Source organism: Leptonotus elevatus, chromosome 11 (assembly GCF_054856555.1).
Source record: "Leptonotus elevatus isolate MCC_2025b chromosome 11, RoL_Lele_1.0, whole genome shotgun sequence".
NCBI lineage: Eukaryota > Metazoa > Chordata > Actinopteri > Syngnathiformes > Syngnathidae > Leptonotus > Leptonotus elevatus.
Genome location: NC_141249.1, coordinates 9,494,967 through 9,639,145, shown reverse-complemented (window position 1 = coordinate 9,639,145; position 144,179 = coordinate 9,494,967). Strand labels below are relative to the sequence as shown.

The window sequence follows — 144,179 nt, the reverse complement described above, 5'->3', positions numbered from 1 at the left end:
CCGCCTGCTGAAGCCATGTCTACGTATTGGTGCATGGAATGTAAGATGATTCTGGTGAATTTGATTGAGGTGCAGGCAGACAGATTCTGAGCTGCCCACGTGTAGTAGATGTCATCCTATTTCATTCTTAAATAGGACATCACCATCTGAATCATCAATTCATTGAAAGCATTAATATAAATTGTTATTATTATTATTGCTATCGCTTACATCTTCAAAATCACCTCCGCCGCGACAACACCAAGTTGCGTGTGTTTTCGAAAAGACCAACACTTGGTTTGGCCGACCCCTGTACACAGCTCGACCGTGATTTGTGACACACTTGCATTGGGCACGAATATAGGTTAAATGCAAATATTTTTTCCCCGCCTACCGACAAACAGTATACCCCCTTCATTCATATTGGTTTGGGCTTTTCAATAGATGGCATCCAAAGTGTTTGAGCTACAGCTGAGTAAATGAAATTGGTGTCAGAAAGGACACTTTGAACGACAATTGCCTGTGAGAACATCCTGTTGTAAACATTATTTTCATAGGCCAGGTGCAATAAGGTTCAAATACTCATACACAAGGAAATAAATGTCGAAGAAGGTCATTCGAGCGTGATCTTTAACTCTGTGTCTCTGTGTGAACTTTTAGGGTAGTTCTTCATTTCTTTAGACAGCAATTGCATTATGGAGCCTGTAAATGCAAACATTTGATGAAGAAGAGAAGAACATTTGGCCAAGCTACCACTACAATACCACACACAAATATGTAAAATTGCCATTGGCAAATATGTTATTCATACTCATTTCAAAATATTAGTCAAAATGAGTCAGATATTCATATTCATATTAGACCTAACCTCTATTAGGTCTGTCATTTGAAGTGCATGATTTATGGAATATGGTTTCCAAACCCTGATCTACATGTGTCCTTGAGAATGAAAAACATGCACATACTGTATCTAGTCTGGGCATGTGTGACTTCCTCACAACCAACAGCTATCACTACATGTTTTCATAGTTGTCAGAATGGACCAATTAGGTTAGGATTTACCATTTTTATTCGCATCACGGTGAAATGAACTCCAGTACTTGGTGGAAACATGTATTCATGTATTCTTATGATAGGAATCATTAAAAGAGAATTTCAGACTCCATCTTTGGTGAGCGATTATCTCACTTAACATAAAAGTGGAGCAGCAACTGACTGCAGATGTGCCAAAGGCGGATGATAATGTATAGGTAATAATGAGGTTAGTTTATGAAAAATACATTGAGGTTAAGTAAAGTGGGATCAGACATATGGGTTGTAACTGTCACCTCTGGCTGAACAAATACTGCAGCTGAGCAAACTGAGCTGAGCACACACACACACACCCACACACACACACACCCCCACGCTCATGTCTACCGTACCTCTCGCCTTGATGTCACCTCCTGACTTCCAGTCTTTGAGGATACGTTATCCCCACTAACCCAAACACACACGCGCTAATCTACTTGCCTCACTGATGATCACTTGGTGCTACTTCTCACAAATATAAGTAGGCCACACACACCACACGTCCCGCAGTCCCACCTCCAATGGGCAACTGGTTCCATTCCTACCCTACGAGCCCCTTGTTGGGCATCCAGGATGCTACTCACATACTGTTGGGTGCCAATGGGCTTCACCTGTGTCAGGATTAAAGTTTTAAACGGATGTGGCAAATCACAGTCTGATTCTTTGAAATGCAAAATGAACATACGGTACATGGCAGGTAATACACATCCACCCCCCACTTTTTGTTCTTTTTTTTTTTTACTTTTCCAAGTAAACGTTGGTGTGAAATTTGCCATGGATTACTCTGGTAGCACCAGTCATGGGATTGTTCTTACACTTGACGCCTCGAGGAATGGCATGGCTTTGAAGTAAGTGTATACACAATTTCAGAAGCACTTCTGGAAATAATAAAAGAACGTCTATGAATAAGTACATTACTGAGATGTTTCAGTTTTTTTCATCCATCATAAAGACAACTTGAATGGAATAATCGTTAACTCCACTCACGTCTGGCCTTATTATTTTTTTTTAAACCAAATCCCCTTGACGATAAAAAATAAATACAAATATTATAAGTGGCAGCATCCACTAGAGAAAAAGTCACTTTTAGACTTCCCCAAAAAATTTTACACACACAAAATGTGTCTGGAATGTGTATTCTTGCTATGACAAATAAGCACAAATGGTCAGGGGTTGGAGCTTTTACAATAGCAGACATCCTTTGTACTGCAAACCAGACAGAGCAAGAGTGTGTGGGCCTTTTAAAAGTGAGGCGACAGATGACCCAGGAAGTGTGAGGGCATCCTGTGTGAGTCCTTCTCAAAGGGAGATTGGGCGAGGTGCTTTTTGATGGTCATGCTGGAGAAAGAAAAAAAATAAAATTACCGCTTGAGAAACTTTGTGGTTTCAGTCTGGTGAATTGTACGAGAAAATAATTAACTACCTGTGCATGTGAAAAAGTGTCATTAATAAATTGAATTCACTTCCGGTTTGCAGCTGAATTTCATTTCACCCAAAATGCCGCCGGCCTTAATTTAACCGAGTTTTTACTAGTGCTTGCCCATGCAATGCATCCTTGCTTTAAATCAGTGGTTCTTAACCTGGGTTCGATCGAACCACAGGGGTTCGGTGAGTCAGTTTCAGGGATTTGGCAGAGGTCAAGGCACACTCCCGACTCATATGATTCGTGATGACACGCCCTGCTTGGCCATCATTGACTGTAGGTGATCACGCTACATTGCTTAGCCTATCTGTGCTGCAGGGAATTTTGTGCGCTAGTAGTCGACTTGTGACTGTTGTGATGGTATGACGTGTGATGGCTTTACAATATTAATGCCTTCATAAATACTATACAAGCAAAAAAAGAAAGTGGGCGGACGGATATGTGGAATGTATGGTGTTTCACAGGGTTCAATTCTGGAGCCTCTGCTGTTTTCATCTGCTGCCCCTGGGTTCCATAAGAAAACAGCGACGGTTGTTTTAAAGTGTATAAATTGAGTGATGGGAGTCATCATCCTAACTGCAGGATTTGTAATGCCAAGTTGAGCAATTGTAGTCAAGTATAACTAGCGACCAAGCAAAACTAAAGGAACACTTCCTTTCGATGCATGGAGATGGGGAATACAAAAACACAATGCTTTCTGAATTCAAAGTGAATAGAGCCAGATTCGATGAAAAGGCCACTCCCCCTGTTAATTTCATTCATCACTAAACCCTATATCTATGTCTTGAATTTGAAAAAAAGAATACTTCATTTTTCAATAAAGAAGGGTTCAGTGAATGCGCATAGGAAACCGTTGGGTTCAATACCTCCAACAAGGTTAAGAACCACTGCTTTAAGGCTAGGAAGGTTTATTTCCCTTTAACGCTTGTTCATCCAGAGATATGAAGCGTTTTGTGTATAGCAAGCTGCTTTTCAATGTCTGCTCTTCCCAGATACACTTACAGGTACATTGATTACCACACCAAGTCACCAGAATTCAAGGATTAAATCTGTAAGGCAGCAAAAGAGCTCTCGCCAGAACCAAAACCCGACTGACTAAAGCAGTTATGTGGCACATGAATAATGAATGACTGCATAGTAAATAAGTACATCTCCAATCCTTGGCACGTCTGCTGAAAACGCATTGGGTTTATGCGTTGGAAATCAAAATGTATGTTAATTTTCATCTCTTGGTATAGAGCACTGTAAGCAAAGTGGTTTGCATGTCAATGACTAATCCACGCTGAGCCTTCAGTTAGACATTTAAATCTGGAGCATGCATTTCATTTGGTGTCTTCATCTACTCTGCTACCTGGATTTCTCCATTTGACTGATGCCCATTCTTAATGGGAGTGGTTTCATCACTGGGATGGGTGGGCATTACACATAAAACCACTCCAGGCTATTGACTCCTGGCAATCCCAAATGTATTGAAAGGCTACAGTGTGATTTGGTATACATGGGTTCATCTATTTGTGTGTGTGTTTTTCGTTTTGGTTTGTTTTTTAAATATATATTTTTTTGTGGATAAGTTGCTCGTTTTTTTTTGCATGCAACACACCAAAACTGAGTCAATACCGGGCAAAGTAATGAAGTTATTATCTCTATAACCTATGCCCAAGAGTCTGTTCTTCTAAGATGTTTTCAAATTATTTTAAATTCATTATACAGCACTATTAAAACATTGTGACACCTCGAGCTTTAATTTGGTACTTCCGGTTACGATCGGTTTGAAGTTGCATTTTAAATTAAATACTAAACCGTTAGTTTAACAAGAAACATTTGCATTTTAGCTTTAGATTCAATATTTATATTTATATTTACTCCACATCTAACGTATATATTTAGAGTTCACATATTTAGTTTAGACATTTGTAGTTATATTTAGATTTAAATTTAACATTTACATTTATATTTAGATTCCACAATTAGGTGTAAAATGTAATGTAAATACCTAAGTTGACAAATAGTAATTGTGGAAAAAAAGTGACTCTTAAAATGTATGCCAGTTTTTTAAAACCTTCTTTGAAGCTAAATGTAACAAAATGTTGCTGTTACCTCGTTACATACCATTTTATTGGCCTCGGCCTCGTCTTAAGCCCTCGTGTTTAAATGAGGGTAACATCCACATTGCACCATTATTTTCCTCATTTAATAATAGACCCATTTGTAATGCACATATTTAGACCATAGAAAATGTTTTATCCATTTGCTGTAGCTTTACAAGATTTACAATGGGTGTTTGTGAATGGGCTTGTTTGAGTTGTTCAGGCAGATGCCAGTGTCATCACATATTTAAGAAGTGCCAAGCTCACAATCCGATCTATCCATTTATGCTGCAGTTGCATTGACAGATATCCAATACAGGTTTTTCTGCACATTTGGATAAACCCCATGTCCAATGTGAGGATATTCAATTCCATGTGTTTTTTTTTCTCTTCATGGTGCATAGATGAACTGTAACATATCAAAGAAAAAACATTGCAAGTGTTTGACTTGAACTATGTAGTGTAAATCCAACCTAAATCCAAGCTCACCACAAAGTATAAACAGGAGAGGTCGATGGGAAATTATATTCAATTTGTGTTGGCTATGATTCAGAAGTATGAGAAACTACAACATCTGGGACCTAAACCTGCATGATTTGGTAGCATCCTATAATATCCTCTCTATTAATAATATGATGTGGGAATATTTTATTGTTTACTGTATGAACCACAACAAAAGTATTTGCTGAATTATAAGTCAATACTTGAATCAAATTATATCCGATTGCATTCATCACATTCAACGAATTATACAATAAAATAGGTAAAGCAAACACAGTTTTGATCTCGGCTTTTCTTGGCAATAAACATTGAGTCATGTAATGTCTGAGGCAGAAAGATCGAATCGATACAATTGATTGACACGCGAGAAGACCAAGATGCCCCAAGGCTGATTTCAAGTTCTACAATAATAATGTCCACACATTGGCTTGGTATTTTTAACTAAACTTTAGATACTTTTAACTTTATTTTTCCCCAACTCGGGAGATAAAAAAATAATATCTGTCGAAAGCAATAGCTGAAGTCCACATAAAAACAAATTCACAGGTTGTCACTGGAATTTCAACGTTATAGGTGGTGATCATCTGAAATACGGCATTGGCATATACGGACCATTTGCACAAAAAGCATAATATCAGCCAATGATTTTGCTCATTTTGTTGATGAAAACTCAGCATAAGTGTCCATCAAAAAAATTGGCAGGAGTTGTATTTGTAAAGCTGGATTTAAATTGTCAAGGATTGTAACATTTGCAGTGTTAACATGAACACTGCGCTTAACTATAGAAAATAAAAAATCTTAACATACATAATTTAATTAAAATGTGCACAAGTGTTGAAGTTGTACCTAAATTAACATTTGAAAACAGTTCTATTAAAGTGATTACAAATGCACTGAACCTATGTTAATTTCAACTGAATTTATTTTAAGAAACGCTTAAAGCAGTGGAAAAGTATGCATTTTGAACATTTAATTCAGTTGCACTTTCACTTACCACAAAAAGGGAAAAGAAAAAAGGAAAGAACCAAAATATCAGTGATAAATTCAAAGAAGATTAAGGTGTATAAAATTGGCTGTCATGCATATGGTGACATCACTTGTACAGTATAGCAATCTGGTTAGTGGATATGATCACACATGAATCTAAAATAAACAAACATATACTGAAACCACTATTTATTTAAAGAAACAGTCCAGTGCATTGCAGTCAAATCAGCCACCCTACAATGATTGAGTGCATGCACGTTCTGATCTGGGAGATAAAGAATGTTGGGAAAGTAAGTGACTTGAAAGCAGAAATAGGGGAACCCGGAAAGAACCTCTCCAAACACTCTACTGGCCTGCTGCCACGGTACACAGTGTGAGTAAGGTATTGTGTTAATAAGAATGGGATGGCTCGAGCTCGACATACTGTAAGAGCATGGCTCATTTTAAACTAAATACATCTTCTATTGCATTTGTTTGTTTTTACAGTAAAAGGCTAGATTTACATTTATTTCAGACTAATTGTTAATTTGCATTGGAAGCTGTCAATGGGAGAACCATAGAGATAGACAGAGGTAAATAAGCCAAAAGAACGAAATGAGGTCTTTACATTACTGCTGATGTCTGCAATTAGATTTTGGCAGTTGGTTCTCTGTCTTGTTTGTAAGGTAACTACAGGCAACACTTGCCACATAGTGCAATTGTCAAAAATCCATGACGTGGAATTTTACCTGAACGGAGACAACTTGAATTGAAGGTTTCCCAAAGAAAGATATTTTAAACATTGTCATCAATGTGATTGTATGGAAAACATGACCTTTGTTCATGGGTCCGTTTTGCATCATGTCGAAGTTACATACATAGATAGACGGACAGAGGGGATACATGGGACTACTTACTGACATAACACTTTTAGATAGATAGATAGATAGATAGATAGATAGATAGATAGATAGATAGATAGATAGATAGATAGATAGATAGATAGATAGATAGATAGATAGATAGATAGATAGATAGATAGATAGAAATGTATTTTGTACTTTCTCAAATTCATCATATGCTAGGCTTATGTATATATTAATCAAGTGGTGGGGAAAAAAGGGGATTGAATCTCAGGAGCCAAGAATTAATTTATTTTTCCACATTTGATGCATCACATGCCACACCTGTACCCCCACGTCTCTGTGAGATTACCTCCCCCACAGTACCTCTGGCATGTTCTGGAGATATGCAAAGAGACTGTAACACAATAAAAAACAACATCCATTTTTCCAAACACTCCCCATCTCCCAAGTCTTATTAAGCTAATCAACTCTTCCTCCCTTCCCCAATTAAATTCTGTCTAATTTCGTTCTAAAGTACTCACTGCAGCTCGGCCAGAAATGGGAGCAATAGAGAGGACTTTACCCTAACCCTAAAAGGCAAATACTAGTATTAGAGCGGGGATAGGCTCCAGGTCACCCTAATGAGGACAAATGATATAGAAAATGGACATATGGAGAATATTATATTCCCAAGACATGACTTCATTCCTCATTGCGCATGTACGCTTTAGAAGTAGGAACATCATAAACATGTCATACTTTTACAGCAGTTTTGATAGCTGTATTATACACATTATATTTGTTGCCACTAATTTAATTGTTGTTTTTGAAATCTTTGTTATTTGTTATTCTTGTCTATCCTGCTATCTACTTTAATTGTGCTTGTCCTAATTAGAATTGTGGACAGTTTAGAGTCCTCTATTGACCGAATGTAACAGGGAGACAGTCCTCCAATAAATACAACCACATAGGTTGTTTTGAAAAAGTGCCAAATTACGACAAAGTGTTGCGTATTTTAGTTTAGCGAGGGTTAAAGTGCAGCACCACCATATTGCAGAACAAGCATAACCTGCACCAAAAGCGCACCGCCACCAGGGCCCAGTTACAGGTATACTGGCATACCTTTGTCACGGTCTGGCACCAGCAACACGCCCACACGGAAAATGCCAAAACTTAAAAAAGGCTACCATTGATCAAGAAGCTTTCCAGATAGCGGAATGTCTCGTATGCTCTGCCCCGATGGAAGGCCTTCCCTTCCAAGACACGGACGGAGGCTGCAAGCAAATATCTGGTAAACAAACATCTGGTGGCCACGTGGCCCAATGACCCCCTGAGACTGACGCCACTTTAAGACACCCCCACCCCAACACTTTGGCCATGGGTCTGGCCAAGTTGGAGGCTAAAATGACCAAGCTGGAAATGAAAATGACAGCATTGGATGCCCAAATATTGGCATTTGAAGGCAGATTTGTGCCCTTCCTTGGAGGCACGCCAAAAGGGAACAATCAAGACGGAGCCACGGAGGAAGTTCAGAACTGTCTCACAAGGGGGAACGTGCCAAAGTGGCCGTGCAGGAGAGCACCTATGCGGCCTTATTGGCCGACTACCAAAAGCACAAGTTGGGAACTTGCCAAGGAAAGGATATCGACAACGCGCGGCAGGCTTACAGTCATGCATTGTGATTCTGCAATAAAGCTCCAGGACATGCGGTTTATCACTGACATTCTCAAGCTGAGACGGTATCTTGATAACCTCTATGCCAAAATGTATGCTCCAATCACAATCAAAATCATGCTGCTGAACATAGTTGGATTTGTAAAGCATGTTGGTGCGTGCGTCTTCGCACAAAGCACTACTCTGAGTTCAAGAGCTTGATGACTGATGTCGTGCAGCGAAAGCTGCGAGACCACTGTGAGAAAATTCGGCTACAAAAGACATATGATCAACTCACAGGCAGCCAAGTGGCGGGTTTCATGGACTCTGTCAAAAAAAAAAGATCTGCCACGATTAAAACTGCTTTTACGACCCAAAGGTGCATGTTCTGATCCAATAATGTCATGGCATATTTGGCAATGCTAACCGGCCACCAGGCGATCGTCAGTTAAAAATATGTTCAATGCTTGGCCGTGGAAAGCGGTTCATGGTGCTGGTGGAAGACCATAAGACCATCAAAACTTTCGGCATTGGCCAATTACGCCTAAACAGGGAGGATTTCGAGTGGCTGTTGTTCTTAAGTGAGGGAAGGTGCTGCCATGGTATTTCACAGCACCATGCACCCATGAAAGGATTCTTTCGGGTCCCTCTACAACTGTCTTCATGGACACCTTAATGTCGTCCACATCTTCAAAACGGGTCCCCTTCTCACTGGTCTCATCACTCACTTGCTCCTTGCTTGACAGCCTTACAGAGTGGACATGCAAAGCATGGAGGGGGGGAAAAAAACGTTCAATGGCTGCAGAAAGCTGAGGTCGTAGTTACGTACTCAGGGGAAATTTCATTGAAGGGGAACAACTCAGAGTTTGTAGTCTGGGTTTGAAATGTATATTTTGTGACACCTGGAATTTTACTGGCACACTTCATATATGTAAGTATTTCTGCTGTGTCCAGGAAAGCACAATATTTCTCTACAACTCCCCCTGAAAAACATTAACAGTTAATTCATCTGTTTTACAGCCATTGATTTAAAAACATATCATGGACTACAGCAGGTACCTTTTAATCGTGTCTGTGTATGCATGTACAATGACATATGAGCACACCGGGAGGAGAAAGCAACATCCACCTTCCTCAAGGCACGTGTCTCACTACAGGAAAGGATGTGGCCTTTCCTTTTCAGGAAGGAACTCATATCTGTGATGAGAGATGTTTTATGACAGTATTAGTCAAGGGAATCTACATGCCCTACTTTTGAACAATAATTGTGTTTTCGGGTTATTTACTGGAGCGATGATGTGTTTTACATTGGATAAACAAACCGATACAACCAGCTTCCATTTGCTGATCTCAACAGGAAACAAGTTGTGTATGGCATTAAGAGATCATTTAAATGACTTTACTAAAACTCTTACGGTTGGTCGTTTACATGAGAGCTGCTTTTGGTGACTGAAAAGGACATTTGACAACACATCTTTAAGCAGTTTTTGAAAACAACAATTATTTTTTCTTTTAACACAGGCAGCCTTCACTAGCCAACCACAGCTATTTTGGGGGAAAAGGTAGACTACACGCTGCACTGGTCTCCTGTCAGTCTTTGAGTATCTAAAATATTTCATATAATGTCCAAATTTATAATTTTAACATGTATATCTGCTACTTCAGTATCAATCGAGATTAGCGCAAGTAATCTAATAGAATAGAAACATGATATTAGAATTTTTTTGTATCAGAACAATTGGCATACTTAAAAATGTATATATACATATATACATATATATATTTCAAAAGCACTATATATATATATATATATATATATATATATATATATATATATATAGTGCTTTTGAAAGCTTTCACGTAGACACACAATGAGGTTAAAAAAACAAAACAAAAAAACAATTCCAAGTTCAAACGGAGCTGAGATATTTTTCCCAGACACATGACTGGGGTTTAATGTTGTCTCCACGACAAACAGTAAATGTACACTTCACTGGGGACATGTTATTGAACGTTATCTTTAGTGTTATTTCTCTATGTGACAAATATGTGCTATAGCGCACGTCATCTGCTATTGCAAATGAGCATTTTTTGGCCGATATTTGGATGGGAGTGATAAGGTTGGTGGTTTAAAAATAACCTACTCCTAGATGTATTCTTGCGGTAAATGTTTTTAAATGTAGTTTTTCATGAATTACAGTTCAATTATTTATTTTTTTGCCAATTCCTAAACGGTGACTGGAGGATGTGGCGACAAGGAATGACATAAAGGTTTCCTGTATTTTACTATCCTTCTTAAACAGCAAAGTGCGATCTTCTTTACATGAGCAGATAGGTTTGACCCTTGACCACGCTATGTTTTCAACATCATGTGAAACAACAATGTCCTCCTTCAATGAAACCAACCTTAAAAAAAAACAAGCCCCACCTTGGGCACACATCCTTTGACTCATGACCAGTCATCCGGACCCCTGACTTTTCTTTTAACGACGTGAAGATGTCCCATGATGAATTAAGAAGAGGCTGGACAGAGACGGAAGGAAGGATGTTCAAGGTTCCCTGAGCGGCAGCTGACAGAAGCCACGTTGTCAATAGGGTGTGAAATTCCTGCTGGGATGAGACCTCTATCTGGTAAATGGCTTAAAGCACAACAAGACAGAGGAAACGCGTCAGCCTGTCTACCGACACTTTGCCCATGAGTGCTCCTATCCTGCCCTGAGAGAGCCAGGAGGCTTTTACCCTCTCCACTGACCTCAACCTGCAGACCAACAGCGAAGAGCACCAAACATACCTTAGTTTTGTCTCGCTCATGTGTGACCACAAAAAGCCAGAAGGCTGTGATTTCATGCTAATACAAAAAAAAAATCATACAAATTAGTCCCACAACTCCGATACACTAATTGCCTCAGAATTTCACTTGAAATTGAAGTTGATGCAATGTTATGAAACAGCATTTGTTGATAAAAAGGAGCAAGATAATCAACTGTAAATACACAGCTTGTCTCTGCAATATGGTAAAACAAACCAAAAAAAGAATCACGCACAGGATGGATAAATCATGTATAACAACCGTATTTAAAAAACAAACCCCCCAAAAAACTATAAAATATAGAGCACGCTTCACCTAGTTCATACCTAGATTTAGCAAGAACTGTGACCTTTTTGGACCAGGTCACACTACTCTCTATGACCTCACCTCAAACTCGATGACACATTTCTTCAATTACAGCCCAGTAATTAGTTTAGTACATTACACAGTTCAGAGGTGGGACAATTCTTTGCCTGGAGCTGGTCACCCCATCTCAGATGGATAGATTCATGCAAATCTGTTTGTTTCATCAAGTGTGAATTCAATTTGCAATTTTCTTTTTAATCTAGAGCACCTTTGCCCCTGGCACATAGGAGGACACCACAGAGCTCCAAATTTGCCAAAGTTTGGATGAACAGAAGAGGAAAGGGCAAAAGGATAAAAAAAAAAAAAAAGGGGGGAAGTTAAGGATTCTAATGGCAGTCAAACATTGCAAAGGCCCGACAACCTTGAGGAGTCTTAAGTTTGAAATGTTGCTAAGATTTAAATGTACAAAGAAAATGTTCTAGACTAAATAATAAATGATGACGATATTCAGTACAGCACAGACCTCTGCCAAGGTTGGACAGTTAGCAAAAGTGGAAATAAAATATATTTGTCTGTTCATTCATACAATAGTAGACCCGTTCCTGGTCAATGTATTTTGTGAAAATGAAGCCTTTTCGAGCTCTTCCTTTTTTTTGTACATAATTCACCCACAGAATGTTGTGGACGATGGGGAATTCCTTTTGGGAATGTTTTGTTTGACGCACTGAACGGGAGTTGGATTGCCTTCTCATTTCCCTCTCGTGTGTTAAAAGTTAAGAGTTGAGGACAATAAAAGCTGATGTCAATAAAGCTCCAGCACTTGGCTCCGTTGTTTAACACTCCGCCTCCGGCTCCCGTCACTGCTCACTAACACCTCTCCTAACGATGTAGTCACGTCATTGCAGCGCGTAATAAATGAACCGTCTGTGTGGCTTAATTACAAATATTGCCAAATGTCAACGTTGTGCTTCATGTTACAAGTGGGGCTAAATTAAAGTCAAATATAAAGTCACAACTGTTACTTGAAACAACTTTGCCGATTCCCGTACATCTCCAGAGTAGTCACCCAGGTCGCATATGAAAAAAAGAATATTTGAGCCATTCAGACTGACATAAAAAAGTCAGATACAGGTCGCATTTGGGCAAAAAAATCCGATCTGGGTCTTTCTTGCCTGTAGTGTGAACGTAGCCTTAGATATAAATGTTTTTGCCAGGCATTGTGTGTGGAATATTTCACGAGTATTTACCTTTTCCTTTGCCAACAGTACATCGCCACAGTAACAGCATGTGACGAAATAAAACGCTATCAACAACTTTCTATCTTAAAGGATCTTTATGCAGTTTGTTACTTTTTTACTCGCGACTGCCACCTATGGCCCAAAGCGTAACTGCAGCATCTGTGTCAGGCTCGTTCATGGTGCGCGTGCAAGTACATGCACGATCTTAAAGTGACAGCCACTGTTGACAAAGGAAGACATGACTTCAAATGAGGTAAGAAAAACTCGGCCCCTCCCCAAAGAAACTGTGGAATGTGAGTGTCCGCACACTCTACTATAAAGGGAAGATAAAAGCTGATAGATGCAGTCAAGAGTAAAACAGTCAGGGCTCTTCATACTCATCTGGGCATTGGTAGAGCATGCATGGTGTAAAAACAAACTTTAACATGACCTTTTTAAACGGCACAATGCATTTTTAAACGTCTTTAGATGAAATACCCAAAGTTTGAAGATGATTTGATATGTTTTGTAGGAAGAATATAAAATATAGCATGCATAAAAGAGCAAAAATGGCGCACAATTCCTAAATAAAATCAAAATGGTGGACTTCCTGTTGGGTGCAACATAGCCTATGAACTATTAAATGTAAAGGAAGATGTTCTGATGTTTTCATAATAACATTCTGTCATTCAGGCAGACTTCTAAAATATCACTAACACTTGTTCCGTCCACACAGGAATCACAACGTAACATTCCCAGTGAAGCGAACCTATTATTATGGTGTCTTGTGAGTTTAAAGAACTTATCAACGGCAGTGTGTGGATAAATACAGACAGTACGTTACCAAAGTCATATGGCATTTTGTAACAGAGGCGTTTCAACATGTTCATTGTTTTTAATAATCGGCTCAGATATTCCGGTTGCCCCATTTACACTTACATCAACACAGCTTTGTTACTATCTTGGTAGCCAACGAGCAGGCGGGACTTTGTGTTGTTTCCATGGAGCAGTCAGGTGCATTCGCAGCCAACAATCTCTCATCTACAACAATTGTGTAATAGTAGCTAAAGACTCAAATGGCAAAATAGTCATTTTGGAGGCACTCATTTGTGTTGTCAACCACAAATGCATGCACACAAACTATACACAAAGCTTCAGACTGTAGTGAGTGTGCATCATGGAATGTGTTTAGGAATCCAAAATAACTCCCTGACGTTTAACCAATGAATGCACAGTCAGGTTCGAGAGGGTGTGGGCCAGGAAGTGTCAATGTGCGCTGATGACAGACATCCAGTGTTCTCCGTTCACTGTTAAAAGATGAGGCATGCAGTAGCATGACAGACTGTTATCACATGAATGTGAATCAGCCCCAAAAGCAACAGACCACAAATCACAACACTGACGGCAACATGACCGCATTTTCCATTTTAGGGAGACGTAAGGGTGACGAGTAGAAGGCTCCCTGGCCAACTGGTGATGTTCTCTCTGGGATATTTTTCTTATCTGCACTCCTGTGACAACCGTGATTACATTTTTGAGTGTGCTTATAATGGCTGAGCGAGACCTCTTGAATCCTAACACTTGATCTTACTGAGACATTATGGGCATTTCCATGCTTCAACTTTGTGGCAACAAGGAAAAGGCCCTTTAATGCTCCAGTATGACTACCACATGCACAAAGCTTGCTCAGATAAGTTTAATGTGGAACAACTTGACTGACCCACAAAGAACCCTTGCCCGCAGGGTGGAAGCTGTTTTAGCTACAAAGACATTTTATTCCATTTTCAGTTCTTGTAATAGTGAAATGTCCCAACACTCTAGATAGTTTTCTCATACAGTACCAAACCTATAAACCCTTAACAAGTAACTAGTAAAGAGTACAAAATATGTGTTATCTCTGTCTTGGCAAGTAACACCCTAAACACAATCAACAATTACACCAGCGGACACTCTCCGTTGAGGTACAATAACCCTTTTGAAGCCTGGTAGAAAATTGGTTAGCCAGTTCAAATAAAAAGCAAGCATGCAAACTGTTTAATTTCATCAAAGGGAGATGAATGAGTGGGTAAGGGAGTCATTTTCCACCAATAAACTGTATTTTCCATCAAAGGACATTAGCTGTATTGTATTGTAATTGATTATGTATTACTCAGTTGGGATTTCTAATGTTAATGTTTTAATTTTAATTTGTAATCCTTCATTTGAATGTGGACAATTCATAAATCTTCAAATCTCTTAAAGGGATGCGAGACTCATCGAGCCATTTTTAGTATTTTTTTTTTTTAATGAAATTATCAAATTAGTTCTGGACAAAATGTACTTTTTACTGCTGAAAATGGCTGTGAGTCAAGTATCCCTTTAATAATGATGTAAGATAATCAAAAGGCGTTTTGCCTCGTTAGATTATTTTCAAGCAATTATTCTCAATGGTGACTTACAATGTGAATCTGTTTCACTTTGAAGAAACTACTACTCGTACTTTTGATACATGACATTTCCTCCCAAAAAACAATGACACATAATTTTAAAGAAATACCTTAATTTCCAAATATAGCATTTTCCATTAAAACTCAATGAAAATAATGGCACTTTTCTATTCTTCTAATATCTCATTTCGAGTTCCTGGTTGTAAAACGGCCACAAGGAGTGATTGTCTACCGTTGCGAGTACTGATACATTGAAATAAGGCAGGGTATCTCCCATCCCTACTTTTTAGTTTAACAATGGATATGACCTATGATATAATGTGTAACACATGTCTACATGGATTAATTTGCTGCTCCTTCTAAATCGTGGGCCTCTTTTGGGGTAAAATGGCTGAAAGTTATTGGTTATAATTAAATAGTACCGCATCTGCCCCAAAAAACGCTGGCCCACCAGGCATCTGCCCTTCAAGCCAAATGGCCATTCCAGCCCTGACCCCGTTTATTTCTCACATTATGAACGTTTAGGATCTGGCTCATCTCTGGCAAAATGTGCTGCTGGCAAAGCCCAAGCAGCCCACTGGGACAAGGACAGAAAGTCTTGACACATACCCAATGTAATGTAATGTAGATGAATCACAGTAATCCTACCATATACCATTACATTACATATAGACTAAACACAAGGCCAGGTGAGAGAATGACAAAGTGTTTGCTGTGTATGTGTGTGAGGAGTATGAATATACCAATGACCGTGTTTTGATGGCGGGGCGTTCAAGTGCTTGTGTGAATGTGTCACGTGCATGTGAGGGCCTGCTGGCCTGTCTCACCCATGTAACTCCCCCCTCCCCCCTCCTGTGATATGTTTGGTGGTGAAAAACGGCGAGTGTGCAACAGCCTGTTTGTGTGGAAGTCTACATAATGCTGAACAGCTTTGCCCCCACCCCGACATGAAAAAAAAAAGTCCACTTTGAAATACCAGGTGCTCATTTGGCAAATCCAGGCAACTGGGGTGTTTACATTTCAGCAACTGAGAGGGGAAAAAGACCAGATGCCCCCCTTGTGCACCTCAGCAGCGTCCATACAGAGATCACTCACATCGCCATGGGTGACAGACCTGTGTGTGTGTGTGTGTGTGTGTGTGTGTGTGTGTGTGTGTGTGTGTGTGTGTGTGTGCGTGTGTGTCAGTCCGGAGGGATGTAGGGAATACTGTGTAAAGTCACTAAACACCCAATGATTACTTTCAGCAGGGAAACATGAAATAATGCAACAATGGTGAAAATTTGCGGCTGGTGATGGTTGTTTAGTAGCATAGCACCAATGTTTTGCACCAAAATTTTAAAATAACACGTACGCAACAACTTGAAGTATTTACTCTTCTCCCTAAGGGTACTTTGGTTTGACAACAAAATATCTTATTTTATGGATTATTGTTATTAGGCGCCATATCAACACCATATTAAAACATTTTCATACATAAGGCGCACCAGGATATATGGTGTATTATCAATGTGAACAATCGTATATTAAATAGTTGATTCCAATTGTAGCTGTAGTGAAAACCACAAATGAAGGCGCTGAAGTTCAATTGTCTGCGTGAAGATGTGGTGAAAACTGCAAATACAAAAATACAGTCAAGCTCTACATACACTATAGTGCCATGGCTAACAAACACAAAGTGTATTGAACTATTTATAATGACAGTTTGACTGAAATAGACATTAATATCCACAATCATATGCATAAAGTATAATAAAATGAAACTCCTGCCTGATAATTTAAAGTACAGTGTTCCCTCGCTGTAACGCTGTTCACTTTTCGCGGCCTCGCTGTTTCGCGGATTTTTTTTGTGCAATTTTGCATGCATTTTATTTTATTTTTTACAGAAATGTACCTATTTTATAAAATGTATGAAGGTTTGAACATTGAGAATGTTTAAACAAGAGAGAAATATGAGGAAATGTAAATGCCTCAAAGACAAAGGTTTTTTGGTGAACATTGATTGCAACCACACCAAAACACAGAACTCCCAAAACTGAAATTCTCAACCTAAATACGAGCAAACTAGAGTATACATTTTTTTTTTAGATAGGTCTGGTAGGATAAGCAATTGGTGGTTAGGCACCAACTCTGCAGCTGTGCGAGTACATTATTCAAACGACGGAATATTCTGGCTATTTTAAATGGGGATGATTTTGACAATGTTCTTGTCCGACAGACCTTTTCAAAAACTCAAATGTGACCTAAGTCTGCAAACCTTTTTATTTCTTCTTTTAAAGTCCTCCTCTGTTTGATGAATAGCACAATTGTCCTCACAGATGTTGACACACACTTCAAGTGCTTCATTCGTCAGCAAAAAAAAGAAAAAGAAAAGTATCTGGTTGGCACATCACACAGATACAAACTCATACAAATAAAACAATTGTTCAGGGTGACAGTACAGCCATTTGTATTGTTACCGGCACCAGCGGGGCTAGGTTTGATTTGTTGTTTGTTTTGTTTCCAATAATTTGTCAAAACGACTTTGCTGACTTCTGCAAGACATAGTGGAGGGGTGAGGCATAGGCCAAGGAAGAGCCCATTAAATTTTGATGCACAAGCGGATGCAAGAATATATGAATGTTAATGACAACATGCAGGAGTTGGGTATCGACAGTATGTAGGCGATCATTTCATTGGAATGTTTTTCGGGCTTGGTTGCAAGACTGAGTGGCATTCTGGTTTCATTAGATCTGCTACCACCTTAACTATTGCAAATGTACTCTGCATGATCAAATCCTTACCATGTCTATTCTCACGGCATATCATTAAAATAAATGTGTCTCTCCCTCTGGAATTGCTTGACACTGATATTTTGTAACACTGCTGATGTCATTTAGAAAGTACAGCAATTCGTGTTACCCCATTTGTATTGCCGTCTGTCAAATTCTTGCTGTACACTGTCACTTGTGAATGCATGCACAACTGGATGCAGTCATTCCAACTGCCACGTGAACACCACATAAGCTTGTCCGGACATGACTGAGTGTTCTTGAGTTATGACCCCCTCTACCAGGGTGCTGCCTATTAGGTTATCACAGCTTGCAAGGTTACAGAAATTGAGATGGATTGAGACCAAAAAAGGGGGGGGGGGTGAAGACAAATTGACATATTGGATATCAACTTTTGGTCAGATCCTTTGCATGTTGTCCCCATGCTTGGGTAGTTTACTTCGGGTGCTCTTCATCCTCACATTTAAATAAATGATAATTTTTAAAAAAATACATGAAAGATTCATTCAAGACTCAAATTTGTCCATAGCTGGAATGTGAGTGTTAATGATTGCTTGTCTATAAGCCCCATGTGTCAAGAGTTGGGTTATGGTGAACCCAAACGCAGGGAATCAAGGCATGAAGGTAGGGATGTGCTCAACAACTAATTGAATTGAACAAATACTAAGTGGGAAATAAGGTACGCTTCTGTCTGGACACCATATGCAGGATACTCCTCCAGCGATGACGTAATGGTCGCAGCTTGATGACGACGCATTGTTGCAGATTGATGACGTATGCGGCAATTCTCACGTGACTGCACGCGAACCGTCAGTCTGTCAACAACAATGGCAGATAGCCGTGTTGTAGTCGTTTTGCGCAGCCTCCTTAGCTTGCTTATGCTTTTGCAGCAAAATATTTTGCTTCTGTATTCCCACGTTCAACAAGCGGTGTTGTACTTGAATCACCCGCCATTGTCACTTCTCTTGTCTTTTTCATGTTGTTTTAAATACATGCAAAGCCATGTTTGTTCTGTAGATTGTAATAAAGTTAGAAAAAAAAGTGTCCGTCTTCTTCGCTGATTCTTCTTCTATGCTTTCTGTTAACTTCCTGTAGCTGCGCTGCAGCGCTGCAGCGCCACTCCAGGCTTGGCATATACATTACAGCCGTTAAACGTTCTCAGCGTCTTCTTTTGGACACACACAAGTTTTGAAATGCTTCTGTGTGTACGGGATTTGTTTGAGGAACGAAGCCGGCTTTGCTTCCGTCTGGACGAAGCCTCAATACACATCAACTGCCGAGACAATGAGGGACACCTGGATACGACACAAGTGGCTCAGTGAGCTGATTGGATGACACAAGGGATCGGGATGACAAGCACAGGTGGACATGATAAAACTTGACGAGACTTTGACAAGGGGAGACACAAGGAAAACATGAAAACTGAAATCCAACCAAAACACAAATCATGACACCCTGTGATTGACAGTCACCAGTTCAAGTCAGGTGAGATGGGTTCCACTTCACCTGTGATCCTGAATAGGGTGAGTGATAGACAGTGAAGGAATGAAATAAATTAAATTACTACTTTCATAAGGCATTAATAATGTTTGAATGATAACGAAAAATATTCCGGATTCACTGGTTGAGTTTCATCTTAGTAACACAAGTTCCACTTGTTTCCTCAAACACCGATGATTTGTAAGGTACATACATGTTAGAGCCCTGCAGCAAAAAAAAATGACACTGCCCGTTCCTGTCTCCCTGGAGTCAGGCTGGGACAACTAGTAAACTGTAAAACTATTGTGCAATGGGATTGATCGTTGGGATTAAGTCATAAATAATACTAAAACTAAAATAATAATAATAATTCTAACATATGTTCTGCTAATTTAAGAATTGTTTCCAGCAACTCTTTTGTCAACACTTACGAACTTTTCACTTACCTGTATATTCTACTTTATACATTTCTCAAGCAGAAGTTGCAGGGCAAATTTTTTTTTCACTTGACCACACCAGTAGGACCTCATCAGAAGGTAAACAAACACATTCCTCCTACAACAGAGTGTGCGGAAATTACCCTCCACACCTCTAGGTGGGGTTGGTCTGTAGTCATCATTCTGAAAAACAAGACTGAATGCCGATATACAAACAAAGTAAACTATGGCCAACATTTTCACACTATTCAAACATTCCCTTGAAATTAAAAAGGCGAAATCTAAACAAGAACATGTCTGAACAAAAGTGAATGAATTACATTCTGAATTTGTTTTGCTGACTTGCTATTGTTTACATTGCTGGCCTTACAAAGGCAACAAATGTTTGCTTGGTGCCTTGTGGTGTCTTGGATCTCGTTAGTCCATTTATGTTCCACGAGGTAAAATGGATACACGAACCATAGAGCTAATTATCAGACTCCATAGAAACTGCTTGTACAATTTCAGGGCTCTAAAGTAACTATTGTGCTCTATTATGTATGGAAAACCCAAACTTACAATATTCTGAAATTTTGTCTGGAATAATATTATTTCCTAATTGAAGTGTTTCACAAGTAAAGTGCTTTGGGCACCATATGGTGTCGTTAAAGCGCTATATTAAATAAATAAAAAACCTGTCTATTAGGTTAGTTCGTCCTATGTATTTTATAGATCTTACTAACAAACGATGACTGGGTAAATGCTGCTTCTTCATGTTTGTAACAGTCTTGGTCTGGTTCCACTATGTTCCTTTCCTTACATGCAAGCTTGTGATCACAGAGCGTCATCTGGTATCAAGGAAGAAGCTAATAAGGACAACACACACACACATACAATGCCAAAGTAATAATAAGCTCTTTGGTGCATTACACATACTCTCGGTAATAAAGACTTTGCATGCAAGCGCACAGGCTACACTACACAGACCACTGAACACACTCATACAGGTAATAAGGGCTTGGCACACGCATATAAACACGCATACACACACACGCACGTTGACTGACATCTTGCCAGGTGTGTGTGTGTGTGTGTGTGTGTGCTCACACCATGTGTTCACTTGCTGAATCATCTAACTATCTCATTTGGATGCCTTTGTTTTGGCTTTCACATCAGTAGTTAGCCATTCATTCTGGGATACGGGAGACATTTTTATATTCTTGTGTGTATATTTGGGGTTGAGATAGGGGTAAAAGTACTCTGTTTCCTATTACACAGCATTTGGTTCATGATGTTTTGCACCATAGTGGGCAGATGGGAGCCACGTTGAATGGTAGCTAGTGCTCAACTGAAAGCATTTCATTTGAAAGGTTAGTGAGTTTGCCACAAATAACCATCTCTGGGAGAATTGGTGGTGGTTGGTGACTTGAACTCCCTTTAACCTGACAGAAAACACTTTTGCTGCAAATGTATCCTCATAAAAGGGCGACACCAAAGCTTTGACCTGCACTTCACTGCGTGTCTTCAAATAAGTCGCCCATATGAGACTGGAGATGACCAATAGTCGGTAAATGTGTTTGTTTTTTTGAAGGGATGCTGAGTGAGAACCTCAGTGACCTACAGTAAACAGCATGTGCCACCATTTGCCACTGTTGCCTGCCCTTGAGGTTATGCGGACTGCAGGGAGCGTTGTATTTTGCAGCTGAACATGCTGAATGGTCAAAGGCCAACATACGATTTCTGGGGGCAGAGCGCGAACAGGGGCCCCGCGACGGAGACACGGTGTTGACATTATGTTTGAACACTTTGAGCAATGTTATCTCAGACAGTGTGAGGCTGAGGGACAATCAATCATTTTGTTATTGGCCCAGCGCCGGTGATTATTCATCCTGGACCTTTGATTTTGGGCGACGGCTTAAAGCATCTTGCATGAACCTCTTTCCTTCACACTGGACTACATCTTTTCATTTATGTTCTGTCCCGATTATCTTTTTCAGCACCACAGGGAGAGCTGGACTCATCCCAGCTGAACCAGAACAAGAGGCAGACATGGACCAATCCTCAATCAATCACAAGGAGATGGATAGCAGTTGGCCAGCTGTGCTAAAGGCAGCTTATGTTTCTTCAAAAACCTTTACGGAAGCATGGAGCTGCCAACGAGGAGTAAACTAGTGATGGCAAAATGAAGCTTCATGAAGCACTTGTAAAAAATGTTGACTCCTCTAGATGCCACTCTTGGTTGAAAGATGCAGTGGAAATGTAATCAATTTCCTTTGCACTAGCCTTTATATTTAAATCAAGAACACCATCTAGGGGAGTCAAAAAATATTACAAGTGCTTCATGAAGCTTCATTTTGCCATCACTAGAGTAAACCTTATGAGTGGCAAATACATTTAAACATTTTTGCAAATAAGTTTGAACGTATTTTCAAGTATGTTCAAACGTACTTGGAAATGCGTTAGAACTAGGGGTGCCAGGCGATTCAAATTGTTGATTGTAATTAATCGCATGACTTCAATAGTTAACTCACGATTAATCGCAAATTTTATACCTCTTCTAAATGTACAATAAAATATACAATAAGTTTTCATTCTCTTGTTAACATAAAAATTGGAAACAATGTTAAACTAATAGAAATATGGCTGCATCTTTTAGTCATTGATACAGTAATTTCATAATAATTCATACAATTGAGTTCAAATTAAAAAGATGCACTGTAAAATAAACAAGTGTGATATTGATTTGTGTTGGTCATTATCTGCCACTAGATGGCATAATTGCATTTGTAAGACTTTGGTGACGCCTGCATTTTTCTTTTCATATTAAGAGCTAGCTAATCTTTAACATTAAGTACATTCTGCACATTTTTGAAATGGTAAAATACAACTTGATCCCAGTCTCCACAAATGGATTTATATTTATTGCTGCTAAATTTTGATGTGGATGTGTCTGCAGCGTTGAATTACCACAGTATATATATATATATATATATATATATATATATAGTTTTTTCCTTATGTCTGCAGGGCATGTTTTTCGTTGGGCATTCCAACCATGATGGTATTTTTTTTTTCTAAATGACAAATGAAAATCATTAATTAAACATATGTTCTAACTAGTGATGGCAAAATGAAGCTTCATGAAGCACTTGATTTAAATATAAAGGCTGGTGCAAAGGAAATTGATTACATTTCCACTGCATCTTTCAACCAAGAGTGGCATCTAGAGGAGTCAAAAAATATTACAAGTGCTTCATGAAGCTTCATTTTGCCATCACTAGTTCTAACATACATTCTAATGCATTTAAACTCATTTCCAAAATGTTTGAACATATTTGCCAGTCAAAAATATTTCCTCCTCATTAGCAGTTCCACACTCTGTATATTTTATCCATCTCATTGATAGGAAATAAGGCATCGTGAAAGAAAGAGACAATTCCAACCTCAACTATAGAAGTAAGGACAAAATTCTCCAAAAATACATTAATGAAGCAAAAACCAACGTATGGTGATATCAGCTACTTCATCATTGTGACACAATGATAGTACAGCTAAGAAAGTCGTGTTTCAAATATTAGTGCCAATTAACGAACCCCTGTTCACTAAAGGCCTCCATTTTCCATTTCACATTTGCTTAAACGGAATATTGGACGATGTGTGACGTCTAAATTAGTTTGGATGTCACAGATCTACTTTATACTTGCACCTTCAACTTTCCATTGGATTCAAGGCTGTATTTCATGCCAAAATCTGCACATACATCATCCGCACAGTAAAGGTTTTTAACAAAGGGGGACTTTAAATGTTCACCTTCTTGTTTTTCCTTGTTCTGAACTCACAGGTCACACAATTTGATCTTTGCTGGAGTAATTCCCCTATAAACACATTATTTTTAATGGCATCAAAAATGGCTTGTTGACAAAGTAAAGAACAGATTTTCGGTCTTCCAAAACCTCTCTGGGAAAACCTTAAATCACAGTTGAACACTTCTTAGGAGGGAAATAACTACATGCCATTTGAGTTGGGAGCGAATGTAATCACTTGTCTGCCACCTCATCCGCAACACTCCCATTTCTCATCCAACTAGCGTGCAGACAAATGTGCGTTTCTTCCAATGTTCCCCACATAATCCTGTGGTTGTGATGAAAGATTGATTCTTTCATCGCTGGTCCCCAGTATGGGTAATTACCTGGGGCACAGACTCCTGCTTATGCATACTATATATGACTGGCTATGAGTGTGCGTCTGTCAGTCAGAGTGTCATTGTGACTGGACGATGAGTCATATAGCTTCATTCAGTTTATAAGTATTATACCGTACGGTTAGTCGTACAGTATATCACACAATAGATGACAACACACATTGCACAAGTAAATTGTTTGCAATGTAAAGTCAATGCAACTTATTGAAATGCTCACTATCCACCAGAGACCGACACTATTCACATACTGTGAACTGCATCGCTATATATCAACAGTTGTTGTTTTTTAAACTCAGATATGAATTTTTTTTAGTTTCATTGCTACTGTTTTTATTGAAAATATTTGAGTTGTTAATTATTTATTTTATTATTGTGTTTATAGAACCATGGGCCAAGTACAGTGAGATTTTTGTTTTGTTGCTGTATGGTATGATTATGTACGTTTATTCATTCACACCCATCCGCACGGGTTGGCCATGGGGGCGGTGCCCACCCACCAAGACTTGAGATTTATTTTATCATAGTAGCTATGTTTGTGTTGTGAAATATTAATGTTGAGTTGTTTGTCACGAAGAAACAATTTTGTGATTTTCTTTGATTGATGCATCAGTCTATCACGGCCTTGCTGAAAATATGTTAGGCGCACATCTCGCACATTTTTCAAGTCAACCTGCGAGGTTTTTTTTGTGTTATAGTGTAATGTGACATGACATATCGGGTAAATTATGAACATCTCTACTCATTCCCATTCTGGATTTTATGGACAAAGCGTTTTCCTCATCAAGCGACATAAGCTTCTGTAATGAACTCCATATAGAAAAGAAAAAGCTTCTTGTCCATACAATCAGAAATAAGTTAAACTGAGAATAAGTAGAAATATAAACATTCATTTTGGTAATGATTGATTGTAGATTTTGGAACCCTTTGAACCCTCTTATCTCACAAACTACTGGGTCAATCTTAACAAAAGAGGTATTTTTGGAAAGGGAAATCAGCAAGGATTCTAAATCTGCAATCATGTTTGATTTTTCAGATTGGTGTATATTTGAGTAACTTTTGTTTTTAATAACCTTGTGGATCACAACCTTTTTTTCAATCAACATTCAACTTTCAAAGAATATTCAATGAATATTGCTGCTAATCAAAAAAATAATAATACATAATAATAATACAAAATAAGTGAGAGATTACATTTCATTAAAAAAAATTGTGAAGATCTATTTCAAGGTCAACTAATCAAAAGATTACTAAAATATACACCAAGCTTCTAAATTCCTATTAAATTCCCTTTCCTACATTAACTGTTTTGTGAAGAATGACCCAGTAGTTCTTAAGATTTGAGACCACACCTATTTTTGCTGAAAATATCACATAACCTAAAATGACCTAAAATTTGTGTTATCCCGTCACTACACAGTATATTCTGTAGAGTAAAATGACCCTATTTAGAGTGGGACCAAATTAACCCAGTTTTAGAGTAAAATTAACACTTGGGAGAGAGTAAAATAAAGAATTTTTAAAAAATCACTCAAGGGTTGAGGAACAAACTCGCAACCTTCAGCTTGGAAGACTGCTACACTGCCACCTGAGCTATGCCACTCCTACTGTTTGCTTACATCCAAGAGACCAAAAATAATTGGAGTTACGAAGATTCCAGCTGACATGAGCCATATACTAACACACAGCAGGAGCTGTGTGGCTCAGGGAGTAGATTGGCTATCTCCCAACCTGAAGTTGTGGGTTTGTTCCTAAACCCTTGAGGGTCTTTTTATTTTTTAGTTCAGTCTCGTTCGAGTGTAAATTTTACTCTATTTAGAGTGGGACCACATAGACTTAGTTTAGAGTAAAATTTACAGAATTTACTGTGTATCAATAAGCACAGCAAGTTTTATTAAAATCTAAATCTGCTTGGTTCAACCCACTATGTGAGTTGGCATGGAACGACTCATTGAACAGTTCTACATTTATTGACATAATGGCTGACATGCAACTGTCCCCACAAGGCACGTAATCGTATGTTGTGTGTTCCAAATTGTACTGTAGTGAACAAAATGGAGCTGAAACCGCTTTTTAATCAACAGTGTCAGACGGTAGCTGGTTGCCGTAGACGTTGTGGTGTTGGAAGAGGAAGAGGAGCACTGAGCAGTTAGCACAGAGGTGATGATTCACAATTTGGGGACTGGAACAAGAGGTGAGACCTCAAAAGGGCGTGCGGTGTTCGGTGCGTTTGCGGTGCTGTGTTTAGAGGCGGCTGGTTGACGGCAGTCCTCGGGGGGTGAGGGGGTTCAGTTCCAACTGCATTTGTGATCCTGTGTTAAGTGCTCGGTCAGTGGTGAAGGCCTGAAGGATTAAGCTAACCCCCGCCCTACCCCCACTCGGCTACAAAACTTCTGTGAAGCGCCCTCCCACCCCTGACACATGCACATATATTGAGATTCTCCAGAGCCACCCACCACCCATTCCTACGCCACCAGTACTACTACCAGCAGCACTCAACGCCTGTTCACACACACACACGCACACACGTCAAAAGACACTCTAACGTAACCAGCAGTACCATTCTCTTAATATTGCTGGGGTAAAGTGACCCGCTCACACTCACATCACATTAGTACTGCTATTAGACCAAACCCAGACATGAGCGCTAAAGTGTGTGTATGTGTGTGTCTGCAAAAGTTTTATACAAGCTATAGCGGTGAGGTTAATGTGCGTCTGTGTTTAAGCCCGGGCGTTTGATTTGTAACAACGGAAGAGAAGTAAAAGTTTTCTGTGTGTCAGAAAAGGTCTGCGTGAGTGTGTGTAATCGAGAACGTACAGAGACACCGATACCCTGGCACAAGATGAGTGGGAGGAAGAACGGCTGAGCTTTGTGAGTGTCTGCTGAGGGCCCAGTAGGTGTAAGCATGAAAAAATTTCCATATGGCAATAAAATGTCCACCACTTTGCAAACGGTGTTGCTAATACGCACCAGGTGCCGAGAGACGTTCCCTGGATCACAATTGTGAACGCTAATCTGTGTTTGTGCGTTTATGCAGAATATTGCTGTTTATTTAAGGTCACACAATACAAACCAGATCAGACCAACATTGATTTGTCATGGGGCTAAAATATTATTAAGTAAGTTGTTGTTATTGCGGTTAGACAGGATAAAGGGTATTGGATAATATTATGTATTGTAATAATTTGCATTTGTGCCCACGGTAACAATGAACTTTTGATGTGTTACGCCCATTAACCAGATGGAAATGCAGAAAAGTTTACTATTGCAATTTGTATTAACTCATTCACTGCCATTGACTACTATAGACGTCAAAAATTCATGTGAACTATTTCTATTAGTTTATTTTTTTTTTCATTTCATAATTTTTTTTATGAAAACCTAGAAAAAATGTATTGTACATTTATAACAGATATAAAATTTTGTCAACAATTGAAGTCATGCGATTAATTATGAATACAAATTTGAATCGTCTGACTCCCCTTATTTTTAATTAAAAAAATCAAATAAGGGGCGTCAGGCGATTATTTTTTTATAATTGTATTTAATCACATGACTTCACTAGTTAACTAACGATTATACACAAATTTTATATCTGTTTTGAATGTACAATAAAAAAAATCTAGGTTTTCATACTCTTGTTAGCAAAAGTGGAGAATAAATGTTAAACTAATAGAAATAGTTCACATGAATTTTTGACGTCTATAGCTGTCAATGGCAGTGAATGAGTTCAGAAACATCAATTTAATAATGCGGATGTTCTAGTTGCCGGAAATCTTTTTTTGGGGGGGGTGTTTAATAGTTTTTTCTTTTGCACCAGGGAATTGTGTTTTAAAACATAAAAGTGTATTACCGCCTTATTGTTGAAACAAATACCCAACAAAATCTCAGATAAAGGCTTGAAATCTAAATCTACATTTGAGAAGTTGTCTTAGCTGATTTTCTTATGAGTCAGCGCGGTCCGAAGCGTGTTGAAATGACAGGGGTGGCACTTATAATCCTGGCCGTTAATGGCGAGCAGGCAGCCGAGGCCGAGCTTCGGTGTCTTCAGATGGTGTGCTTTGAAGCGGCTACAGATCCTCTTACCAATAAGATACTTTAGCAACTCTGTGAGTTTTCCCCCTCCATCTTTTTTATCATAACCTAAGAAGCCTTTTAAATGTATTTTGCTCTTAATTGAAAAAAAACTTTTCAATGTATTATTAGAAATTGAACTATTATTTTACTATTATAATTGTTATTGTTAGTAGCACTTGAAAGTAAATGAAAATAGTAAATTCAGAAATTATCCTTTCTGGATTTTTAAAAACGAAACTGTCATAATCAACAAGTAATTGTTATCAAATTAATTGACAACTATTTTAATAACCAAGTAGTTTAGAGCCAGTGTTTAACTTAAAATTGTCAAAATCTTCCAATTTCAAATTCTCAACTGTAATTGTTCTCTGATTTTTGTAGTGTGAAAGTAGACTGATTATCTTTTGTGTTTAAACAAAATAAGACATTTGCAAACATTTGCTTTTACTTTGGAAAACGATGTCCGAACCATGTGACTGAATCAGTTTAAAAAAGGTTGGTAAGTAACATCAATCCATCTGGTTTCATAGCGCTTAATTGTTGTTAGTTTATTTGTTTATTTATTTATTTATTTAATTGTTTATCACCACAAAACAATACTAACTAATCAGTAGTATTTGGTTAATAAACAGTAATTAGGGAGGGGGCGGGGGGGTTTGTAATACACTTTAATGGAAAATAAAATGACATCCGATTAGTTGATTAAGCAATCGAATAATCGATAGAATAATAAATTTTAAAATATTCAATATTGACAGACATAGTTATAATATGAGATCAAAATAGAAGAACAATACCACATGAGGATTTAATTATGCTAAGTAAAAAGTTATTACTACTATAATGACTTTACAACTTAAAAAAATGCTGATGCATACGGGAAGAAATCCCCAAATCTTATTTTCATGTTTCAAAGTAGTCCAATTTTTATCACCCAACTATTTATTGTGACCCTTTGAATAAAGGCTGAAACTAAAACATAAAAATGTTGGTTTTCATTTCAAAAATATTTTTCAGCAGTCAGTGTGAAGGCGTCCGTGTTAGAGACACACAACAGGCCACGCGGTTACGTCTGTCTGCTTGCACCTCCCAGGAAATGACATCCAATCGCCTTTCAACTTTACACTAACAGAGCCGTCATTTGGCCTCACTGCAACATTTCACAGGTCGACTCTCAACACAAATGCCTCAACTCTTTATATTCATTTCTTGAAATAATTCCCGGCAACGCATTCCCTTGAATTGACATCAACGCTGCTTCATGTAAACAGGATAAAGTGAAAAAGTAAAGGTGGTCTGCATCCTGTAATTTCTGAATTAACATTGACATATCTTTATAAGCAGAGAGTAACAGTCCACTTTCCACTTCACTCATATCTTCACATAGAGCAGAGAACACATTAATATTAAACATAATTAGTAATGATGACAGCTTGTGCAATTTCGTAGCTCATTATTAATGCGACTATGCCAAGTTCAGCTCAGCTCAAAGAAGGCAAGATCATTCAAAGGTCAGTATTGATTAAATATGATCTAAAAATGGCCCTTGAGGGTTTTTTTTTTGTCTACAAAAAAACAAACAAAACATAAAACAGAAGATTAAAAACCAGCTGGAAAACGGTTCAGCACACTTTTGAGCAGGAACACCAAGCACTTAGTGATCCAACAAAACAACGGAATGAGGAGAACGGCTGCAAAGTTCCTCATGCCGTGGCAGATACCCTCTCACCTCCTGCTGTCAGCTTGAGCAGAAAAGGAAAACACTTTGCAAGTCTATGGGCCGAGGAAGGAAAATAAAGATTTTGTTATGCCTATTGAGCTAAATCACTCTGTGCACGCATCCGAGCGCACTGGCGAATGTACATTGTATGTACTGTTCAAGTCGTCAATCGCTCTCTCTCTCTCTCTCTCTCTCTCTCTCTCTCTCTCTCTCTCTCTCTCTCTCTCTCTCTCTCGCTCTCTCTGTCTCGCTGAGGCGATCCGCAGGGGGCGCTGTGTGTCCATGCCTGTGGACAGGAGCGTTTTGTGTGTGCGTGTGTTTCAGTCTCACTCAGACAGTCAACAAAATGCAGCGCCACACTGCAAAAACGTTAACAAAGGAGCACAACAATCAACATTAACATACAACCCTGCACTGACACTCGTCTCATGGTGTTCCTGTAACAATCTAAAATGTTGATAAATTACATTGTAGCCTTCAATAGAACATGGAACGTTGTTGTCCGGTTTCCCAAAGATTGTTTGCGAGACAAAAAGTTGTAACTTAGTTTCATATTAAGAATAAACAAGAGGCAACATGATGGTGAGGTTGACATTTGTCAGCCACCTAACCCCTCCCTTTCTCTCTCTCTCTCTCTCTCTCTCTCTCTCTCTCTCTCTCTCTCTCTCTCTCTCTCTCTCTCTCTCTCTCTCTCTCTCTCACTCTCTCTCGCTCTCTCTCTTTCTCTCCTGCCTCTCTCGCTCTCTCTTTCTCTCTCTCCTTGTTCCTCCACGGCTGTTTGCCCCATTCCAGTGCACACAGCGAGGCAGACGGTCCACAGCAGCAGCCAGCGCTGATCAATCCGCTCAGGGAATAAATACTGTACCAGCTCAAACCCAACTCCTGGAGTATCGTTTGTCGGTTGGACGCAGGCGGGCTCACGCACTAATTTTGATTTTTTTTCTTGTGGTGGACTACGCGCACTATGGTGGTGTCACAAGTGCGTCTTTCTTCTATTTTGTAACCAACCAGAAAGTGGCTTTAGGATATTCCACGCTGAAGTGTTGAATTATTTATTTATTTTTTGGGGTGGGGGGGCTTCTCAGTGACTGTTCAGAAGCGGAATCCTGATTGTGGAACTGCTGCGCCAATGGTGTGGTCCCGGACTGGACTACCTGCTCGCAGCTGACCCACTGAGTGCGCGGAGGAGAACGCCAGGGGAGTTCTGGTACCGATTCCTCTGGTGATATTCACAGGATTTAAAAGGAGAAGGCTGCTGTGGGTTTCACACCCGATGGTGTCATTTCTTCCACCAAACGCGCACCTTTTGGTGTTTTGGTGAATGGTTCCGTGGGCGTAGCAAGGTTGGGACTGGAAGGAGCGGACTGTGCGTGGAGCGTGACCAGCCCGGGATTGTACACGGTCCCTCTCGTGGGTCTGTTTACATGAGCGCGTTATGACAATGGATTACGTTCTGCTCTTGTGCAGCTTCTTGCTGCCCACCGCCACTGCAGTTGAAGGTAAGAAATAAATTACATTTTTATTCAAATTAAATGCAGGGTGGCCAGAGTTGACCGAGTTATGCGCATTTCATTGTCAGTTATGCAAATTAAGGTTGATTGAAAGAATGGGCAGCCGTTTTAGGGCTTTATGTGCAACTTTAAGTGCGTATTATATGCACCACAATTGTGTATTCTCTCTCTGTCTTTTATTTTCTGTGCAACATACACCCATCGCCTGCTGCTACTTTCTTGGTCTTTTAGAGGAAATTAGCGCCACACTATATCTCACCAGGGAGTCGAGGTGCTGCCTGTGGTGGTCGTGAGCACCCCGCCGCACCCCCACCCTCCACTTTAAAAACACTTTTCTTCTTAGGTTAACTACGTGTCTTTTAGGGTTGTGTCATGGCCTTTTGACATGTACCGGCAGATCGTCACACATGCAAAATAGGGCGATCGTTTAACTTGAAAATACATCGAATCCACAAAAGTTTAACCGTGGAATTCAATTTTGTTAATTGAGATTTGTTGTATTGTTATTTAGTTTTAATTTGGAGCAAAGCAACACAATATATAAAATCTGTTTTACTGCAATTTTACCCATGTTTTTTTTCATGTTGACCTATTATTATTTATTTGTGTCTTTATTTTATTTTATTTTTTATTTTTTTGGGGGGGGCGGGGGGTGATTTAAGTGAGTATTTGCTTGATTTTCTCTCCCTACTCTTCGTAAACGACCCCTAATGAATGAATGAATGCTGGATTCGAAGGTGTTGTGAAATGTGCGACATTGGGTCACTGGCTTGTGCTCATGATTGTGTGCCGTACAATCGTCTTTTATTTATATATTTTTTTAACTGCAAAATGTTACTTTTTTTTTGTTCAATCCCGAAAGAAATACATATATTTTTTAAGTCATTAAAACGTATTGCCTTTTTTAATTAATAGTTCTGCCCCATATTGTATTTTTCCTTGTGTAAGATACATTTTGTGCTGTTGTAAAGGGGGAGAAAGTGCAATGAATGGAAGTTCCGAAAGTGAAATAATACAACTCTTATCTGATAAGCCTTGTGCTTTATTGGTCTCTTGATAAGAAAGTCGTGCTTGATGTTAAACTGAACCGCCCCCCCCCCCTTTTTTTTTAATACACTTTTAACTTTTTTTAAAAATGTTTTATTTCAAGCAATAGCCTAAATGAAGCCTATATTTGGTAAGTATTTACAAGAGAGCATCCCAGAACCTCTGGGTGATCTAATAAAGGTCAGCGGACACCAGTTGGACACCCGTGCTTTAGGCTAAAACACATGGTTCGAATATGAATTGGGAGCTTGCTGTGCTCAAGTTAGCTCCAGATGTAGACAGAATGGGGCTGAAAAGAGCTACAATAGTATTTTTTTCCCTGACACCAGCAACGAGTGATCTGCGTCTCTGCTTTGCAAACGGATGGATTTCACTGAACAATATATTTTACTCCAAAAGTGATGTCATAAATTGTGTCCCGCCGACCCAGCGTAGGGTTTACCTAGAAGCTTTTAATACACCATTGTGATTTATGGTGAACACACCGACTCTGTTTTGTTGTACTTTGAGGAGGAAAAAGAAAAAAAAAAAAGAAAAAGACTGAGCCTTGCGGGGGAAGTTCAGCCGGCCCCACTGCGAGACTCCCCGGGTCCGAGGTCACGCAGCCCGGGGAATAATTAATGGATTCATCTCTCCCTCTTTCGCTCTCCCTCTCTTTCCTTCTCTCCTTCTTCTCAGGCCGATTTCCATTTAAGGTTTTGAGTTTCAAGTTGTCTTGCGGGTTTCCCCACGCAGGGTAGCTAAACAATAATTTACATCCACTTTTGGGTTCGGGCTCGTTCGGGGTGGCCAATTTTTAGTGACCCGTGTCCCCAAATGAGAAATGGGTTTGTTATTTTATGCAAAAACAAAATAGCCTACAATATATTCACGAAATAAATTTAATGAGGCCCATAAATTACATTAAAATGCAGGAAAATTATTAATTATTAAAGTTGATGGATACCATTTCTAAAGTGTTCGTCTCCGAGGGGTTTCAGCACAAATACTTAAAAAAAAAACTAAATAAGTACAGTACCTAAATAAGCTTATTGGGTCCAAGCCAGCGAAAAGTGAATCCAGATTATTTTAAGTGCGTAGACGCTTGAGTTTGCGGGCTGAAGAAGCCATCCAACGTTTCAAATCCCTCTAATTTACAGTAGCGCTGGTATTCATTTTCATGTTTATTACATGTGCATTCATTTTATCATAATGGCCCATATAGTGGGATGCAATATATCTCCGTCCAGGAAGCCTTTGACTAGATAGTGGCACTTATTCATTCTTGAAAATCAAATTTCCTCTGCAAATAAAAAAGACAAACGGGCGTTCAGTCGTTCTTTGCAATACCGAAGCTCTATTTATGGCGCAATATGGAGCGATTGGGCACAAATGGTGCGCTTATACTCACATGTTTATGTGTTTACGTGGGTGAGATCACACCTCCACGGGAGCCTTCCTGGGCCCGTTTACACTTGGCGGATGATTTATGCTGCGTGCGAGTGTGTGTATGACAGCGGGGGGGGGTCCTTGTCAGTGTCATCATTTTTATGTTATTACAATTATCACGGCTTGAGCAGTGGCTCTAAATCATATTTGCGAGCGGTGGATAGGAACTGTTTCAATGACATAACGCGAGTATGCGTTGCACGAAATAAACTTGGGGGGATACTTAAATAAATAAATAACGCTGGAGGCAGCTGTCCGATGAGCTTTTCCATAACAGCATAAAGCAAATTGGATCGCCATTTCATCTCTCTCTCTCTCTCTCTATATCGATCTATCTATCTATCTATCTATCTATCTATCTATCTATCTATCTATCTATCTATCTATCTATCTATCTATCTATCTATCTATCTATCTATCTACCTATCTATCTATCTATCTATCTATCTATCTATCTATCTATCTATCTATCTATCTATCTATCTATCTATCTATCTATCTATCTATCTATCTATCTATCTATCTATCTATCTATCTATCGTTATGAAAGAGCATATATGAGCGTTGGCTCGGGAGTAATTGTCACATGGAGGCTTTTCCAAAGTGTCAATTGATGTGCTCCGTATCGATCGTGTGGATCAATGCTGCTCAGCCTTTCAAAAAAGGCGGAATTAGATGCAGGGAGAGGGAGACTTTCTTGCAGTGCTCTTGCAAGGAGCAATTACCAATTCATAAGGCTATTTATCACTGGCCCCGAATCAATTGGAGGGACGATTTGGCCTCATTGTTCAGCAGCTCAAAAAAGAAAAGAAAAAGTTATACAAGTTAAAAACTATACAAAATAAAAATGCAATATTTTTCTTTCTTTTTGCTGTTGTGTAATTTTTTGTTGTTGTTGATAATAATAATAATAATAATAATAATAATAATAATAATAATAATACCAATACAACGTGGTATTAATAATCATTATTATTATTATGATTAGAGTAGATGCTAACTTCCTATTATGTTTGTTTACTATATATGGAGTTTGCATTGTAGTCGGTTTGTTTGCTTTGCACAAGAACGCCTCAACTAATTTCACCAAGACGAAAAAATGTTGGCACTTTTTTAAAAATTTTTAGTGAGTAAAAAGCATCTTGATTTATTAAAATGTAGATATTATATATGGGTGTCTGTGAGTAGCACAATTTGGAGCTGATTCAAATTAGGATTGTCCGGCCTTTGAAAAGGACTTGTGCTCAATTTTTGGCCATTCCTGTTTTTATTGTCCTATTGTTTATCTGCATTTGTATGGCTGATCCTCTTAACTATACAAGCCAGTAGCAGTGTGAGAAATGTAGAGCTCAACCATGGGAGCGTAGGCCCTTAGTATTCAGGTTCTTCAGTCTGATCTGTCGCTCATTTGTCTGACAGCGGCTCTATTGAGCAGATGTACAGTGATTTAGATTCAGATGGGCATAAGACGCTCAGGAAGGAAGAAGGGCGGGGGTCAGACAGCAACGTGTCAGGATGGGATGATGATGGAGGCTATTGTGTCATCGTGCTATGGCGATGTAGGGCAGAATTGGACCGTGCAGGAAGCAGCACAGTTGACATGCTTTAAGACATCCGGGTCTGCAGGAGTGCTCATGTGCACAGAGCTGGACTTCATGACTCAAATGGTGGCGTGGAAAGATTTACAGAGCTGGAATTTCACATGGAGGCAGGCAACGGCCATCTTTGGCCAGCTGGTGCCTTCACACACCATGCTGAAGAAGAGACAGAGCACACTTTATTTATTTTTTACTCTATTCATAATAAAAATAAAAATAAATCATAGTAGATCAAATCTGAACATTTGTTTAGGTTGTCAGTTAAACAGTTTTAGTATTATAGTTTAACTGCTTATATAATATGATTAGTGGAACATAAAAGTTGTAGCAATATGATATTTTTTGCTAATCAAACACACGTATCAGCATAAATTAAAAACCTTGGGTGGCTATCACCAACACATATAAAGTGGTTATGTTTTGACATTAATTTCACAATATAAATGCTAGCAAACATCAATAAGTCTAATTAACTGTTGAATGATTTAAAATAAAACATTATGGCTGTTTGTAATGCATTGTAAATGGACTTTAATGTATTTTCTGAGGCATTCATTATTATAAGATAAATGTAAAATTTGGCACAAAAAAAATCTATTTATCCATTAATTTTCTATGGCACGAGTCTTCATTAGGGTCACGGGTATAGAGCGTATCACAGCTGCACCTTTTTCACACCAATACAAGTACTCAACTCTTGAGTAGTCGCCGATGCCAAGTACTGTAACCACTAGTAATTTTGATACAAAACATTTCCCCATAAAACAATGACAGATCATTTTAAAGAAAACCCTATATATCCCAGTATAGCATTTTTTTTAAAATTTGCATGACATTAATGGCAATTTTCTATTCTCCTAATTTCTATTTTCTAGTTCCTTATTGTAAATAGTAAATTTGCATTTAAAAAAAAAACAATATAAATTATGATGGTATACTGTACATATAATAATGTATAATGATGTTAGTATAGTACAGTAGATTTTGAAGGATTGTTCAAAAATGGAAAATAAAGAATTGCAATTTTTAAACATTATACACAATAATAAGCACATTGTGATTTATTCAGTCCTGTATGAGAAAAAAAAGCAAGAAACAATTTAAATGTATTTGTTATTCATTTAAAAAGTTGAGTGTTGGTCTAAATCTACAGTCATAGTTGAGTGCAATTGGAATAATCTCTTGGCTGCAAATACAGTAGTCAAAAAAAAAAAAATGGCCAAGATACTCGTCTGCTACTGTCTGATGAATGCAATCCTAATTTTTGTTTATGGTATTTAAAAATAAATCTCCTGATTGATTATTGTACCTCATGTCAAGTTTGTGCGTTTACGTCACCAAACCACAGTTTGTAGTCCAAGAGGAGACCAAAACACGGAAGACTTAGGATGCTCTTTTTCATGACATCCTGTGTGCGTTCGTCTCTGTGTGTGTGTGTGTGTGCGTGCGTGCTGGCTGATCTCATGCTGGCAGCGCACGGAGCCCAGGGGCCTCGCAGGATGGCACGTCTTTGACACCCACTGTTGAGCCCAAGCTAGGGAGGCCAAATGTGTCTGAGCCTGCCCACCGCTGCTGCTGTCTGGAGTCAGCAGAGCAGAACGGGACACACACACGCACACACAATTCAAGCGGGTGAAAAAGAGTGAGCACAGGCAAGATGGGTGGCAGAGAGTATGTGTGTGTGTGTGTGTGGAGCTTGATACTTGGGGGCTATTTGAGAGGGCAAACCCATTTTAGTTAGTTATAGTTAGTTAAAGTGTAAACAAATTAAGAACAACAACACATTTAGTTTTTTCATGAGGTCAGAATATTGTTTCAAAGAGAATATTCCTCTTTTGACTGTACAATATGAGAGACTCCAAATACCGTGGCGTGGTACTAAGTAGAGTTTTTATCCTAGATGTTCATAAAATGTACATAAAATGTACCTGCTGTGTGTTCCACGCACTCACTACCCACGTCATGTGACCCTCATCTGGTGGTCATCAGGGGTCCCTGTTCGGACCACTGTGAAAGCAGGGACTAAGTCTCCAAGGCTTGGTTGGTTTCTTTTTAAACAGACTTGTCAAGCTCCCGGCCGGGGCTATCATATTCCAGTTGTGAATAAAAATACAGTGAAAGAGGATGTGTATATTTAAATAGGCCGACTGTGCAACTTCCTGCAGCTTGTTGATACATCACGTCAAGACAAAGTCAGACACGGGAGTGTCTTTATCATCTAAGCTACGTTTCTGCCAACAGTTTTAGTTTAAAGTTTAGTTTGCCTTGGGATTGTTTAAATTTATAAACTCATATTGATGGTATGTTTCCACAATGGATGTTTTAACTAACAATTACTTCAAAAAAAAAGAAGGATGTAGCTCAGTATTTGTCAGCAGGGAAGACAAACGGCTTGTCACCTGTTGTCCTACAATGGTGAAGACTGTCTATGCAGTGTCTAAAAATGGAAGGTGCCCGGGTGCACCCTACCACTACATAGTATTAGGGTGCTGCAAATGTTCCGATTAGTTATTTGACACTGGAAACAACAAAAATTGTATGAAAACGCAAATTGCTCTCCTTGGTAGCTTTTCACACATTGTACTATTTCTGCACTTGTAAAAAGATTATTTTATTTCATGAAAACTAACGAAACAATTAAAACTAAAATTGAAAAAAATATTTTCATTTACGAAATAAAATAAAAATGCTTTACAAAAAAAATAATTTAACTGAGACTACATTTTATGTTTGCAAAACTAACAAAAACTATCTATAATTACAGTAAATATGTCACAATATTTAAATATTGTCAAATAATTTAATTTGGTTGATTTTAAATGTAAAAAAAGTAAGTAAATACCATACCTCACTATAGCTTCTACAGTAAATAAGTTTTTTTTTAATTCAAATAAGTGAACATTTAAATTTTCATGTATCTTTGATTCAAATTCAAACAAAAACAAAAGGTGCAGAGAGCTCCAAGAGTCAGCAGCATCTCATATAAAGTAATTAAATAGTTCCCTGAGGGTATCACAGAATTTTAAATTGATCTATTCTCGCCCACCAGATTTTTTTTTAAAAGGCCGATACTGATATTTGTCAAATCATCTATCCCTAGTTGTGATGTATCTACGGTAACTTTAGAAGCAGTATAATGCACTTATTGCACTTCAAAGACTGTGGACTGTTATAAAGTACCTGTATTTGATTTGTGCTAGGTTGCTTTTAAAATAATATATAGGGCCTACTTTGTATGTTTTTTTAAATATAGTTTTTACTATACAATATTTACTGTAATGTTTTTTTATCTTGCACACTAGAAATACACATTTTAAAACTAAAAATAATACTAAAACTAGTACAAACTAAACTAAAGCAAAGTATTTTCAAATACTCTAAAACTAGTATTAGACACAAACCCATTTTGAAAAATTGAAACTAACCACATATAAAAAACAAAAAAACAAACAGAACTCACAACCAAATAAAAACTAACTACACTGAAAATTCCAAAACGACTTACCATACTATATGGAATTGGACCATAAAACGTCATCCACATGTGATGTCCATTATCTTTCTTCTAATTTCATGGACAGTTGAAGCAATGCAGGAGGTTGGCGGGGGAGAGTTCAACAGGAGGAAAACCACCTCTGGGCTCACGTCCACAGTTTCATTGCCACCCTCAGACGTCTCGAACAAATGTAACCGACGATGCAGGGGGAAAAAAATATCTTTGATATATTGTATGTCTTTTAAACATTGACAGTTACAGCTGTCTGGAGAGTGGCCGTAGCCGTGTTACTGAGTGCCTTCAGGCGGAGTAAAAGCCACTTTACCTGGTTTCAGTTTAGCAGGGCTTGTTAAACACATGAAGGGGGGTTGAGAGGCATTTTTGAAGACAATTCAAAAACCCCTTTGTTCATTCTTAAAAAAGAAAAAAAAGAAAAAGTAAATATAATGGTTGGAACAAATTCTAGGAATAGTGTTAATTTAGTAGAAGTCAATATCTATACATTTTGAAAAGGTAGTGTGTATTTTATGCTTTAGTGAGGAAATGAGTGCATTTACTTCGCTGCTTCCTATTACATTTATTTCACTTTTATGCTTGCTGTCAAAAACATTCCTCACCTGTATTACTTGAAAAAGTCAAACAGGTTCAAGGAGATCTCACCTTCTATTACATATTTATGCTTTCACTTTGGAGGACAAAAACCGCAGCGGTTTTAAACAGTCTCATGTTTTCAGCAGTGCAATGTGTTTACTAGCACATCTTTAACGCTCACTCCAGCACATTTCAGTTTGAAGCAGTACCAATCACACGTGACCTTTTGTCGTGATATTTACATAATCCCCACGGTCTTATGGAGCTGCCTCCCGCAGACACTGCCAGCTGCGGCAGCATTTATTTAACCTTACTTCAAGTTAGACCCGAGTCTCCCTGACACGCTGACTTTAATGTTTATAAGGGGGAGCAACACTAAGGGGACAATAAGAAGACCAAATAGCACCCTTGTCTATGGGGCAATAGAGCAAATGTGGAGGTGCCGCCGATTTATTTATTTTTTCTTAGGGTGTTTAATGGCTCTGACAGTCATGACATGACACCAGTCCATTTGGTAACAGCAGGACAGTTGTTAAACGGAAGGTGTGAGTTGAGTTGTTTGGACAGAAACATAATTTTTTAATTGTCTCACCAGGGGTGTCCGAACTTTTTCATTTGAGGGCCACATACAGAAAAATGGAAGGATGCAAGGAATTGAAATTATTTGACTTGAATTTATTCAACACACTGAGATCAATCAAGCAAGCAATTTCACACTGTTTATGTTTTGCAGTTATTTGGTCACTGAACAGTGACCAAATCGCATCTCCACATTCAGAACCAAAACAAGAGCAAATGTAGTACGTCGACCATTTTTAAAACAGTTACTTGAGGATCATACATTTTTGAAAGTGGAAGAAACAAATTCTGCTTCAAAAATAAAATTATCTTTATTCACCATGACATTTTATAGAAAAAAAATGTTCTTATTTTAGTCGTAAATAATATATTGAATGATAATTTATTTGTATCTTTGTGTATCCAGAAAAGCTCTCCAGTATATAGGCAAATTCATTAGTAGTAGTAGCACCTACATTTTTCAACAACTTCCCTTCCCACCATGTCAAATATCACTTTTATCATATACTGCAGATCGCTGAAAGATGGATGTTGGGCTGAAAATAGCCCCAGAGCCATAGTTTGAACACCCCCTAGTCTCGGCTTAATGTCTACATTCATGCTTAATTTAAAAGATTAAAAAATATCATGAAAAAAGAGGTTGAAATAAAATAAAAGGTCATTAAAGGAACAGTGTGTAGAATAAAAAAAAACGTTTTCTATGTTCATTCATTTTGGGGGAAAAAACACTATTAATTTCAATATTATGCCAAAAAAATATGTTCTATCACATCAATGTAATTTTTTTTTATATGTGACCAGCTCTGGCAAAAGGGTCCTCATGTGCCAAAAAAATAAAACTTGAGATTTTTATATATTCAAATTGTACACTTAATTCCCTTTAAAATGATATACAAGACATGTGTGTACCGCAATTTTAATGTTGGCAGGTTGAAATCCAGAGTTTTGAAGAAAACTGGTTTAAAGTTTTGATACTTACCAAGTGTGGTCTATCTGAGAGCAGGTGTGCTATAAAATGCGCACGCTTCGAACTTAGGTTTGCTGCGTTCTATTAGTTCACCACTAGATGGCACTAAATTCTACACACTGTTTCTTTAAAAGTCCGAATGAACATTTGAACTCTTACTATTAATTTAATTGGATGGGTATGATTTGAAATAATATGCTCCATGTACATGTTTCTTTTGGAGTACATATTATTGTTATTTTTATGTCATCAACTGCACATTGCATTCTAATTTCTTCAGATTTCTGAAGCATATTCCAGTTATTCATTTCAACGCTTGTGACATAGCGGTTGCTAGCACTAATTTTAACAGCCTTTCAACAATGAGTGCTGTGAAGCCTAATTGCAGTGCACCAGATCAAAAGTGCTGCACAATACAGTCTGACCCCTGCTACTGTGGCAAGTCAGGCCACAAACAGCTTCCCTTTCTCCTCCCACACCCCACTGAAATCCCTTCTAACCTCTTATTTCTCCCTCGCACGCACGCACGCACAGACAAGAAGTGGCAGTTGCTTAATAAGATGGCCGTCCACATGTGCACATTACCTTCACTCAATGCACACGCACCAATCAGCCTCCAAATTCACACCCACCTGCTTCTTAGGGTCACACTCTGCATCCACCTCCACCCGTTCCACCACTAATGAATCAATCAGCTGGTACCATTCGTTGCATTGCTGTCAGAGCCCATCGATCAGCCCATTCCTCACAGTCGCAACAGAGCAGCAGGGGAGCTCACAGATCGAGAGTGAAGAAGGGGTTTGAAATATACAGACAGTTCAAAGACTCCGAGTTTCTTATCTGCTGTACTCCTCCTGAATTATGGCATTTGGATGTCGGGGAGCAGTGTGTGTGCGTGTTTGAAATTGACGGGAGTGAAGAAGGCAACTTTCCTCCTTCTGGAGTTTGTTCCTGCTATCTGACCTTGCATTTTTACATCAGTAATGGTTGTGTGTTCAAACTTTCAACTTATTGGGAGGCATGAGAGAGCAGGAGGAACATTTGAGGCCGTTTAAGAACCATACATTGGGAATTAGAAAAATAAAAAATTGCCATTAATTTCAGGCAATTTTAATGGAAAATGCTTTATTTGGATACAGGCCAGAAGTCTTTCTTTAAAAAGGATCTGTCATTGTTTTCTGGGGAAATTTTACATATCATATCCACTTAGGATTGGTGATTACTCATACTGGTATCGGTCTGAAAAAAGTGCCATTGAACATCCCAATTTGTTAATAATTTTTTAATTTTAATTTTTACTTTCTGCTTGAATAAAAATAAAAATGGACTTTTATGATAATGGTTGCTGGTCTATTCAGTGACTTAACTACACAGTTGTTTAACGTGACACAATCGTGCAAGGATTTTAAGTTTTGTGCATCTTCAAAAATTTTAACTGTAGTTCATTATTTAGTATTGCATGGATTCACTAAAAACAGGGTGTAATGTGTCATGTCATTTTTTCCCAACATTTTTTATGATTATACGTAGCTAACAGCTAATGAAACACCACAATGGACTATTTTGATATTTAAATTGGCCTTCTGAAAGTATTGTTTTGAATTAATCTGCATAACCTTTTTATTTTTATTTTATTAACTACCAACATCAATTCACTTTTCTACAAGATTCTTATTGATTGAGATGCACCTGTATATACATACTGATGATATTATTATCATACACATACACAAACATAATATTACTAAACATCACTTTTACATAGATACTATCTTTATATTTCATTCTATTGACTAAAAAATGAAGAAGTAATGAAGGGATCTCCCCAATCCCACCAAGGCAGGACTGCACCACTGCACAGTTATACCTTTCTGACTCATTAACTGCCAGCCTCTTCCTCTTTCTGGCATATGCTCTGACAGCCCAGGATGAAAGTTCTGGCTTGCTTAGGCACTCACTGGGAGTGTCTATCTGATTTTTCTTTCTTTCGTTTTTTTAATGACTCTGACTAATCAATGGCACCATTGTGTGACAGTTTCATAATGTGATCTCTGTGTGAGTATTTGGGGAGTACAATAAACTTGAACAAAAGTTTGTGAGGGAGAGAGTAATTATGAATCTCATTTGAGCAATGATTGCAAGCTTAACAGTATTGTCGCTTTTATTTAATATGTAAATTACTCAATTTTTACTAATATCAAAGCTGTGTTCAGTAAAAGGTGAAAAACATAATTTGGTTTAAAATGTGTGTATCGCATCGCAATCGCGAGGCGGTGTTGACCTTTGGTTGACATGCAGCCTAAAGATGGCTCCAATAATAGCACATCCAGGAAAAAAAAGCGTATTTTTCTTTGCTTTACCTTTCATTCATTTTATTTGGCTTCTCTTTCTACCAGTCTTGCCTCAAGCTTATAATGTCTCCTCTTGAAATGTCATGCTCCTTTTTTTCCTCGCCACTCTTCCGCTGCAACCACTTGTCATTTCTGCTTCATCTTATCATGAATACAGTGGGCCCTAATTATAGTATTATTGTCCTCTCCCTGTTATCTTAGGCCTGTTTGATATGAAAAATCCTAGGAGGAACAAGAGACAGATGCTTCAGTATTTACCGTTCACTGTGTAGAGGTGCCTACTCCTGATAAAGGCACTAAGACTATAACTTCCTCTATTGTGGATTGAGTGAGTAGAGATTCAAAAGTAAAAGAAAATTCAATCAGCAAAATTCCATTGAAATTGTTTCATACACACACCTCAAATAAATTTATTTGGACTATTGGACCATTTAAAAATTTTTTTTTGCATAAGGTGTTATAGGTACATTATTTTTTATAAGCGTTTATAAATCTATTTTAAATATTTAGCACCATTATGCTATATCGTATAGTGCCGCATGTCTTGCTTTGAGTGGAGGAGAAGATCTTTCGTCAGACGAAATAAAAAATTGAACATCATTAGTCAATCTGTTATTACTTTTGGCTAATGCTAAATGCTACCTTGGTTGACAGTTCAACAGCTGTAAACAAGCATTGCACTCACTATTATCCAACCTTTTTTGCTCGGTCCCGGCAGCTATTGAAAGCTGGCTGACATTTACCTCACAGTCCCACGTTATAACATTGGAACCTCGCCGCCGCATTAGATTTCCTATTATTCTTAGACATGGAAGCAGGAAGTAGTTCTAGTTACGGTATGACGAAAACGTAGACCTGGTTGCGATTAGCGGATGCGGATGAGAATGTGAACTTAATAGAAAGGAATTAAAGACGACAAACTGAAAAGCCGACATCTTTCCATACATAAATGCACTCCAGATTACAATTTTTCATAGAATTAAGTGTGCCTTGTGGTCCGAAAAATACGGCAAATGTATAAGCGACGTGTGCATTACGGTTGCGCATGCGTGAAAACCAAGTTTGAAAAAAAGCGTGGCTACCAAAATGGCCGCCATTTGAATGGCGGAGATTAGAGTGCTGAAAGTGTTTGCGTAACGGTACACCTTAAAGCTTGCAAGCATTGTTAAAATGTCTTTCAGTCTTAAGTGACAAAACGACAGGTGCACTTTTTGCCATTTTTAACTGTCCTAGTAGATTTTATAGGCAAACAAAAAGAAAAGAGATCCTACCCGTCTCTTCCTTCGTGTCCCGGTGTCCCTCCTTGATCCAACTCCCGGTAAAGTGCACACATTCAGCCAAATATTAAGCAGTTAAATAAGCTTAACTGTAGTGTCCCGCAGGGGGGGAGTAAGTAACGACATACTATGCATGTTTAAATTAGATTAAATAAAAAACATCAACTTTCCAATGGTTGAAATGGTCCAAAACAGAGCTCTTTGGAGACCATTAGTTTTCAATGAAAATATGGTAGGCCGGCTAGCCCATAATGCACCGCGCTGCCGAGATGCGCACTTTGCTTATTCTGTATGACCGTTTCGATATGTAATTTTATCATCTTTCTGCTCTTAACTTTTTTCCCCGAATACATGTTTGACGTCTGTCAACATGACGTACAAAGTTTGACTAAGTGGGTTGTAATGCAAAAAGAATGCGCCTCACCACAGCAAGATGTATTGCCACTGGGTGTCAATGAGTGAGTGGTATGAGGTGTCTACTTTTTAAATGCCTAAGAGGAAAAGTGTGAAAATAAGCAGAAGAAAGTTGTAAGTGTGAACACACACCCACAGGAGTCAAATAACCCCCAGCCAGATGAAGAGAAGGTCTGGGGGTCAAGTGGGGGGGTTGGGTGTGGTTTGTGGAGAGTTGTTGAGAATTATAATGTTTAAGCCTGTGGTGTCGGGAAGGGGATACAAAAGCATTACCTCCATTGCCACTTTTGGCCTCTCTCAATCCCCGGGGAGGCGGGGACTAAGAGGGTGGTGATGATTAGCGATTCAATTTGGCTTACCATCAATCAATGCCACGAAGATAGACAAGATCGCTGCCGATATTCCATTTCTGAAAGCAGATTGGTTCAGCCCCTCTTGAGATTCATACACTTTTTTTCCCCCTCACTTTGTTAATTAAGTGGCCACGTTGCCCTTGCATTTACTTATTTATGAATCTCTGCTTCGACCGGGACTGGAAATCTTTTGGTCTCCTCCTAATTAGTCCATTACTAATGGTGGTTCTTTCAGACAATCCATTCAGTCTCAGAAATAGTGATGACCCCAGTTTTTTTTTTTTTTTGTAAAGAGCCCCTCGCGACCTCTATATTACATAAAACACTTTCTGGCGTTGTGTTCCTGTAATACTAAGTGCCCCACATAAATAAACACTTAAAAAAAATCTATCTGAACAATTCCTCACCTATTCATTAACCTAAGAATAGAGCAGCTGATGTTGGACTTGACAGTCATTAAAAATGGATGACAACCTGGAGGTACAGGATGGCAGACTTTGGTGTTTGTGAAATATTAACACTTTCCCAGAGCAACAGGAGCGCTGAAGAACTAGCACTGTGCCTTTTACTTTGTCTTCTCTTTAGCTCTTTATTATGTACATATTATAATACTTACAAAGTTTGCACAATTGTTGGAGTACATTGAGTGACTTCTCAAACACAGAATTGTACCCTCAACTGAAGAGTGAGATTTCTAGCCAACTGAAAGTGTTACACAAGAATTGGCTGTTATTGTTAAAGTGTTGAGTCCAATAATTACTCAAACCATGAATCCACCAATACAAACAACCAACCCAAAAAAATTGCTTGCTTTCAATGATGATGTCAACGCCAGGGGTCAGTTGCTCCAATCTGTTGAATCCCATTACCAGTAGTCCCAAATCAAATTTACCGACCATCATCCCTGGGGAGCCATTTTTACCGTCCCCACTTTGATTGGTTCAGTGTCAGGGTCAATGACTAACCAGGTCAATGCTGATCCACACCCATCAGTTGGATGCATTGCAAACTACACGCAACTTAGCGAGACTCTCAAGAGGTCAGATAGCGCTGTGTTATCTGGGATGTTCATGGAAGAGAAGTGATGAATGGAAACTCATATTTTTTCCTGTTCCAGTAAGAAAGAGCAACAAGGTTGTTGTTCATGCTCTTAGGATTGTCCTGCTGCACACTTGTGCTAATGGGCAAGATTAGGCATTAACAGGGAGATTGTTATTTTTTAACTTGCTTAAAGGATCACACTAGAAGTCGTGGGGAGGTGATGTAAGCATTTAGTAAATTATTTTCTCTCCTTTCTTCAATAATTTGACCTTGGCGTTCATCATATCAACTGCAATGAATAATTACAAGTAATCACGGCGGATTTACCTGTTTTACAGATGAGCCTGTTAAACATGGATACATATGTAAAATTCACGTTAATTAATAAACAAATAAATTGCATCAACAGGTTATTAAAACAAACAGGAAAAATGGTAGGCAGAGGAAGCACGTATCAAACTCAAGGCCCGGGGGCTGATTCGGCCAGCCAATTCATTTTATGTGGCCCACAGAAGCAAATCTTGTGCACTAAATTTCATGATTCTTTCTAAAATCTCGACTGAAATTTGTAAATAACATCACATCTATAAATAATAGCAAGCATTTTTTGCTACCAAGTCGTTTTTTACAGTAACTTCAACAATAGTTGAACAACCGTGAAACGGGAAACCGTGACTAATAATGACTGTATCAGATTTTTCTTTCTTCTTTAAAATTTTCCTTTTTCTGCTACTTGTTTATATATTCAATACATAAACAAACAAACTACAGTTAATATTATCCTTGATGCATGATTTTAAAACTAGCTATCCATCAGTCGTTTCATATATCGACACCTTCTTAAAATAATCGCCATAGTCATTTTTTCTGATTTTTCAGGAAGCATAAAAAATTTAACCATTTGCATCATGAAGAGATGATTTAGGCAAAACAATTAATAATGATTTAGGCAATTATTTTAAGAGGGTGATGATATATAATAACATGAGGAGATAACACATTTTTATGGTTTCACAGTCATACTGGGCCTCTGCAAGAAACTTTATTTATAATGTTTTTTGGTATAACTGTATAACCAGAGGTGGGCACTTCTGTCTCTCATCTCTTCCAGTCGTTGACGATGCCCACATTTTCAGCCAATGCGTTATGGCGCAAAAGCCAGTACAGACAATTCTTCTCAGTTCGGGTATATTTTCGAGGCTTTGCATCACAAAGCGCCTGCCCAAAAATGTGGGCATCCATCAATGACGGAAAGAGACGGAAGTGGCCACCTCTGTGTATAACTATTACTGAAGTTTGCTGGTTCACTGAATGTTTTAACTCTACAGGAAAACATCTGGCAATGCACAAACTTGCTTTGTATGCTCGATCAGTCACTGCCTGTTGGCTTTGTGTGCATGTGAAGATAGATGTGGCGTGGCGATGATGGGTGACATCCCTCTCCTTCTAAGTTGCCAGCTGTAGTAACACGTCATTGGAGGGTGAATAATACATTAGCCTGCAGCATTGCCCACATAGTGCTCTTGCCTTGCCCAAAAAAATGGTGGAGAAATAGACAGAGAGAGAAAAAAGGTCTATCTTCAGGGCAAACGGGGTTAAAAAGGGAGGATATTCAACTTTGTAGGTTCATAATTTTATCATTCCAAAGGTCCCATGGGGAAAGAGGAAGTGAAGGATGTTGGCGTTTCACACTTTTTCATTCTAGGTGTGAAACTTAACCTCACTTCCTGTTCCGTCCTTAATGTTCTTATATTTCCACAATGATGAACAACCAGCGTTTTCTTCTGAGATTTATGGTACCTCAAGGGAGCTTTGAGGACAACAGGACACCTCCAGATGAAAGTGCCATAAAGCAGACAAACTCCTGGCTTGCTTGGCTGCTTTGAATCTAATCGAGTCGCCATATACCGAGAGGCTCCTTGTGCGTGGGTCAGTGATGCAAGAGTTTCTGTAATCATGATGCTATTATTTAGACATCCAACTTGCTAGGATGTTGACATTATGAGTTTGTTTGTGCTTGTGGTTAAAAAAGATAGATTACTCAGCTTCTGGGCGTGGAACATGCAAAGCAAGTAATTTTTTGTGCACATATTCTACATACGTGTGTGGTTAAATATGATTCATTGTGTTTTTCTTCTGTTGCTGGGCCTTTTGTGTCTCATGCCAATGCACAGAAGTCTTTATGTAATTGAAGCGAGCCTTTGAAAGCCCCCTTGCCATATGGACCCCAGAAGAATTGGATGTCTGTCCATCCGTCAATTTCTTTTAATTGCCCAGAACATGTGCCCGGGTTATCTATCCAGTGGTTTCTCCATGGCTTAAATACATTAATATCTAATAGGCCTTGGGACCACACCACTCCCTGACCGAGACACTGACCAGATAATGCGGTCAAATTCAGGATGCTACATCTTGCAGTCTTCTATTCACTTCTTTTTTTTCCGTCAAATTACTGTGAGATATTTGAGTATTAAAATTTCTTGAACTTCCATGTAACATGAAATGATGTAACTGGCTCATTGTAATTTCCAGTTGCTTGTTACATCAAGTTAGTCAGGTTCAGAATAAATGTTTTTGTACCCTCAGGAAAATTTGGCTTGAAACAACTGTAACCAATATACATATACTCTTCCGCACACAATCAACACAAAACAAAGATAATAATGCATATGCATTATGAGGGGTGACCCTAGGCAAACATGTCTTCTATTCACTTTTTTTTTTCAAATTACTGTGAGATATTAGAGTATTAAAATTTCTTAAACCTCCATTTAACATGAAATGATGTAACTGGGTCATTGTAATTTCCAGTTGCTTGTTACATCAGGTTAGTCAGGTTCAGAATAAATGTTTTTGTACCCTCAGGAAAATTTGGCTTGAAACAACTGTAACCAATATACATATACTCTTCCGCACACAATCAACACAAGACAAAGAAAATAATGCATATGCATTATGAGGGGTGACCCTAGGCAAACATGTTTTTTTTTGGGCCATACGAGAATAAATTGTAGTTGCACATCCACTACAGTAGGTGGCAGTGGTGTTTGCATTGTCAGTGTACACAGGAATTATAAACAATGTTAATAAAATTATTCAGCAGGTTTATATTTCTTTTTTGTTTTGTTTTTAGATGTCAATAAGGATACAATGTTCCGCAGAGGTGTACTAGTAACAATTTCATAGACACATGATACTATTTATAGTCATGGCAGAAAGTTGTGGGGCATGAAATATTTTCTTGAAGGATGAAGAAATAAAATCATAAAATCATAATTAGGGGAAAAATATGTATTTGATTGCAAGTTGCTCATTCAAAATAGATTGCTGTCAGGAGTAACAAGATCATGTAACAATTTCATTTGCTGTATCATTTACCGGCTCAACATCGCCTACCGGAGGGCAAAAGTTCGTATTCCAGAAACAGAATATGTGAGGAATCTTCTAAGATTCTGCATGTCTGCTTTGTCCTGCTGCTCATGTTTTAACAGGCCTCTAAGGCTATGTTTACACTCTGTTCTTGGCGGCCACTGGTGACTAAACGGAACGGTTGTCAGACAACGTAGGAGGACTGGAAGGACCAGCGACATTTTAAGCTGTCAAAAAATTTGCCATGGCAGTCACAGTGCAAATGAAAAACCTCGTCGACCGGAGTAAAACAAGGTGAATACAACCAAACCTGACAGTACATAATCAGGCGTATTAAAACTTGAAGGCAGTCTGTAGTGGAACGGGAAGTATTCCTGTGCATCTCTAATCCTTAATCACCACCAACAACTCAACTCAAACCTAAGCCATGCGTTTAATTTACCCACAAAGGCCGTCGTGACATACCTGTTTGTAATGCTTAATGTTGAAAGAATGTGAATGTGTGTGTGGGGGTGTGTGTGTGTGTGTGTGTGGGGTGTGTGTGTGTGTGTGTGTGTGTGTGTGTGTGTGTGTGTGTGTGTGAGGGAGGGGGTAGAGAAAGAGAGTGTTCTATGTAGTGTGTATGGGAATAACATGCTTTGGTGCGAGCTATGGTTTAGTAAATTATTTGTTAACACAAATATGTATTGATCATCGGTGTGTGCTCCCTCGCTGATGTCGACTCTGGTGCTTCATTCGATTCTACCGCAGCCACAAACGGGCTCCAAACTTGCTCAGTGCCCACACGCTTCAGTCTGGGACTAAAAAGTCCTTTATCCTCCATGGTCATAGATACCCTGATAGAATTGAACATGGAGGGGGAAAAAATCCAAAATTCTGCATTGTCTCTGTGAACGTAGCATAAACATAGCCTTTTGTGGAGGATTAATGTCAATCATGAGCGCAGTGATTCAGTTAATTGTGTGGTAAAATCATAACAAACTAATGAGACATAAGACCTACAGTGGTTCTTTTTTCCTTTTCAGATGTTATACACCTTTGCTGAGCTTAGAATGACATTGCCAAAATGTTCTTTAAATGTATATGAAAGGCCAATCAGATATTAGCACTGGTGTGACCATGTTTTCTGGGTTTTCTTACTGCTCTTTTTGCTCTCTCTCTCTCTCTCTGGTTCATTAGCGGCCATATCAGCTGCTCAAGAGGCGATTTCCATTCACACAGTAGAGGTCTAACAAGTCAAGTTATTACAGCAGCCGAGTGTGAGATTAATTAACTTGGTGGCGATTAAGAATCAGGGTCCAAGAAAATCTTGTAGGAGGAAGAGGAGAGTGGAAAGTGGGGAAGATGCACATAGTGTGTCAGCAAATCTTATTTACTCAAACATTTACTGGATCCAAAAACAAATGAGCCGTAAATAATGGTAATCTCTGCCATATGTCACTCACTTAAAGTCGTTAATGTCAAACACAGGACATTTATCTGCCAGTACCTACTTCAAGAAAAGGAATCCAATCCCCAGATAAATACATTAACCCCTTTTAGTTGCCACGTCTTTGTCATAACGGACCGTAAACCATTGCTTAAGTGCAATTAACACACACAAGCAGACTGAAATTAGGCTTTATCCATTTTATAACAGTGGGTAATACTGCTGCCAAGGTTTTTTTTTTGAGGCACTAATTTACTCCAAAGCTTGGAAGCAGAAGCATATTCACAATGTGAAAACAAAAGAAATTCCAAAAACAGATAACCTGCCCAGTGTTTCCTATCAATAGCTGCGGTAAAGGTATGAAGTGCGGTTGTTCCTGTTTGCACCTGCGGTATTTGACATAGGGATGTCCCAATTCTTTGAATGACACTCCCTTGCTTCTTTTCTACGTTGAAACAGATATCTGTCCTTTAATATGATCTTGGCGGATGTGAATTTGCAGGCCTTCCATAGAAAAGAGTTTTGTGTGTCGCTTCTTGTCAGTCACACACGCCCTCAGAGCCCTGACCCGCCAGGTTACATTCCGCACTTTAACTGCCTTAACCTCTCTTTTGTTCTCGCAGTTTTTGACCTGACTGCCTAATGAGTGGGCACGCAGGTAAGCTGTAACACGCCATCTGCCCTTTTTTTTTTTTAATGAGCTGAAGATTTCCACATCTCTGTTTTCTTCCTTCGTTTGGTCTATGAGTGATGGTAGCGGAGGTGGAGTGTAATTACTCATCTGCTAAAATTCCCCACCTGCATTTTTCCCTTTATTTTAATTTTCTTCCTTACAGGTAACAAGGGCATAGTGGGAAATTAAGAAGGCCTTAATAATCAGTCTTAATAATTACCTTACAACATCTCAATACATCACCACATAATTAGTCAAGAGACATCTTTTTTTCCATGTCAAGCCTGCACAAATTGGTCCAATTTTCAATCTGTTCTCTGTTTATCCTGTCTATACATTTGCAATGAGAAGCAGAAACGAAACAAGCAAACCTCAAAGACTTTTGGTTTTCACTACCGCAGTGTTTTTCAAACTGCGTTAAAGTAATTGGAAGCCACTGGTATGTGGAACATGCAGACCGCACTGGGGTTTTACCCCTTATTGTAGACTCGCAGGCAGCTGTTCCGGGTGGAACAGGAAGTGGAAATCTTTTATTAGATTCAACAAGATCATTACTTGATGTTCTGGAAGTGTATTGGAAAGTGATCTGATACCATAGCGGATGACTGTATTAGGAAAAACTGCACGGAGGCGAAAAGGAAAAGCAGTGAGCAACCATTGAGACAAAGAGACGAAGCCCGGTGCTCAGCCTTTTTCTTGTGGTGCCCAGCCATTCAAAACGCTGTGGCTTTCATTCAATAGCGCAGTTCCAGCTCTTTCTAGAGTTCAGCCCAATGAATAAACAGCATCAGTGTGTGTGTGAGTGAGAGAGAGAAAAAAGAGAAAGCGACAGAGAAACAGATTTTTTTTCTCTCTTTCACTCTCTCCTACTTGTGATAGTGGTTATATTGTGTACATAAATAATGCACTGTTTATTAGTATTATCCATGTTAACAATATGAGCTCCAGTTCACATGTCTCTTTGTTGGTCAGGACACTGCTGACACATAACATTTTCGGCTATTGAAGCTGTGAGGAAACCACTTACACACAATCTTCTTCAACAGTTATTAAAAAAAAAAAGTATTTGAGTGTTGGAGAATGTTTATACACACAGCCAAATATACATAGACTTGGACGAAAGAGCACACACTAATTCATTCTCATCCATCTTAGTGACTGGATTCACGCAAACACTGCAGCAAACTGCTCATACTAAAATTCATGCATGAACATGTTACTTGTATCCCATATTGTGGAGTGCCGGATCTATAGGTTATTTTCTGAGTGTGTATACTGACGTTGGCACAGGAATGGAGAGTAAACAAAAAAGCAGGCACATTTCGTCGGAGCGACCGCAGGGAGGACGCTAGCGACGTAGATGATAGCTCCCTGGGCTACAGTAATGCAATGAGAAAACACAGGCGCCATCAGGCTGCATGTGAGACGCAGACTCTTCAGGGACAACAGCAGACATTGTAGATGTCTGAGCACAAACACACGGCATCTCCCTGAAGGCCGATGTATGTCAGTATGCCAAAGACACTGTGGCAATGAAAGGAGAGCTGATGCTTTAGGGAATATAAGAGAGCTGAACACCTCCTCTTCTTGTCTCATGACTCCTTTGTTACCTTTACACCCCCTTTCACCTTCCATGTCTGTCTAGTTCTCTGCATTGCTTTGCCTTCTTTCTTTCTTCTCTGGTTTTGGAACATCTCTTTTCGAACGCACAGCCAAAAGAAATTGTTTTTGAAGTCTCTTAACATTTCATACTAAAAAGTAAATAAAAGCATGTATCATTCCTGCTGATATCGTATCAGATCAATATTGGTATCGGACTGTACTCAGGCTGCAATATCGGTATCGGAACTGACAGGACACCCCTACTCTTAGTTTGTCTGGTCATATGCAGTTGCTATATTCCTTTATGATGATAATGTGGTCAGTTGCTATACAGCTTTGTGTCTATGTTTGTCACTCTTAGTTTGTCTAATCACTTTTATCATGTAGGCCTTTATTATGTCATAGAATTGTGCATACCCTAGCGAGAGTAGGTGAATGACTTTTTACAGTACGTCAAGGTTTCTCCCAGCACGTTGAGGTTTCCCTTCTTTTCCATGCAAGCTGCTCTTCTATGTGTTCGAGGATGCTTCCATGCATCCAGTCCTGTTCTCTCAATCAAGGTTTCTCAGTCAAGTTTTCTCCATCAAGTGTTTTCTTCAAGAACATCTGAATCCATACCTGCTCTCTGTTGTTACTTTGTATTTTTGCATATTAGGACTCTTTGTTTACCAACTCCTGTGTCTTCTCTGTGTTTGGGTCCTAAATCCACACCCCACGTGACAGTACTAATGGTATCGGTACTTAGTATTGGAATTGGTGACTACTCAAGAGTTGAGTACTCATATTGGTATAGGTCTGAAATAAAAGTGGTTTAGAACATGCCTACATTTTGGTAACTTCTTGCACAGGAATCACAAAAAAATAGTGTCTACTACTGCTTGGTGGAAACAGGGCAGAGGTACCAGGTGATGTTTTATTTGTCTCTCAAAGACACACACAAAATAGATAGATCACTTTTACAGTACATCTTATAAATAGGAATGGTTGAATGTTGGTAATGATAAAGTTGGGAGCTTGGATGAGTGTTGCCTGCTTGTTATTTTGGTTTGTTTCAAGTCTTTTTATAGAAGTTTGAGATGTGCTCTGCCTGTGTGTGCTGTGTGTTTGCCTCTCATCTCCGTGACAGTCTCATAAATCAATCAGTACTTGCTGAAGATGCACTTACTCCACACTGGGGTTTAAATATGAGTCTTTGACCAGGTAATACAGCCTCCCAAGTGGGGCTGAGGTGAAAAGGAATGAAATCAACAGCTGTAGGTTTACAAACCAACACACACGCAGTCTAGATTACTCTGTCTCGCTTCCTTTCTCACGCTGACTAACACAAACGCACGCACGCGAACGCCCGCAGAATTCGACAAGGAGATCGCTATTTCCATATGCAGATCCGCAGGGTGAAGGCGAACGTGCTCCCTGCCCGCTTGTTTGCATTTTTCAGTCGCAGACGACTGAGTCATTCAGCAGAAAATCAGATGGTGGCGTCAAGGCATCTCACGCAGAGGCAAACACTTTTCAAGTTATCTAGTGTTTGGTCACAGCAATCCATTTCCTGACTGAAGCACTATTTACTGTTGTCTCTATGTTGAATTGGAACTTGGAGTTGAAATGAATCGGTAAATATAAAACGTCAAAAATAGGAGTGGTGGAATCACTTCAAGGGGAAAAATTGCTTCATTTTTGGCAGTGGTTCCATGTATGTCATGTAAACATCACATGCCCGCTGAGAAATCTGGCCCTGTGCCGATATCCTGGATGCGGTTAAATACAGAGCTGATGCCCTTAACTTTTACAAATGAGTAAAGCACCTTTCCAAAGTATGATGTGAACTTCCTTGTGAAACCTTTAATTCCTAGAAACAAGACAGTTTAACATTGGTCTAGGGTTTAATTTACTGCTCCGTATTGTTGAGAGAAATCCAAACAGAGGAATACAGGTTTGCACTGACTAGAGCGGTATTTATGGGTGATGTCAGCAACAGACATGTGATTAGCGTCCTGTGACAAATCCTAATTTTACGTAACAAGATGACAATGTCAAACAACCTGTCATGAATCAGCACAGCAGGGATGACTCCTTCTGATGCCATTTCACAGTAGAGATTCGAAGCTTTGCGTCACCATATGAGGCAGAATCGTGTAAAATGTAAAACGCTGTCAGCCAGCACATGAGAACTCTGTTATTAAGTCACAAGTGAGCAGTCTTGTGAAAGTGGCACACACGCAAAAACAACAGCACACATGTTTGGTGAAGAGGCAAGCTGAGACAGGAAGATAAATGTGGAATGTTAAGGATGGAAAACGAAACCTTTTACATTACCTTATCAGATCTTAAATGTTTCACACTGTTCTGTGCAGCAACTCAAAAGTTAAAGGTCCAAAGCAATCAAATACATTCAGCGACTGTATAAATCTGACATTTTGTCTGTTAAAGGGAAAGTCAAGTGAAAAAATAAACATTACAATGTGTTCTATGCAGTCTCATGCAGCAAAATCCACCAATTTTTATCCATCACGGGGGGCGGCCATTTTGACACTTGCTGTCAATTGAAGATGACATCGCAGCTGCTCAGGACTGAGGTAACGACCAATCACGGCTCACCTGTTTTATGAGGTTGGTCGTATGTTTGCAAGCTGAGCCATGATTGGTCATTACCTTGTGATGTCATCTTAGAGTTTGACTGCAAGTGGCAAAATGGCCGTCCTGTGAGATGGATAAGAACGAGAGGATTTTGATGCTGAATTCATATTCCACAAATGCAGTATTAATCCGAATGCATTGTTCGTGATTATTGTAGCTGACGCACTGTAAAAACAATGGGGCTCTAGTTTCGGCTACCGCTGTTCATATACATCCGAACTGCAAGCGAACAGCTTCTAATGAGTTAACATAAGCACATGGCACATCCTGATGCGCATGCACTCACATATATGGCACACCTGGTTTACAGACAGCTGGCCCCGGGGCTACCTGTTCGTCAGATCCTCTTTGCTTTGTAATTAGGGGAGTTAGTGAGAGAAGGGGATGGGGAAGGCGACTTGCAGCGGGCTTAGGGGAACGAGATGAAAGATGGGGGAGGAGGCAAAGACAAAGAGGCCCATTCCATCAGAAATACAGGAACTAGGCTAGACTTCATTAGTCCTTGAAAAAAGCAATAGCTAGAGTGGTTGCAATAACATGTGCAGTGTGTCACAAATGACCACTGTTGACTCAAACATGTAAACTCTAAATGAGAAAGATGCTGTTGCAACTCCAACAGCGATGAGCTTGACAATTGAGGAAATAATTGAGGGCAAGAGCCTTGTGACGAATGCAAAGGGCAAAGACAGTTCATGAGACTTGATGCACACGAGGAAGACAGAGACAGCGAGGTAAGCAGAGAGCTTATTTGCTTGGTTTCAGGAGTGCAACCCTGTTAGCACAAACACACCGCAAACGTCTTGTGTGACAGCCATTGTGGCATGACTGACACAGAGTGCTAGTGGGGTGAAGTATGTGTGTGAGTGCGCGTGTATTTGTGTGAGTAGACAGAAGAAGGGGGGCATTTGTCATGGGAGGCAAGTCTGTTCAGGAATTCCACAGAGGAATCACCTTCTTTGGCCCATCTATGTCACAGCAACCAATTACCGACCCTATGTGTGTGTGTGTGTGTGTGTGTGTGTGTGTGTGTGTGTGTGTGCTAAAGCGGAGGTTTTGCCCCCCAAAAAAGGAAGGGGGGTATTCAGGGGGGTGGACTTCTCCTAATCATGGCTCCCTGGCCCCGTACAAAGGCAAAAAGACTGCTTGAACAATTTGAATTTCAATAGCACCTCTTCGCCTGCTCTCTTTTTGTCCCTCCTCTTCCTCTTTCTGTGCCACAACCCCTTTGCGGATGACAAAAGGCGAACCAACAAAGATACCGCACAAAGCAATCAGGCTAATAGCGCTAATAAGTTGAGCGTGGGGTCCTCACACTCCATGTTGACACATTTCACTGTTTCCGTGGCTAAACAGAGGCTCAAGTGTTTGGCAACCAGGCGCCGCAGTATTTTAATGGAGTGGCCACCCCATGCCAGGTTGCCATGTGCTCGTCGTGTTTGACTGCGGAGCAACGCAACAAAAGCAATCCGGAGAGGAAAAAAAAAGGTCAGGGGAAGATAATTAAGCTAAGGAGGAGGAGGCCCAAGGGGAAGGATTTCAGGGAGTCATTATGGGTTTTAAAGGCCCTTAATATGATTTTTTTTGTTTTAAACTCATCATTCATCTGGCCTTGTGGATGTTTTGCTTATATGCCTGTTGAAGTGAGGGTAAGTCATATTGTTGTGCACCTCAGAAAAACAAGCCAAATGAGTAACTCAATTAACTCAATACAATACAATAACAGTCAGTTAAAACAATAAAGTAATACCGTAAAAACAGTAAACACCATAAAAAGCTAAATCAGTATTTAGTCTCATGCTGTGTCAAAAGCCATAGAATAAAATCTGACTATAATCTGAATAGCTGTTTTTGTAAAGGGACATTCAGTGATCCTAGTGCCATCTAGTGATCAAAGAATAGCATTAGAAGCATGCAGGAAACACACACTACGGTGGCTTAGAGAGACCACATTTCGCAAGTCGACCACCAATTCTTATTTTGCGTGAGCAAACGAAGATCTCGGCGCGCGTCGGCAACTTGGCAGCCGTTCTGAAGCCCGGTGGGTGACGCCGAAAGACAGAGTGAGCCGGAATTAGTCGGAGCAGCTAACAAGAGCGGTTAGAGCCATAGGCTGGAGTGGCTAACAAGAGCGGCTAGCGGGAGAAGCTAGTAAAAAAAAAATCTAGTAATTGCAAGAGCAAAGCAGCGTGAATCACGGGAGTTAGCGACGACCGCCTGCAGGCCCCAGCTGTGGAAGATAAGCTGCGGTTGACCCATTGAGTCCGACACTCGATGGCTAACTAGATACGCAAAGTTGTTCTTTTGGGCAACCGTAGCAGGAAGATGGCGGCGAAACATGGCAACTCTAGTAAGGCGAGACAGCACTAGACCTTTACTAGACCTTCGATTATATTTTTAAAAATATGTTTATGATGTGTTTTTTTTTAATGAACAAATTATTAGTTAACCACTAGATGGCGCTAGGGATCACTGAATGTCCTTTTAAGATGGAACCCAGAGGTGGCAAATACAATGAAAGGGGCCCCAAAATTTAACCCTGTGGAACACCATGCAACACTGGTGCAGAGCGCTAGTGATGGCAAAATGAAGCTTCATGAAGCACTTGTAATATTTTTTGACTCCCCTAAATGGTGCTCTTGATTTAAATATAAAGGCTAGTGCAAAGGAAATTGATTACATTTCCACTGCATCTTTCAACCAAGAGTGGCATCTAGAGGAGTCAAAAAATATTACAAGTGCTTCATGAAGCTTCATTTTGCCATCACTACAGAGCGCATCTCAGAGCAACCAAGCCTACTGTAACACAAAATCATTACCAGTAACATTCATGTAGCACCCTGGCTTAATAGGGTTTTTTATTTCGAGAAGGGCACTTGGTCAAGCACAGGTCTCTACCAAGGCCAAACATTTCAGATGATCATATTTGTGTTTGTTCATCTACCTGTTTGTTAGTCTGCATGCTACTTTCTGGTTCATGGAGGACGGCAAGCAGATTCTGATTCTGAGTGTGGAGTGTTCCATTGCTGTCTCGGTGACTTGATAATTTGCTGTATCTGCAAATTCAACCAGAGACAGAGACGTTCAAGCTGGCACCCTCACCTGTCCTCTGCTGAGACCCGGCCACACTACTCTCCCTCAATTATAGTCTTTCTATTCCTTCTTCAGTGTCTTGTTTTAACAAAGAAACACTTTAAGAGGCTTTGTAACTCCAAGTGCTGTGTGTGTATGTCTGTGTGTTGAATTTTTATCTGTGTGCGGATGTGGCCATAGGAATGAATGCTTCAGTGCTCTCTCTCCCCTGTTATTAGCCCAGCCCCGTCATTAAAGAGATGGTGAAGGGGTGCTTTGCGTGGGCCTTACCTTTATGTGCGTGCGTGTGTCCACCACCTTTACCATCTTTTCCATTTGTATTCCTACACTTTTCGGTCCATGCAGTGAAGACAAATGCCACTGCCATGTTATGCTAATCCCATGTGCATTTGACCTCAATCATTAATAATGCTTTACCGAAGCGTTCCCCAGATTGCTCAAACAGTGACATGCTAATTGAATAGGCTGTGAGTAGCATGAACTACATTCTCTTGTATACTGCAGGTCACATCTATCATGCAACACACCTTGAAAAAGTAAAAACTTTTGAAAAGCAGTCACGTCAGAGAAAGTAAACAACAGGTGATAAGACGTTTAGGATACCCTGTGTGTGTTTTACAGCCAACATTTTGCATCATCATTCACATGATTTACTTTGTTTGCTTTTCCATGTCTGCTAAGCTCCAATCATTCCACGTCTCAGTTCACACATCCCAGAATTGAGCACGTAATGAAATGATGTTAATGTAGGGAAGCTAAAAGGTCAACCGAAGCAGGTACTTGAGATGGTCCCATATTGACTTTGGGCTTTCTCTTCCACCTAACCTGTCCTTCTGGTTGTTTAACCCATTATAGGCAAATTGACAGCATGGATTTAGAATATTTCAAAGAAAAGTCAACAGAAACAACTCTTCTGTAACAGTGCAGGTGGCTTTAGCTTTGATGTCATGAATATTATTTTGTCTGATTCATCATTCAAAACAACACAGAAAGATAATATACACACGGACTGGTAGGGAGTGGCCAGGTTACACGGTGGTCATCCAGGTTTTTTTCTTTGCCCCATTGACTCAGAATTGGTGCTCCACTTTGAGCACAATACAGGGATTTGCACCAAACAAACACTCACATACACACTCCTGGATGCATGCAGGCTCAGGCCTGGTGAGCTTCAACAATGCAGATTCATCAGGAAAGAGAGCATGGTGTGGTGTGTTAGTGATGCTTACTCCCGAATGATCCAAACCACAAAGTCAAATTGCACAGGTGTGTGCTTTGCATATCATCCTTTCAATTTCCCTCCACTCATTTTCTCTCTCGTTGTTACTTCCGTTCGTGCCGTACTGTACTGCCGTGTGTGTCGTTCTCAGCAAGGTCAGCCATAATGATAAGCCTGGCGCATAGTACAAACGGCTCAGTCATAATAATAATAAAACACAACGGTCAGCGGAGGTGTATCATTTCCACCACTCAGCTTACTTACTACCTGCATAGCTATCAGTATTACAAGCCTCAAATCACCCATTGTCGTGTTATGAGTCATGGGAAATTCTGCCGCTAATATTCATTGACACACTTTGTGAGATGAAAACACAAGTTTGCGCTTGTTTGAGACAAATGCTGTGTGGTCATACAAAGAGAGAGCATCAACAAAAGCAGTTTTGCTTTTGTAATTTGTTTTTTTTCTAAAGCATTTTCAGCATCAGCACAGAGGCACACAATGGTTGACAAAGCAAGCGGGCTTTTACTTTGTACAGCTGCGTGTACATTCTATTCACTTCAGTTCCCAGAGCCACTCCCATAGAGAGTCAGTGTCAGTTGTCAGTGGCTTCGCAGTTCCAGGCCATTACACCTGAGGCGGGACAAGCTAAAGCTACATACACAATCTGATTTTATGTTACTTCTTGTCATAAACCTTGTTAACTCTTGTGCTTGGCAGTGTAACAGACGCCCATCCATGTCCGAAACATTAACTTGAAGCACACGGGGGCTGTAATTCACCAGGAATCCCCAGCTGCACGCACATGCTAAATCTACAATCGTAATTCACAACGTTTGAATCATGTTGGTCACTTTTGGTGCTCTTCAATGCTACAGAAGAAGTAATTGGAAGTTATGCTAATGGGCAAAGAACATATTGCTGTACTTACTGGTTCATGTTTACACAGGAAAATACACTGTATGCATTAAAAGGCTTGAATCAATCTTAATATAACTTTTTAATCATATATGGAACTTTATCCTGATTGGCTGTTGAGGTGTTCCGGGCATGTCCCACCAGCGCGAGGCCCCGGGGACGACTCAGGGTACGCTGGATAGACTATGTCTGTTGGCTGGCCTGGGAATGCCTTGGGATCCTGCTGAAGGAGCTGGTTGAAGTGGCTGGGGATAGGGAAGCCTGGGCTAAAGCCCCTGCTAAAGCTGCTGCCCCCGCGACCCGACCTCGGATAAGCGGCAGAAGATGGATGGATGGATCCTGATTGCCATTTAATAGGTTCTTCCTTGGCCAAAGCACCACCCATTCATAGAAATTGCCCAAGTGGTGTTTGTGTAATCCTGCTGAGTAAGGGCCTTTGCATAGAGCTCTGGGGTAAACTCGCACAGACTACGTTTGCATGCAGTCGGAATAAGGTCAAAAGTTCCAGTTTGTGAAAATCGGCAATGTCAAAATTCGGTCAATAAAAGATATTCATATCACTCACTCATTGGTTTTCTCCATGTTTGTTTACCATTGCTTGTGTATTTTCGCTGGGTTGCGCGCCAGACCCACGTGCTAATATACGCACATATAATGATATAAGTGAGTATATACACACAATGTGGCATTTTCACCATAGAGACAAAATAACGTGAAAACGCTGCAAATAAATACATATATTCAAGTTAGGCTTGCTTAGCAAGTGGCAACATAAGATGGCCGCCACACATACCAGTAGTTCCTGTCTCTAAAAGACCAAGATTCCTTGCCAATAGAGCATGTGAAGAATACAAACCAACGTTCCATTTAATAGAGGTATGATTGTATTTATATGGCCAAAAGGGGTAATTCAATGGTCTTATCCGGGAGCATATTCAGATTTTTACTCATTTTCGTGGCCTTTCGAAAAGGGTTATTGACTGAAAATGTGTCCAAAATCAGTTACCTCTGATTCTAATCAGTGAATATTTATATCCATTTAGTGTGTTATTTGTTGACCAGAGTCACTCTACAAAAAAACAAAGGAAGAGAAAGATAAGGCATTTCAAAGTAGCACAAGGCCAATAACCAGCACCACCATTTCATCATTTCATGCTATTTAGTAGCACAGCACAGTGGTTGAAATAATAACAGTGGCTCCGTGCCGTGCCTTGAGCTCCAGGTAATAAAATACTCTACATTTATTTTCCTCCTTCCCTGCTTGCACAAAGCTGGCAGCATGGAAGAAGAAACTGCAGAAGAAGCATGACACCAGGAAATGGAGGTTCAGAGTAGAAAAGAGGATTTGCAGCAGTGTGCGTTGTCCACCATATTGTGTTTGAGAAGCGTACTGTTTATTTGCCAGTCAAGAGTTAAAGTATGTCGTTTTGGCAGAAAGCGAAACCAATTGAAGCGTGTTGACCTTTGTTCCAGTCTGAAGCGGTTCCTTTGTGTCACTTTACTTTATCGCCTTCTGTCGACTTGTATATCATGTCAAGTTTTACAACCTTTAACTGTAAGAGTGTGTTTGTGTGAGAAGCAGAAACTTTTTCTTCTTGGTGCTACCCATAGTTGTGTTTTTCTCCCACTCCTTTCTGTGTACAGGCACATGTCTAATTAGGGCTAATTAGTTGAACAAAGAGGTGCAATAACATGGTCCACATCACTTCACAGATCTACCATGGAGATGTCTTTCTGAGATCTTCCACTCAAGCTCACAAACACACACAGTATTTATTTGCCTCACCCAACAGTACTGCTCCAAATCTGCACCTTGTATCATGTGGATGTTCATGTTATCTACAACAATTTTTAACTTTGCAATCCACTCTTCAGTTTTACGACAATGGTTGTAAATCTAGTGAAATTTATATTGAGCTAATCCGTCATTGTTATTTTATTGCTAACCTGGATATTCTGTTTCCGTTTCCAGAGACACTGATGGACACCAAGTGGGCCACTACAGAATTAGCATGGACTTCGCACCCTGAGACTGGGGTGAGTTTTTTTATTCAGCTTGTTTGATGTGTACAAGCATTTATTTATACACTTTTTCACCCTTACGCACGAAATTAAAGCTCCAGGTTTCCCACTATAGGATGATTGTGAACGGAAAACTGACTAGCTCAGCTTTGTCAAACACTAAGCTACCAATGCTCCAGACTGTAGCATATACTGCAAAACTCCTATGTGGAGTTGTCACAGCACAAGGACACTATAAAATGTGTATTCAGGATCAGTGTATTTTGAATGTGCCCAGTGGAATACAGTTGAACCTCGGAGTTTGAACGTCTCGGAACTCGTATAAATCAGACTTTGACCCAAAAAACTGAGAGAGAAAATGCCTCGGAGTTTGACCACATTCTCAGAGTCCGATCACCTAAGCAAAGCCGAACATACCTTGAACGCTTCATAATACCTAAAAAGCAAAAAACAGTATCTCAAGTTTAAACTCTGACGTGTTGCATGCACTACTAGACTCTCCCACACAAAGCACCTGTGACAGTTTCATTTTGTTTTCCAATGTGGTTTCCACAATGGGTTAAGCAGGAGGCCCAAAAAAGTTTTGACCTCTCCTCGACCATACTTCAAAGCCTACCAGCACTCCTCCCAATGCCTTTGTGTGGCCCTCTCACTGTGGCCCTTGTGCTCTGAAAGGTGGGGCCACCATTTTTATATTTTGTTTACACCCCAGTACATTGACAGGGAAATTCCACCCCAGCTGTTCCAAGTCATCCACCCTTTTTATTCTTGCTTTTCCTTTTTCTTTTAAGAAAAGCAACTCACCCTTAATGGAGCCAGATTACTCTAGCTGCAACAATCAGATCAGCCAAACCCCCACCATAGTTTCTACCTCCTCACAGCCGTCCATCTTCTTCTCCTTCTCTCGGACCCTCCTCCCCATCAATGCTTCAACGTGGCAGCAAAGGACCAATGAGACATAGCATATACATTCAAAAACACCTCCCTGAGCAACAGATGCGCCTTTTAAAATGATGGACAGTCTCTATAGTGCCTCCAGATTTTCAAAATCATCATTGCCAGAGCCTATGGAGTGTACATTACAAGCTTATTACCATCAAAGGTGCATGTTGTGCTCATTGACAAATGACTTTTTATGATAGACTTGTGTTTTAGATGTGCCAGTACAGTTGCTGACATGACATTGTGAAAAACTGAGACCAGGAAGCTATACAGAGAAATGTCAAATCCGGAACTGTAAAAAAAAAGCCTCAAAATAGACTCACTCACAGACTACACTACACTTTCCCGAGAGGCTCTCCTGGCTTGTCTGAGTCACGACGTCTCTGTCTTGTTTTACAATGTTGCACAAAACAACAACAAAAAAGGCAACACTAAATTCCCTCTGCTCACTTTTGGCATTACAAATCTAATAAAAGCAGACATATGATGCAGTATTCAAGGGGTCCTTGGTTTATGATGGAGTTCTGTTAATATGGTGGCAACATAACCCTTTTTTCTGTAAGTCCAATTGCAGGATCTTTTTAAAGGCATAATTTCCAATGCACCACTTATGGGATCTCATTAAATTGTGACGATTTATCCAATGTTATAGCTAGGGAGTGAGTGTTCTCAGCATTTATTAGTGATTAACGAATGTAATTTTGCCTATATGCAGATGTGTTACACTTTATGCAAGACATTGCCTTCTAAAATGTAAAAAAAAAAAAAAAAGTTTAATTGGTGGGAAGTACCAGTAATTGTAACGATTAGTAATTAGGGGTGTGCCTCTGCCTACAAAAGACGTTTCAGTATTGTTTTTGATACGTCGGGTGCAAAACGATTCAAGTTTGGCTCAATTTGAAAGTGGAACGATTAGATTCTGTTCGATTCAGAGAGATAACGATTCAATATGGTATAGATCAATTTGAGAAAGTATGATTCAGTTAGTTTTTGTCATTTTATATATCTTTTAATGAACTTGTCAGTACTGTAAATGTGAAATTTCCTTCCTCCTATATCGCTCCAAAAAAAGACGATTCGATACATATCGCAATATATTTGTGGAATGATTTGGTTCGATTTGATACACTCGCATCTTTTAAATTAAACAACAAACGACAACTTTCCATTTCAAACCGGTGTTTGGTGTACCCTTTTTAGTTATTAGTTATAAAGTTGCAACTAAGCAGACCATTTTTTGTCGGGTGCTTTTGGCGGGCTTATCTGCTATGTTCATTTCAGCAACATTGCAACAGTACTTATAGAAGTGTTAATATTCGTAAATATTTACTTCTCGTTTCATTTCAACCTCTATTCACTCAAACTAATTTACTTCAGTCATACATTTGAAACGATCATGTAAACATGTTCCATCGCTGTGTATGTCTGTTAACCTTTCCGTAAACACACATATGAAGTACAGTATATTGTTCTGTACAAACCCATAGTAACACACAAATACTTTGCTCTTTGCGGTGAGTGATGTACAACACTTAAATAACTCTCCCATTGGCATTGCTTGCTTTTAGCCATCCGACCGGCCTACCAGATGATTATAGCTCCGTTCTTCTGCAGAACTTGCTTCTTGCCAGACCATAGTTTTAATCCCAGGGCTGAGCTATGACCACCTAGTCCGTCTACCTCAGAGCCCCTCGGGTCTTTGATGAATAGCTCTGTCCCATTCACATCCATATTTTAGCCTTTGTTCACATGTGCAGCAATTAAAAGGAAACAACTCGAGCTGGAGTTGGGCAGTGATACATTTTAAATGTTCCTATGTGAACCTCATTACTAAGTGCTTTTCATTTATTGCATATAAGACCCTTCTTTATTTACTTCTCCTAAACTTGCACAATAAAAAAAATCCTTCTCTAAACAGAAGGTCAAAGGGCCAATCTGATGCTTTAGATAAGGTATAATAAAAGTAACATTCTTCATCCTTAAGGATTAATTACTAAACCAGAACATTAACACATAAAACATTTGGAGTTGCCTTTGTGGTTTAAATGTGCAGTGCAAATAAACGATAGCTAAGCTGACTAAATGAACACACGCTGTTGTGTGGTAAGCAGAGCAGGTCCCCAGCACAGACACACTATACTCACAGGAATTGCCGTTTGAAGTCAGACCGTTTAATTGTGGTGTCCTCATTCGCGACTAGAAATTGCATTAGATTACAGTGTCTCACACAAAAGCTTTTTACAGCCCGGTTTGCGTTCACTCATTTAATGAAGCTGGTAATCAAAGTTTAGAAAATTTGAATCCAGTTTTGTCCTTAGTAATTCACCCCGAGGGTACTGCAGTAGCATTGAAAGATGTAGAGAAATGAGACAAACAAGAAGCATGGAGGTTTTCTGTCGCAGGGTGTCCAAAATAATTGCACTTAAATTCAAGCGTAATTGGTTATGAAGCAATGTTTATGTTCCCTCCAAACAGGTAACTAATTGTGCTAAATGTGCAGCAGTGACTGTGGGTTAAGGTGTCAGGCTGCTGTAATTGTGATGAATCTGCAGTTCTCATGTTTTTTCCACACTAACTAAGGAAACATTCAATCACGGGCCACTTCATTAGATATACCTAGTAATGTTTTGTTTGAATCTGGCTGTGCTGTAACAAAATAAGAAAGGTCAACTTGCGTTGGGTCTAACACCGGCGACCGCAGTGTTAGGATTGTAGGACTACATTTCCCATGATTCGTAGACACGAAAGCAGGAAGTAGTTCTAGTTCCCGTGTGGCGTTGTAGATGAGAATGAGAACGCAAACTGAATGTGAAATAGGAAGGAATTTAACAGTTAAATTCCCTTTTAATGGGTTTATCGTATGAATCGCTGTCAACTGTGTGATTGACATATACATGGGAGAAAAAAAAACGGAAGTCACTTGAAACCGAAGGCTCAAATATGAGACTGTCCCGGTCAATGGTGGCGTTTCCATCCATTCATTTTTATTCAAATTTTCAAGAAATGCGAAAATAAAACTGAATGGAAATGCTAGAATTCGAAAAAAAGGGCCCAAAATTAGCAAAAAAGGAAATTGCAAATTTTTGCTATGGAAACAGGCTTTGCAAATAAATGCTGACAATACCGGATACACTTCGCACATTTTGACCAGATATTACGTCACACGTATGTTTGTAGGCACAAAGCAATGGCGGACGATAAAGTAAGGTATGTTTGAGGGGACGACGAAACAGAAATAATTTTGGAATTAATTAAAGAAGCGAATATTAATGCAATTTTAGATGGAAAACAGCAAAGAAACGCTACGGTTCATCAAGACTTACAAAAGCAAACTCATATGACGACATCGCACGGCGCAGTCGCTTCCTGTTTTTCTGGTGGATCCCATCTTTATGGTGTATACCTCCACCTACATCGGCAAAGTCCCCTCTCAATATTCGCAAAAGAAAAACAGATGGCATAAATCGCATGTCCGTTTTGTGCATTTTCAGTAAATTTGCTTAAAAATTTCGAAACAATGGATGGAAACCTGACTAATGCCTGTTCACCATAAGTTAACGTACACATAACAATCATTTTGTCTAACCCTGATTGTGTTTCTCTCTTTTTAGTGGGAAGAAGTGAGTGGCTATGATGATGCCATGAATCCCATCCGGACGTACCAAGTATGTAATGTAAGAGAACTCAACCAGAATAACTGGCTACGCAGTGACTTTATCCCAAGGAAGGATGTGCTGCGCGTATATGTGGAGATGAAATTCACAGTGCGCGACTGCAACAGCATCCCAAACATCCCAGGCTCCTGCAAAGAGACCTTCAACCTCTTCTATTATGAGTCTGACTCGGACTCAGCCACGGCAACCAGTCCGTTCTGGATGGAAAACCCATATGTGAAAGTGGACACCATTGCCCCAGATACAAGCTTTTCCAAGCTCGATTCCGGACTGGTTAACACTAAAGTCAGAAGTTTTGGGCCCTTGTCCAAAGCTGGGTTCTACTTGGCCTTCCAGGACCTTGGGGCTTGCATGTCACTCATCTCTGTGAGGGTTTTTTATAAGAAATGCTCCACCACCATTGCAAACTTTGCAGTTTTTCCCGAAACAGCAACTGGAGCTGAGGCAACTTCTTTGGTGATTGCACCTGGAACTTGTGTCCCCAATGCCTTGGAGGTGTCTGTGCCACTAAAGCTGTACTGCAATGGAGATGGAGAATGGATGGTTCCCGTGGGTGCCTGCACCTGCTCGGCTGGTTTTGAACCGGCTATGAAGGATACACAATGCCAAGGTTAGTATTTACATCTGACTGTAGCAATAGATGAGGCAAAATCTTACAAATTTACGAGGACTGCACAATAAATGTTTTCCAAATTACATTATAGTCTATCTTTTTTTTTCTCTTTAAAAAAAAAAATCTTTTTAGCTTTACTAAAAGTCCATACTATTCAGTCAGAAAGTTTCAACCTGAAATTTATATTAGTGTTTGAAATTGCCCTACTGAAAATATTTCTAGACAAGAAAATACAGTAAAAATGTCTGACTATAAAAAAAGAAAGCCAATTGTGCAGTCATATTTTAATTGTTTCGTAAAAGGATTAACCTGCAAAACAATTGCTCTTCAAACCTTTTTTTTAATTCAAACTATATATAAATATAGTTAGAATCCAAGTGACAAAGAACTGTATTCTGAGGAATTATGCAACATTATTAACATTATCCAATGTCTGCAAAATAGAACAATCCACTTTAGATGACACTGTCGGTAGGAGTTTGCCCTTTGACCTTGGTTTATCCCAGCACCTGGTTGCTAAATAAATAGAAATGCAGGAGTGGCTGCTTATTTATGAAAGCAGGGAGGTCCCTGATGATACTTTCAAGGCTGATGGAGAACGCAGCGAGTTCACAGAGGTTGAGAGCAAGGTGAATTTAGCCAAGCAAGGCCTCGGCTGAAATGGAGTGCAGGTGACAGCAGGAGAGGGAAGGATAAATGGAAAGTGTGTGTTGAGGGGTATGGGGGCGTAAAATTAGGCTCGGGTTGTGTAGGACAAATAGAGACAGTAGGATGAGATAAGGGGGGAGCTGGCAAAGTTATTGACGAGCAGATGTGATGGAGACTTGCCTGTGTATGCACACTGTGCAATTTCAGCACAACCACTTTGCTGTTAGGGTTCAGAATACTCTTCTTTTTTTTTTTGCAGTGGCATGAAAACTGTCATGTTCCTCTGAAACTAGGGCAAACAGAATTTCACAATTAAAAACTGGAAGACTATCATTTAAGTGAAAATCAAATATACAATAAATTCTCACCATTATAACCGATGTAATCGCTAGTCAATCAAATAGCTAATCTTGCTATTTTAGTGGACAGTTCAACAGTGCTAAACAAGGCAATGCATCCAACCTTATCCAACCTTTTTTTGCTGAAATGTCTGATTAAAGACAAAAAAAAAGTTCTCAAAATCAAACAGGTTTTGCAATTGTGAGCTAACTCTTGTATTGGATCTCATCTACCAAAACAAGTGACCAGCTAGCGTCACTACATTGTATTGTGAACGGTTAGAAGCTAATTTACTCTTGGCAGCAGATGGTCAAGACCCCAAAGACTGGACACTATTTAACCAAGCTTCACTGGTTCAGACTTTTTTGTATCCTCAGTTTTTATTTTACTCAATAATACGTTCACCTCCAATGATTTTTTTTTGTTTTACCCCCGTTTCCCATCTAACGGACAATGTCTCCTTTATCTCCCTATTTTTTCTCCCGCTCACTCTACTACCCCACCCCACCTCATTTCATTCTAATCTGAAGGCCGTTTCTCTCATTAATACACCATCCGATTTACAGTAAGGACGCGTGCATTGCTATTAATCGATGAGCTTCTCCTTTCCTTTCCACTCATTTGCTTTGCTATTTCATTTTCTCTTTGCGCCAGACTTTTCCAATTTTCACCATTGGTTTTAATCAGCTTCTTAAGCTCTACGTTCTGCATGAGAGGATAAGACACAGGAGAGTGAGGAGGAAGGGGGGAACGCTTGCGGGATTAACATTTTCACTGCCTCCACATCTTCTCCCTCCCTTTTTTTCTACCCCCTTGTCTCTTTCTTTCTCATTCTTTAGTTGGTTCCTTAGGGGAAAATGGATAAAAGGCAGAGGATGACCTCTTTACTCGCAAGAAGTGATTGATCAGCACTTTAAAACACGGCGAAAAAGCTTAATTTAATGGGGACGCTGCCTCAACCTCTTTGATTTGGCTAACATGTTGAAAATCCTATACTTCTTCTCACTCCCTTGAGTTGGGAAATTGCTTTTGGTTTTCTTTGTGTTGGTGTGAACTAAAATGAACCTGCAGTGCCTCACAGCCGATTGGTGGCCATGCCAGGAGCTGCCTGCTATATGTCAAGGTCATTTTTATGTGTTTATCTAGCGCTACTTCCTTTTAGCCAGTGGTGTGGATAACTTTGATTAATGGTTGAAGAACAAACACACTCAGTGCTAATGTACACGACTTAGCAAACTGGCGGCCATGTGCTAATATTGAGTTTTGGAGAAAAGGAACGCAGCAGCAGGAGCAATAAGTCGTCCGCTCCCGTGACCTCCAACCTTTTAACAGGAAGTCCAAACCAAAATAAATCAAACGCAGAAGCCACAGTGAGATACAATTTTATGCAGCTGGGTCTGTGACAGTCCTGAGTCCTGACTGAGCCGCATTATTTTCTTGCTGTATAACATATTCTTTTGAAAAGTCATATCTTAATGAGACAATTACTCAAAGATACACACTTTACCTGCATGTCTGCAATATACTGTATAATTTGTTTAAAGTATGGCCTGACCTTCAAACATCCCCCAAAATAATCAGCCAAATGGCCAATGTTTGCCTTTGGTTTTTACCTTTATGTACTCTGTAACCATTTAGAGGATTTGCCCACAAAGTAACAATGGAATCATTATTTACACATCAACTATAGAATAACTTTATATCATAATAAAATCTATTAATAAAGTCATAATACGGACCGATCATTCAAAACAAAATATATAGTATTTATATATATTTTTTTAATTAACCAGCCAGTTACTTGTTAGTCAGTAAGTGTTATCAGTATTTTTTCTGCCAAAATTGGTATAGGCATCAGCCGAAAAAAAAAAAATATCGTCGGGTCTTCCTTTAAAATTAGCTTTAAAAAAACTACTTAAAACACATCTATCAAATGTAGCAAAAATCAATCACCAAAGCTTCACCTGTGCAATTGCTAGCCAAATCTTAGTTATTTTCTTAAAAAATGCAAGTAGGATGTTAGTGAAAAAGATGCAGTAATGATTTGAGGTCAGACTGGGTTAAAATACATTTTCAGTTAGGGTTAGGGAAACATGAGTCTCATTCCGTGTGAATTTACACCAATGGACGTTAACAAACACAAGCTTAACCAATTACTGTAGAGAAGATGCGAGTCATGCGATCTCAAACAGTCTTTCAAATGTAGGCCAGATGATTGCAAAAGCATAGTTGCGGAATTAAATTGTACCGCTAATCCTTTCAAAATGTTACTTTCATTCACGGAAGATACTGATCCATTTTTCCAATTTGGAAAATGGGACATATGTTTGACCAAAAATGATTGTACATAATTCTGTAATATTCAAATTCTTTTCAGAAACAGTAAATCAGGATTAGTCATACTTTTGTTTTCCATCTTTCTTAGCTTGCAGCCCTGGCACCTTCAAGTACAAGCAAGGGGAAGGCTTGTGCTTGCCTTGTCCCACGAACAGCCGTGCCAGTGCCGGAGCGGCAAGCGTTTGCTCCTGTCGGAACGGTTATTACCGCTCGGACACGGACACACCTGACTCCACATGCACAAGTAAGTGGCGATTGTTTTTATTTTCATATGTATCCTTCTGACCTTTTCTCCATTTGCCATGAACGAGCCTGTCACAGTTGATCCTGGGATGAAAAGTGATTGGCAATTAATTTTGGTCACGGTCATGGTCACGAGGCCTTCACTTCCCTCGTGGATTTTGGGCCATCAGTAAGTGTTATCACCACTCGGACCAGGAGTTTGTTCCCACCAGGGCACACAGAAGACAAACACTTCTGCTTGTTTTCCCACTGTTATCTAAAACGTTATCATCCTGGCCCAGCTGCCTTCAAAGAGAAGTCTATCTCTCCTCAGTGTTTTTTTACAGACTGACTACGCTTTTTATTAAATGCAAACATGCACACATCGGAGCAGATGCATTCACTGGAGACCTGTGAAGAATCTGCATTTCCTGTCTGTTGCTGGTGTGAGGTGGTTAGTGGGGTGGTGTACGGGGATGTGTGTTCCCCAGCGCAATGAAAGATAAGGTTCTGGTAATTGGATAAGAAATGCCAATAGATTCTTTCACTTGTCCTCCGTCCCTAATTACACACCCTGTGTGTGTGTAAAAGTCAACTTGCAATTCAAATTTAAACATTTATTTTCTACTGAACTGGTGGAACAGGCTCATTAAAAAGAAGAAAAATCTCTTCCAATTAATGTGTGAAAACAATACCACAACAAAAGGGAGCATTTGTGGGTCACAAGTTGATTGCAAATACAATTGAATACATTTTAAATTAAAGTGTAATGAAGCAATCGGAACTCTTATTGTCTCGTACATGACTGCAGTGTGAAAACGACAAATTTGAGTACACCTATTATGCACGGAGATTTATTTCAGACTCATTCCCAACCTATTTTCCTCATCCCATCACGTCTTTTGCAGCTGTTCCCTCCTCCCCACGCAATGTCATCTCCAGCGTGAATGAAACCTCGCTGGTCCTGGAATGGAGTGAACCGCGGGATCTGGGCGGCCGCGATGACACCTTTTACAACGTCATCTGTAAGAAGTGCCTGCCTGAACGGGGAATGTGCTCCCGCTGCGATGACAATGTGGATATCTCACCACGCCACCTGGGTTTGACCCAGCGTAGAGTGGCGGTGCGCAACCTGCAAGCCCATACACAGTACAGCTTTGAGATCCAGGCTGTCAATGGCGTTTCCAACAAAAGTCCGTACACACCTCAGTTTTCTGCTGTCAACATCACCACTAATCAGGCCGGTAGGTGCAACTGTGTAGTTCTGACGATACTTAATCTTCCACAATTTCCTTCTGTATCAATAAAGTGTCCACATATCTAGTAGAGCTGTGGTAATGGAGAAAATCTTATATCCCTATATTAGCCAATATAGTATTTTTTCCCCTTAAAATCACATAAAGTAATGCCTATTATCTCAATTTATTTAAAAAAGACATACAGTGTATTATATTGAAAACACACACACGCACACACACAAAATATATTAATACAACTAAAATAGAACACAGACATGCAGTGGCCGAAATAATACAGTTACCAATATCTGCGAGTATAAACATTTATCAAGGCATGCATTAAAGCGCAAACCATTAAAATGAATGTCTACAACCAGTAGAATAACTAATAAACTGTTTTAGAGGTTGACTTTTTTTTTTTTTGAGAGGTTGACTTTTCTGAGGGTTTACTCAATTGTGGTGTCTGTCTGAATACTAAGGGTGCTGCTGTGTAAAAAGAGTTTGTAGATCAGAAATGAAAAAGATGAAAGAGATGAAGAAGAAAGTAGTAGTGTGGATAAACAAGTAAACATACTGAATTCAGTGGTGCCAAACATACGGCATGCGGGCCAGAACCTTCCCGTCAATGGGTCCAATCTGGTCCATGAGGACAGAACACAAACTGCAGTTTTTCACTACAATTAACCGTTGTCGGTAATTTTGTCCACTGGAGGACTCACTGATGACCACTTAAATGACATTCTGAAATTTGGTTGTTACTCAGGATTTGAGGATTTTTTTTTGCACTCATTTATGTTAAGAAATTTCACATCATATGAGTAATTATTTGAAAAAACAACAACAACAATATATATATATATATATATATAGATGTTGACCTTTCATTATTTATAGTTTATTAAACTGGTACAACCCACTTGAGATCAAAATTTAGGTGAAAGAGGCCCCTGAATTATAATGACCTGATGTAATTGGATGCTATGTTAGCTCTGCATGCTGAACTGTAAATAAAGTAAAAAAAAATAATAATTCAAGTCTGCCTATTCAGAATACCATAGTTCTAGCGACCAAGTCACACCGCCCGGTGGCGCAGCCAGTAACTGGAGACCGAACCAAATTGACAACTTTTAGCAGTGGATGACTTGGTCCGTACCAGCTGCAAACTAATATGAATTAAATATTGCAGGACATTTTGATCATTTTGAAAGCACCTTGTGAAAGACAAGAGGCAAATGTAAAAACAAAAAACATAGGTTAAGTAGAAAATCCAAAAATGCAAGCTCTACTCTCGAGCCTAACCTGTTCTGCTAAAATATATACTTTGTAAAGGACGTTTATCACAAGCACAGCTTGCTTTGTTCGACCACCACTCCAAGTGGCAATAGGGAGTGTATTCAACATGTTGAACCCTCAATATTCTAGTAGCCAACTGTTCCTAGCACACTGTTTCACCAGCCTACAGCAACAGCAGTAACTAGGTCAAGGCAATCAGTCATTCTTTTGTTTTGTTTGTGTTTGAAGAGAAGATTGCTGGATTTAAAAATAAATTATTATTATTAAACTATATTATATGTAAGAATTATTATTATTATTATTATTATTATTATTATTATTATTATTATTATATGTAAGAATCTGGCTTGGTATACTTGATGGTGACAGTCTGTCGAAATGGCTTTTGTTAAGGTTTCTCTGGCCTTTTAAATTCAACTTTGGTTTAGTCGCTTGGTTAAATTTGCTCTTTCTGTAGGCTTAGACAACATAAAGGATTATTTGTGTCCCCATCCCCCTCATCATCTTCTCTCTGTGATCTTGTCCTTTACCCTTGAGCCTCTAAAAAATGCTATGGGAATGCCTTCTCTTCTTGGGTCTTGGATCCAAGGGTTCAGATTCTTATGTTAGGCCCTCATTGTTTTATGAAGGGTACTACACTACGAAGACAGAAACCAGTGTGTATTCATGGTAGCCAAGGTCAGATCAGAGCAGGAGGAGAGGAAAAGAGGAGCAAGAGTGGATCATCTGTGATTAGATTATTACCGGTATAGACCCCAAGACCTTCCCCACATGTGCATTCAACTTTAAGAACCAAAATAAATACAAGGGTGGTGATAAGCCGCGGAGGCCACCTCCATGGTTACTTCTACATCTGCTCCTGCAGGACAGAGCCTAATCCCCTGGCAGGAGTAAGTAGGGGATCTACCCTGGAAGCATTGTCTTTTGAAAAAGAAAGAGGTGTGGTGGAGGTCTGGGATAGGGTGGGCTTGCATGGGAGGGAGACAGAAAAAAGGCTTTGGGGAAGCAAAGGAGGGGAGAGGAGAACAGAAGGATGCCTGGCCCCAGACACAAGCTGGATTTGGAGTAGAAAAATGCAAGGGGTTGGGGATCAAAGAACAAAAAAACTGGGGTTTGCATCTCCTGTTTTAACAAGAGCCTGCCAGGCTTGTGTGTTGGTGAGTAAAGTGAGAAAGTTTAAGACAAAGGGGTGATACTGCACTGCAATGGTGATACAAATTTAAGATTGACAGATGGCAAAATGTCAAAGGAAGGTTTAAGTGTGGAAAAGGGGAGCAGTTTTAAGACTCATAGTGAGACAGCTGAAGTTATGAAACAACGGACCTGAATGTAGGAGAGAGTGAGTCAGATGTTCAGATCATGCTTGAACTGAGAAGAGAGGGGAGAGAGGCCAAGATAGAGAGATCACTTTCTGGAACTTGAAAAGGCAAATAAAGCCTGAAAACTCAGGTGGGTGGTATAACAGTGTGTTATATTTAATCTCTTTGACAATGTTTATTTCGTATATCATTATTCTCACTAAATGGTCCATTCAGCGTACATTTTTCATCAATAAATGGTGATGATTGGTTTTATTAAGTTGCTGCTGTGAGTACAAAATAGGCTAGGACTTGAATTCTCCAAAAAACAAAACAAAACTGATATAGTTGTTTTCCCTTTTTTTTTTGTGCGTTTTGTAGCTCCGTCTGCAGTACCCACAGTTCACCTGATGGCAGCCACAGCGAGTACCATGAGCCTTTCCTGGTTGCCTCCAGAAAAACCCAACGGAATCATTTTGGATTATGAGATTAAGTACCATGAGAAGGTAAGCAGAAATGTAAGTCCTCTAATTCAATCCAATTTCACTGACACTCATGGTCACCGTGTCATCTGTGCATTTGTAAATGAGGAAAACAATGCCAGTGCTGATAAACACATGGTTTCAGCGAAGCAAGTCACCATTTCCCATCTTTGTTTGAGTAATCCTCCCCGAATTATTCCCCTCTTTCATTCTCTCCCTGCCCGAGTATTTACTATATCACCATTCTGCTCTGTCTTTCTGTACACCACTGATTCGTCTGTTCCCTGGTAGCCTTCTATATTATAACCCTCCTCTTCTCCCCATCCTTCCATTAGAAATTATTTTTCAGGGGTGCACAGAACTGTGACTGGAAGAGCCTCGGGGAGTAAACAAAGGCATTCAGTGTATATATGCTGTTTGTTGTCTTGCCCTCGTCCCAATGGATTACCAAGACAGCTCTAACATGTCTCACTATTTCGGCTTCTTACTTTTTCATTCCCTTTCACCAGTTAACAAAGTGAAATTGGTCAACCATGCTAGGAACAGTAGCTCATCGGAGCGGGATGAGGATTAATGAGATGACCCAGGGATCTTGTATATGATATGTCATGGTGTTTTTCACTGGTTTTCATCTTTGGCTGTGTCTCTCTACAGGATCAGGGTGAAGCCATTGCTCATACAATGACGGCCCAACGGAGCAATGCCCGCGTCGAAGGTCTCAAGGCTGGTACACCTTATGTGGTGCAGGTCCGTGCACGAACAGTGGCTGGATATGGCCGTTATAGCAGCCCAGCTGATTTCAGTACCAATCTGCAAAGTATGTCACTCTCATACCTGTTTGTATTATTATTATTATTATTATTATTATTATCATGGGATATATGGGCTTAGCAGCAAAAACTCCATAATGGTGACAGTGTATGGTTATGGTGCGAGAGGCAAACTCTCTAAGACTATGCATTCATAAATTTCACACAATTGGGATCTGAACTTTTGTTTCTCCATCCTCAAGCTGACCCACCAAAACTGTGGCAGGAGCAACTACCCCTCATCGTAGGATCAGCCACTGCAGTCTTCGTCTTCATCATTGCCGTCGTGGTCATCGCCATTGTCTGCCTCAGGTATAAATATGATTCATATATAATGAAAAAAATGACATGATATATCCGCCAAGATACCAAGACATGTTATAGAACAGGGGTCACCAACTCCAGTCCTTTGGTTTCCCTCCTTCAACACACCTGATTCAAATGATCAACTCATCAGCAAGGTCTGCAGAAGCTTAGTAATGATCCTGACCATTTAAATCAGGTGTGTTAGAGCAGGGAAACATCTAAAGCATTGTTTTTTTTAACCTTCTTGGAGGTACTGAACCCCACAAGTTTCCTTTGCACATTCAAACCCTTTATTGAAAAAGAAAATGTTTTTTGGGTGGGTCAAACACAAGAAACAGGTATAAGTTTTACTGGGGAACAAAATGAACAGGGACAGTAACTTATTCATTGAATCTGGCTCGTTGTGTTCTTGTATTCCCAGTGTCTATGTAGTTTAAGGAAGTGTTCCTTTAGTTTTGCTAGACATCTAGTTGTGCCGAAATGCTTCACTTGGAATTGCAAATCATGCAGTAAGGAAGTTGACTCCCATCACTGAACTTGACTATATTTATAGAGCACTTAAAAACTACCACCGCTGTTTTCTTAAGATGGAACTTAGGGGCGTCAGATACAATGAAACGGCAGTTGCCCCAGAATTGAACCATGTGGAACACCATACGTTCCGTTACAGATGTGAATTGATATTGCACATATTTGTCAGACCATGTTCTTTTTCTTTTATTTTTGCTCGACATAGTATGAAGGGATCACAATAATAAAAAAATCACACGACATACCATCATAACAGCCACAAGTTGACTACTGAGCGCACCAAATTCCCTGTAGCACAAATAGGCCAACCAATGTAACGTGATCACCTGCAGCCAATGATGGCCAAGTGGGGTGTATCATCACGAATCATTTGAGTTGGGTGTGTCTTTACCTCCGCCGAACCTCTGAGACTGACTTACCACTAAAAACATGCAGGATAGGGGCCAGAGTTGGCGACCCCTGGTAATGGAAGCTGATGAATGGATTGGTGAGCTGGAGCATTTTTAATAGCATTACAGTTTGAGGAAAATCACTTTTTCATAACTTACTGGCCTCCAGAAAGTTCAAATAGTGGACATTTTTGCAGAGGATATTTTCAAGTTCAACTTGAATGAACAGAGATAGATTCAAATGTCAACTTTGTTTACATGTCCTCCAATCCATCCCAGGACGGCGTCAATGGATTGCTTGCTGTGTGCCACCTATAAGGCCACTGAATACCAGACAGTTTTGTGAGTCTGTGAACAGTAAACACCTTTGATTAAAACATCACTTTGCACATTGTTTTACCTGGTCGGCTTGATATCCAATCTCAGCACCAAGTGTGCAATTCTCTGACCACAAAGAAACCTGGTGGGCCCTCGTCTGCAGGATCTTAACAGTATAAGCGTTTTTCTTCACACCTTTCACAAAGCGGAACATCACTTTGGTTTAAACATATTTGTTTGTCCTTGCACAACTTATTTGTCAAGCAGACTGGCACGTGCGCAAATGTACATGTGAAAGGTTGGCGCCAACCACCGACAGGCGCCCACTCTCTTCCCTTCTCGAGCCTGTTCAGGCAGTGGCTGACAAGCGTGGGCATTGGTCACGCTACAATGAATAATAATCTCCCCGACTCCCCCTCTGCTCACCCCTCCACTCTCTTCTATTTTCACACCGTCTCATTGTGTCTCTCGCAGGGTCTCAGCTTAACTACTGCTTCGACTGCCATAAAAGAACACAGAGAAAATAATAACACAAAAACGCCGGGCTTGGGTATATTCCGGAACCAAATTAGAATTTGAAATAAGATGCAAATCACCACCGGGTATTATTGCCCTGGTTACTGGTTACACAATAAAGGAAGCACAAAAACATGTAATTTAAAAAGAAAAAAACCCTGCCCCCTTGCCTCACCATCATATTTGTAGCCACCATCCAACCTCCCCCAGTACGGATTTGGTAAAATGGAAAATAGTTGCTAACAGAAGGAGAGGAAGGGCTATGGTGAAAAATTAAACTGTGGAGTGGATTAAAAACACAGCTAGGGCAAAGGAAATTAAACAGTTTGATGACAGTGTAAGTTAGGCAAACTGTTTGAGTCTGTTCTGTAAGCTGCTTTAAAGATTCAGAGACTGACTAGTTTCAATCGCTGTTTCAGACAATGTTGTGACACCAGCCAACACTGATGCAATCTCTTTCTGTTTCCAATGCAATGTGGTTATGCTGTTCCAGACATCAATAGTGATCCGTATCCGCACTGTCACCATATTGTCACGTTGTTGTCGCGCCCAAATGATTCATTATTAACATAATCATTATCTTTTCACAGAAAGCAAAGGAATGGTTCAGAGTCAGAATACACTGAGAAACTACAGCAATACAGTAAGTATCTTTGCTGGCATGTATTTCCTATTTGTGTCATTAATTAAAAAGGCATGATTTCCCACCGAGAAATGACTAAGCATCTCTAAACACTAAAGATGTCGTTTGATGTTTTCAGAGCACCACAAAAGCATTGTTACCACTAAAAGGGTATCTCAACACAGTTCTGAGTTGTTTGCTAAAGTTGTGTGGACTGCCAAAATAGCGGAATCATATGCCATTATTTAGTACCCTGCTCTGTGATTTAAAAAACAAACAAAAAAAACATGGTACCTCAAAGGTGAAATTCGGGACACTGCAGTGTGATGATTGGTTAACAGTGATGAGACACTTCAGTTATTGATTGTGCCATCCTTCTTTGCTGAGAACTGTGCCAAGTTTATCGTGACCAGATTTTCAAAATTAAAAACTGGGACACTACAATTCCGCTGAAAATCTAATTTACAATAAATTCTCACCAGGAACTATTTATTACAAATATCTAGTGATGGATGGTTATGTTACTTCTTTAGCTAAATGCTATCTTAGTTAGCAGTTCAATAGCTGTTAACAATGCGATGTACTCACCATTATCCAACATTATTTACTCAGATCCCGAATTGTAACATGGTAAATATGCTGCCAGACAATCTCAGCTTGCATTGGATCTGACCAGCAACTGCAGCATTAGGCTAGTAGTACTTACATTTCCCATGATTCTTAGACACGGAAGCAGGAAGTAGATCTTGTTCTGGTATGATGAAAAGATGCACGTTAGCAATTAGATGTGGATGAGAATGAGAACGCAACGTGAATGTGAAAGTAAATAAGAAGGAATTTAACAGTGATAAAACAATGCCTTGCGAAATTCATGTGGACTTGGAACACAAGGGTCAAAACTGCGACTGTCACTTGTTAAAACGGGACATCTGAGCACCCTAAGCTAAATTTACCAGTACTGCTTCGATGTCAACATGTACACCTATTGAACTAAACTTGACAACATAGATTCACTCTCCTGTTCTTGCCACTGAATCCCCTATAGTCACTCCGGGAATGAAGGTCTACATTGACCCGTTCACCTACGAGGACCCCAACGAAGCCGTGAGGGAGTTTGCCAAAGAGATTGATGTCTCCTGCGTGAAGATCGAGGAGGTCATCGGCGCAGGTAACCCACCAAAGCTCCTGAGCTACAGGGGGAAGACTGCTAGTCACCTCCAGGCCATACCGTTAGAGGACTTCACACCAAGCGGTACTTTCACTCAATTCATCGGTATGACCTTACCCCCTCCCCCATCTGACTTGTCACCTATTAGAAATTCCTCTCTAGTCTCATAGATTTCACCAGCTAAATCTGATCTCAGAGTCACATTGATTCTCCATTTTTTGTTTTAATTTTAGGGCCGATGTAACACCATTAGTGTTAAATGATTGTTTCACTATGATGGAAAAGTTGAGTCTAGTCCTTGAACTGGTTTCACAAAGAGCTTTCATATACAAACGCAAAACAGTTTAGCAATATCTGTCAAGTTGATTATGAAAGCTTCAAACTGCCATACTGCAAAAAAAAAATTCAGTTGCATGAAATATGTCCATGCAAGCTATATACAAAGATGCATTACTGACTACACACAAAGCTATCTATTATTCTGAAGCCAGTAATTCTTAAAGTCATAAAGTTGAGGAAAAGGCAAAACGTACAGCCCACGTAAACCGTCCCTTATAACATTTAAAGTCACATGAACTTGATCTGGACCCTTCTGTCTGGTTATCTTTTTTTCAGAAATGAACTTTTATTCTTTTCATTGTAAGTTGTTTAAAAAATGTGAAAGATTAAAAGTCATGTAATAGCTGCTGCCATGTGACCTCACAGATACAACTTTCATGGAACGTGTAGATATTTGCTCACTTTGAAACATCTCTACAATTCAGTTTCATTCAAAGTCAAGTCTGAAGTCAAGTTTTATGGAACACTCCATTTTGAAACGCATTTGATCTATTGTCATACATTTGATCTATTATCTAGCCTTAAGTTATTCTTTGTGAAACCATTTCAAGGAACCAGAGAGTAGCTGTGCAAGGACAAGGATATCATTTTCTGTGAAGGATTATTGCATGGCAAAACAGTCTCTCGACTTAAAGGAAATCAAAAAGTAGACTCTTGGAAAGTCTTACACTACTTTCAGTTTTGGGCTTCCTTTTAAATATATTGAAATTGAGGTTCAAACCACTGACAGTCAGATGCTTCTAGTTTGTAAAATGTTGTCAGTTGCTCAATGAAGCATCTCCTGGAGCAAATATGGCTTTAATACAATTACCATAACTTGTTTAGTTGCATTACCCCCAGATTCCCCCGTTAAAATTGGTTGGATTCCGCTTAAGTAATTTCAGAATACTTTCAGCCAAGCTAGATTTTATTTTGACATAAAATCCTTGCACATAATACTTCTTCTGGTTAGTTTCCTCCCTGAAGAGCCTTCCCTGACATTTTATGTTGTGGTGTAAATGGTGCAGCAATTTTCAATGAACTTAATTGAATATATTTCATAGTTATATCTGCTCAAAATACTGCAGGATTGTGCCAAGTGAGCTTGATTTTTCTGATTGTATCTGAGCCAAAATAGAGGCCGTTGTGATGGCAGAGAAGGGATTTCCTACTACTGCTTCTGCTACTACCATTACTACTGCTACTACTACTACGACAGTTCTCCTGCTGCTGAGGCTACTACTTGAAACCTGTTACTTCCCAGCATTCGCAGTGACGACCCCGTCTTTCATGTCCCCCTCCTCTCCTTTATTCTCCTTCTCCATTCTTGCATTCCTGCCTCCATTGCCCACAACTTCCTTCACCGTGCCACCTTTTGACTCCTGTTGACACGCATCACTGTGGCCATCACGCTTGGTGTAGAATCGAAACATAAACCATACACCGCCCCCAGAACCCCCAAACTTCTATCTCCGCCTATCTCCTCCTCCTGTGCCTACTTCTCTGACCCTTGCAAAGCTCAGCTCCACTTCCCCCTGTAAATGACACCCTTCCTAATCACTCCCCGTTCGTTACAATCCTGTCGCCATCACGTCATTATTTATTTTTCTGCATCGGCTCACATTTTGCATCAAATGCTTTAGTTAATCGACATATAATCACTATATGCTCCTCCATCATCACCGTCCTTTGACTATGGCCTTGAGTCCTGGCTTTTTTGTGCAGTTGCCCCTGTCCCACACCTTCTGCCCTTCCCTGGCTCCTTGGTTCTAACCAGTTAATTGTGCCCTCTCCCTTTTTCTCCCCCACTCTCCTTCACTCTTCCATCATACATCTCTCCCCACCCCATGTCTCTCTCTCTCTCTTGCCATCGTTCCTCTCCTTCTTTGCTGTTTCTTTCTGGCTGTCACCACCTGGGCTCTCGCAGGAGAGTTTGGTGAGGTGTGCCGCGGTCGCCTCAAGCTGCCCGGCCGCCGTGAGATCATTGTTGCTATCAAGACTCTCAAAGTGGGCTACACTGACCGACAGAGGAGAGACTTCCTCTCAGAGGCGTCCATCATGGGCCAGTTTGACCACCCCAATATCATCCGCTTGGAAGGGGTGGTCACCAAGAGTCGACCAGTGATGATCGTGACTGAATTCATGGAAAATGGAGCACTCGATTCGTTCCTAAGGGTGAGGACAAGCTTTTTTTTCTTTTGGATTCATGAGATATTCAGTTTACCAAACTTCGACTAGTGTTGTAGTTCTCGAGACAACATTTTAAGGGTCTCGTCTCAGAATCGAAGGCATTTTTTTTCGGTCTTGTCTCGGACAGGACAGACTAGGGATTTTTGATCAAGACTGGTCGAGAATAGGCCAGTACTACTGTGATGATTGTGATTACAGTAATTTCTGGACTATAAGGCGCACCTGTCTATAAGCTGCACTAGCAACATTTGGGGAATACTCAACTTTGTTACACATATAACCCGACTGTAAGCTGCAGGTGTTTTAATGTTACCGCACCTTGTTCCCGCAAATTGTCTCGCTCTAGTTCTGTATCTCCTACTGTATTTGGGCTCACTTGATTTGTTTTGCTCTGCCCTACGCTCCTGCGCTTCATTTACAGTTCGCCCCCTTGTGATCTGATGGATAAGCCGCACCTTTGTATTAGCCGCAGGGTCGAATGCAAGTGAAAAAAGTCGCAGCTTATAGTCGAGAAATTACTGTACTACAAATTTGCTTACGGGTAGATGTGAGATTTGTTTCACTATACAATTTCAAAACCAACAACAATAATAATAATAATGCATTGGATTTATATAGCACTTTTTTACTCAAAGACGCTCCACAGTGGTTGCATTATTCATGCACTCACACATTCACACTGGGGTGGCGGTAAGCTACTTAAGTAGCCACAGCTAACCTGTGGCAAGCTGATGGAAGCGTGGCTGCCAGTGTGCGCCTACGTTCCCTCCGACCACCACCAAACATTCACACCCTCCATACACCAGTGTGAGTAGCACTGGAGGCAATGTGTGTGAAGTGCCTTGCCCAAGGACACAACAGCACATGACTTGGGGAGAGTGGGAATCAAACAGTCGACCTTTTGGTTACTGAACGACCGTCTCTACACCCTGAGCCACGGCCGCCACAACATAGCAGAACTTGTTTTTGTTCCAAACGTGATGACAAAAAAATATTGATTGTTTTTTTTTCTTCTTTTTTTTTTTCTTTTCTTTTTTCTTTGATATATACAGTCTTGGTTTTAACTCGATCTCGACCTCCAAAAGTGTTGTCTTGGTCTCGAAACTCTCTAGTCTCGATAATGTCTTGTTCTTGGTTGGTGTGGTCTTGACTACAACAATAGCTTCAACACTGACTAGACCAGGGGTGGGCAAACTTGAGGGCCGGAGTCCTGCAGGTTTTGGATGTTTCCCTTCTTCAACACAGCTGATAACTATCCTGTTGTTTGGAATCAGCTGCGTTGGAGCAGGGAAACATCCAAAACCTGCAGGACTCTGGCCCTCAAGGGTAGAATTTGCCCACCACTAGACTAGACCCTACTCTGCAAATATTTGCACCAAAATCTGCTTTTATTTATTTCACTTAAATTGCCGATACAAGGTCTTCAGTTTAGATCAAAGATATACATTGTGATTCATGTAAATGGTGACAGTTAAAAAGAGAAATAGGAAAGTATGAAGTATGAATGATGCAGTAAAGTGAACGATGAGAATATGTACACAAAATAAGTATGCATAACTGACAGAGGAATATTAAATAAAGAAAAGGCAAGTAATGAATACATTGACCTTGTTCTGCAATCCAGTTCATCTTTGATATTTTCTCTTTTTCTTTGCCAGCTCAATGATGGGCAGTTCACAGTGATTCAGCTCGTTGGCATGCTGCGTGGCATCGCGGCAGGAATGAAGTACCTGTCAGATATGAATTATGTGCACAGAGACTTGGCTGCCCGTAACATCCTGGTCAACAGTAACCTGGTGTGCAAGGTGTCTGACTTCGGCCTATCTCGTTTCCTTGAGGATGACCCTACAGACCCTACCTACACAAGCTCACTGGTAAGCTTCTATAATGTGTGTGTCTGAGTGTGCGTACATGTGCTGCATCTAACATTTTTACTTATAAATAAATCATAATAATAAATAAATTATACATCTAAGCCCAACTCATAAAAGGAATCCATGAGACTGTTGCAGGAATACTCGCACTTGACACTACCAACATGCTTTTCTACTAAGGGATACAGGGAAGGGACTTTGATCTCAATCTGGACAGCAGAACCATGTGATAACAAGAGGCTACAATATGGTCTCACAGATGTTTCGGGGAAAATCATACTTGTAGTCCAGTAATGTATACTCTATAACATTGCTTCTATTTCTTGCACGTGCTACGCACGTTGCAATCTACCGTTATTGCTGACAATTGCTGAAAATACTACAATTAGTGACAAAAAATGCATCATTTAGCAAAATTTGTCACTGAGTGGTTAGTGCAGGGACACCAGCATTTAATGACACTTAGCAACATCAACCACTATTTTATTTGAGGGGATGCTGCAGCTCAGTTGGTAGAGCAGATTGGCCAGTGACTGAAGGGTCAGTGGTTCCAATCCGGCTCCATCGGTCTGCTGTCAAAGTGTCCTTTGGCAACATAAATTGCCACCATGTTGGATTGTAAATTAGGAACGGTTCTCAATAATCGGTTATAAACAAAGAATAAATAAATACAATCAAACTTTATTTATGTAGGATTTTTCATGCATAAAAATGCAACTCAAAGTGCGGTGCAAATAAAACATCCAATGGACAGCAGAAAAACACAACCTGCCCATCCCTCCAACATCCCCGTGAGCACGCCGGCACTCACGCACACACACACACACACAACCTGAAGAATTATGGTTAGAAAAGACATGGTGGGGCACAGTGAAACCCTGTGAGGACAAAACACACACAAGGGGAGCTCATCCACACTGAATAATGAAATTATGAGATTAATAAATTTGTTGTGTTTGTTAAAAAACAAACAAAAATAATAAATATACACAATAATGGCAACAAAAACAGACTATTCAGCTAATCAGTAAAGATTATTTGCCATACATACTAGTTGACATACTGTACGTATCGATGTTATCCAAACTTCATATGTTCCTACATTTCATTGTTTTGTAGCCATGTTACTAACCTTTTATGTTGCACGCCTTGCACCCTTGTGTTTGTGCATAAATGTTTCCTCGGATTGCATTTATCTCACCCTCTCTTCTCCTCTTGTATGTGTGTGACTCTGTGTTTGTGCTCCATCACTCCAGTATTTCATGCTCACCTACTCATTCGCATATCCACAGGGAGGGAAGATCCCTATTCGATGGACGGCACCCGAGGCAATTGCCTACAGGAAGTTCACCTCAGCGAGTGATGTGTGGAGCTACGGCATTGTCATGTGGGAAGTGATGTCATATGGAGAGCGGCCGTATTGGGACATGAGCAATCAAGATGTAAGCTCATAAAGTGACAAGTGACAAGTGACATGCACAGATGTATTTCAGATTGTCAAAGTTTTCTGTTTAAATACATTGCATTGCACACTTGGAATATTTCGTTCTGTCTCACGATTCTGGTTGAAGCCTTTCCCTGATTATCTTTTGTTGTTATTCTCATTTGTTTTAGTTTTCTTTTTCACTTTCCCTTCCCTCAACAAAGTTTTGGCAAATGGAGGTCACTTTGGTTTCTTACTGACTGTTCCACAGGTGATAAATGCAGTGGAGCAGGACTATCGACTGCCTCCACCGATGGACTGCCCCACAGCACTCCATCAGCTCATGTTAGACTGCTGGGTGAAAGAGCGCAACCTACGGCCAAAATTCACCCAGATTGTTTCCACCCTGGATAAACTAATCCGCAACGCCGCAAGCCTCAAAGTGGTCACTAACAGCACACAGTCTACCGGGTAAGTAAGAGGATTGGTTGAGAGATAACAGGAATAAATGCTAGCTTTGATTGGACCTTTAAAAACCCTTGATGTTTACTGGACCCTTCATGCAACTACTTAAGACATTTTGGACTACATACACATAACCTAAAGCTACCGCAATAGTCTTCAATTGTGCAGGCACTCAAAGGGTCACCATTTTCCAGTACGTGAACAGTATCAGAGGTGGCAAATCCAGGTCCAGAAAGTAAAAACCCTGCCACAGTTTGGCTTTAGCGCCTTGTGCAAGTTAGCTAGCTCCCTAGCAGGTAAATGAGCACCCGGGGAGCTAGCAAGTTTTTTTCTGGAGTTGGATTTGCCACCTCTGGTCAGTATGTGTTCTAAATCAAACGAAGAGCTAAATTTTGTTCAATGCACAGTCAGTAGCACTGCCGTTATCTACAAGCTGTTTCTTGGAAAGAGTCCGAAGGATATAAAGTGGCAGAGTTTGAGTGATTGGGATTGAGGAGGGGGTGACCTACCTATCTGTCCCTGTATCAGGGTCTTTTTGTCCTACGGGAGGCCTGCAGACAATCGTGGGTTTTGCTCATGGGGGAAACTAGGGTCTCGGTTGGCCACTGTAGTGCCGTTCTTAGAAGATTAAGCTTGCGGTTAATTAGCTCGATTAAGGCGATGCAAAAAGAAGATGGGAGCGCCTTTTAATTAGCCACTAACAAGATTTAAAACGGGCCAGCTGAGAGGTGGCCTCCTACCGACAAATCTACAATAGGGAGAGACTGTCGTCCTGTTTGGCATTGAAGGCTAGCTGCGGGCTACCTAACATAGTTTGGGAAAAAGTTCTTTGAATCATGTAAAATCGTCATGTTTGACATCAATGCAGGCTTCACCATAGGTGGTCAGAGTAATGGGCAATCATTCAAAATACTAGTCTTATTGCTCACTTCTCTCTTATGATTTACAAACAGAAATTCCCAACACCCACTGGCTTACAGTCGTAGAAAAAAATAATGAGCTAAGTTTGGAGAAACTACGCTAGGCGTTTTAGTTGTGGCCAGTGTCATCACCACTGGAGAGACTCGGACATTAGCCTGTGTTCCTACTGTGCTCCTACTGGTTTATTAGATGAGGCCAGCAACATACTGGATCTTTTTGAAGCTAACTTTAGAGAAGGCGCACCAACAATACCCTATTAAAGAAGAGCCCTGGTCTGGCTTTAACGACAGCCCCGAGGCCTTGAGCACCGAAGCATAGCTCTTATTAAAAATCACTCAATCTACACCACTCAATGGAGCCTCTGTATCACGGTTATTAGCTACAGTTCTTTGCCTGTTCTCTTTTTTTCCCCATCATTCTTCATTCCTCTTTTAATTGTTAATGAATCTAATGCCATCAAAAAGGATGACAAGAATCAACAGAGCAGAGAGGAGGGGAGACAGTAGTGCTCTTTCTCTCCTGCTGCTCCCGGTTCTTTCTCCCCACCCCAAACTCTTTCTCAACACACCTCCCGCTAACTCTTCTCTCCCGCCTCTTCTTCATCCACTCCACTTTTCTCGAAGTTGTTACAATTTTATTAAACTTCCAAGGTGGGCCGTCTATCTGGAGCACTGATCAGCAAAGAGGCTTGAACTGTTCTTTTAAAAGGGGACCTTCTTTGGGCCGTTGAGAAATATTGTACAGGTGAAGGAGTCAACAAAATATTGCGGGAATAAATCATATCAACGTGAAGATACACATATATTCACTCACAAATACACATTCATGGAAATCTGGAAATGCATACTAACAACCTAACCTAGTGCTAAACCTAAAAAAAAAAAATCATTCATATTTTTAACCCAGTTTTTCACCTAAATACAACACATCAAATTGTAATTCACAGAGATGGGAATTCCATCAGTTATTGACAGATGTCAGTTTTGTTAACGACTGACGAATGACAGACTGAAGGAATGCCCACCTCTGTCTGTCGGTCCTAAAATAGTGGTGAGGACATGAAGTGATGACAGAAGCGCGGTTAAAATAAAATGAGGGCCTGACAATTACAGTTTGGTTTGGCTTGAAAAAATTACACACTGATGATGACGGAAGGGTGCCCAGGCTACTGACGAATGACAGACCAGCAACATTTTGTAACTTGCCCACCTCTGGTAATTCATACAAGAAATACATACATTTCCACAAACTCATTTGGAGAAAATCTATCCTCTACATACAAACCCAATTCCAAAAAAGTTGCGACACTATATAAATTGTGAATAAAAACTGAATACAATTATGTGGAAGTGCCAAATTTCAATATTTTGTTCAGAATAGAACATAGATGACAGGTCAAAAATTTAAACTGAGAAAATGTATCATTTTAAGGAAACATTTGTTGATTGTAAATTTCATGGTGCCAACAAATCCAAAAAAAAAAGTTGGGACAGGTAGCAATAAGAGGCTGGAAAAGTCAATTACACACAGCTGGAAGACCAGTTACTGCTAATGAGGTCCATTGGCAACTTGATTGGAGTATACAAAGAGTTTTTTCGGAGTTGCAGTGTCTCTCAGAAGCGAAGATGGGTAGAGAATCACCAATTTCTCCAATGTTGCGCAGAAAGATAGTGGAGAAATATCAGAAAAGTGTTTACCAGCGAACAATTGCAAAAAGGTTGAAGTAATCGTCATCTACAATGCATAACATCATCCAAAGATTCAGAGAATCTGGAACAATCTCTGTGTGTAAGGGTCAAGGCTGAAAAATCATACAGCAATACTTCCAGAAAACATTGTGGGTGAACACAATCCACCGTGCCAGCCGCCGTTGCCAGATGAAACTCTACAGTACAAAGAAGAAGCCATTTCTAAAGCAGACCAAGAAGCGCGGGCGTTTCTCTGGGCCAGGGGTCATTTAAAATAGTGTGTGGCAAAGTGGAAACCTGTTTTGTGGTCAGACCAATCACGATTCGAAGTTGTTTGTGGAAAACTGGGGCGCTCTATCATACTGACTAAAGAGGACAAGGACAACTCAAGTTGTTATCAGCACTCAGTTTATAAGCCTGCATCTGTGATGGTATAGGGTTGCATGAGTGTGTGTGGCGTGGGCAGCTTCCACATCTGGAAAGGCATCGTCAATGCAGAAAGGTAAATTCAGATTGGAGAACAACATATGCTCCCATCCAGGCATCTTCACTTTCAGAGAAGATCTTGCATTTCTCAACACAATAATGCCAGACCACATGCAGCACCAATTACAACATCATGGCTGCGTAGGAAAAGGATCCGGGTATTGAAATGGCCAGCCTGCAGTCCACTTATTTTACTTATAGAGCAGATTTAGTGCATCATAAAGGGGAAGGTGCAACAAAGAAAGCCCAAGACAGTTGAACAGTTAGAGAGACGCGTGTTAGACAAGAATGGGACAGCATTCCTATTTCTAAACTTGAGAAACGTGTCTCCTCGATCCCCAGACGTTTGCAGACTGTTGTAAGAAGAAGAGGGGATGCCTCACAGTGGTGAAAATGGCCTTGTCTCAACTTTTTTGAGATTTGTTGACACCATGGAATTTAAAATCAACATAGTTTTCCTTTAAAATTATACTTTTTCTCAGTTTAAACTTTTGACCTATTCTCTATGTTCTATTCTGAATAAAATATTAAACTTGGGTACTTCCACATAATTGCATTCAGTTTTTATTCACAATTTGTATAGTGTCCCAACTTTTTGGGAATTGGGTTTGTACTTCCAGGTTTTTGCAGTGCTTTTCATTCACTTACTCATGAATACCCATTGATTTTCACTAGCACACTCCAAAACCCTGTGGCAAGTTTTTTTTTCTTCTTTTTACAGATGATTGGACGCTGTTACTGCAAATGGTGCTTTCTATTTTCATTCATCAATGTTTTTTTTTCTTTTTTCTGTGGATTCCTCATTTAAAGGGTTTCACATACTTAGCCGGGTCTTTTATCATTCCAATGTTGCATCTTCCCCAGCGTAACAGCATTCTATTCCTGTCCTTGATTGTTGCTGTCCTGCCTGTTTTATATGTTCCCCTCCTCCAACACGCCTGATGATGATCAGGATCGTTATCAGGCTTCTAACAGAGCTTGCTGATGAGCTGATCATTTGAATCAGGGGTGTTGGAGAGGGAGCCATCTAAAATAGGCAGAGCAGCGGTTCTTGAGGATCGAAATTGCCTACCCGTGATCTCAAGACTGAAAAGCACCTTTTACGCTGCCTGTTAGATGTTTCCTGGGTCACTCTTCTGTATATTGTCCTGCCAACGTTCCAATTTAACAGTCTCAAAGTTCGTTTTTTTTTGTAATCCCATTCCAAAAATGCTTGCTATCTTCACCCTATATCTAAAATGTCATTTGTGACCATACACCCACCCTCACCAGCTGCAGCGCTAGCATCCACCTACCTAACCTCCAGCCAGTCTCTCCACCCATTCAAGTGTCACCCACCTAACTCCATCCCCCTCACACACATGCACAACCCATGCCATGTGGCGGAGAGGAAAGGAGAGAGGAGGAGAGGTGGTGAGGTGGCGCTCAGCAGGGAGGCGTTTTGGGGGTGTTTGGGGGTGGCGATAGAGGCAATGGAGTAACCACCTTAACCCTCTCTCTCTTTCTCTCTCTCCTCCTCACCTGCCTTCCACCACGCAGGGTATCCCAACCCTTGCTTGATCGCTGCGTGCCAGACTATACAACTTTCACCACTGTGGGAGACTGGCTGGACGCCATCAAGATGAGCCGCTACCGTGACAATTTCATCAATGCCGGATTTGCTTCCTTTGACCTGGTTGCCCAGATGACAGCAGAGTGAGTGGAGTTGTTTCAGCTAATCAGGCCTAAAGTGATTGATCTGAGGTTGAGAGCGAAATGTGTGGAATGAGGCTTGACCTTGCCAGACTTTTAAAAAGGCTCGAGGCTAAATTAAACATGATGAGGTGGTGATGATAGTGAAGAAGCAGTCATGGTGTAAGTTTAGCACAAGATTAGCAAAACGACAAAGTAAGAATTGCTTCACTGTGCTCCATTTTCAAGTTGTGTCTTGAAAACTCTGACTCACATTGTTTGTTTGTTTGTTGTCCCCAAGCAACTAATTGTTGACCTTGAAAATTCACCTTCCTCCTTCTGCTGTTTACAAAGAGGAAATCATGTAATGGAACTCATGAAAATAGTATCCCGGTGATGATCAAGTAAATGAATTAGGATTGTAATGATAAATAAATCCTCCTCATTAGCTGTGTAATAGGCACTAGAGGTGGGGGTAATTTGTTTCAATTTGGTCAGGCCTGACAGGTGTGGTGTACTGTGGCTCTCTGTTGCCCCAAATGGCCAGTAATTCCTCTAATGGCACCCATTTATTATCATTTCATCCTCTGTCGCTGTGCTGATGCGGATGACAAACTATGAACAAAAACCTTACTGTATTTATGCGTAATTGCAGCGATACGCCCTAATTGATCTTTGGAGAGGATGAACAAGTGGTGTATTTGCTCATGGATGTGCTCTATTTGCATTTTTGGGTTCCGGGTTTGGCTCACCATTGATAAAGCCAAAAGTCCCTGAGTCAAGCACAGTGTTAGGTAGCTGAGTGTAATATTAGATTATGCACTATTTGTGTGTGATTGAACGGGGAGGACACAGATTGTGGCAGAGCCTCAACAGTAAACTAATTGTTGCCCCCAGAGGGATTGGATTAGACCCTCTTAAGTAATGAAGATGATGCACTCTTCCTGGCTTTTACATGTGTGTACCTGCATGGAAACATCTATACGTTACATCAAACAATCAAAGTTAAAAAATAAATAATAATAAATGTTTGCCATGCCTACATCAAGCAGTAAAGTAGATTTTGCTTGATGTATATTTGGAACTAAGATTTGTGTTGGCAGAATTGTCTTTTCTACAGAGGGATGTGCACAGATAGCTTGTAATTTATTCATAAATAAATAATAGGACTTACTTTCTCTTGTCTCTGACATTACAATATTTCAATGCCCGTTGTTGAATACTCAGCAGATTTCTACAACTGGATGTTTAGGAAGGAACAACAAAGGTAGCTGTGACATTGTGTGTGTTTTGCATACTACTGATTATATGAATACAATAAAATATTCACTGAAAGAAATCTTTACAATAACTGACCAGGGGAGAGTGAAATAAAAATCAATTATAGCATCAGACTCTCTTTCATTTTCTGGATACCTGGATGTTCTTTTTTGGCATTGTGCTGTTGACAGAATTTCAAATGAATTCCCTAATTACTTGGCCTTAAGCAACGGAAAACATAGTTTCCAATTCTCTCTCCATAGCTGGATATTATATTCAGTGCTATGATTATCATTGATGGTGACATGAACTTTTATTGGTGAACAAAATGAACAAGGAGAGTAGTCTTTTCATCGAATCTCTCTCTTCACCTTGAATTCAAAAAGTGTTGTGTTCCTATATTCCCCATCTCCATGCATCTTAAGGAAGTGTCCTTTTAGTTTTGCCAGATAGCTAGTTGTGCTGGGCTAGAATTGCTCATCCTGTCATTGTAAATCATACAGTTAGGACACTGAATCCTATCACTCAACTCAACTCTATATATATAGAGCACTTTAAAACAACCAGCGCTGTTTTAAATTAGAACCCAGGGGCAGCAGATACAATGAAAACAGCAGAGGCCCCACAGGTGAACCCTGTGGAATACCATACGTTCCATTATCCATGTCAATTCTTGTAGTCATATTGAACAGACTCGTTCGAGCACTTAATTTGTTTGCTCGACATAGTTAATATGAAGGGATTAAAATGAAGAAATCACGACGTACCATCACAACAGTCACAAGTCGACTACTGAGCACACCAAATTTTCTGTAATCAATGATAGCCAAGTGGGGCGTATCATCACAAATCACATGACCCCTGTTGTTTGATCAAACCCAGGTCAAGAACCACTGACCTAGAGGGTTGTCTGTGAGTAGGTATTGTGTAGGTATTGATACATTTCTATCAGTACAATAAATACAAAATAAGATGAGGAGCATATATGGGAAGCTGTGGCAAAGCAGGACTGTAGATGAGAGATAATTCTTCTTGGCTCAAGCTCCCTTTGTTGTCTGATGTCTACATGAGCCTGCTTCTACAGAAGTATTGTGCATCATAGAAAAGCGATGTGATATGGTATTGTGTCTCTGATCACAAACCATGGTGTTTTGTGGGTTTTTTTTATTGCCTGTGACGATTCTCTATTGGCAAGGTATCTTTATACTCTCACAAATTGGGTATTTTTATACCCTTTACAACTTTTACCAAAGGAAACACAAAAGCTCTGGGATGGTACCTTCTTAGAAACGGTAGCTTTCGGGCATGTCAGGATAACTAACAGTAGCTCTGCTTGCGATGTAATCATTAGCTTTCACTTTCTGGCAGTTAAACTCATGCCCTTCTGCTCACCTGCCCAGCAACAGCAGCATGTTCCTGCCTCCCCCGTTTTGTTGACTTAAACTGAATGAGGCATTTTATGGGTGATGACCAAGATGGTGGATCATCCCTCCTGTGTTTACTTGCGGTCGAAATTAGATTTACAGTTCAACGTTGAAATGTGATGTTTGCCTGATTTTATTTTTTTATGACCGAACCACCTGCACTCACTTTCCCTTCTTCCTCTTTTGTTCTTTTCAGGGACTTGCTGCGGATAGGGGTTACATTGGCTGGCCACCAGAAGAAGATTCTAGGTAGCATTCAGGACATGAGATTACAGATGAACCAAACACTTCCTGTCCAGGTGTGAGGAAAGACACATCCGCAGTGGTGCAGTCGCAAGACGGCCAGTTTGAGGAAAAAAAGGGGGAGGAACCGTGCCAGATCGAGCCATTGGAAAAATCCAAGCTGCCTGACCCATCTCTGCCAATTAATTAGACACTACAAAACTGACTTGCAGTGCCTCAGACTTGTTTACTTATTGTTTTTTACCACTACCACTTCCTGTTTTTTGTTATTCATCATGTACTTTTTTTTCTATTCAATCACAATTTGTGTGTGTTCTGAAAGAGGGGTCAGTGCACCCATCCCATTTGAGCCTCATCGGCTATGGTGTTGGCTGACTTTGCATGACCGTGTGTTTTACGGAGCTTGGCTTTGGTAAGTGAAATGTCACAGTGATCCTGATGTGAGAGCCCCCGACCACCCCCGCCCCCACTCCCACCCCAGCCCAGCTTTGATGGGCATAAACAGTCACTAAGAATGAACATGCTGGAAGACAAAAACTACGAGGAGACAGAGGACAATTCTTTCCCTGAAGTTGTTTCACTGTGCACGTGCTGTTGCCATCTTCATATTGAAGGTGTGTTATCTAAAAGGCGCTTGCCGAAGAAGGTTGAGTGACTATGATGGACAAAGAGTAAAACAGCAGGTTTATCATGCAAGTCTGTCAAATGCTTGTTTAAAGACAGTTGGACTCTGGTTGACCTGAAGGAGGGTTTTTACCAGGTCAGGATCACTTGCTCATCAACTGTTTTTTTTTCTTCCTCATTTTTGTTAGTCCACATTTGACTTTTTCCTTTCTTTTTGACTTTGTAACATTTTAGGGAGATTTGTGGTTTCAAAATGGCTGATCAAACTGAAATACCCCAAGTGGACTCTTTCTGTGAGATGGGGACACAAGGACTGTGGCAACACAATAGACAGACCACTAGGCCTTTTTAGTGTGTGCGTGAGTGTGTGTGTGTGTGTGTGTGTGTGTGTGTGTGTGCGTGCGTGGGCGTATGTGTAACTAAGTGTGCTTGGATGTGCAGGTGTGTCACGTTGCACACAAGTATACTGTACAATACAGCTTCCGCTATTTGCCACTGTGGAGAATTAACGCATGAACTGAACCATGACAAGGAGCAATTATATCTGGAACAATTATGATATATTCTGTGGACAACTGTTAAAAAAAATCTTTTTTATGGAATCACTAAGTCAACTTTGGAGAAACATATATATGCATATAAGGTATGCAGAGAAACCCATTGTGGACAACTTTCTACTTACTAGTACCTGGATTCAGAATAATCAAAATTATTGTTTTAATTTTGTTGACATCCTTCCCTATGTATTTATTTGTGCCCCATCCCCTCTCCCTCACTTCCCTACCACCCGTTCCCAGATGGATCACAAAACCGGGTGGAAGTGGAATTGAAACAATCAGATGGAAACGAAGAGGACTCAGCTGATGAATTGATGATTAAACAAAATAAATTACATATACCGTACGTTGCATATTGTATTTTTATTGTCGTTGCAAACAGCCACTACATGTTTGTAAGAAACAGGATAAGTTAACGATAAAATAACAGATTCTTTGGCAATGTGAAAAGATCTGAAGGCTGAAGAAAAAGAAGAGTAAGCTGATGCGGGTGGTATAAATTCATGATAATGTTTCGGTTTTCATTACGGGACAAACAGGTTACCGTGACTGGTAGTCCATGGACTGCTCTCAAGTCAATCGTGAGAGGTGAAAAAAAGAGGTGTGTTTTATTATTGTTACTTTTTATTTTATTTGAAACGGTTTCATTTTTAAAAAGAAAAATGTAGGTCATTACGGACCTCACTTCCTGAGTGTTCAAGTAAGGTCCTAAGCTGTGTCAGTGGCCCAGAATTGTATATATAATTATATATATATGTAAATATATATATATATATAATAGTTCAAATGTGTAGTATCTTTGAGTAAACTTAAATCTATCATTTAAGTATCTCGAGGCCAGGCTGTGTGTCCTCTTAAATCAGTGGTGCCCAAACTCGGTCATCAAGGGCCGGAGTCCTGCAGGTTTGGGATGTTTCCCTTCTCCAACACACCCGAAGCTCATCAGCAAGCTCTGCATAAGCCTGATAACGATCCTATTAATTGAAAACGGGTGCGTTGGAGCAGGGAAACATCCTAAACCTACAGGACTCCGGCCCTCGAGGAGAGAGTTTGGACATCACTGTCTTAAATCAAAATATGGTCACCCTGTTAGACACGGAAGCAGGAAGTAGTTCTAGCTCCCATATTATGAAAACATAGACGCCTATTAGCTATTAGATGATAATGAGAATGCGAACATAACAGAGTTTGAAAAAGACGACAAACTGAAAAGCTGATATCCATTCATTCATAAGGTGCTCCGGGTTACAAGGTGCACTGGCGATTTTTGAGAAGCAAAAGGATTTTAAGTGTTCCTTATGGTTTAATTTTTTTTTTATTCATAAGCATTGATTAGTTAAAATAATGTTGGTAAACTTTTTAATAGAAAATCCCCCTTCAAGATATGTATGTATTTTATGTAGAATTTTTAGAATACAGTATGCGGTAGGTCAAACTAAAGCACATTTGATCTACCCCAGAGAAGATTTCCATGCAAGGATCTCCAATAAACTTCCCCACAAGAGGATCTTCATCAAACAATTCAGAGCTGTCAGAAGTGAAACCCATTGGTCTTGTCTGTCAGGTCCATTAATGCTTCTAACCGGTCTGACTTTGCTAGGACACGGTGAACACAGACATATGGCAGGCTGACCTATCATTATCTCTCTTCATTTCCTGTCTGGCCTGCAATCATCCTGTCTCGACTCAGCCTTCTGCAGATCAACAGCCCTGGCATGCACACTAGCAAAACCTTCCGGCTCCAACTTACTAAATAATTGCATCAATCTCATACAGACCATTTGCGAAGTCATAGTTGTCAAATTCCAGACAGAATGCATTTGTATGTGAATGTAGGTGTGTATTCATGTGATATTGTGAAGTTAGTGGCCATGCATATGTCTCTCCCATATAGATTCTCGTTAATAGGTGAAATAATGCAAAACAACCATGTGGTATCCTATTTTACAATGCTTCACTACACTAGTGTACTTCGGAGCCTATTCACTTTCTAGCATTACAGGATAATATTATCAATTGATCATATTGCACCATTCAATCAGGTTGTGCTTCCATTGTCAAAAAGGTACCAAATTACAGCTCAAGTGACAACGGGAATAAAATGAGAGCCACAAGGCGAAAGAACACAAAATGCTGGATGTTATCCATACAGTATTTGTCTTTTGACTGTTTGTGTACCACTATGTTGCACTGGAATAATGGCCTACACTTCCTGCTGGTAACTGTACTGTGGTGGAAACATGGCTTTACGTACTATACGTAAGACGATGTGGATAATAATTATAAGGGAAGGCAAAATGTGTTTAGATACACAGCAGCAGATATGTCCACTAAAAAAATGAAATTGTCTCCTCTTCCAGTACAGATTTGGAGTGGTTAGTTCCCATAGGCAGTGCTTGTAAGTTTTATTTTATACAACAGAAAATAATGTTTGAAATGTTGGGTACTTTCCCACTTAACTGTCTTTGCTTCTGTCTTTATTTTTAAATTGAAATATAAGTGTTTGGTACAAATCATAGGAAGATGAGATACACTATGGATGTGTTGGTGATAAAATTCCTCTTTAAAAAGTATTGAGATTACTTATATGTTATAGGCAACAAATGGAAAAACTTTTGGAAAAAATGACTCTTTTGTAATTAAATTATTTTAAGAAACATGACCAGATCTCTTGACTATGCTTGGAAAACTAGAAAAACAAAACAAAAATCAAATCAAAACTATGTGTTACAGATATGATTTGAATTAGTAGCATTCACTTCAACACACATTTGGAATGCATTGTTCTCTCAATTAACATGATCACATTTACAGGTCGGCAAAAGAACAAAATATCTTTCAGTAATGCTACCGGCACCTTGAATGAGTGGATGGATGGAGTAGCAAAAAAACAAAGTTGCTCTAGAAAATGGCGAAAATACGCCTTTTCAGGCTGTTGCAATAAGGTTTAAAAAAAGAAAAAAAGTTTGAAATCCACAGCGTGTCAATAAGGTGCAACACAGGCTTTCCTTGTATTGTATTTCCTACCCACCAATTAATATGAGTTAGTCTCTGAGGGCACTGAGCCAACGGTTTTGTTTCTCAGCTAATAAGAGAAAGATGCTCAGATCATAGATTCTTCCTCATCCAACCCTCGCCTTGTCTCCAGGCTCCTGTCTTCTTCCTCTCCCGGTCCAATTACAGAAAATATAGAGCCTTGCATCTGTGGCCTCAGAGTCTGGATAGCTGCAGATATTTGCAACACATTCTACCCCTTGATGTACAACGCAACACTGATATTTTTGTGTAGTGCGTTTGGCAAAAAGAAAAATATCTTATATTTGAGACAGTTTCAGTGTCAAAATCTCAACATGTTTCGAGAAAGCATTATTTTGTCGGGATGTCCCGATTTGATCACGTCATCGGATCATAGATCAGAGCTGATCTAGTATGGGGTGAAAAAGATTGATTTTATTCATTTTTTGAATATTTAAAGGGCTCAAAGCTACAAAATAGGCTTGGGTTTAAAGACAGCATTTAATTTGCGTAAATTTCATGCATATAGTTTCTGTATTTGCTAATTTATTGCAAAAAAATTCAGTTCAAAAATCAATTACATAAAAAAAAATCTAGTCTAAGATGGACCAATATACATTTTGAGTTGGTCAATATGTGTGTCATCTAATTTAGTGCTTAAAAAAAAAGACATATAGGCTACAGTATACATACATACATCTGTATGTATATTTATTTCATTATTAATTTGAGAGAAATTGGATGCACTCCGTTTTTTCTTTATGCATTGCCGAGGTATCAGATACTTAAAACTAGAGAATTTCGAAACCACTTTATTTCAGGCATGTATACTCATCTCCTGATTAATCACTGATACTGATACCAAGTACCGATACCTCACCACTGGTACTTTTGATACATAAAATGTCCTAAAAAACAACAACAACAATGACAGCTAATTTTAAAGCAAGACCTATATATTCCAATATAGCAATTTCCCTTAAAATTGCATGAAATGAATGGCAAATTCCTATTCCTCTCATTTCCATCGCGAGTACTGGCCTGATACTGATGTCTGGTATCGGCACTCGCCCATCCCTATGCTTTCTAATATGTCATTTTGCAGTAAACGTAGTGCAAGACGAACTGACGCACTGTAAACCTTCCTTCATCTATTGGCATAGCGTACTCCAAGATGGAAATTATTGATTGTGTGCCGACCTGTTTCATCCAAATACGTCATATACTGCAATTTGGGATAAAATGATTGGGATGTCAATAAAGATTAATTTATAATCCTCACTCGGTCAGCGGGACAGTATTAGCATAAATATCAGCGTGCATTAACATGCCTGATCCACATGTCGGTCAGGATGATGATCAATGCAGAAACAGACACACATGAGAAACACACACCACTACACACTCCTAATCATCCCTTGACTGACTACGCCTCATCCTTCCCCTTACAAGCTTCACACAACAAGCTACTTTTTCTTCCCCTCTTTGCGCTTTTGCAGTAATCCCTCTCTTTCATTGGAGTTGGGCACTGCTAATTGGTCACGTCTGTACGGTGACACAGGGACCCGACATAATTGCCGGACAAATAGCAAGGTGTTTAGCGTCGGACCTCTCTCAGCCGAGCTGTGCACAAACTCCAGTCGACTGGAAAACCCAATTACTGCTCCAACTGCACAATTTGCTAATTGGCAGGAAGTCCCAACAAAGATTTACTCAGAGTGCAGATCTTTGTTTTCGTCCATTATTGAAGCACTCCAGCACTGCAAAAACTAAAATATAAATGAATTTATTACCATGTAAAAACAATTCTCACAAATGCATTTTGGCCTGATAGCTCATGCCATTATGCTTTCAAACTTGAGCAATGCAATGAATAATAATTTACACTACCACACTGCAGTGTAAAGTGAAAAGGCTTTACTTGGCTTTTTAGCCTTAATTGTTACCATAAACAATGTTGACATATTAACATAGTCACGACTGGCTCGACTCTCTAATTCGATTTTAAATGGTCCCACTTTGGGGTTGAAAGCATTTAGATTTATTATTCAAAAAATAAAGTTAGGATTGTGGAATGTTTGGTTGGAAGAATAACATCAAACTTCCAAATTGTTTTTTTTTTCAGACTGATATCAGTACAGGTATTCTGTTTGAGTACTGACCAATCCAGGTGCCATAACCTCTACTACTTTTGTTATATACAATTACATTTAACACAATAACAAAAAATAGTAATGAAAGACTTTTCTGACGCAGATTAGGATTCACTGATGTAAAACTGACGCAACATATCACCAACTACTGCTGAGGAGGACTTAATTTGATGTCAGATTATTTTTTGCCTTAAGTATCAGTATGATGGTATCAGCAGGCTCCATGACATGGCTACCCGATGCCTTAAAATAAGACTCGTATCGGCCTGATACCGATACTTGATATCAAAACGTGTCCATCACTAATAGCAAGAATGAATAAATTACAAATACTTCATGTTTGAAGCAGGGCTGTGCAAAATTCTGAATTCAATTCAATGGATAAATTTGAATTTGAATTGACTCCACCACAAGTGATGTTGAATTGAGTTTGAATTTACATTGCAAGAAGTGGAATTGAATTCAATGCAATTGAGAGAATCTCATTATATGTATTTTCGTGTACTTCAAACAAAATGTCCAAAATGTTTGGGCAGGAATTTTAAAGACTTGCAATGTATCCTCTGAAATGAAGTGCTGTTCTACCATAATATCAAACAATTTCAAGTATTTACAATTTTAATTATGTTTTATCTTCTACTATCTTAGTAAGCTTTCAATGTTCATAAAAAAAGAAACAGTTACTTCACTTTACTATTCACTCTAATTACTGCATTACTACATCAAATGCCTTTATGGAATTTATGTTGTAAATAGGCGTATATAATGTAAACCTTCATTGTTAAATACACTTTAATTTAGCATCGTGGATTTCTTTGAATTTCACGGAATTTCACTTCTCCATCCTGCAATTCAAGAATTTAATTGGAATTTAGTGGTCATTCTCAATTCACTTCTGAATTTTGTCCAGCCCTGTTTTTTATTTTTTTATTTATGCTTATGCCGTCCACCTTCCAAAAGAGCAGCAGGACTTTGCTGGGCCACGTAAGCCTCCTATTGTTGACTGTTTGGGTGCAGCTGCACGTTCTTTCTGTGAGATGGTTGATAATGTCTGCCAAGGCAGGGGGGACAACAGACAACACGTTCTCAAGCAGCCGACCTGAAGTTCACGGTCAAAGCTCGACAGGTGGTGAGAATGTGTCACATGTTAGAGGTATGATAGCCTCCAGGTACAACGGGGCCGTTCAACAAGCACATTAAAATGCTGCTGCAAGGAGATAACACATCCTTGGGGCCAATTATTAAGATGAGAGTCTTAATTTACAGTAAACAGAGCGTAAAAGAAATAACATGCATGACTAATAATTCACATGGCTTTACATGAAAATCATGCATTTCACTTGCTGAACTAATGCTTTGTTATATTTTCAAAACATTTAATGCAGTACACAATTACTGTCCAATACAGTATACATGTTCAAAACAATTATAAGGAGAAACAATAACGAAAACTGTCTTTATGTTTGGCAAAGTTGTAATTGTTTCTGTTAGTGCCCTGTGCATTGACAAAGGAAAAATAGTGCAAGAGATATAAATACCCAAAATGTTATTTAAATAATCAATCTTCATTGAAAATTGAAAAAAAATAGCCTACGCTACTCACACTTCGGAAAGACAGTGGAGACATTGCCATCTCAAGGTCAGTTTTCCTCTCCATTGGTGCCATCGGTAGGCATGAAGGTAAGGGCCTTGTTCCTACTTGACATCTCATTAACTGCTCGTCGATATTTATCAGTCTTAATCAGAGCTGTGGCAGCTCCACTGTGATTACTTCCTGGGTGGGAAAGCAATCATACCTTGTCCTCCCTGCTGTCCTTGATTTGTGGTGTGTTAAACAGCCCGGCATGGTTGAAATAGTTTGTGAGCCCCATGCTAAAAGAGAGTGGCTTTGAAAACACTTTATGGTACGGTAATGCCTATAATAGATACATACTACATAGGTGACCAATTTTGATTTTCAGAAAAGAGGGCATTCGGCCCGGCCTCGAGATACTTAAATCATACTCATAGTTTACTCAAAGATGCTTTGCATAATAACTATTTTAACTTATGCGTCCTTTGTATGGGTAGAACATACAACAAAAAACATAATTCTCTTTTCAAGTCTTGTCAAATTAATAATGACTCAATGATCTAAGCTCAACTGATATATATATATATATGTATATATATATATATATATATATATATATATATATATATATATATATATATATATATATATATATATATATATATTTATTTATTTATTTATTTTTTTCTCCTGCACCACTCGTGATCAATTTGTGAGCAGTCCGCGGTCTACCAGTCGCGATCACAATATTTTTCCAAGCATCAGTTAAGTTCAAACACATGTTAATTGTTCCCAATAAAAACAATGAAAGCCGGACATTTTCATTAATTTATTCAAAAACAAAAAAAATACCCAGACATGATGTACAAAAGTAGACATGTCCAGGCAAAAGATGACATTTGGTCACCCGAACATACATACAAACTACAACTGTGCACGAATCGAAGGCGACTCGAATTTAGACGCGGATTGGTCATTAAAAACAAAAGCTTAATCTGAATTTTTGGACTCGAGTGAGTGTAAATCACATGAGCATATGTCACAGGAATGATTGAATGACAGTTCATGTAACATATGTACGAACTTATGCACAGCGTCATGCCACGCTTGGAGAAGCGACACCCGAAAGTGTTTGCATACGTATGGCAATGTTTAGCCGGCTAATGAGCATCATATTAAACTTGTTCAGTCAGTCACAAATAAAACCCATCTGTTGGCCTCTGACGACATTCGAGCACAAAAGGGAGGTTGCAAACTTGGACGCTGGACCGAAGAAATTAACCCTCATGGGGGTTAGGTTAGCGCTAGTTAGCAGTTCCGATAAACACGACAGATGGATTTCAAACTTTGCCAAAAGTGGGAGGGGGAAAAACATCCTTGGTTCTGCCAGTGGTCAGTTACAGCGAGGCAACCAGGAGGTTAAAATAAGTTATTTGAAACTAAAAATGACAACCTTTATGTGGCATTAAATGGTGAATGAATAAGCGAACGTGCATTTGGTGTATGAGTCTAGGCATTACTACATACAGAACATACTCTACATACATAACAGAGTGAGGATGGACTTTGTTGAAATAATTTGATAAGTGACTAGCAGCCATTAAAGAATGTTGAGTGGCCAAATTGATGTTCACACATAAACTAGCCATGCATGTCTTTCGTCAAGTTTCCAGTTTTACCCCTTGACCTCACTAAAGACTGCTAATAAGGCCAAAGAAAAGCAGCCTAATGTCAAGTGGCAGCCAAACAAAGATGCGTCCACGGGGTGCATTGGCTAATGTGCTAACATTCTTCTGGGCTTCACAGCTGTGTGGGTTCTGAGGCCAGAATGGTGTTTCTATTTTTCCTTTTTTTGGAACCAGGTGTCAGCTCATTATAGTCTCAACCTCACTTTCCACCATCGCGCTTGACCTGCAAACGGTAGTCGCCCGGAGTTGTCATGAAACAAAAGCAGAGGCTAAAAATGAAACACAGTGGGAAAGACATTTTTTCTTTAGGAAATAAATATACATTGCGAAGTAGGGCAATGTTCGATTTCTCAAGTGTTTTTTCCCCCCTATACTGTCTGCACTGGCTCTCATGTCTTCAGTCCAATCAGATCATTGGGGTCAGACGATAGACCACTCACAGCCATTTTGGTCACAGTGGAGGCTTCTGATTGGATAAAACTGTGACTCCGCCCGCGGCCGCATAATAGCATCATGGTGGATGGGGTCATACACAGGCCATATCGTGAGGCATTTTGGGTAAAGTCCTCTTTTTTTCCAGGAAGGATGAGTACAGTTGTGAAATTTAAAAAAAAGTAGGACAGCTGGTAAACAGAAAAGCCATCATTCTATTGAAATGAGGCGTATATTTGAATAATCGAATTAGACGTTTACACTTTAATGATAGTTGTTGGCCTCATGCTACACCAGTGAGCTTTTTGTATTTAATCGCTTTAGCGAGACGAGCCTAAACACACAGAGCTCACATAGCGCACATTAGCAAAGATTTGCATCAAGCCTAATTTAGCAGAGTGCACAATCTTGAAAATTAATGGTGTCCAATAAAGAACAATTAGGGCTTTTGATAGTTGTGTAGATAGAGGCAGCAATTACCTCTCATTACATTCTAGATCGTTAGAGCCGTCATATTAAACGCATGGAAAGTGTAGACCCAAAAATGCCACAGATCTATACGTAGATCTGTCTATGATGAGATTGTTGATACAGCATGAAGAAATGATTGGACATTTAGAGATGATTTTTAGTAACATTTGAAAAAGACATGTTAAAAAAATCTTTGAGGGATTTGACATGGGCCAAACAAGAATATATTTGTTTTGTTTTTTGTGTGTGGATCCCAGATAAAGGCGCATATTCATAAATGTTATCTTTTGGCTCACTCACACAGACCTGTTTTTTTTATTTTTTATAATGCACCCAAACAATCAAACAGGAAAATCAATAAATTGTTTGTTTTTCTGGTCTCCTGTTTTTTTCTTTTAGTCTGCCAATTTACAGGGACTGTTGTGATTGTAGTTTGTTAGCTAGTTAGTTATTTAGCAAGTTTAAACAACTATAAAACAACTTCTCATGAAATGACACTCAGCCTGATATATAATCATCATATTTTGTGAAGAATCTGGATAAAATGTGCATAAATATTCTTTGCATGCATTTATTTAGATTTTTTAGCCATTTTCATCACATCTAAAGCGACCCAAGTTTTTTCCAGGTAGTTGCTGTCTAAAATACGGACAGATTTTCTAGTCATGAATAACTAATGTCTATAGTTCAGTAATTGTGCTGTGGTAAATACAGATACAGTAAAATCTACTGCAGTGTTTGTCAAATGTATCAGCCGACCTCTCATGAAAGGTCCATCCAGCTTCATGAAGTGCTTTGATGCAGATGATTTTAAATTCACTGATCTCTCAATTTTGTTAAAAAGAATGCAGGATATCAAAGTGGCCTTTGATAGCCAAATTGTAGCCCACTGATTGAGCTTCTCTGAGTCAAAAATTAAACATAACAGAAAATCACAATAACGATATATAATTATTTTCAATAAATATGTATTTTGAAAACTTCGGCATGAAAATAATGTGCGTTTACTTTTTTTTTTTTGTACTTAAGTGCGCCCATATAGCCTACCATTTAAGGGGTCACAACTCATACCTGGAGGACATGAATAGTATTGACATGGCAAGTTATATTGAGAGAAACAGACATCTGACATACCTTCCTGTTTAGACCTTCTAAATTGGTTTGAACTGCCGACCCTCTGGTCAACAGCTCAATTCTATCACTCTTAGCTTGCCACTACGTGTAGTTGCCATCATGTGGTTGTATTTACTGGCTGGGCTGCTTTTCTTTCCCCAGGACATACATGCTCTCGGTAGGCTGGTGATTATCTTCAGACTTTATTGACTTTGCCGGGGAACATCGTTGTCATGTGCACACATGCACACACACAATTGTGCACGTTTACAACTTCTCTTAACACAAAATGTGTGCAAAATCCATGTATGCTTGTGCACATGATTTGCCTTGAATAAATTGATGCTCGTTAAGGACTTTGAGAAACATAGAAGGGAATTGGATGGGTTTGATGGTAGTGGAAACAAGCTGTGATTATGACGGCATTTCTTTGGTATTGCTCATACAAGAAGAAGCCACAGATGATCAATTGAAGAAATACTAATTTCTTCCAATCTCATCTTTTGTTGTTTCATGCTCGGAGCTCTATGCCTCCTCCTTCATCCAATACCGATTTCTTAATCTATCTCCATCTGCCTCGGAGGGTCAAAGAGAGGTCACGTTCAGCATGATCGGATCTGGTTGGGTCATTTATGCAGCCTTGATCAAGTTCCTCCAGATACGCAGTCTTCTGTGCACTCATCCTGCCTGCTTAAATTTATGACTGAGGAAATCAAGAGTGCATGTTAGTAAATTTGGCAAATAAACAACATGCTTGTCCATGTTTGTTGTCCTAATCTGCTACTGTACGCATTACAGGGTATTTGCAGGGTGCTCAACCGAGCAACTTTGGTTGTAGACCAATATATATATATATATATATATACTATACTCTCTACTCTACTCTTCTTTCTTTAGGTTGGTTCCATGTTTTTATTGCAATAGAACCCAATATTCTGTGGGCCTTGCAAAATCTGTCAAAATCCAGTAAAACAGCCGGGAGCGAAGGAGATTGCTTCAGTGAAAATGGCTGGGAGTGAATGAGTTAAGAACCAATATTGTACAAGATGGTCGTCAGTCCAGCACAGATTGCATCGTCGAGGATCTATCTAAAATTTCTCTCAGAGTAGCCAAGATCAAATCACTGTGTTCTCTTGCTACTTGTGTGTCCTATTAAGTGTTGGAAAAAAATACCAACAAGTAGTGCAAAGAAGGATTAATCCTATAATGAATCATGGGTGGTGTAATGAAAGTGTTTACCTCAAACACAACAACATTCTGCTTTAATTTGTATTTATTCACATTCACTTTTGGCTTTAATGCTCGTCGCATGACAACTGAGATGTTGCACCGAAGGAAGGAGAATTCTGACTGTGATGAATAGCTTTCAATCAAGCTGCAAAATTGGTTCAGACACCTCTTGGAGAGGGCTTAGTCAGATAATTGCCATTAGCAAGAAAAGGTACTCAGATTTCTTTGTAAGAAAATAATTTCAATCTAATAGGATTTGTCTGTCCTCCACATAAAAAAAAATCTAACCTTGTAAAAGATTAAATGTCTCTTTGACCATATTTAAAAATGATGAATGTTCATCAGACACTTTAGGGGAAGCTCTGCTTAATGTGTGTGAGATTTCAAAGTTGTTGGGGTTACTGATTGTTGCTGACTAAGAATTTGGCAATGAGAACATTTAACATCAATCTATAGAATTTAATCAAAGTAAAATGAAGTCACAGGACAATTTGTTTCATAACGCCATTGTATCAAGAATCAATAACATTTATGAGTCATTGGTGTCATTTTGAACGGCGTTGTCCGGATTTACAGAAGGACAACAAATCAGTGAACAGCAATTCGTGAGCAATATTCCACTACATGCATGTCAATATGCAATTCATCACCCTCTCTGGATGAATGCACAAGAGGAATCATCTGCTTAAAGTGCCTACCGTGCACTTACATTATCTTGTCACAAGGTGCTTCCAATTAGCATAAGTGTTTCAAAGGAGCAACTAGCACAAAACCATTCAGCAATCAGCAGGACAACGTTCCCTGGAAATTATCTGGCATGTGTGCTTTCAGTCATGTGTCAGCAAGCATGTGCTTACCTGAGTTGAACATGAGGAACTATGTGGCTGATAACAATACCCAGGGCCTTTCTGCAAAAGCCAATGATGCTTTTTGAGGAGATATTTCTATTCAAATGTTAATTGAATTATTTATTTGTTCAATAAGGGACAGTGTACGTTAATGAACATTTCAATAGTTACAAAAAATTTCAATGCACTATTATTACGGTCACGTGACTGTTAATCCCAGAATGTACAGGCTAAACAGGATAACAGGATAAAGTTTGCAAACATTACATTAAAAGGCCAAATATAAAAATATGAAACCGACAACCGAATATGGGAAACGCTTGGCCGAAAACCTAAATGATGCCAAATTTGTACTTCCATTGCATTTATTATAATGAATTAAAATTATAATATTATTATAAAGGGTGGCACGGTGCCTGATTGGTTAGCACGCCCGCCTCCCAGGCTTGAAGGCGTGAGATCGAGTCCGGGCTTCGGCCTTCATTGGTGGATTTTGTATGTCAACATGTGTGTGTATGTTTTCACAGGAGTTTGGTCATGTGTTAATGAACAGAGAAAACATAGCAGTTCTAGAACAGACCCTTGTGGGACACCAAACTGGCCGTTTATGTATATAGCCTGTATAATATCTGTGTCTTACTGGGAAGGACTGTCACCAGGCATTGTTCATGAAATCCAGGTATTCCGTTTTTTTCATAAACAAGCCACTCAGTCAGGAAAGTTCACAAAATGATGACATACTGTATGTAAATAAGAAGGACACATGGTGTAATGGTGGTCCAGTGCAGTTAAGTTGGGGGCAAAACTCATAATGTGTCTGGATCAGAATATTCTGTTCTATGTTTGAGATTTGGTGCTTAGGTAAAATGCTAATTGTGATAAGATAGGTATCATTAAACAGCTATGTGAAAGCAAAGAGGTACTGAGGTACAACATGCAATATTGTGCATATTAAAATGTACTTTGAAGGTGTCTGGGTTCAGCATGGGAGTGAATTTAATCAATAAATGGTTTTACTATGATTGCATAATGATCTATTTTACCTTTGATGCTCAATAGTGCACGGAACTCAATTTTGTGTCGCTCTCTTTGCACAAACACTGGAGCATAATCCATACTAGCCTCCTTGCAATTGAAGCTTACTTTGCCCCAAAGTGGAATAAAACACGATTAATGATTTCAATTACTCTGACCCAGCATGCCATTTACAGTGCCTGGAGTCCGGGCAGAAGGAGACTTACTGCATTGAAAAAAAGCTAGTGGTGAAGGACATTTCCTGGGAGAATGATTCAAAGCGGAGGCTGGCCATTTGTGCTGGCTCATCAATGAGGGAACAGAACACTTCTTTGTATTGGGGCTTTCCCATTAAGCTTGGAAAACACATTCCAGGTTTGAGCTATTGATGCTGCTGCCTGCCATGCTCTCATGGAGGTGTCAGGTAATAGCAGCGTTACTTTAAATGTAAATAATTTGCCCTGAGCATTCAAAACGGGAATCGTATATGTTTTCACAAACTGACCTTCCTCCTAAAAATACAAATAAATGATAGGCAGTACATGCAAGCACCATATACTTATTTATTTTCCCAGTCAAGTAATCAGACTACAGTTCCTTATCTCTGGCAGCAAACGTCACAATATGGTATACTGTATATCTTTAAGTTGCACCATTACAACATTAATAGTTACGTCACGTAAAAATGACTGCCTTTTAAAAATATATATTTTATTAAAATGTATGTATAATGTAAAAATGTACAAATGTATTTATAATATAAATACACTTAATGTAATTTATTAAGTGAAGTCTAGAAAAACGATTTTATTTATTCAGTCATTCGTTCATTTATTTATTTTATTTAAAAAAAAAAAGTAGCCCATCCATTTTAAGTGAAATACAGAAAAGACTCATGTTTTTTAAATAAAAATAATTATGGTAAGTAAAAAAGGTTGTCTTTATTTTATTAATAAATAAATAAATAACATTCTTAAATGTTGCTGTTAAATTGTGTTATGTTAATTAAGCAGAGCTGTCGGTATCTCCTGAATGTAACTATTAAAGTAACGTGTAATCTAATTTAGTTACTTTTAAAATTAAGTTATCAATAAAGTAACCAAGTTAATTTTTCAAGTTAACTGTGGCAACAATGTACATTACAATGTACACAACAGTGTGAACACCTTGAAAAGTGGTTGTACCACCAGATATTTTTTTAATTGGATTTGTGTTTTCTTATATTTTTATCTTTTATCCATATAATTGTTGTTCTTTATAAAATGTGTTCTATACATACATTGAGAAAAGATCTGTGGAAATTGCTATTAGTATAAGGTAATATTTGAAAGGAAAAATACTATATTGGAATACATAATTTTGTCCATATCGTACAGAACTATGCAGAAACATCTTTTTTTGGTATGCTAACGTACAAAAGGTCATAATTATAGAAAACATTTGCATGAAAAATAGTTCTAGGCCAAATAATATGAAAAACAGTAAGAGTAAATCTTTGCACACTCTACTAAGGGGTGAAAACTAGTTCTTTGTGCACCGTTCAGAACCATGAACAGTGCTGCGAACATTGTAAACCAAGGACTACCTTTAGATATGATGAAGAAAAATTGACAGGGAAGCTATACTTTGACCTTAAAGCCACATTGGACGTATTTAGTCAGATAACCTCACAAAGCGTCAAGACAAATGGCTTGACACTAGGCAAACCCTGAATGTTTGGAGACGTCGCTTCACAGGAACTTCAATTTCATTAACCATTTCTCACCAGTCTTAAAAAGTCAAAGGGGTAAGCAACGCAGATGTGTTGACGTATCTGATCCTATTTAAACATCCCACATGAACTAATTAAGAAGCATGTGCAAATATTGTGCATTTGCATACCGAGTTGCTATAGCAGTTTACTGGTTTTACTTCTGTGCAGGCAGCATAAATTCAATTGCCCCTTTGTAATAGTGTACATTTAAATATTTGTCTGTCTTTATGTGCCCTGTGACTGACTGGCGACCGTTTGAAGGTGTAATCCCTCTTTTGCCCAAAGTCAGCTGGGATAGGCTCCAGTCCCCCCTGTGACCCTGAACAGGATAAGCGGTATAGAAAAGGGATGGATGGATTTTGTGACCAACACAAATCCCAGATTGCAAGCTTGGCTCAGGCACAGGTGTTGAGTGTAAGTGTGACGAATGTTTTTTAACAACGAGAACGACACAGGTGTTGCCCGTCACGCTAAACTTCAAAGCAGTGCTGCAGCCTTTGATGTCAAGGCGTGCCGATACCTGGGCGCATCACACAGGCACAAATCCCATTTGCCAATAATTCCTCCTTTTCATACATCCGACATCAAGCAAATAAGAGGAGAAGAGAAGCTAGAAATACAAAACAAAATGTGTTAAGTGGATTCTTTCGTCGCCTGTAATCTCCCCCTCCACGCCTGTGGAAATCAGCAGTGAGGTCGGACAGTAACAATGTCCTTTTCAGCAGCCGATGAAAGCGTTCCAAGTCATTCTCTATTCTGTGGGGGCCTTTGTGCTACTTATCCACTTATTCAAATCTGTATAAATGGCAACGTGTCCTATTAGCAAGCTGAGGAAAGGAACTGAAAATGCTTTGATATGTATGGTAACAAAAGTAAAGAGATGAGCAGCATCGTGAACACACAAGTGTTCCTGATCTGCAATTCTTCGAGGCATTCTATACAATGTTCCATGTAGCTGTCTATAGTCACACATTTTCAATAAAGAAAAACAAAGAAAATACAGAGATGAGTGGCATTTTGAAAATACATTTTATTCACAACAAAAACATGCTAAAGAAACTGGAAAAAGGATGGAACGACCACATGTGCATCTCATGTTCGATTCCATACTTGAGTCACATTATAATAATAAAATAATCAATGCATATAACTGATGCGTTTAGTAAGAATCGATGGGGACGGGTTACTAATAAGCCATGGCTTCTACCCGTCAGCCCTTCTTTCGGATGTCAATGTTGCAAATGATGTGATCGATGTAACCTGTAATAATGTGTCCGAAAGGAAAAAATAAATAAAACAAAACAAACAAACATTGTTGTGTATTTTCAACTTTTATTAGTTTGTAAGTGCATTTACATACAAGTCATTTGTGAAATGGTGTTAGAGGCGAGGAATTCTGGGTTATTTTGAAGCAGTCGGCTAAAAACACACTGCATAATGATGCACATTGTCTACCAATCACTTTTTTTCCTCATACACTTTGACTACAATTTTAACTTCTGAGCTGCTAGGAAATGAAAATAGAGACCATAAGGAGGATTTTTTGGGAGAATCCTCAAAATGAATTTTTTCGTGGGCCGGATTAAACCCCTTTGCCGGCCTAATCAGGCCCGTGGGCCGTACATTTGACACCCCTAAACTATACTGTAACTGTTAAGACGGCTTATGGAATCAGAAAAAGTAATTCCTCGAAAAGGTAAACCATTACTAATTGAAACAATGAAAACGATTGTTAGGTGAGTGAAGTAATTTGTCTTTTATAAAACTGGGAAGTGACAAAAAAAAATCCCTTACAGTTCTGAAATTCGGGTCCTGTGATTGGCTGGCGACCACTTCACAGTGTGATTCACCTCTTGGCCAAAGTGACCTGGGAAAAGGCTACAGCTCGCCCACGATCCTAATGAGGACAAGGTATAGAAAATAGATTGCTACTATTTTAGGTATATTTATTTGTATTTGTCGGTTAAGATACAGTCTTCAACATCCGCTCTGTATGGAAATCGCTATGTGGACATATCACTATATAATCCCTGCATGAAATACAGGTATATTGTAAAGTGCTTAAAAAAATGAATACCGGTACTGTATATATGTGTTAGATAGATAGATAGATAGATAGATAGATAGATAGATAGATAGATAGATAGATAGATAGATAGATAGATAGATAGATAGATAGATAGATAGATAGATAGATAGATAGATAGATAGACAGACAGACAGTAAGCAAACAGGCACACACTGATACCCCTCAAAATATCGCAGCCTGAAAAAGAAAAAAGTTTTTCCCACTACACAAATTCGCTGAAACCTTTCTGAAGTTTTGCTCTAAAAGGCCAAACCACATTGAAAAATCTATTTTACTAAAGAAAAAAAAAAGTGCATCTGCCCATGGACATGGCACAATGGCACCTGTCAAACATCGACACCTTCCTGAATTCTTGCGGTATCAGCGAGTAAGTCAGTAGCTGGATTTGACATGGTGGATGTAGAGTGACATGATATGAGAAGAGGGGAAGGCTGACCCGCCCGGCGGGAGGGCAGCATCAGGAGTCTGAGCATGTCAGCACCATATCTGTCATCCCCCACATATTAGTGAATGCTAAAAACTATGAAGTATAATTGCTAATTAGGTGAGGGCATGAACTCGCCTTGAAAGAAACTGAACATTCCTTGGTCCTCCCGATGGTGCCGTTCCGCCCACACCATCGGGCCCAATCTCTCCTTTGACACCACTGTGAAGATAACTGCCTTCACCCACAGCCATGTTGTTCATTTGGGGGAGGGAGGCAAATGAGAGAGGATGAGAGAGGGGGATAAGCCATTCAGAGATCGTACTATGTTGCTAAACAAGATTAGAATTGGTCAGAATAGGGGTAAAAAGTAGCATGCTACATGGGGGGGCAACGGGATGGAGTTTGCTTGAAGGGACTAGGAAAGGAAGACAATAGCTAGATTAGCCATCTGTGGGGCTTCTGGTGCCTGCTAACATTAACTGGCTTAGGGCCCCAGAGTAGCACCAGACACCCTCCTCCCCACCCATCCTTTAAGCTTTGTGAAACTTGCGCGCGGATACTTGTGTGACATGTTGTGGCAGGGTGACGTCTGACGGAATTGAAGATAGCGTATCGAAACATTCAGACATAAATACTCATGCTTAAAAAAACATTAGGATTTTATGTGCATCGCTTGTACAGTTGCCAGCCAACACGCACTGATTTTGCATAACCTCCCCATGACACCAAAATCCCCCCCACCCCACCCCCCACCCCGCCACCACTAGTCCCAATTCAGGGACACACAGTTTGACGTGTTCTTTGTCTGCCCTTTTTGTTGAGAAGATCAGGAATTTTGCATATCACTGCGCGCCAGTTGGAGGAGACACATGGCCAACACTGGGATCTAATTCAAGTATTTTAGCAGTTCTCGGTGTCGGGAGAGACAGGAGAACAATGAGGGCAATGTATTCAGTTCACATGGGGCACTAATGCTGTTTTGATTTTTCATGGGGGTGTGATGAGGAACCAAACTGTACATTACCGTGGTCAAGTAGATACCACACTTGCTTTATTAATTATTCAGTACAACACCACATGTTCTCAAGTCTTACTTTGGACTACACATAAACATATTTATATCATGAACAAAATAGCAGTACTCTCTCCAAACCAGTAAATTTTTCATGAGCTGTGTAACAGTTGTCCACGCTTACACATTACAACCAGCCCCCTGTCAAGTGTTTTTAATGTGAATGTTAAATAAATGTCCTATTCGAAGGTGGAAATGAATCAATTGCAATTACCTTGCCAGGATAATTTACAGAGTAATGACTAATGTCACAATCAGCTATATCTGTTTTCAGACTATTGCTTATGAACGCATAAAGAAGCTGTAGGACCAAACTGAAAATGCTAAAAACAAGTACAACATACTGTATTTGCAATATGTTATTTCTTTTACAAGAAAATAACAATCTTTTAAAAAATATGGTGCTTGTCATATATTAATAAGGTAATATAATGACATTAAAACGCACACACATCTTGTTAGGTAATTAAACAAACCAAACAAAACACAAATTCTGTCTAGAGTTGTTTTTCTTAGGAGCAGGCGCAAACATTTAAACAGTCTATAGGGGCTTTAACATCGCAGGAACTTCCCTATGTACCCTGGGAGTTTGTCCAAAGTTTGCGTTCACACACAAAACTGGTTCCGGGTCTGGTGGGGCCGGAACGGTACTACCTAAGCTCCTAAGCCTGAGGGTATTTTGTAGTGATGGCAAAATGAAGCTTCATGAAGCACTTGTAATATTTTTGACTCCCCTAGATGGTGCTCTTGATTTAAATATAAAGGCTAGTGCAAAGGAAATTGATTAAATTTCCACTGCATCTTTCAACCAAGAGTGGCATCTAGAGGAGTCAAAAAATATTACAAGTGCTTCATGAAGCTTCATTTTGCCATCACTAGTATTTTGACTTGACTTGGTGTGTACCCTGAACGGCAAAGGTGCAGATAAACGATGATTGGTTGTTTGAATTTGGGGGGGGGGGGGGGGGGGGCGTTGCACAGCCACCATTAGCCTAACTGCGAGCATACAGTTGTTGTTATTTTACTGCGAGCGTACAATATTTACTAGTTATGATGTCCTCATTAGCCGCAATATTTTAAAATGGAGGAAAAGCGAATGGATAGGTGGACAGAGATACAGGCTCTTCTAAGTATTTTGGAGACAAAGGCATGCAGCACGACTTTGAATTGGTGTCACCAAAGTCACCACGTTATTGCTGCCAAGCTTAATAAGGTAAACAACTAAAATGCTCACACGACGCCTAAAAAGTCTGTAGAAGCTGCAAAATTACACCAAAGACTATAAAACGCTCATGGATCACTACAGCAGCAGCCGGAATAAAAATGACTGCAGAGTGAATAGGACGGCAAATTCGACGCCACGGCTAATGGACACCGGAGTCAGCGCGCCACGGATAGACAAAGGTAAATACGACAATAATCTTACAGAAATACTTGTAATATTGTCATTTAGTTCGCTACCTCGTGTGCCGCTTGCCAGTAGCTCATGTGTATTGTAATATGTATTGCTCAGTAAATACAAATAAAAAATGCACCTGAATAAATATTAAGAAGCCAACTGTTGAAGATTATATGTAAATGTATGCAGACATCACAGACATATCCTCTAACACAAATCTGTGACATTTTTTCTGCAAGTGTTTTTATTTTACAGCTGTTGTGGATGGACATGAAGTTTCCGATGCGGGCACAAGTTTGAGCTCATCCTCATGCTACCAAGCAGCAGCGCTCATTCAGTGTTCACCTGTGTCGGTAAGATATTTTACTAACAGTAACTAGTAGTACTTGTATTGGCAACTGTTATTAATTTTGCATTTCTATGTCAACAGAAAAGCTCACAAGGGATAGATTCAGTCAGTGAAATGGACATTGTAAGCCAGGAACTCGCCAGAACAAGAAATGATGTACGGCCAGGCAGATGTCCTCGATGCACTGATAATTCAGCCCGGCTTTTGGCTTTGCTTTTTTTTTTTTTTTTTTTTTTTTTTTAGTTGCACAAATAAACTGTTGCAATCTACAATTTGTTATTTTTCAACAACATGACATGTACAATGAACCAACAGACTGAAAGAAAGCAGGGAACAAAATGCAAACAAACTGATGAGACAACAAGAGACACACGTGGCTAAGGGAGTTGATTGGATAACACAAGGAACCGGGTTGACAAACACAGGTGGACATGATATATCTTAACGAGACAGACAATGACAATAGGTAAAACATGACAACTAACTCATCTAACCAAAACCAAATCAACAAAGCACAATTCATCACAAAATGTAATTTTCATTGAAAATAATATATGTAAGTGTTTTTGTCTAACATCCCTCCGTCGATTATTTGAACCGCTTATGCCATTTAAATCATCCACATCTCAAGACACTGGAATGGTAAACCCAACTGCATTATACAACCATGTGGTCTGATAACAAATAATGTATTTTGTGAGGCGGGGGGAAATGACTAAAGGTCCTATTGTTGGGCAGGATCCATCATGATGTGTTGTGGATATCATCCTCGAGCAAGATCAGGACTGCATGAATGATTTAATGCACCTTTATTAAATGTTTTGTGAGGCAAGTGTTATGTTCTCAAATGCATGCCGTAGCCATTTCTCATTGTCTTTGACCCCTGAATGCATAATACATGTTCAAAATAAGACTACCGGTATCGGTGGGACTCAGAGGCAATAAAATATTTCAAGTTGTCACCTAATTGGCTATTACTTCATAGATTGTCTACTACTTGCTTTTGCCTGATTAATTCCATTGCATCATTAGAACTTCTGATGGCGCCACAGAGATTCAAGCAGCACTTTGTGATGGTGGCCGTGTGCAAACGAGCTCCAGATTAATGGATCATAGAATTGTTTATTAGCACTCCAACTATCTGAGTGGTACTTGAAAAATGCTAATTGCTTGTTGTTTCCCAACCCCCCCGCCCCACCATCACCTTTTGAGTGCTATTTGAAGTGCAGCCGCGCGATTACAGCGCTAACATTTGCGTACGAGTAACTGCAATTGGGGTGGAGATGCAGCTCAGATCCACTTCCCAGCAAAGGTCCTTATTCCAATAAAAACACACTCCCCACTCCGCCTCTGACCAGTCACTTTAACAGATGTTTTAACCAAAGGAATGTGTTTTGATGTCCTTCAGAAGAAGCCAATTGAGATATTTTACGTGTGTCCTTGCCCAACATATCTGATTCGGTATTGGAGGCATGACTAAACAAGCTACATATTCAGACAAATGTATTATTTATTGTTACACTACCTCCAACTCTCTCCTGCCCACATCCTTATGCAAAAGAAAAGGTTATGGTTCAAGGGCATACTTTTGAACTTTGACTGAGTTATGAACAGGAAACTGCTGAGTAACCACAATTAGAGACCTTAGTGGAAAAGGCAACGTCTTCTGAATGGGTTATTACAGCTGCATAAACATTAAATCATATCTTTAAAAATTTGTAAGAAACATATCCAAATGTATCTTGCATTACGGGATACTTGTAATCTGCATCTCAAATACATGAAATAGATTTATTCATCTTAATTACAGTTTGGTAAATGTGCACCTCAGAAATGCACTGACAATTGCAGTATGGGGAGAGGGCAGTGCTCCACCAGATGGCGAGTTTATTACTTTGTATTTAATATATACTATAGACCAGTGTGTCAAATGGGAAAGTAATATGTGTGAATAAATTATAAGTAATACCAAGAACTGCTTACAGTCAAGCAGATTTGTCTCTGCAGTGTCAACGTAAATTTAGAGGATACATAAATGTATAAAGCAAAACAGAGGAACAAAAAACCGCGAAACCTTAGCTTAACCTGTTGCTGTACTTTAGCTGTGGATGTTGCAATATCATATTAAGGCCTAGACACACCAATCTGGCGTCGGCCAAATGCGACCGACGCCCACCTCCATGTGGCGTCGGCCCAGACTAAATGATGTAAATACACACCGCACCGACTATTACGTACCTTCAGCGCCTGCGTGAGAAGTAATTCCCCTCCATACTATCGGCGGTGGTAGTCATTATTCCAAAAGGCAACCGGAAATCTCTTTATAGTTTGGCTTTCATACCTTTGACGGCATACCCTTTAACGGTAACTCTTCTTGCCCTGTGCGCTGATTCGCTAGCTAACAGTCAATCACAGTGATCAAATGCCCAGACGCCCGACACCGATTCAACATGTCAAATTTGCTAAAAACGCCAGCCCCTAATGCTAAATGCTATCTTCATTGACAGTTCAACAGCACTAAACAAGTCAAAGCACTCATCATTATCTAACCTTTTTTGCTCGGTCCTAGCAAGGTGGCTAATTCGAATATGACCAAAAAAAAACACCTGCTAGCGATTAGATATGGATGAGAGTGAGTGCGGAAAACGTGAATGTGAAATTAAACAGGAAAGAATTTAACAGTTATATTCCTTTTTAACTGGTTTATCGTATGAATTGCTATGTGTGATTGACATACACTTGCTTCAAACATTTGGCATGCTGACTGGTAAAAAAACAAACAAGCAAAAACAAAAAAAACCTAGCAAAAAAAATAATAAACTGGAACATCTGGACGGGACCTGTATGAAAGTGGAACAAATCAGTAGGGCTGCCGATATCTGTCGGAACTCGGGACACAAGGCTCAAAACGGGACTTTCCCGGTTACACCCGAGATGTCTGGTCAACCATATTAATTAGGCTTATAATTTAGGGTTCGTATATATACTTATATTATGTCCATTCATTAAAGAAGCAAAATCCTATAAAAAATAAATAAATAATGCATATGATAATGAATGTCAGATTTTTTTTTTAATATATTTTTTTTTTTAAAGGCCTCGCCCTGTTTAGAATGGAATATGCATCAACATTTGTGACACTTAATGAATGCTTGCATCCAGCCCCCCCAAAAAAAGATTTTCTTCCTTCATCTTGTCACGGCAGTGCTTCAGAAATTCTTACTATCTATCTGAGAGTGATGGCGACGGATCCTTGGGAGATTGTGAAGATTAGGTGTCCTCCTAGATTAGGGTTGACAGGGCACCTCAGCTCATCCCCTCGCTCCCTTGCGTATTTACACAGCACTTGGCTTGCCCACAGGTGGCTAATATGCCGTTAGCTGAGCCTCTGTCACCCCCGGAAAGGCTTGTGTGCACATGTGTAAGCTGGGGTGAGTGTGCAGAGTAGCCAGCAATAGATGGGGTAGTGTAAAGGTGCTGAAAGGCAGCTGGGTAATCAATCAAACAGCTAAACCTCCCATGTGTGTGCACAATGGAATGCAGCTCATACATGTGTTCACTTTCAATAAAATCTGACAGGTTTCCTTTATTTGTTGTGCATGCACTGACTGAAGGCTTCACAGACTTATTTTTCAAGTGTCTGCAGATGGGGTTCAACTACAGTACACTGTACAGATAGAGCCTTTAAGACAGTACAGATAACAAGGTTCAAAAGAAAGCATTGCCAGTTCAGATTTGCTAATAATCCAATATCGTATGGCTGCAAATAGAAAAATACATATTTCCCTCTGTTTAATTTAAGTCCAAGTGAAAAGAACTTTAGTGTACCCTGCCTCTTGCCAAACATTAGCTAGGATAGGCTCCAGATCCAGTTATTCACTGTAGAATTTACGGAAATAACTGGCAAGAAAAGTTGCCAGCCAATTAATCTCTAATCTCAGTTAATTACTGTAAAAACCGAGAACAGCATTTTACTGTATTATTATTTATTTATTTATTGCACATAAATTAGTTATTTATCATATTCTTTCATACAGTCAATTTTGTGAAATACATTTTACTCTAAAAAAATACTATATTCAGTCCCAGTCTAAAGAAAGTAAACTTTACAATTGGAGAGTAAAATATTAAACATACACACACAATCACTCTACCACTTGAGCGGTGCCACGCTTACTTTCCTAACATATCGCTGGTGTGTCCAAAATGAGACCCAAAATGGTCTTGTCGGTACAGGGATTCCACCTGACATCAGTAATGCACTGACATCAACAATATACTGACACACAGGAGCGGCATGGCTCAGCAGGTAGATTGGCTGTTTCCTAACCTGAAGGTCCTGCCATATTCCTCAACCACTGAGTGTGGGTTTTTTTATGTGTGTATTTTAATATTTTACTCTCTTCCAAGTGTAAAGTTGACTCTTTTTAGAATGGGTCCTGCAAAATTGGCATTGCTATTGTGTGTGCTCACTGACTGACACGCATAGCAGCTCCACTTAATGGACTTGGGGCCTATCATCAGGATTATTATTTACACCTGTACGTTTTATGCCCACGACAAGTCAAAATGTCTGCTTTAAAAGAGGGGGGGAAAAATCACTTTGGCTGAGATTGTGGCACATGGCCAAGTTGAAATAGCGTCTGGGCACAGTAACTGGAGACCTCACAAGCTGAGATGTTGACGGAGCAAGACAGACACAGCAAATTCCGTGAGAGCAGGCAATTGAGAACAACGGAATGGCAGGGGTAGTCACGCAATTGCCCATATATAACAGAGTACTTGTGAATATTTTCTTTAAAATCTACTGGAAGAAATTCTGTTTCGACAAATCAACAGCGTTTTCTTCTCTGCAAAATGAATTTGCATACGCAATGCATACCAAACAATCCTATTAATTATGAAAACATTTATATTTCATGTTGTCTATTTGCACATGAAAAAATCGACATACACTGTAGATGCACCATTATAATGACATCATTAAGCATAAAACCACATCTAGCATATGTTTCATGCTACCAGCATGGCCCAAACATCGGATTCACTGTTCCTTTGGGTACTGTAGCATTGATCATATATTCAGTCATTTAAATTCTCATGTTTATATCATGTGCAACCTCATCTAAAGAAGCTTTACAAGGTGTCTGCAGGAAGGATTTTCTGTAAGTAAATAGAAATAAAAGCCTTGGCGGCTGTTTACAAAGTCATGCAGTGGCCAACGATGCAGACGAGAATCTCCTGAGTTTCAAACTTCAATTACAAGACATGTCTCTTGGGGTGACCACAATGTAAATTTTTTCTGATTAAATCGGTAAAAATGGTGGTCAAATGTAAAGCACTCTAGCCAAATGCATGAAATTGAGATACTGTAGCATGCAAGGAGGAAAAGAAATGCAATGCAAATATAATAAATAAAATTTAGGAACGGCACCCAAAATGCTTTTTCAGAGATCCGGGATCTATATACTAAGGATGTCTTCACCTGAACACCCTTTAGTACAATCATCAAATCAATCATCAAGTGCTGTTCCAAACTTCGACAAATTCTTCAAAATATACTCACTGTCTGCTGGCTTTGCAGTTTTACAGTGCATGCAGGTCAAAGTAGAATAGAAAGCTTTTATTGTCACTGCATGTAATTCTAAAGCAGAATTGAGGTTATGAAAATATAAAAGACAACCAATAAAGAAGAAGAAGTGACTTTATGGCTTTTCCCTGTTTGGTGTCATGACAGCATGTCATGATATATTTGGACAAAGGAAGAGAGAAAGACCACCGCTTTTGCTGAGTAGCCAAGTAAGGGAGGAACTGTCGACGAGTCCTTGTTGTCATGGTGAAATTGTCTCGCTGAATGTAGAAACTTTCAACGTTCAAATAAAAAGCTTGAATCCCTGAACATTACGGCCTTCAAACCAGTGAGTTGGCTGAAATCTTTCCCTTTGTTTTTAAAGTCACAACTTCAAATGACATTTCCACCTTGAGAAGGACCAGCTCTGAACTATTGAATACCTATAACACACTTCAACATTGTCACATATTTAAAAAATGACAGCATTTATTTATCCTCCCTCAAGTCCTTCACTTCAAAAAAATGGGTTTTCAAAGTAGATACCAGATAAGCTAACAGTTAGCGTTACTTATTCTACTATGTGCATGCTTTTTGTTCTTTGTATTTTCCGTCAATCTGGATGCCCTGTGGCACCATGCTGCCCCTCACAGGCCTGTCGTGGAACAACAAGCACATTTGTTTTGGGGGAGGAGACTCACGATTGTCGGCAGAGATATTGTTTTGTGTGTGGTGTGCTGTGTTAATCCTCTTGAGTACACCTCAAAATTTGTGAGGTCTATTATCTTTATAATATTGGTTAATATGTTAAAAATTGGTCAATGTGTGCCCTGGTTTAGATTATCATCTGTTGTGCAAAATATAAGGCAAAAATATAAATAGCTTCCGGCAAAATTACAGATTGGCTTCATAATGGTACCACTTACCATTGATGCCCTGTTTCGGTTTATTAGAAAACATTTCATAGCGTATTACTGTATTGAGCATGAGCATTCTAGATACTGAAAGTACAATATTTTTTTATGCTGTACTTTACATAAGTTAATTGATTTATTATAGCCAATCTGCATGCTATTGGATCATTAGTTTCTCAGTTTAATGGCCCTATCTTGAAACAAAAATAAAATATTTCTACAAATCATATTAAAGGCCAGTCGCAAATGCACAAGGCGTATTATGCAGAGAGCTTGCTTCAGACCGAAGAGAGAGAACAGACAGATAGAAATGTGATCCTATTTGAGAAAGAATTAAATCTGTCCAGAAAAAAAATCCCCTTCCATAATATCAACAACCAGCAATGCAATTTAATGAGCCTATGCTTTGTGATGCTTTTAGTTATTTTTTTATTACTGCATTTCTTGTAGTATACATTTTCTTATATAATTTGTATAATTTCATGTTGGAAACAATGATATAAGAGATGTGTATAGTTGTGTGTCTTCGTGTGCCTGGTGATTGAATTGTGACCAGTTCATGGTGTCTTCTGCCTTAAAGTGGCATAGGCTCCAGCTAGACAGGATAAGCAGAAGGACATGGATGCGTATTCTGTAATAATAAGTAAAGATAACTGAGATTTATATATAAAACCTTTCAAAGGATGCTGAATTAATAACAGCTATATTGTGATGCTGTATTGAGCCATTACATCAAAGCAGTAACAGCAAAACGACTTTCACGTTCAAGTTCTTCAAGATTTGTAATCTGTAAAACTAGTAATTAACATATGTTGTTTTAATGTTGTTGTTTCTTAACAGCAACTAATACTTAATTATGATTAATATTTTCCAAAATATGGTAGCTCTAGTTTGTAGTATTGTGAGCTCTGTTTTCACTCAGTGTCTCTTAGTCATCCATCAATCTGTCGACTGTATCACCTTTCTCTTCTGCTGCATTCCTTTCGATTATTCCTTTGCATCAACCTAACCACACAATGCATCACGCTAAGAGGTGCGCATGCTGTTAAATTAAAGTTGTTTAAAGTTATCCAGTATTAGTTTTGTATAAGCATTTTACGAAGCAGTTCTTCAGATTGTATGATACAAAAAGCCAATAAAACTTGAGAAGGTAGACTCTCATGTTGTAAGTACTGTAACCTACACAGCAAACACGTCAGTGTTACATTTCCAGCGTTCGATCAAATATGCAGTAAGCAGTGTTATTTTAACACTGTTAGGGATAAAAAGTTACACGGTCAGAGTAAATTTCCTTTTGTGTTGGGGTGGATGTTGGGTGTAACGTGAATAAACCTTAAGTGTTAAATTGACCACACCCTCATTTCTGGTTAAGGAGAAACTTTCCAATTTTCCAGCACGAGCGTGGGTTCGATCCCAGGCCAGTGTAACTATGCCAAAGTATCCTTGAGCAATATACTGAACCCCCAAGTTTCTCCTGATGCTGTCATCAGTAGTCAAAAGCGCATTGAGGGCCTTGTAAGGAGGAAAAACGCTATATGAATGGAGTACCTTTTACCAGAGTAAAGTACAGTTTGAGTTAAATTTTTAACACTGACACTAGTGTAGAGTACTTTCAGTAGTGATGGCAAAATGAAGCTTCATGAAGCACTTGTAATATTTTTTGACTCCTCTAGATGCCACTCTTGGTTGAAAGATGCAGTGGAAATGTAATCAATTTCCTTTGCACTAGCCTTTATATTTAAATCAAGAGCACCATCTAGGGGAGTCAAAAAATATTACAAGTGCTTCATGAAGCTTCATTTTGCCATCACTAACTTTCAGCACTACTCAGTGTTTACCAGATTTTTAACACTAAACTGTGTGTTTAGATTTTTTAACACTATATAGTGTTGGAGTAACACTGGTTAAGTGTGAAAAAAGTAACACTTTGAAAAGTGTCAGACTTACACTCATTGATGTGGACACATATAAACACTTTTGTAGTGTTAGTTTTAACACTACTCAGTGTTAATCTAACAATGGCGATTTTGCTGTGTATATGATCCTGCCAGGGCAATTCATTCAGCTGAGGCCGTTTAGCCCACTCTTGAGGGGCACACACTGCAGAGAACAAGTGATGCCAACTTGGCGACTTTCTCGCTAAGGCTGGCGACTTTCCAAAGCCTCAAACAGTCCTTTGATTAAATATGATATTCTAGCATTTAACAATACAGGACTAGATTGATTTATATAATGTGGTTCTAGAAAAAGTATTTAAGTCATGAATTTGAAAGACAAAATACAAAAAAAAAAAAAATAACAGAAGAAAGTTATTTTGATGTTGTAAACATATTTAGGGTGCACTGTATTCATTTGTGTATGGAAATATTGGCAGCATTTGGTCAACAGATTCTTAAACTCCTTTAGTAGTGTATAGTACTTGGTTATTATTCTGCTAAACCAGAAAGTCTGCAAACCTTCCAAAATTGTTCCTGGCTTTTGTTTGTGACATCCGACTTGAATATGATGAGCTCTGTGGCAGTGATTGCAGCCAGATGTCATGTTGGTCCACCCTATCTGCAGTAAAATGAAAGTTTGTCTTTTTAACTCTGGACCTGAAACCCTTCATACTTGTGTGCTGACATTTAGTTCCTGTTAGCCGTGATGACATCAGCGGCAAATTAACACACTGTCAAGTTTGCAAACAAGCAAACAGGACAGCTCATCAATCATCAGCATCAGGACTCTGAGGGCCTAACCTTGGACTCGAGGTGAGGAGGCTCCGTAGTTGCGGAGATTCTCTTTACACTCTATATGGATGATTCACGACTTAGTGGTTCAGTGGCGGCTGTCAGCCACAGAGGCAAATGAGTATTGGCCAAGGGCACCACAATTACACTGGCCTCTGCTAGTTCTCTGCAGTGTTGCCAACTCCCCGGTAAGGAAAGTAGCTATTGGCTGTCCTAAAAGTCACTTATTGACATCATTGTCTAATTTGCCCAATTGGCAATTAGCATGCAAATGTAATGGACGCAGTAGGAGAGAGGAATAACATCATGGAAGAGACGAAAAGTGAGTCAACGAAATAATCAATGTTAACTTCCTGTTGACTGTCATCATGGGAGTACATGCACATTTATTTAATGGGAGCTTGGCTCCCGCATAACTTTCTGAATTACACTTGTTTATTTGGGAAAGTTCATCTCATATAGAATGCGAAGGCGTTATTGTGTCAACATTTTGATATTTCCATTGCTTACAAATTGATTCTTAAATCTGAACAAATCTGAGTTCCACTAGCATCCCAGAATGTACTGTGCTTCGCCCAGAGGTTCTACTGTTCTAGTCAAATGTCTTCTTCATTAAACTATTCATTTTAAAGACTTTAATGATTGTAGTAGAAAATGCAGGGAATGCTCTGACCTTGCGACATGGCCTTGAATAATAAGAATATGGTAATACAGAAAGCAGACAAGGGAAATGGGATCTCCCTGATCTTTGCCACTGATGTCAAGTTTGCAGATTATTATCTCATTACCCATCGCTTGCAACACAGGAAATCAAAACATTGTCCTCCTTTTTTTCTTTATTTTATTCCTTCCTTCTCAACTTACCCACAAGACCAGTATGTCAACGTGGAGGCAGGCAGGGAGACAGGTAATCATGGAAGCATTATGCAAATCACTTACTTTGCCGCTTGTGGGAATCGTGTGTATTTAAACCTTCCTGCTGTTCCCTTGTTTTGGCCTCCACGTGTGCTTGCTCATTAGAGAGGGAAACTCTAAATTGGGTCGTACAGGAGGGAGCAACAGCATCAACATCAGTTGCTTCCCCCTCCTTTTTTTTGTCTATCACTGTCTTTGGTCAGGCTACCTACCAAGAGAAAGCTGTGGGGCACTGCTTTACAGTTGTGGTGCTTCCTGTGTATGGCAAATACGAAGCTCTAATGAAAGGTAGAATTTGTGATGTGTATGCGTAAATCTAGCAGAGGAGGAAGAGACATGAAAGGAAAGCCCCTCCCGCAAAGGTAGTACACCAAACGTTAAAGTTGGTATGGCCCTGTAGCTCCAACACGCTTCTCCTCGGTTCACCTTCGCCATCGCCTCATCTCTCTCGCTTTTGATCACTGGCCTTTCTATCCACAGGATTTACTCCTGTGACTTCACACACACACAAACACTGTCAGGGTGTTTTCTCCACCTTTTTCTTCTTTCCTCACTCCCTGGGTATCAGACTTTGATCTTCATCACAGACATCTTTCTCCCCTTTCTTTTTGCCCTTATGTTCTTCATCTGTCTCCGATACATCATATGTGCCCCTGTTTGAGTTCCTCTGGGTCTCTTGTGTTGTATACTTTTACTCAATACGTAGTGTCCACATAATTGAACCTTCAAGTTTAGGGTCCAATTAAACAAATGTAACTAGATTCACAATGCAAAATGCCAGAGGTGGGCGTTCCGGCAGTTCTGACAGAAGGTCGGTCAGTTCTTCACTGACTGACGAACGTTTTGTTGGCGAGTGACAGGAAAAAAACGGGCACTGACAGAGGTTGTTTTCGCCCATCACTAGAATCATCGCTAACCTGGTCAGTACCAATGGACCTTCTCAGTCCAACAATGGCAGACTCCCCGTGACGCTGACGACTGTCAGCTCCAACCCAAACGGGTTACCTTCCTTATCATGGCCGTTACATTCTGAAATTACCCGCAATAAGATAAACCCTCAATACGATTTTCTCTCTCCATTTATTATACATATATGTTCTTTAGTTTGTTTTTAATTATTATACAAATTGTGTTTGTTTATTTATTTTTTTCATGATTGTACTTTTTTTTTTATAATGACGCACTGACAATGACGGACTGGATGATGGACCGGTAGCCCTGCCGCTAGTGAATTTTTTTCACCACTTTTAATTTTTTCCCTTTATTATTTGTGTATATCCATCCATCCATTTTCTTAACCGCTTGTCCTCACACGGGTCACGGGGGGCGCTGGAGGTTATCCCAGCTGGCTTAGTAGCAGTAGGTAGTACACCCTATATATATATATATATATATATATATATATATATATATATATATATATATATATATATATATATATATATATATATATATATATATATATGCAGCTGACGGATGACAAATGCCTTATCACAGGGGTTACGTTCCAAAAAATACCTGCAATATGTTAAATCCATAAAATGTTTTTTTTTTTTTACATTTATTGTACATATGTTTTTTTCATTTGATATTTTTTTTCATACATTACACAAATGTTTTTCATTTATCATATATATGTTGTTTTAGTTATTATTTTATTATTATTAATATTTGATGATGACGGAGTCAATGAGGATGAGGAACCAACTGAATTTACTGACACTTCCACCAAAAACTTGTCAAGTTTACAAGTACAGTTTAAATTAACCTACAGGGATATAAAATATGCACACTGAAAAATGTACTACTGGACGAAGAAGCGTCTCAAATCTTTTGAATAAAAGAACATGGGCTGTGAATTAGCACCAGGTCCTAACTAATCTTACCAGTGGAGCTTTAAATAATCACGTTTTGCACTGTTGCAACTTTGTGTGCAGTGCTCTGCTTCTTACTTAATTGGGAGACGCTTATCATTTGAGCTGCTGGGGGATCACTGCAGGTATCTAATACATACAGCATGCACTGTGCATTTATTTATCCTGTTATCTAACAAGCGGAACACAGTTTTGGATTAGAGTCAAGGGTGGCAAAAGTACTCCCAGATGTGATGTAGACATGATATGCACAATAACAATCATTCATATTGACTTGTGATATTTTCTATATGCATTAATTTGCACATTTGTGTGAGGAACGGATGTAGAATTGTTGCGTAAATACTAGTGTAAATGACTTGAATGTCAGGAAGTACTCAAGGTGTCTTCCTTTTAAGGTCATAACATAGATGCATGTCCAAAGTCACTGCTGAGAAAATGACAGCTTCTGGTTTTGTGCTACTTTGGGCTTTGAACAACTGACTGAAGAGAAGCAAAAGCACATCATGACTTCATTTTTTTAAATTCTTCCCGACATGAGAGAATTCTGCCTTTGCCAAATTCCTGTGTTGCTTTACTTGACGGGAAACAATCAATGGGCAAATAGAGTGAGTTTGGCACAAGCTCAGATGACTTTCCTCCAGCAGCTTTTAAATGAAGCCTTAAAAAAGATAAGGAATTAAGAGGTGAGCAAGAGGGATGGAGATGAATGGGACGAATATCAAAGCTTGCTGTGTTTTACATCAGCCCCTCTAACTCCCCAAAGCTTAAGACGTTGCCAGTAACCATGGTAACAATGACAAGGCAGGGCAGAGCGAGAAGTACAAATATAAGTGAGGGGTACGCGAGAGAGAAAAATGATGCGAAGGTAGATGAAGACAGAAGCAAACTCTTTCACAAGCAGACGGACATGAGAGAGGAATGACCCGAAGAGACGCAGTCAGAGAAGGCAGGCGCGAACAAGCAAAGGCATGACACAGACAGGTAATCTCCTCGAAGGCCTGACCCAGAGCTAACACCAGGTTTTTCCGGCTGCCGGGAAACATGAGCCGTATGAGTACACTCCAATGTGTCAAGTCTGATGGTAAGCAGTTTCAAAGACACCCCTCAGCTGCTGAAATCTCCTCTAATTAACACATTTACCTCTCTCGAGTGCAAAAACAATAATTGTTTGAGTGATGTAGTTAAAGCAGATTGTTTGTCTATTGTTTTTACGTATATGATTTTTTTTTCTCTCAACCTGGTCCTGAGTTTTATTCCTTTCACATCAACCAGTCAGCTCTCTCTGTTTTGTCGAGGTGTGACCCCTTTCTGAATGACTAGGTTCAAGCTGTCAAAAGTGATGTTGCTTTTAATAATACGGAGGGGCAACTTAACACAAAAAAGCTTTTGCAATTACACATTTTGCTGAAAGTTTTGTTTTTAACTGAAGGTCAACAGTGATACCTGGCAGGCTAAATATGGATCCTGGATACGTTCTCTATGCAGAAGAGGTAATCCTTGCTTCTAGCGCTTGCCGATACACTGTCTTTCAATCTTAAGTCATCCATAACTTACTTCTGGGCCTAAATGATAAAATGACAAAACTTATCAGACTATTTCAGTCCGGACCAAGACCAAAAAATATGCCAAGACATAATCGGGTTGATCAGCAAACTGAGGGATGGCAAAGCAAGTTGTGGATAAATCTACTCTATTTTTTATTTACTCTAATTTTACTTAGGGCTGATTAGTGTACAAAAACTTGGAAGTGGGCTGTTGACAACATAATGTATTCTCCCCTATGGTTCTGTGGGCGGACTGTGACAATAAATTAAGGATCTGAGTTACAAGTAGGGATTAGTTAAAAAAATAAATAAACACATGACCGAGCAATTATATCAAATGTGACAATGTGATTTTCTCATTGCCGAGTCTTATATTGGGAAGGAATCATTTACTGATTCGGCTGTTTGCTAGAAAGAAAATTTTCAGGTTAGTGTGTGGATCTGTTAAGAACCGTTTACCACAGACCCTGGATATTGCTAATACATTTCATTTGGAACTCATGTAAACATGATAGATAGTCTTTAATTTGTTAAAGACCCTTTAAAGTTAAATTAATTGTTTCTAAATAAATGATACAGATTTTAAGAGGATTGCTGAAAATTTGCCAAAACTGAGGACTATGAGCAGTCTGAGACAGTCTTCCAATAAATACAACCATATAGGTCGTTTTGAAAAGGTACAAAATTACGACCGAGTGTTGCATATTTTAGTTTAGTGACCTCTATCGGCCACGTTAAATAGCGCAAAAATGCTAAAGCGAGATTCGAACCCGGTTCGTCTGGTCCAAGTTTATCTGCCTGAGCTATTTGGCCAGTGATTGATTTAGTGTTGTCTCCATGTTTTGTTAGTGTTGACTAGTGTTTTCTAGCGGTCTACAACCTCACTGTGCCTTTCCCTAACATCAACCATTAGTGTCCCATGTAAAGACGTAACGTGTACTGTACAACCTCACTGAATCGTCATCCTAACCGCAACCATTAGTCAGACGGCAAATTGACATACATGTGAACAGTAAAAAACAAAACAAAAAAAACCACCAAAATAATTACCGGCTCAGTAAGATAATCGTTTGTCTTCCGACCAGATGAACCAGGTTCGATTCCCATAACTTTTTTTTTGCTATTTAACATGGCTATTTAACATGGCTGATACAACATGGCCGATAGAGGTTGCTAAACTACAATACTTGGTCATCTTTTGACGCATGGTAAAACGACCAATATGGTCGTTATTGTTGGAGGACTTGATGAACAGTCGTACTCATATATATATATAACGTTAAACTGTTAAGCCCCATTTCAGTTGTCTAGATTTTTTTGGGACATATCAAAAACGTCATCCATTGACACACTGGAGGGTACTTGAAAAGTATAGATCTTGGGCGGAAACAAGTTTAGGGTTAAAAACATTATGTCCTTATTTATTAATTTGTCAAGTAAGATTTCAAAAGAGAGTTATGTTTTTTTTCTACCCATACGGAAGACACATATGTTAAAAATACTTATAATGTATAGCATCTTTGAATATCATTTAAGTATCTTGAGGCCGGGCCGATTGTCCTTTTTTGGAAATCAAAATAAGATCATCCTCACATTTCTTAATTTTTCATGTGTGTTAATGATAACGAAAATGAAAATAACAAAATGCACATAAAAATGTGCACTCGGTGTGAAATGAAAATAAACATATATTTTATATATCAGGTTCTTTGTTTTGATCAATTCTTTCAAATATCTGTCACCGACTGGCCTTATTGCTTGACAGTGATTCTATTTTACAAGGTCCAGCATAGTCATGATTTCCATCGAGCTGCCACTTTCCTGAATCAGTACAACCCCAAAAGCCATATAAATAAGTGGAATTGAGGAGGCTGGAAGCAGATTAGGAGAAGTGTATTTTAGCGCCTCAAGCATTCTCTCTCTCCCTCACACACATGCACACATACACATGTGCAGGTTTTGTGCAAGCCTGGCGGATGCTCAGAGGGCTATCAAATACTTGCTTGGCAGTTTGTTGCTAACTTCCCTCTCCTCTCCAGCTCTTAATCCTCTCCTATCCTCCTCATTCTCCTCATCTGGCTAGACTTTGGGATCTTTCAGTAATTTGTCTCACTAGTTTCCAGGTGTGCAGTCTCTCATGCACTTTTGAGTTTGAATAATTTAAACAGATTAAGAACCATTGGAAGAAATAATATGCATTTGTTTTTTACATCTAAATGCTGCAGAATTGAACAATCCTAGACCAGTTACTGTGACTCCTTTAATTGAACTATGCATCCCTTTTCCACTGCATTTGTTTAGGTTATGCACATTACAATGTACAACTAATATATTTCCTACATTCGTTTCACAGCTTCTAATTGAGTCAAGAGAAATCTGTGATTATAATTGTTACAACGTGGATAAAACCACTAGTAATGTTGAATGCTGCTGTGACATGCCTCTGAGCCACATAACCACCTTAACACCTTGATGGACAGGAATAGTCTGTCAGTCTGACAAACAGATATGCTTTTGGCATGTCACTCACTCACAATCACAGGATCACACCCTTTGAAGGACTCCCACATGAGAAAAATACATCAGTCAGGTAGTCACAGTCCATTGAGATAGATACTTCCATTCATAGATGTTCTCACAGAACTTGTTAAGCCATCATTAATTATCACTGGAATTACATTCCTGTAATTTGACTGCAAATAATGAAAATATGGGGTTTTGACTGGAGTTCAGTGTTGGAGATGCTTTAAGAATACCGAAAAAAGAAATGCAGCAAACAACAGCACAAATAGTACTTTACTTCAAGATCACTGTATCATCCCAAAGGTGTTGCAAGCCTTTGTGCAGCTGGCTTTGTGCACTAGAGAAAAGTAATGCTGGACCAGAAACAGCCTTCCCCAAAAATAATCAGCCCAGTTGTCTCGATATGATTGATCCATGTAGAATGAACCAATGTGCGACTGTTTAATGTATGACTTGAGGCTAAGGTTAATGTACATCCGGTGTACATGTGAATATGCTTTTAATTGTCATAGATGGCGGTTTACAATGCTATGATCGTGTCTTTGAATAATCATTGATGCATTCTCTGAGGAGGGTCACTCTGTATGCAGCTAGTGTTAGTCATTTAATTCTCGAGTGAAGCCGACTGGGTGATATGGGAGTAGTCCATGCTCATCTCCATACCTCTCATGCCTGTAGCAGGTGATTACCTTTCTCACTCTCCCGCCATGTTCAGCCTCTCTCGATGTCAAGTTGTCAGTGGGAACCTCTCAAGGGAGATGTATCGCTCAAGGCGGTACAAGAGACGACGTATAATACTCAACTGTCTTGTTCTTACTCCCCTCATCTTCTCCTGTTCTGTTGTTGTCACTTTTCCTCTTGATGAGAACAGCGGATACCAGATTGATAGCAGCGCCTCTTGTGAACTGGGAGTTTACACTGATAATGCTTTGATGAAGTTGATGGCGTTCGCCAAATTTGCCGAGCACCACAATTCAGGAAGGAGGACAATTATAGATACAACTGCAAATCAATACTAAAATTCAGTAAGGGACATATTGTATTAAAAGGACAATGCCATAAAATGGAAATGGGTAAACCTAACTATCAGGTGTACATTCTTTCCAGGTGACACAGTGTATTTTGATGTATTCTTAAAACAAATAAAGTCTGATGGTTTTACCAATAACAACAAATAGGGGTAACCACGCCACCAATTTCACTGATAAATAAGTGGGAGATTGAAGTTCAGGGCGAAGGGTGCTTTAAGACTCAATCATAAAGTGATCATACCTGATATAGAAATTCACGAGTCTAGGTTGTGGAAACTCTCAAGAGTATTTTTAAAACCATCTGAGACCAACAACAGCACGACATAAGGGAACAAACAAGACTGGATTATGTTCCCAACACTTGTATTATGTTTCACTTTCTTACTTTAGCCATTCTTCCACAAGCGCTCCACCTTTTTGACTGTACTAAGCTACAGTGAAAAGGTTTGAACATACCGTACTATGAGAAATGGCACTGAATGCTTGGGGATGTGTGGGTTGAGGCAATACCCTGTGATTGCTTGATAGAGATCTGAGAAACGGAGAGATGGAATGCACGGTCTGTAACATTTGTACTGTGATATGACCAGCTTTTTGAAGATGCAAAACAATAACAGGCATGCAAAGGCAAAAGTCCATGTCGCAAACAAGGCAAGATTTGTGATTACACTGTCATGTTAGAACTTAAATATTTAACCTAAAATGTCATGCAAATGTTTTACCTAATTTCAAACATGAAGTTGTATTTATTTATTTATTTATTTATTTTTGCATTAGCTTTAGTCATGTTTTTTTGTGGTAAACAAAATAAATGAAGGATAAGTTATCAACAGCAGTCTCTTGTGTAAGTTGTGTACTTAGTATTTACCTAATTTAGCATATTCAAATTGTACAATTTTCGAAATTATTGAAGAGATACTTTTCTGCTCCTTTTTTTCCCAAGGGGAAAATTGTAATCTAAACAAATGTAAGGTCGAACAACCGTTTGAAAGGGATTGTGTTACACTTCAAAGACTCCACTGCATTGAGGAAATCACTGGGTATATACTAAGTGGTGGTGATACAGAATGGAGCATACTTTAATTTCTCCAGTGCTTATAGGGGCATAATTACAGCAGGTCGAGCTGTTTGAAAACAGTGGTAATGCACTTGGCTTCTTTGGAAAATACCTCCAAAAATTGTATTTGAGGATTTTGTCTTTCACGAAATTACAGTAGATCTGTGTCACATTTTTTATTTGTTGCTAGATGGCCACCTCAGCATAATGATGTCACAGACAGCAAGGACATTTCCCCTCATATAGGAAGATTATGTATAATCAAGTTAAAGAACATCAGAAGAAAGAAGAAGTCAATCATGTTCTAAAACTTTGGGCACATTCATACATGGAAATTTTATTTATTCACTTATGTACAGTATTGACTTACTCCTCCACCTTATCGTGCTGACCAGTGTGAGGGTATGCGCTGACATGCACTTGACATACAGTCCAAAATCATGTTTGCACATGCAACCCCCGCAACAACAAAAAATTCGGGTCACTACAGACAGATGTTAATTCTCCCCAGGCATCATTTGCATGTCATGCGCGAATGCTCCAATATAAACTTGACGGGCTGTCAAAAATTACGTCTACAATATTTCAGGTTTGACTTGAATATCTTATTTTTTGTAAAAAAAAAAAAAATCACACAATTAAGGTGCCGCTGCTCATTTTCTGTGAGGACTCCTTCCCCCTCCTCACCTACTGCTCTCGAGACGGCAATGTGTAAATGTGTAAATTACAAAACTATTGTACGTGATTGACAATTATTATTGCGCACTATCGTTGCTGCGTGTTAAAGTCGGCGCGTCAAATTATCGACCAACCTGTTCAACACCTAGTCTTCCATGCTTGATGCCAGATAAAGCAATTAGTTTATATTTCTATGTTAAAGCCTTTCAATTGATTTCCTTGGAAAGTTTGGGCTTAGAAATTGATCATGTACTCGACCCTGTTATTATATAGTATGGGTCAATTAGAATTTTCTTAAAGTGGCCTGTGGTTATATACCAATATGACACTAATCAAACTGGTAAAATGCTCATGGGGAATCCAAATGATGTGCTCTGTTCTTAACAATAGTTTCATGAGAAATTAGCATTCTGTGAAGATCTTCAATTATTATCAAGCGTATGGTCAACAGATTTTCTCCAAAAGTAAATGTCACTGCTAATAACTTAAAGCTCACATTAGACCTGCATTTTCTCAAAATCTCATAAGCAGATGGTGGCTGGAGTGAGTGCAGTCATTAACACATCACTGGAACTTTCACTGTTGGAAAAATAAGAACTTGGTTATAAATAAAATGACTGTGAATCTGAGCTAGGACACTTTTCCAACCCGGAATGTAGTTGAATCATTGCAATATGCACTGATCCAATAGGCCCACATCATTTTATAGGGGGGAAAAAAAATAGAATCATGGACTTTCAGATTTTGGACACATTAAGGATTGAGTCACAAAATTTGAACCACTGATAGGTGTTGGTACTTGTGCAGTACATCACGTACAGTCAGTTTTGAAAAAAATATTTTTTTTTAAAGGAATTTGTTACAGTTACTAGTTATATTTCTCAAAACATTACTAATTAGTCACTGAGTTACACATTATATAGAACTATCCAGTTATTTGAGGAAGTAACAACTGCAACAGTTGGATTAAGAGTGGGTCACTTGACAAATATAGTAATACAGCAAGAGACGTTCTTTTGTCTTTAAAAAAAATAGGTTTGAAGTTTATTTTTTCCAGACAGATTTTTTTCTTCTTCCAGTAAACGGAAAATGATCTTACCTTGCCGAAAGTTCCGGTTGTCACTGGAGCCTTTGTCAGGGCAGTTACCGCTTCCTTGTGTGACGTGTCTAGAAAGAGGAGATGCACATACAAACAGCACGCAAAATAATGCTTCAAAATGAATCAAAACAATCCTGAGTTGGCTGATGTACTGTATGTACAAAGTGGACTTAAGAAAGGACATTTTCAGACACCTGACCTAGAGAAGGTTGTGAGTCACAAACCATTTTTACAACAGCTTGCTCAAGAAAAGGCAAACTGTAACTCATACTGTATATTTTCTACTGTTTTACGATATTCATTCCATTCCATTGGCAGTGTTGCTGCAAAACAACATATTTTCTGCATGATCATTTGACAGTTTGTCATAAAGAGCGAGAATGATAGTGACAATGGCCAGCCATATATCACGTTGCAAAATTCTTGACGATAGCGATGTTCTCGTCAGCTGGCCAAGTCAAACAGAGCAGTTTAGAGCCTGGACCGGACAGATAGCTCCAGCACTGCTCCAGCCTATAACCTCACATCATTATTCCTCCCTTTCCTCCCCGCCTGTCTGATGTATCACCCTCATAGCTGGAATCAGAAGGCCCGGGGATTGTCCCACAGCAAGAGATAACACCAGATAACGCTGAAATCGTAACCTGCCTATATGTTGGAAGTCAAAGGCATATTGTGTGTGCTTACAGTATTCTGAGGTCTAGATTTGCGTTTTAAATTAAACAGACAGGAATGGGCTAGTGTGATGTGTCTGGATACAAACAAGGATCAATTAATCAAGATGAAAGGGGAAACCACTGTGATGCAGATTGGTGTTTTAGACTCGGAGCACAGAAACAAACTGGCTACTACCCTAGAGAAATATGCTTATGCATTATGCATCATTTGGAAGAGTCAAGTGTTTTTTCTTGCAGCATAATGTAGAAAACTAGGAAGCCGTGCTGCAATCATTCAGACGCTGTATTTAATCACATAGATATTGAAATCACGTGTCAGTCCTATGGTTATAAAAGTCATGTATATTTTTCTAATCTGCGTTTTCGTACCTTTTAAATGTCTTCTGCAATTTTAATGTTTAACTAGTTACTGTTGGCGGCACGGTGGCTGACTGGTTAGCACGTCCGCCTCCCAGTGCAAAGGTTGTGAGATCAAGTCCGGGCTTCGGCCTTCCTGGATGGAGTTTGCATGTTCTCCCCGTGCTTGCGTGGGTTTTCTCCGGTTACTCCGGTTTCCTCCCACATTCCAAAAACATGCATGGCAGGTGAATTGGACACTCCAAATTGTCCATAGGTGTGATTGTGAGTATGGTTGTTCGTCTCTGTGTGCCCTGCGATTGGCTGGCAACCAGTTCAGGGTGTACCCCGCCTACTGCCCGAAGCCAGCTGGGATAGGCTCCAGCAACCCCCGCGACCCTTGTGAGGACAAGCGGTACAGAAAATGGATGGATGGATGGATAGTTACTGTTGTAGTTCTCAAAATCGATCTTGGTCTCGAGACCACTTTATAAGGGTTTCAGTCTCGTTTTGGAATCAAAGGCATTTTTCAGACAGGGTGGACTTTGGAATTCTATTTTGTAAACAAGACTGGTCAAGACCATGCTAATACTACTGCGATCAGAAGTGAAACAACAAATGTGCTTAGACAAATGTGATTTGCTTTTTGGACAAATGTGATTTGTTTCATTGTCATATTTTGAAAACAACGTAGCAGAATTTGTTTTTGTTGCAAAGGAAATGAAAAAAAAAAGATACTGGACATTTAGTTCAGTTTTCTTTTTTTTCCCCTTGATATATACTGTCTCGGTCTCTTGACCTCTAAAAGTCTTGTTCTTGTCTCTGTCGATATTCTTTAGTCTCAATAATTTATTGGTCACGGTTGGTGTGGTCTCGACTGCAACACTATAACAAATACTGTCAAATTACAAGGGAGTTTTGACTTTGGTGCAGAGAGTGTGAGTTCAGCTCCTACAACTGATTGCTGACTAGTTCAGGGTGTAGTCTGCCTTTTGCCCAAAGTCATCTGGGATCCAAAGGCTCCTGGACCCCACTACTCCAAACAGGATAAGCGGTATTGAAAATAGATGGATGGAATTTAAAAGAGACATCACCTGCCTTCTGTTTCCTCAAAACCAGACTGCCTGCTACTAGTTTATGGGATCTTACTCCTTTGATCATCTGTTTCTGAATGTGAGAGACCAAACATAGCACGGGTCTGCAAACGGGCCGTAAGCGAGGACACAGGCGACTGTCTGTCTGCACCTTTTATAAAGATTAGCTGTTATCGCTGCAAATCAAGAAAAACTAAATCTAGCACAAGACCCCGATCCCTTTCTGAAAAAGGTGCTTGTTCTCAGGAGTTTGCCTTAACTCGCTCACAACTGATACTTGTCTCCTTTTGATTGATAATATCTTCTTGGAATGCTTAGACCAAAACTCCTATACTAACTTTGTATTTTAACAGAATACAATGTTATTTAGCAGACTGCTTTAAGCGAGTCAAAATATTATTTCACTTGATAGATAAGGCCTCAGTTACAGCAATGGTCGCTAGAGTTAGTATGTCAGTATCATTCATCTCAAGAACATCTCTTTATCCTGTAATCTGTGTTTTACTAACGCCCTCTGACTGGAGATGTGTCTGGTATTGTGGCTTACAAACTAACTCAACTGATAGATCAGGACCCAAAGGTGGGTTTCCATGAGGGGGGTGGGGGTTGCATTTAACCTGGCTAGGGTTAAGAAAAGTCTCGTGGCCCATCAGGCTTATAAAGCGCTGGGGGAAACCCTGCATTATTTTGACAAGCGTGTGCCAGCAATATTACTACTTGATTAACGCTACATGTATTCATATTTGATACCATACCAAGTTTTCAATCAGAAAATATTAGGAAAGGGACAGGAAGTGTAATTGCCTTGCGTTACAGCCCCGTGGCTACTCTGTAAACAAACACAGTGCAGTTAAGTCTCTGGCTAGTGTTAGACCTGGCTACCAATAAAGTTTTTGCTCTACGTCAAACATGAATGTCAGTGCAGATTTAAAAGTGAGGCTTTAATAAGGTCCTTTGAAAAGCACTTTCAACATGAAAGCATGTGTAGGTATGTCTAAATGTATGATAAACAGTACATGTACTGTACATTCGTTTTCCAAGGCTATATTTGAACAATACAACTTCTTTATTGATTATAACTTATTTTTAAGACGGTCGCGACTTAGTGACAATAGGAATGTGCTGATCCAAGGGTGACAACAGCTGAGAACCACTGCTCTAAATGACACTATTGTTAAGATTATGAAAGGCTTCGTCTGTTTTTTCTTCTTCTAATGTTTTTACTTCTGATGATCTGACATTCTCCTATTGAAATGTCTGCTAAATAACATTTTATTCTGTTAAAATACAAAGTTAGTATAGGAGTTTTGGGCTAAGACTTGAAAGCAAATACATTTTTATTAGTTATTGCTCGTAGTTTGAATCTCTCTCTAGAGGTTCCTGACAGATTCCTGCTTACAGATTATAGATATCTTATTTCTGCAATTCAAGTTGAACAGAAGTTGCTCTATTGGTTGACTGAAAGTTATTACAAAAATAAATGCAATAGGTACTGTTCCCCTATTCTTTTAAGGCTCAACCCTGCCTTAAATAAATGTACCAGTAAATGCAATGTGACAACAGATCTGTCATTGAAATTGAGGTTTTGGTCTGAAGATTTTTTTGGGTTCATCTCACACATGAAGGCCAACGTTCCACATGTCAGGGTACAAAAGTCAGGTATTTGTTTCCTTTAAATTGTGAACGTTGCCCTAGCGACCAGTTCAGATTGTACCCAATCTCTCGCTCAAAGTCAGCTGGGGTAGATTCCAGCACACCCGTGACCAAGGTTGAGTTGAGGGTTAACTCCTAAAACCATTGCTTCAGTTCTAGAAGACTCTATGGCGCATAAGGTTTGCTCATAGACTGGCTTTTTTCATGTCTCTCCGGTTTCCTGTTCTCATTATGGAGAACTATTAAGTTGCAAAATGTACATAAATCCTTGAACTTGAAAGGACATGTTACATTTATGTAGTGTTGAGCCGATAGAGTTCCCAACAGTGAGCCGTAGGCAGACTTGTCGGTTATATGATGCCATTTAGGAGTTAAACAATCGCAGCAATAACATATTGACTGTATGTGAACATGATTGTTTCTACATGTGTTGAAATGTTGGTTTTACCATTTAAACGGAGAGTAGAGGACTGGCTGGTTTAATGGGACATCATTTATCATCTGCTAATGATATTCACCTGTAGACAGTAGTGTGGGGGACTGAAGAGCTATCGATCACATTCCGGAGCAGGAAGGGGGAAACACTGTCAAGGCTGTCAGATGAGTGGGCGAGGAGACGGATAGGCCTTCTTGACATGTTGCAGACCATTAAGGCATGCTGATAATGTGAGAAAAGTTTCAACGGATACGGTCACTGTAAAAGCGAGAAGATCAGAGAAGCTGTAGTTTGTTACTTACAGTTTCACAGGCTTTAAAAAAAAAATAGAAGTGGGACATCAAATGATGAGTTTAAGGGCTTTTGGGGAGCCAGATGGTTGTTTCTTTTGAAAACAGTCAGTTCAAGCAGAATAAAAAAGGAAGGGACTTTCTGCTGTCTTATACTGCAGAATTGTGGTGAATAGAGGTTTCATACAATGTACTTTCAGTTACTGTGGTTCAATTAACACTTTTCAGCTGTGCATCAATAAAACAAAATGTAATTAGACATTGGTGGCACGCCGATTGGGATCAGATGTTGATGTGACATTTTCACATTTTATGCACGAAACAATTGTTATAAAAGTTACAGTGGCTTTCTACCTCAAGGAAGCCTTTGGTGGCCAGATCCCATGTGAGGTTTGTCTGGCCCTTTTTATCGAGCACCTCCTTCAAGCGGCGCGGAAATCACTTGCAGAATTGATTGGTTGTCAACATGCAGAGTAATAGCTCAGATCCATTTGCGGGGAAAATACATATTTTTGTCCTCTTTGCTCAAAGAGACTGATGCAGAGATGTGGGTGAGAACAGTGATCGATAAGTTTCAGCCTTTGTAAGGATGAGTATAGAGTGTGAGGATGTAGCATTGATTGTCACATTAACTCCAGTTGGGATATTTGCTGCACCTCCAGTAAAGCGTGCAACCAGCTAATGTCCAATCCTTCAGTGAGTTTAACACCTTGAACAATAATGGATATTTGATGAAATATGCAGCTGAGATGGGAAAATGGGTATGGTCACACTTCTCAGGTAATTTCAGCAAGTACTGCACTTTATAATCTCCATTTACCAGTCAATTAAACTCCATGGTTCTACAAGTCCTAGTGTTGTTTTCTTGCAATTATCCTGCAGTCAAACAATGCCATATTCATTCTGCAACACTATTGTTTTACAAGAGGATGACACAAATTAAAGTGGTGCTCATTTCATTACAAGCAGGGATCACCGAGGGGAATAAAACATGAGAGGAACACAACAGAGTGGTTGACTTATAAAGAGACTGTCCACTTGCTGGCAGCTGGTTACAGACAAAAAAAGCTGGGGGGAAAAGAAATAAGAATAATGATTAAAACAACAACGTTGCCATTTGTTTGCATGACAATAACATGATCCTGCCAGCAGACATTTTAATCCAAAAGTGGAAGTGTTGTTTCAATGAATACACTGAACAACATCTGTGAAAACCGAGAACATTCACATACATGTGTTGTCAAGGTTAAGTGGAGGCATGCTTGTGGTGGACCACAGTGCTGCTGTTTCAGTTGTGCTTATGAAGCTTCTCCAGCAAAGTACTGTACTGTGGCTGTTGGCAAATCCGGCTCAGAATTCTTCAATTCTAAATAGTTCAGATTACTATTCTGTTGTCATGTAATTCACCCCCCCCCCCATCCATCAATTATAGTCTCATCATCATAATAACAGACCACAAGAGTCAAAAAAAGATGTCCAAAGATGCACTTGTAATTTTACATGCCAAACCTTCTCTGTGGTTACTAAAGTATGATTAAGCCACCCAGAGCCAAATAATTATTAGCAGAATAGAGTCTGGTGCTGAATACTGGACAGATTTTCAACTTCAAAGTGGAGTTCTCGTAGTGTGAACACCCATACAGAAACTTTGTTCACAGCACAATGTTGAAATAATTAGCTTCACATTGTTGCGTGAGAAACCAAGACAGTGTCTTTAAACTCTTTTCTTTCTTTTTTTTTAACTAAACCTGCATGTGAATCGGCTAGTTATTAGTGCTGTGCAGCTTAGTTTTATGTGTTTGTGTACAGTTCAAATATGCTCATTAGTAACAAAGTAAAATCTGAAGGGGAGCTGTAATAAAGTGGTTGAGAAAAACCATCATGGCTTACTCTGGACTTAAAATGTCGTTCAAGGTACTTTGAGGAGTTTTCTTTCTCTTTTGGTATTTCTCTTTGGCGGGCGCAGGTAGAAAGGGGTATTTGCGACATTGTGGGCGTGAACACAACAGGCATGTTTCCCGGCCATTTAATTTAAATTCAGCGCAGGAGAGATGCACACAGTCTTATTATTATAGAAGCAGAAATGGACACGCTGGAGTCCATGCAAAAGATTGAAGTGAGCAAAGTTGCATTTATGAGGAACTGCAAATAGGCCTCCACGAGTGGAAGATGCAAAGTTGGCCAGGCCAATCGTAGATCATCACTGTGAAGTGGGCACTTGGAGACCTCGTTCCACCTTGATCGTTTGTGCCTGTGGGTGTTTGTTGCACCAAACATATTAGCATGATTAATTATCAGGGTGGGGGCAGCACAAGGAATGTATAAACTTACTAATTTACACACCTGCACTGATACTTATGTGATAGAAAAAGCAAGTTACCTTCAAATCCAAGGTACTGAAATGGTCCCCTTAGTCACACACTGTTAGTGGTCGACGAAGTGAATGAAATTAACTTCTCAAAGAATTGGAGATCAACCCTAGCAACCCTTCCTCTCAGTACAAAGACAACCACCCCATCCATTTCAGCCAAGTTGAGACATGCTAACAGGTTAAAAAAAATGCAAAAAAACAAAAACTCACATTCACTCATTTAGAGTGTTCAATTAACCTACTATGCATGTTTTTGGAATGTGGGAGGAAACCCACGCGGGCACCGGGAGAACATGCAAACTCCTCCGCTGAGGAAG

At 39.4% G+C, this 144,179-nt stretch overlaps 1 protein-coding gene across 11 annotated transcripts; it reads left to right on the top strand.

Annotated features, from left to right (window-relative positions):
* The first annotated feature begins 30,717 nt into the window (after nt 1–30,717).
* ephb3b (eph receptor B3b) lies at nt 30,718–96,789 on the top strand. 11 transcript variants are annotated; one of them, XM_086088301.1, is made up of 16 exons: nt 30,718–31,441; nt 63,505–63,569; nt 68,108–68,780; nt 72,196–72,351; nt 73,238–73,573; nt 76,540–76,664; nt 77,295–77,457; nt 77,653–77,761; nt 80,100–80,152; nt 81,165–81,299; nt 83,545–83,792; nt 85,466–85,681; nt 86,974–87,123; nt 87,376–87,575; nt 92,204–92,359; nt 95,216–96,789. In XM_086088301.1, exons 1-16 carry the CDS (start codon nt 31,378–31,380, stop codon nt 95,322–95,324), a joined length of 2,958 nt encoding a protein of 985 aa, XP_085944427.1. In that variant the 5' UTR covers nt 30,718–31,377; the 3' UTR covers nt 95,325–96,789. The 11 variants fall into 11 exon arrangements, with proteins under 11 accessions (XP_085944427.1, XP_085944417.1, XP_085944423.1 ...); XM_086088291.1 differs by having other exon boundaries at nt 81,165–81,404; nt 86,938–87,123; XM_086088297.1 differs by having other exon boundaries at nt 76,540–76,676; nt 81,177–81,299.
* The last annotated feature ends 47,390 nt before the right edge of the window (nt 96,790–144,179 follow it).

Coding starts and splice junctions, on each gene's coding strand:
- ephb3b (XM_086088290.1), top strand. CDS start 31,378: ATGACAATGGATTACGTTCTGCTCTTGTGCAGCTTCTTGCTGCCCACC. Junction 63,570..68,107: donor CTTCGCACCCTGAGACTGGG/GTGAGTTTTTTT, acceptor CTCTCTTTTTAG/TGGGAAGAAGTGAGTGGCTA. Junction 76,677..77,294: donor ATGAGAAGGTAAGCAGAAAT/GTAAGTCCTCTA, acceptor GTCTCTCTACAG/GATCAGGGTGAAGCCATTGC.